Source organism: Lactuca saligna, chromosome 4 (assembly GCF_052625555.1).
Source record: "Lactuca saligna cultivar CGN05327 chromosome 4, ASM5262555v1, whole genome shotgun sequence".
Taxonomy (NCBI): domain Eukaryota; kingdom Viridiplantae; phylum Streptophyta; class Magnoliopsida; order Asterales; family Asteraceae; genus Lactuca; species Lactuca saligna.
This window is the reverse complement of record NC_136420.1, coordinates 79,010,173-79,144,209: the sequence shown is the minus strand read 5'-3', so window position 1 is coordinate 79,144,209 and position 134,037 is coordinate 79,010,173. Positions and strand designations below refer to the sequence as shown.

The 134,037-nt window shown below is 35.6% G+C and overlaps 6 protein-coding genes and 1 long non-coding RNA gene across 10 annotated transcripts; 3 read left to right on the top strand and 4 right to left on the bottom strand.

The window, feature by feature from the left end:
- Positions 1 to 8,616: 8,616 nt before the first annotated feature.
- LOC145042188 (light-induced protein, chloroplastic-like) lies at positions 8,617 to 11,540 on the bottom strand. The gene is made up of 3 exons (XM_078990576.1): positions 11,001 to 11,540; positions 9,684 to 9,879; positions 8,617 to 9,074 (listed from the first exon to the last, which is right to left on the bottom strand). The coding sequence occupies exons 1-3, from the start codon at positions 11,453 to 11,455 to the stop codon at positions 8,760 to 8,762; spliced, it is 966 nt and encodes a 321-aa protein (XP_078846702.1). The 5' UTR covers positions 11,456 to 11,540; the 3' UTR covers positions 8,617 to 8,759.
- A 48,072-nt stretch (positions 11,541 to 59,612) lies between these two features.
- On the top strand, positions 59,613 to 62,006 carry LOC145042187 (protein SHOU4-like). Its single transcript, XM_078990575.1, has 4 exons — positions 59,613 to 60,511; positions 60,601 to 60,756; positions 61,020 to 61,231; positions 61,437 to 62,006. Exons 1-4 carry the CDS (start codon positions 59,774 to 59,776, stop codon positions 61,627 to 61,629), a joined length of 1,299 nt encoding a protein of 432 aa, XP_078846701.1. The 5' UTR covers positions 59,613 to 59,773; the 3' UTR covers positions 61,630 to 62,006.
- Positions 62,007 to 62,452: 446 nt separating this feature from the next.
- Positions 62,453 to 65,374, bottom strand: LOC145038632 (RPM1-interacting protein 4-like). 2 transcript variants are annotated; one of them, XM_078986930.1, is made up of 4 exons: positions 65,264 to 65,374; positions 64,652 to 65,092; positions 63,576 to 63,770; positions 62,453 to 62,611 (listed from the first exon to the last, which is right to left on the bottom strand). In XM_078986930.1, exons 1-4 carry the CDS (start codon positions 65,357 to 65,359, stop codon positions 62,591 to 62,593), a joined length of 753 nt encoding a protein of 250 aa, XP_078843056.1. In that variant the 5' UTR covers positions 65,360 to 65,374; the 3' UTR covers positions 62,453 to 62,590. The 2 variants fall into 2 exon arrangements, with proteins under 2 accessions (XP_078843056.1, XP_078843057.1); XM_078986931.1 differs by having other exon boundaries at positions 65,260 to 65,325.
- Positions 65,375 to 81,541: 16,167 nt separating this feature from the next.
- LOC145042186 (E3 ubiquitin-protein ligase COP1-like) lies at positions 81,542 to 87,732 on the top strand. 2 transcript variants are annotated; one of them, XM_078990574.1, is made up of 14 exons: positions 81,551 to 81,650; positions 81,750 to 82,123; positions 83,106 to 83,183; positions 83,570 to 83,725; positions 83,803 to 84,132; positions 84,261 to 84,418; positions 84,514 to 84,579; positions 85,618 to 85,696; positions 85,766 to 85,921; positions 86,062 to 86,160; positions 86,452 to 86,556; positions 86,884 to 87,063; positions 87,165 to 87,275; positions 87,429 to 87,732. In XM_078990574.1, exons 2-14 carry the CDS (start codon positions 81,890 to 81,892, stop codon positions 87,591 to 87,593), a joined length of 1,917 nt encoding a protein of 638 aa, XP_078846700.1. In that variant the 5' UTR covers positions 81,551 to 81,650; positions 81,750 to 81,889; the 3' UTR covers positions 87,594 to 87,732. The 2 variants fall into 2 exon arrangements, with proteins under 2 accessions (XP_078846699.1, XP_078846700.1); XM_078990573.1 differs by having other exon boundaries at positions 81,542 to 82,123.
- A 1,899-nt stretch (positions 87,733 to 89,631) lies between these two features.
- LOC145042185 (uncharacterized) lies at positions 89,632 to 92,473 on the bottom strand. Of its 2 annotated transcripts, none has more exons than XR_013680565.1 (2): positions 90,643 to 92,473; positions 89,632 to 90,220 (listed from the first exon to the last, which is right to left on the bottom strand). It is a non-coding gene; the product is annotated as an uncharacterized LOC145042185 (long non-coding RNA). The 2 variants fall into 2 exon arrangements; XR_013680566.1 differs by having other exon boundaries at positions 89,632 to 90,217.
- A 9,640-nt stretch (positions 92,474 to 102,113) lies between these two features.
- LOC145039784 (uncharacterized) lies at positions 102,114 to 102,785 on the bottom strand. The gene has a single exon (XM_078987794.1). It carries the CDS (start codon positions 102,783 to 102,785, stop codon positions 102,114 to 102,116), a length of 672 nt encoding a protein of 223 aa, XP_078843920.1.
- Positions 102,786 to 117,977: 15,192 nt separating this feature from the next.
- Positions 117,978 to 118,696, top strand: LOC145039783 (uncharacterized). Its single transcript, XM_078987793.1, has 2 exons — positions 117,978 to 118,349; positions 118,577 to 118,696. Exons 1-2 carry the CDS (start codon positions 117,978 to 117,980, stop codon positions 118,694 to 118,696), a joined length of 492 nt encoding a protein of 163 aa, XP_078843919.1.
- The last annotated feature ends 15,341 nt before the right edge of the window (positions 118,697 to 134,037 follow it).

Genomic DNA, 134,037 nt, shown 5'->3' with positions numbered 1-134,037 from the left:
ATGTTTAAAGAAAAGTAGTTTTATTTACAAGTAAAGTTGTTGTCTTGTGTCAATTATTTACTATTGTTTCACTTTGCATGTTTTGACTTCAGAATAATAAAATTATGATTATTATTATTATTATTCAAACCATCCACAGTCGATCATACATTTGCTACATTTGTAGATTTGTCTAAGGAGTTAGACATAGCAACAGATTTGCTACACTATCCATGAGTACTTCTGAAATAAGATTTGAGTATTGGATCAATTCGCGCTCACTTGAATCACTTCATGGAATTTATCACGAGTGATCGCGAGACGATAATATCATACAAGTCTTCAAACCTAGATATATGAGTTTTTGACTACAAGTTGGTGGTGCATTGATGATACAAAAACGCATCAATAACTTGATGTTATAAAACATATCGTTGTGCATGATTTGATGAGTAGTTAGTACAATCATATAATGCCAAAGTTTACCTATTCCTTTTATCTTAATAGGATTAAAAGTGATATCTTGGTCCCCTCGATGATTCTGTTTTGACTTATGTGACGGTCCCGGTCATAACTAAATTGATGTGTTCAGTTACGTTCTATGTCAGACGAATCGGAAATCGGGAAACAAACTGCTGGACAAATAAGTATGAAATTGTTCCATGTATTTTTCCAGCTGATATCTTGAGAACAGAGGATTATATGATCCCTTATCTGAAGGACGTGTCACTGACTAGGTCAGAGTTCGACAACGGCTTTTGAAAGCTTACGATTGCTAAGTCAGATCCTGAAGTGCATAAGTAGTAATAGTTATTAGACTTATCCAAGTGGGAGACTGTTGGGTTTAGTGTCTAAGCCCATAACTATAAATGGTATGAACTTAACCCGATTGTAGCAGGGTCCTTTTGGGTTGCCTTCACCAGTGCAATTTGATAGGATGAATTTTGAGAATAAGGTTATTTGTGGTTTATTAATATATTACAAGTATAATATATCAAAATGGAATTATTTAATTAGTATTGATCAAGAATTAGTTTTTTTAATTTTGTGGTCAAAAGAGACTAATTAAATATAAAGAGATTGATTATGTAAATCAATCATTCTTGTAGTGTGGGCTAATAATCCATGATTGTGGGCTAAACTAATCCACGGATAGTCCATGGAGGTTAAACCCATGGAGCATGAGAATGTGGAAAGTCATGGGTTATTAGGGTTTACCAAATGTAACCCTAACATGTCCAACACTATAAATAGAACCCTCCATAGACCAAACTCGGTTGCCTCTTCTCTTTGAGATAAATAGATTATTCTCTTAAATCATCTGCTTGCATATTGGTGTTTGTGAACCATTAGAGGCATCACACTTGAGGTGCTCAAGCTTTCAAGAGTCAAGAAGTACAAGTCCTTCAAAAGGTATGTCATCTAACTAGATGTTTTATTCAATTGGCAAATTGTATGCTAGTTAGGACAATGCTTTGGAAAATTTGAAAATATGCATGTATAATAGAGAAAACATAGATCCAAAGCATTTAGGGTTGCATGTGCACCATAGGAGTGTTATAGTGCTCAAAACCCAACAAATACCACAATCATGCTTTGTCTACACCATTAGACAAATCAATATGGAATACACTATCAACACATGTCACAGTTTCATACACATCATTATAAGGTAAGGCTTTAAATATAAAACCAACATTTCTACAAACCAAAATTAAACCATTGTCATTATCAAATTAATATTGAAAACCTTTTCTAAACAATGCATGAAATGAAATAATGTATCTTTTCATTTCTGATGAATAACAACAATTAATCAAATCGACCTTAACCCAACTATCAAGCATAATCCTATGTGTCCTAATCTTGATCAAAAGTGAAGAATGCATATTCCCCATGATCGGGTTCAGCCTTACATGCTCCAGTTCCTCACTTTCTTTTAGCCCCTACATATCAGAACAAATGTGAAAACCACATCCTGTATCAAGGACCCAAGAATGAGAAAGTTGTGTGTTATTGATTTGAATGGTGTATTTACCTGATGAGGAACTAGATGGCATGATCTTCCATTTCTTCAACTGTTGAAGATACTTTGGGCAGCTTCTTCTCCAATACCCTTTGTCACCACAATGAAAGCAAGTGGCCTCCTCTGGATCACTAACAACAGGAACATTAAAGTTGGGTTTTGTCTTATACCCACTACCAGATGCTCCAACATGGGCCTTGCCCTTCCACTAGATTGGGAGTTTACTTTCCTCTGTTTCGACCAATGGACAGGACAAGAGCACTTTTCGCAGAATGGGCATGATTTTTCTTCATTCCAGATTCAACTGTATGCAACAATTTTTGGGTTTGGTTCAGTATCATCTCTGTGTTGTTCAAATGATAATTCAAGATGAACTGATCATAACTAGGATGTAAAGAGTTAAGGACTATGTCAATGGCTAACCCCTTGTCAAATGACACATTGAGCTTTTCCAACCACTCCACATATCTCTACATTCTTTGCACACGAGTGCAAACAAAGTCTCATTCCTTCATTTTTCATGTCATAAGAGACTTGACCACTTCATATTGTTGTTTTCTCGCTTTCTTGTGAAACTTTTTAGCAAAATCCAAGTACATCTCGTATGACCAATAGTCCTCATAGAACTTTTGTAGCTCTTGCACCATGGTAGCAACCATGATGCAATCGACCTTAGTGGTGTCCTCATCGTGTTTGTTATAGAAAGAGATTTCCTCAGGAATAACATTCGTTTCATCGATTTCAAGAAGTGGTTTCTCGAGAACATACACTTTGTTCTTGTAGCGAAGAGTCATCTTTAGATTTTGCATCTAGTCCATGTAGTTTGGACATGTCAGCTTCTGTTTTGACAAAATCAACAAAAGAGCAAAGTTGGAGTTTTGAGTGGAGGTTTGAGCAGCAGGATCATCACTGTTTCCATACATCTATAATAAGAAAGATAATTATGGTTATTTAATATAAATCCTTAATATTTTAATCGAAATTAATATTCAAGGTTATGATCGAAAATACAATTCACAATTAAGAAGAGGGGTGTTGTAATCTAATTCTAAATTTATTAAGGTAGGTAAAACAATTCAAAATTTTCAATCTAATATGAAATTCTTAGATCGTTTGAGATTCACTGAATCATATTATTGGCATTTTTAATCTCGAATTATGCTCTTTGATTTATGATTGGGATATCGAGGATCACAAACAAGATGTGAATAACCATGCAAATCCACTTCACAAACCTGATGTCATTTATCATCTCAAGTTGACATGTCGTTAAACCACACATGCACCAATGATGATAATTTCCGATTTGTTCCATTGTCTCTACTTTATAGTCCCAAATTAGTGGTCGGTTAGCCACACACACTCCACTATCGACTTATAAAGAATGATGTGTGTTTTCATGAATTAGCATACTTTTTATATTTTTTAAAGTAACTAGAGTGAGATTTTAAAAGAAGGTTCTAGTATTTTAAATCAATATACTTTTAACGAGATTATATCCTATCGAACCCATTCTGCTAACGACCATCCACCAGACAAGGGAACAGTGGGTAAAAAGGGCATCCATTCAATGATCATTATATAGGTTGTTTCCTTACACCCCTTATAACATTGTTTCGTGAATAAAGTCTACTATTGATTCAACAGATTTTTCTTATACATATAGTATTAAACGTTTTAATATATATATATATATATATATATATATATATATATATATATATATATATATATATATATATATATATAAAGATGTATTTTAAACGTTTAAAACACAAGGTTTAATATAATTATGTAATCAAATTAAATATATTATGGATTTATAATTATATTTTGTTGCCTCTTTTCCTTCCGTCGATATGTATGGACTTTTTTTACATGTTCATGGAAATATGAAAATAATATAAACTGGAAAAAAATTAATTTATTATTAAATCCATAATGATAATTTTAATTAATTTTATAATTAAACATTATCTTATTTAAGATTATCTCCTTATATTTAGGGTTTTTATTTTAATCATCTATGGCATGAAAAAACCGGATTTTGGTAGAAATCAAAACAGATAATTACCAAATAATAACCACATGTGTTTGTTAAATTCTATTTTGTCTATTTTGGCAGAAATCAAAACAGATAATTACCAAAACAGAAATCGGATTTCGTGTTATGTGTCTTTTATCTATTTTGGTTTCCTTTTAGTTTTTGATGTTTTATATTCGATATCATTCATTTGTACACTAACATTGAACATGTGTTTGTTAAATTCTTTTTATTTTTCAATTATAGCCTTTTTCATCTCGTCAGGCATCCTATAGGCTCTAAGTTTCTCATTGGATGTGGAAAGGCAGATGAACTTGTGGGTGATTTTAGACCCGTCCCTTACGAAATAAGAAGACATTTTACAATCAAGTAGAAGTTTATGGTTAAGAGTTAGAAGGTTTTGTGAATTCTTGTTTATATGTCTACACTTTTTATATAGAAGTTGAATGTGGTGGTAGATGTGCATTAGATAGATTAATAGATATGAGTGTCAGGTGATAGTTGATTGAATTCATTTATATCAATATTAAGTAGATATACTTAAATCAGAAATTTTATAAAATGAAAACTTATACTCCTAAAAGTTAAAAATATATAAGGGGAAATTGTTATAAACCAACAACTTAGATAAAAACTATATATATATATATATATATATATATATATATATATATATATATATATATATATATATATATATATATATAGTTGTATGGAAAAGTAGCTTAACTCAATGATTCTTTTCAGTATTCTTAATGATCATATATGTGTGTTTACAATACATAAGAACCCTAGGTTAGGTAAGCCAAATATTATAGGATTATTTACATAAATCCAATTTATAAAAGACTAAAATATATGCAATCATTGGTATACTATGAGCAATAACATTCTCCTTGAGTGCTTAGATTTATATCGAATCATACTTGGATTTCTTAATCTAGTAACTTGAAACAATACATCAAACATTCACCTCATTATAAACCTTGTTGGAAAAACGCTTTAGGACAAAAACTCTAGTTGAAGGATAAAAGAGTACGGTCTAAATGTCTTAAGCGAAGGAAATAACTATACATGATATGCTCAATAAAATCTTGTTAAAAGAAAACCCAGTGGGACAAAAAATCTAAATGAATGAAAAAAGAGTACATAATGGTTAAAGAAGTATTCAATTGGATACTCCCCTTTATTTCAACAACTCTTACTGAGAATGGAATACAATTTATGTCTTGTTAAAAAAAACGTTATCAAGGTAAACCCTATGAGACAAAAACCTTGATCTAAAGAGAATAAAAAGAGTACATAAGAATTCATCTAGATACTCCCCCTCACATACACTCAATGTGGTGCTAAACATGCATCAAGATGAAATATTTCCTTGCACACAACTTAGTGCATGATACATATCATTTAGGTAGCTCACAGAGCTTTGAAAGTGACTAAGTGAACACGTATGCATGATTCTTCTTTGATCCAATATGGTGTACTTGAAACTTTTCAAATGCTTGTTGCTCACGTGTAAAGAACAATTTTAGCGATATGTACTTAGTGTTGTCGACTTTGATGTAACCATATTTCGCTTGATTAATAGAAACAGTGTTATCTTCATATATAACCATGTATCATCAGGATCATAAGCTAAATCACATGTACTTCGAATATGGCTAATTGCAACTTGAATCCGTACACACTTTATATTCTCCTCATAGAGCACGAGTAGTTCAGATTGATTCGTTGAAAGTAGCAACTATAGTTTGTTTACAAGACCTCCATGATATCGATGTGTTCCCGATGGTATAGAAATAACCATATTAGGAAAGTTCCTTATGCGGGTCTGATAAGTAAACTACATCGGCATAGCCGACAAGGGTTATATTATTTCGGGTATCATTCATGGTAGATCAACTTAATGGCACGTAGGGATAGAATAAACCATATTCATAGTACCTTTAAGGTAACGAAATGTCTTTAGTACGGTTTCAGTGGTTGTGTGCTGGCGTAGTGTTGTGTCGAGAAAGACAAGTCATAACAAAGAAGATAGATGGTCTAATACATTGGGCTAAGTATAATAATACGCATATTGCACCCAAATATGAACACTTTGGGCTCAATATCTCTTCACCATCCTCCTTTAGACGAAATAGGTCCTTTTAATATCTAGAAAACAAACGATCATGAGAGTAGATGACGACTTTGTGTCATGATGACTAAATCATATCAACACCTTCTACATGTAATTTTATTGATAATGTACAATCTCATCTTTATGTTGCTATATTTGCATGCTAATGCAATACATTATCTTCCCAAGATCTTTCATCTCGAATTCCTTCTTCAGGATTTCAGCCGATTCAAACAATTCTATCAAGGTTCTTATGAGATTCATATCATCTTCAAAGACTATGATAATTATGTATCCTGAAGTTGATTTCTTTGACACAAAGGCATATCTTATTATTAAAATATCTCACTTTGATCAAGTACTCACTTAGACTTAGACTGTTGTACAACTTTCATCGAGATTGTTTTAATCCATTAAATGTTGATCTCAGTCTTAAGTCTATTAGGGACTTTCATGTATACCCATGTGTCCAAATACCCATAAAGATAGGAGAATACATCTCCCTGTAATCAATTATAGGGAATTGAGAGAAATCTTTCTCTATGAGGCAAACTTTGTATCTTACAATCTCATTATTCTCATTCCACTTCCTTATGAAAACTCATTTATTACTAATTGGTTTAACATTGGGTGTTGTTGGAGCAACAGGTACAAACATTCTTCTTTTTGCTAAGGAATCCAATTCATATTGGATTGCTTGTTTCCATTGAGGTCATTATGTTCTAGATAAATCCAGATGCACCTTAGGTTACCAACCCATCTCCATTTAAGCATGCCTTACATTTATCGAACTTCCAGTAACATTTTTTTCTAAGTTTTGCAACAACTCATATACACTAAAACTTGTAAAACATTAAACAACAATTAAGTACGGTATTTTCATTTAGCATAGAGAAATGAGAATCAAGTGCCACCCATGAAATCCTTATTCTTTGTTATGTTCATATTAAGAGTTGAGAATTTCGTAGGTGTCGCCTTCGAAATCCTTATTTCTCAATGACTCAAGTAACTATGAATCAACTTTGAGCCACTAATATGATGATTAGCTACAACATCACCACTATGAATCAAAAACCTTAAAGTAAAATCTATTAAAACTTCGAATACCTTAAAATATGTTTTTTGAAAAGAGCTTGATGTTTGTGAGTAAACTTAAGAGCTAGGTGTACCGGGTCAACTTTGAAAGAATTTTTAGGTTCTATTTTTTGCAAATGAATTATACATACGATAGATAATGTTTTTATACATCTAGATGTGCGAGACCCACCACTTTCACTAAATTAGCACAATACCTGCGAAAAATCACCAAAACGCATTCATTTTGGTGATTCTGCATGTACTATGCTAATTTCATAGATACATATGTAAAAGTGATGGTTATCTTCAGAAACGACATAATTGTTGCTTAAAGCTTGAAAAATACTTGAAGAATTTAGTTGGTTTTGTGTTTTTTTCGAAAATTTTATATTTAATTGTGTTCGAAGCAATTGGTTACTTGTGTTTATTATTATTACTATTATTATTATTATCATTTTGGGGTAGGGGTGTTGATCGGGTAAAATTTTCAGGTTTCGGGTAATTCGGATCGGGTAATTCGGGTTTTTCATATAAAAAAAATTACTCGTTACCCTACCCAAATTAAATTCAGGTAATTCGGGTATTACCCAATTTTTAAATTGTTTTTTTAATTTTTTAATGGCACCCAAATCTGTGATGTTTTCCTGGAGTGGTGACGACTTGATGACTGTGATGAGCCGATGACCACTTGATGGCTACGACGAGGCAGCGACTAGATGAAATTGATTGATCGGTGTCCGGTGACGGACACCAACGAAGAGCGGACGAAGTACGATGGTTTTTTGACATGGGGAAAATAGAATGAGTCTCAACGAGGGAAATTGAGATTTGGGAATTGGGAGGGACAGATAAACTCATAAAGGGACATTATTTGTTAAATATATTTCGGGTAATCGGGTATACCCGAAACCCAAACAACTTACCATTTACCCGACCCGAAAAAAATCCGGGTTACCCACTTATCCGAAAAAATTTACCCGATACCCGATTTACCCGATTCCTGAAAAAATCGGGCGGGTAATTCGGGTAACGGGTATCTTTGACAGGGCTATTTTGGGGAGAATGGCCTCAGCAGAGCTCAGCTGACTCAGCAAACAATCGCCTTTAAACTCGGTCTCTCTCTCTCTTAAAAAAAAAAAAAAAAAAAAAAAAAAACCATCGTTGATGAGACTCGGTGAGCTCAACACCGCTCATCCAGCCTAATGATTAAACTAAACAAGACTTGATGGTACTTCGACAAGCCACTTTTACTTTTGTCTCTGTCATATTTTTTTGCATTTAGCCCCTTTTTTAATATAAACAAACAAACAGATATTTTTATGTGTATCCAAAGTCAGTGCTCCCATCTAGGCATCTACAGTCGAGCACTAACAAATAAAACACATATTTCAATATATTTCTCCTTCCATGATCCAACCAACAGTTCAAATCAGAGATTTCACAGTAACATACATATAACAACTACATCACATAAATACATACCAAAAATAATAAAAATACTTCCCACAATTTTAATCCAAAAGAAGTGGAGACCCTTCTTTAATAAGAACAAACACACTCCCACCATCTCCCCTTGAGACCCTAAGTTCTTCATCAAGATAAGTTGTTAATAACCACGACTCCGCATTCGTTTGCGAGATTGAAAATTTCAATGGTGGTTGACTCGAAATGGTTTTTGCTACATTTGAAGCTGTGTCTTGAACTGATGTCAATAACCCTTTAAAGGGTGACAGATCGAGTTTTTGTCCTAAAAACTCAACGTTTTCGGGTATCTCGATGGAATCGGTTAACTGTGGTGTCCCGATAATACCTTCGTCGAACTTTATCTGTGTATGGACAATAAATAGCAATGTACTTTCATTTATCTGTATATAGCAGCATCGTGTGCTTTTGTTTTTTTATTATTATTATAGCATTGCATTTGTTTTCATTTTTATTGTTAAACGTCATTTGGATGAAATTGCTATTTCATGAATATAATTCGGTAAATTTTTCAAAGTACGATCGTTTGTTATGCTGTTGCGAGACAACAGTTGTTCTGTGTTTGTCGTGCATTAGACAGGACGGGGATAGATGTCAATGAGACAAAAATTATAATTTTTTGTCCCACACAAAAAGGTAGGGCAAGGACTTTCTCTCGATCTCTCATCTATGAAAAAGACGTAAATGTCCTTATCATTGCCATCCGAAATAGCCGTAGAAAGCTTATCCAGACTCGTTGCATGTAACAAGCGCAGCCTAAGGCTGCGTTTGTTACTCGGGCCAAGACGAGTCTAGCTAAGCTTTCTATGGCTATTTCAGATGACGATGATAAGGAGGGCATTTACGTCTTTTTCATAGATGAGAGATTGAGAGAAAGTCTTTGTCCCACCTTTTTGTGTGCGACAAAAAATTATAATTTTTGTCTCGTTGACATCAGTCTCAGTTTTTGGTACCTGTACACGCTTAGGACTCCTGACTTCAAACTTTGCATTTGTAGTGATTGCAGTTGTGGACCCGAGTCCTGAAAAAAGTACGGAATTCTGGACAGTGAAATTTTCAGAGTCAATGGTTTGTGATATTTCTTCAACCTTCACCAATGGCAGTGTTCCCCTTGAAAGGAAAGGATACAAACCTATGAAAGATGTATAGCTGCAGTAACACACACACACACATATTAATAAAAATACATATCCCATCAATATTATCCTGTAGTAAAATATAAGTTGGTTGCGATTGTGGATAGGAATAAAACACATTAACTATTTTGGAAAAAAAATATCAAGTGCCTATCTAGTCCTTTTCTTTGTTTGCTAAACATAATAATGAATTTATCAATTCCTATCATCCATGTGAACACCTTTTTAACTAATAATTGTTATTTACCAAACATCAACAAACAATTCCATGTTACATCACATGATAATATTTATTATATACTGATGTTGTGGCCAATCAGCCAATGTTATATTGTTACAATGACACGTATATGGTTGCATAATTAAAAAGAGTTGGAACATATTATCATATATGTTCAAATGTCCATTTATGTCATTTGACATTGCAATCTAACTTATAAGCTACTTTTTACTGGACACTATTAATTCATAAGCTAACTTATCAGCTCCCAGCTAAAAGATAACATTTCAACTAGCTTTTTACCAAACACTATTATACTTAATATATTATTCCTAACATTGAAAAACAAATGTCCAATTGAATTTAACTTTTTTTTTTTTTAATATTAAGCAAAAAAGGTGTAGCAAAAATGTCTAAGGTGTATGGTTCTCATGATGTTTAAACAATCCAGTTTTCAAGTGATTGCTATTCTACATGCCAAAAATTCTAGACTTGTGTGTTCTTTGAGTTCAGGTTTCCCCCTCAAGATGCTCAATACGTGTACGAATAAGATTGTTTCACATGAACAAATTGTGAATGTTCATAGAAATTCTTCCCCAATTGATGTAACAGAAACTTATTTGATGTATGGAAAGAATTATAATGTCTCTAACACGTTCTGTTTGAAAAAAAATTAAACTGCAAATAGATTTTGAAGATTGAAGGACAAAGTACAACGATTTAGACACATCCATTGGCATTTAGCAGTGGAAAACTAAAACCTAATTGGATTATTTGGATTATTTGAATATCAAACATCATCATAAACCAAGAACTACAAAATGTTGATTCGAGGATCGGTAAATTCCATGAACAGTTAGATTAATCAACTGCGATGATATCGATTTAAGTATAAACAAGTATATATTACTTACGCTAATATCCATTTGCCGTTGAGAAGAGGAAGAGCCTCCGTCGGCGCTGGAGTCGGATTTTTCGCCTCGAGCTGTGTGATCAATTCCACTACCTCCGCCCTCGTTTCACTTGTGGCAGTCAATCCACGGCTCGTGCCGTAAAACGAATCAACCAACTGCTTCTTCAACAGATCAATCTCCGTCGGCTCTTTGTCTGGCACCGGCTTCTCCTCCTCTTCAAAAAACGAAGAAACGTTAGACTCCGGTTCCAAGTTCTCTACGGCCGCAGCACGCAAAGTGAAATTGAACTTCTTTCGGACTCCTCCAGCGAATATAAGCTTCGATTTTGCCGAGTTTTTAACGGGAAAGCTCGTAGAATTAACTAGATAGTTGGAGAATCTCGAGCTCAGTTTTGGGTACGACTTCACCAACATCGAATTGGATGGAAATTGTGTGATCAGAGAAACTCCGGCCATTTTTGCCGATTAAGGGGAAAAATACAGAGACCGAGCGTGAAGCTTAATAACCAGAGGCCTGTAGAAGGCAGGCACCAAACAATGATTTTTATAATCAATTTTATAAATATATAGAAACAGTCCCAAAACAATTGAAGAAGTTGTCTCTACTCTCTTTAACAGAAAATTGCAACAAAAATGGTCTTCTATAATAGATTTGTTTACAGAAAAGGTCCTCATATAATTTTTTTTACAAGTAATATTTATAAAAATGGCCCCTATACCAGAAAATTGCCACAAAAATGGTCCAGAATTTTACAGAACTAAGTCCTATATAGTAACAAACTAGGTGTGAAATCCGTGTAATACACTGATTGATTTAAACATTAAAATATAAAAAATATATATTTTTTAATGTACAATTTTAAAATAAGAAAAAAAAAACGTATTTATTGCAGTTTAATATCATATATATGATATTTAATACTTTGCATATATAAGTATATATGAGTTTAATTTTAAAAATTAAAACAAATCAAAAATTAACAAGTGGATAATATTTATTTTAGAAATACCATAAAATGATAAGTGTCAAAACTCATGAGAGATTGATATGTGACAAAAAAACATTCGTTTATTAAAGGGGATTTACAAAATAAAAATCAGACATCAAATAAAAAATGGGATTAATTAACGTGTTGTAACGCACGAGTGTTACTGATCGTTTTGGGTATTTTGGAAAAGATTGTTCTGCTCATTAATTTATTGAACCTAAATTTGAACCGTAGAAACCTATTAACCGCGTTTCGACTAATATTTTCTAGGTATATTTATCTAGCTAACTTATTTAAAAATTATGCTATTAAAATAATATTGTTTTTACATAAACCAATGTATCTATACCCATAAATTAAGCACATTATATGAAAAATTATAGAGTTAACTAATCGGTTAACATGTTTTCTCGATTTGTTTATGAATTTAACCTATTCAAAACATATGTATACTCAAATTTAAAAAATACAACTCCTATTTCCTCTTTCTCAAAAACCAATACATATATAGGAAATAAAAGAAATAATTAAGTTTTTATTTACTTCCATTTAACATTTTTATGTTTCATTTACGTACATTTTTTCATAAAACTAAAAAGACCATCTTTCGTGTAAGGAAGATGATCTGTATACAAATTATTCTACAATAAAGTATTTTTAGCCATTTTGATCGTTTAGGTTACAATAAAACAAGAAAATTAGTTAAGTCGGCCGGCTTTTCAATTTTATGTTAATCTTTTGATTTTCTTTTTGTTGTGTTTTCATTTTTTTTTTTTTTTGAACTCTTAGTGTTTTGTTTATTCTTATTAGTTATTTGCTAACGCTTTCTAATAAATATGTTGTTCGAAAAAAACGAGCTTATGATGCTTTCTCCCATTAAAATTTAATGATTTATTAAAATGTTGTATATTCAAATCACATGTGATGTGCAGTGAATAGTCTTAATAAATAAACCTAATTTAAACTACAAATCTAGTTTTAAATTTATAAATCCTAATAGACTTGACTGACTAATAGCGCTACGTCATGTACCTAATTAGGAATAATATTAATTGAGATAAGTAAAAATATCAAACTCATTGGGAATCAAGGTGTACTAAAATAAAATAAACTTATGTAAAGCAAAGTAATTTTGATATAAAGTAAAATACTATTAATTAGAGATGCATTTGATTAGATTGTCGTATCACTATAAAAATATGGTTAATTCATATGAAATGCAATGGAAATTTGATAGATGTTCCCTGATTTCTAAATTAATTAACTCTCAAGACTAATATCATTAATCTTAGGATTATAAGTTATCTACCAGTGAGGATAGCTTTCATGGACTCAGTCTATTCATTTTTATTATGTAACAACTCAATAGGTATGATCAGTTCCAATGTTAATGGCAACTTCTCAAATTATCCAAGTTATTGGATCAATTACGAATATTAACTTAACTTTATTGTGTTTAACCTAGGTATGCCTCCACTAATCAAGTTCTAATCTCCTAGCTGTTAATTAAACAGTTAATCCAAGATACAATTTGAACCTAATCGTAAATCATGATCTCAGATACATAAACATAATGAAATCAATTTTGAATATGTATGGATCTTTAATCGAGCAATAACATAATAAATTTAACAAATATTAAAATTCCTTTCAATAAACTAAACCATAAACATAAATCATTTACATCTAATAAAAAATATATAAACATAAATCATTTACATCTAATAAAAAATATAGGGACTTAAACCATAATCCAAACTAAATAACTAATAAGAACTAGAAAATAAGACATAATGCAAAATACTTACGGCTCTTCTCTTCTTGCCTAGATATCTCCGATTTTTCTTTATATATATATATATATATATATATATATATATATATATATATATATATATATATATATATATATATATATATATATATATATATATATATATCAAGGCCGGCCCAAGGGGTGTTCAAGAGGTTCCCTTAAACAGGCCCATCATCTATTAGGGGCCCATATCTTTATCTGTATTATAGTATTCTATTGGCCCAAATCCTTATTTAGGTTAATCAAGTTCACGTCTTCATTCAGGAAATTAGAACTCGACGCTAACATCTTTGAATTAAAATTAGCAACCGAGAAGTTGAAGGAAACGATTCACATCCTAGGTAATTGTCTTCAAACGATTCATTCAAGATTTCAATCCTAATCCATAATGTCTACTCTTCTTGATAGTCCCGCAGCAACGATTCACAATTTCACATTATACTCTTCTTGTTTTCAAATTGTTTGTATACGAGCCTTAAATAATCCAGCAGTAGCACAATTCACAATTTCATATTCTACTCTTCTTGGTTGTGTTTGAGATTCCTGTTTCGTGGTTTGGTTAATTAGTGTACTCAAATGATTTCAAATCAATACACATTTGCAACTTATATCATATTTTAATCTTAAGTTTTGTGTGTGTATTTGTTGTCACAGTAAAACATATTGTGTTTACAACTTAACTGTGATAGTAGAAATACTACTTACCTACTCCTCTTGAAATGAGTATCTCTATATTAAATGGAATTTGAAATGATGGATTTGTTTGTAAGTAGTTTGAAGTTATTTACTTTAATACATATCATTCCGCTTTTTAAATTAATGGTTAATGTTGTGAAGATGATTTAACCAAACAAATGGGCGAGACTGGGAGTTAGATTACCACATTCAAAAAAGCTCTAAGCCCTTATGAATCAAAAAAGAAGAAAGAAAAGGTTTCCATTTCTTCGGATTTCATTTTCTATGTTTCCAAGTTCATTTTTTTTGCATACATGTTGTTAGATGAAATGTCGATGATGTACAATACGACAGAAATCCCATAAACACACTCCAACAAAATCTTGGTTTGGGAAGCAATGGAGTTTGGAGAGTTTTTTCACAAACAGAAGACACATTAGCCACTCGTTCTCCTCCCACGATGGGGAAAAAACTGACTGAAGCCGAAAATGAAAAGTCTAAACACACTTATTAGAAGAATGTTTAACACACTTATTAGAAGGATGTTTCATTTTTCAAGTAAATGAAAAGTATATTTCTTGTGTAATATTTTTGAAAGAAATTTTCTATAGAAGTACATTGGATTAAATAAATAATTAGAATTTTATTTTTATATTTTTAAGGATTTGTAAAATTTAGGGCCTATTTTTACTAAAATGCACAGGGCCACTGAAATCTCGGGGCCGACCCTGATATATATATATATATATATATATATATATATATATATATATATATATATATGTGTGTGTGTGTGTGTGTGTGTGTGTGTGTGTCTTTTGGACGAAAATAAGGTTCTATCTATAGGATTTGAGAACTGACTAATTTTGTGGCGCTATTTAATCTTCGCGACTCGATTTAGGAATATCAACAATTATCTTTGAAATTTTATATTGTTATGGAATTATCCTTCCTTTATTCTTCATAAATTATTCTTAGTCTTCAAGCTATGAAAATTGTTCCAATATATTCCTTTAAAGTTGTTATTTAAACATATTGCTCTTTTAATCCTGCAAAATATAAACATATAACAATTAAGTACCAAATATTTATAAATGTGTGTAGAAAAGTATAAAATATATCTCTTAAATTATGTATAATTTACGACATATCAAAATACCTTAAATTTGGCTTTTGCTACTCCTCGAGCAAATAACTATAATTAACCAACATTTACTTAAGATAACCATTAGTTTAAATCTTCCCGATATATTCAGTTTTAATGTGTATATTTGTGTCTAATCTTAATTACTTTACCATTTTAAACACTCATAATCTATACAAATGCTTACTACTTAGTATGAACAATATGCACTTTTACATCCCTTTGAATATATCCTTATTAAATAATTCCAAACTCAAGGTATATATACTATCGCCAAATAATGTTTCTTAGTGAGATACAACTTTTCACATTTCCTTCGTATATTTTCTATATATTGTTTTTTCACATATAGTTCCAATTTTACTAGCTTTAGCTCATGAATTTCTATGGAAGATTTTTTGATACACATTATTTTCCTTTCAAATGGTACTAAAAGAAGTCCATGAATTTCTATAAAAGAAATATATATAATTTTTTTGTTCATGTAAAGGGTCACATATTGACCCTTCTCTAGAGCTCAACTAGAAAATTTATTTTTCCATATTTCATGTATTTAATATTTGGAACTTTTTAATCCATTTAGAATCTGACCTCAACCATTATTCGTTAAATAATGTTTTTAATGAGCGTATATTTCAGTAAACAATGCAAAATTTATAGTATTCCTCATACCATATAAGTTTATATTTGTGTTCAATAATTTCCATAAATTTAGAAAGCCATACATATATTATAACATATCTACCAAGTATATCCTTCTAATTTGTTTTGCATTATCCATCATAAGTTGATAATCATTTTAAAATTCTAACAATTTTAGTACTATTAAATTTGATTGCCATATTTATATTATAATCAATTTCCTAACTTTTGCCCCACATTTAAAATATGCAATGTACTCATTGTATATAAATGTAAAAAGTAAAGAAAATAATAATATTTCTCTTGGTTTTAGTGACGAGGTTGATCATGTATCAGTTTCTCTTATGTCAATATCCTTCTTTATGTCTAATTATGTGAGTTATTCATTGTTCAGTTGCTGAAACCAATAATAATATCTTCAAAGTCTTATGTTTCTTCATACAGATGAAAATCTTAGCGAGAATTTAGAATTGAGGCGCAAAATTGATCTTGAACGCGATACTGGTGAATGGAAATTTTTTGCAGTGTAAATTCCTGTTCTCGATGCGATTTGCATACAGTAAGCATATTTTTCTTCAAATATAGTCAGAGAGGCTTGTGTTGATCGGACACTAAACTCCCTATTCTTGTAGGCGTATTTTCCTCCTTTTTGTAGTGGTTTGACCGTTGTAACCCCCGCGTTTCTAGGCTAGGCATTTTCATTGATGTAATAGTCTAGGTTAACCCTTGTAACTCTTTTTGAAGTATTAATGATGAAATATTTGAGTATTATGTGAATTATGTGAATTATGTGTTTATTTTCTTAATTATTATAATTTAATGAATTAAGAATAAAATAAGCATCAAATTTGAAGTGTGGGATAATCCCAATATATTTGCATAAAGATGTAGTGGTCGAAACAAGGATTTCGAAGATATAAAGAATGCTGAAATCCGAGTTATAACGAAGAAGTTATGACATGTCGAAGTTTCGTGACAGAACCGACAACGCTGAATGACGTAAAAAGTGAAATTTACGTTAGAGCGATATTTAGCCTTAGTGATCTAAACGAAATTCGTATAGTTCATTAAACCGAGAGCGTGCATAAAAAGACCGCCAAAATCTGACTTCGTATGAGGGAGTTATGATTTTTCGAAGTTTCGACTTAGCGGTATGCAGCCCGAATACTCGATTTGAGACCGAACGGTTTTTAGCCAAAACAATCTAAATGAGAACCGAAGATCTCATTAATTGTAGTAAAACGATAAAAAGTTAGGCGAGAACAGACGTCAAACGAAGAAGTTATGAATTTATAACGAAGTTTTCCTGTCCGGGCCTACTAAAAATAAATAATAAAAATAAATTCAAAAGTAGTCGACAAAGTCTAAACGAAAGTTGTAGAGCGTAGTCTCACCTACGCGTGGATATAAAGAACGTCGAAAACGGAGTTCGTATGAAGAAGATATGAATTTCCGAAGTTTATTAAATAATTAATATTAAAATTAATCTTTAATTCGGATGTATATCCGAAGGAGTCACTGATCTGATCCGAAGTATGCCCAGCGTACCACGAAACATGACGCACCTCGCACTCGAGTTCTTCGGATGACGCATGCAGTGACGAATTCGGAGGCTTACGCCCCACGTAAGGCTGTACGCCCAGCGTACGGTGAGGCCTCAGCCTCCTATAAATAGGATGCGAGGGTTCCGGGTATTTTTGTTCATTTCTTCTCCTCTTTGTGCCGAAACTCTGTGCGTAAACCCCCGAAGCCATCCCGACACCCCAAATCTCATATCCAAATTAAGAAGGAAGTTTCACGCTCCCGGGATCCCGAGAAGTGCGATTCTCGAGCCGAAGCTTTGCCAGCGAGAAGTTCGATTTTTGTAGGGATCTTTCAGATCTGCTGAGGATTATTACTTCTGCAAACCATAGTGTTGTCCGATCATCTTCTGATCAAGTGAGTGTGTGGTTACTTTCTTCTAACGCATAATTATTAAGTATTTAATATAAAATACGTGTTATGTGTATATTTTGTTGTTATATGCGTCAATGTATATTCACTTTCTTCTATCTCATAGATATGATTTATTCTCTATGAAATACGTGTTATGTGTATGTGTCTCATCTGTTGTTTTGGAATATGTATTGATTAAAGCATGCTATACATGTTTTTAAACTATGTATAAAAATGTATATTTTTATCTACTAATATGTTGGGTAGAACATGGGTAGATAGTTGGTGTGTAATAAACAGATGAGAGACCTCGTTGTTGTTTTGATTTAGTCATCTAGCGGAGTTTAGATGACGAGCACAGACTTTTCTAGACAGTCCTATGGAACGCTAGCAGGTTCGCCACCTGTAGGTGTTAATGAACTTGGGTGTTCATTCGCTGTACTCCATCCCCCTCATGGTTGCCTTATTTGACATATATTACCAGGAAACCCCCGAATGCATGTGTTGTCGCCCCGATGAAATATTCTAAGACTAGGTCCTTTGTGTTAGTTGTTTTAGGGACGTAAAGTGAGAATAACGGGAATGGGTAATTGGGTTATTGTTGATTGGTGGAATTAAATATAATTATTTATTGTGGGTTGAAAACCCTATATGCTTACCAGGCTCCCAAGCCTGACCCACTCAGTTTTATTTGTATTACAGGAAGTGGCGCAAGGGCATAAGATGGATGAATCATCAAGTTGTTTTGTTTACAATTCTGTATATGTATATATTTGTTGAATGACTTGTAATGTTATCGTTTATGCTTTATGGTCTGTATCGGAACATGACATCCCGAGTTTTGATTATATAATGAAAATATATTTCTTTTATGAAATGCTTTGGTAAATATTATTTTATCACGTTTTGTTTTTGGGAACAAATTCCGCAACTCTTTCAAATCAAAAGGATTTACTCTGAAATTATTTTAAAAGCATAAATGAAAATCGGTATTTTCTGGCCGAGATTTTGGGGATATCACAACCGCTCACTTAGCTATATTGTATATTCTTTACCGTGGATAAGTAAGTCAAAACCATATGTAGTTGGATCCTAAATTTTATAGAAAAACTTAGACAAGCAAAAAGAAATTTGATTGCATTAATGATTAGAAAATAAAATTGAAACATATTCAAATAAACATAAAAATGAACTTCTCGAAATAGGATCTACTTGATCCATTTATTTTACATAATCCCGAAATAAGAAACTTCTCGAAATATGATGTTACAACTTAGAAAAATAAAACATCAAAATTTCAGTTGCGTTTAAGATTCCATTTTTCCCGAATCAATGTTTTGACCGGTTTCCCCGCTTCTTGATCTTCAGGACTGAGGTGCCTAACTTCTTGCATTAGCAACGAATATTTTTTGAGTCTAACGAATTGTGCCATATGTTTCTCCAAGGTTGTATTTAATTGTGCCATTTATGCCATTATTTCCTCCGATTTTGTTGACCGCCCTGTTCTGACTGACGAATTTGAAGACATCGCTTTTTATTTTCCTTTTCCTCTTGCTTTTGATTTTTCCCTACCCATGGGATGAAGAGGATCTTCAATTTCTTCAATGTCATCATTATCATCATTAAGATCAACATTGATGTGACCGTCCGATGACATTTGTTGTGAACTCGAATATGAACTCGATTTGCTTCTTTTTTATGGTCTCGAATGTCTTCATATTTTCAATGTTCCTTCCACCGAACACTATTTTTAACAACATCACAAACATGCATTAATTTGAAAAGTTTTACCATGTCATCTAGGAATGTGACGTGTGTTTTTCGCAACAAACTCACCTCACTTTCCCCGCTAGCCCATTGGTTTTGAAAGTTTATATAGATTATGTTCCCGTGCGTGACAAGTTTGTTTACATTAGTCCATTTTGAGTTGCATTGATCACTCATTTAATAATCTGGATCTCAACCCATAACCGTACAAAATCACTCTGTAACACACAAACAAAATTAATCGTGTGTTTGGCTCTTCCCAATGTCGTCATCTTTGGATATGTCGACCCATGCCTTCGCTAATTCTGTTCTTCTTTTTACTCCATATTCTCGGACCGGCCTTTCTTGTTTTTGGTTAAACTTCTTATTTGGGTCCGGAATCGTAAACATCTTCTGGTGAAGGTGTGAAAGGCGATTGAGATTGAAATTGGAATTGAGTTTGTGTTTTGGTTGTGGGTATTGGTCGTGGTGGTTGAGATTGGAATTGTTGTGTCATTTGGAACAACAAATAGTACGAAGGAACACCACATACAAACATTTGGTTTTGTTGTGGCATTTGTGGTCGGTAAGGTGGTGGTGGTGACATCGAATCGTAGCGAAGAGTGTAATTGGTTTGGAAGAGCTGGAAGCATTTTGGTTGTTTGACATTAAGAGTAAAATGGTTATGATTTGTGTGGATTAAAGAGGAGATATGTGTGTGTATTTTATAGAGTGGTTTTGGGGTTTATATATATATATATATATATATATATATATATATATATATATATATATATATATATATATATATATATATTGGATGGGGATAATGTCACTATAGAACAATAAAGTTTTGGGTTTGGTCCGATTTGACCATTTATGTCTTTTTTTGCACAATCGGCCATCTAGCTTTTACCGTGCGTGTCAATTAAGCCAGTATCGTTAGTTTTGAACAATTCATCCGTTAACTAGTTATCTAAATTACATGAATGACCCCTACGATTTAAATGTCTTTCGTAGTTGGTCCTCTACCGGTCATGGTTTAAATTACATGACCAAAACTACCACATTTATGAAAATTTAGGGACCAAAGTGTAAATTTCTTATCTTCTTCCCCGTTAAATTGTCTTTTGGGTTGCCCGAATCAAATTCCTTTTTCTCATCAGTCAAGAGAAATCAAATATCCTTCTATGGTGAATAAACTTGGCTTAATTCCTTCACACTGCATCTGCTTACACATTTGAAACGTGGTATTTACCTTCATTAATTGAGCATAACACCCGATAATGGCCTTCCATGGAACAACATTTCTCTCAAGCATAATATCAAACATTTGTTGGCAACATCTGTGTACCCAAATTTAGCTTAGAGGTTAATCAAGGAAACAACAATGTACGCATCAGATGAGTAACTATTAATGATGAAATGTTCGATCACAACCACCACCGAGCCTTCAAACCACCATCATCAACTCCTTCACCCTACCTGAACCACTGTACACCACATGTTGATCACAATCGCCCCGCCACCATCAGTGTTCCCTGTATTGATCTCGATATGAAGCAAATCAAAAAATAGAAAGGTGAGGGGGATCCTTTGGATTGTGAATAACATACCTGGTGATTAATCAATCTAGAGAAGAAGGAAAAACTACACTCAATTTTAAGAGAGAGAGAGAGAGAGAGAGAGAGAGAGAGAGATGAGGGGGAAAGAAAGAGAGACGTTGTGATCGTATCTAGAAGGGTGAAGAGGGAGGGCATACCTATAATCGATAATGGGTGGGAGCAAGGAAGGTTATGGTGATCGATTAGAGGATCGTGTTCAATCAAAGCAAGAATAGGAAGAAGTGTAGGTCCAATTTCTAGTTTGATGTTGGGGTGTGATTGATTTTGAAGAAGGAAAGAACAAGACACAGAGAAGTGCGATCGATTTTGAGAAAGGGGTTCTGGATAGCTACAAACAAGATTAAAGGTAGATTGGGATGTGGCTATGTTGGTATAAGAGCGATGGTGCAGGTGAATAATTGGTTAAGGGATCAACTACAATAATAATAATAATAATAATAATAATAATAATAATAATAAAAATAATAATAAATCATAGGGATCATTAGTGTAAATTAGAATAATAGGTTAACTGAGGAATCATTAAAAACTAGCGATAATGATTTAATTGATATGCACAGTAAAAATTAGAGGGCTTATTGCGCAAAAAAAAAAGACATAGATGGTCACATTGGACTAAACTTAAAACTTCATTGTGCTACAATGATATTATCCCTATTGGGTGCAACACTCATATTCTTCAGCGGTGGAAAGTCAGAGTTGGCAAGAAAACCGCCAGCAAATCTCGATCGCCACATGCAAATCCCTGATTCCAAGTGTTTTCACATTCACATTTATAAATTTTCTAAATACGCAATCTCCACATATTATAATTTTATTATATATATGACTTGGTGATCGTTATTTTCTATAAAAACTAGAAATGGTTTTACAAACATCTACTCAATAGTCAATAAAAACATCATTGGATGCGCGCCCTAAAGAAATTAAGTTACAACCCAATTAGAGAATTATAATGTACAAAAAAAAAAATTACACATGATTATGCAAATAATGGCCAAACTTAAATAAATTAACAAATTTTGTTACTTTGATATTATATTTGCATATATAATTACATATTTATTGTAATAATAATAACTCATTATAATATAAATCTTAAAAAAACAACACATTTATGTTTTTACTTTTTTAATTGAATGTTAATGTTCTGTAGATTCATCAAATAATATGGATGCTAAAGATAGGTGAAAATTTCGAAAGTTATATTGTATTTATGGTAAACTGTTATGTTTATTTAACTTTTCATCTTATTTCATGTTTTCTTACCATCAAAATTAAGCTGCATTTTGATATTCTATCTTATTTTTTATACATATAATGTTTATAAACATAATAATCCTGCTTTTCACAGATTATAACATAATTTTATTATATAAATGACTTGGTGATAGTTAGCTCCTATAAAAATTAGAAATGATTTTACAAAAAAAATTCATGAATCACCACGAAAATCATGTGGATACTTCGTTGACATCATGCGTGACTTTGAACTCGATTAAATTTTCGCTTCAAAAGTTACAATTGACAAATATATTTTAATATTATTATCATTATAAACGGATGGTGGCAATATTTGGAAAGAAATTTCATTATATAGAATAATGTCGTATCTCAGGATAATCATTACGAATGAATGAAGGTTTTGTTATCACCCAATGAAATTGTTGGATTTTTTATTCTGTAATCATAAAAATATATCGGAATCATCAAATGTAATAATTAATTATATTGAAAATCTGACTTATGTAGTTATGTATGCAGTCAATTCATCTTGAAGCATGGTATGAAGTCGGAGTGAATATGAATTTAAAATTGGACAATACCCATATGAGTTTAGTGTCAAATTTCTTAACTTTTTATTTTTTTCATATTATTTTTGTGATAATTGTAAAACTTTATGGAAATTGTAATATAAGTTACCAAACTCCATCTAGGTGGTGATAAAATCATCACCACTAGATTAATTTAATTAATAGACGCTTGCTAATTTTCTAAAACCTCAAAAGACCTATATATTCTAAATATATAAAAATAACATTGGTAGCACCAATAATAATAAACGTCAATAAATCAACATAGCCTCCAACCCCAAACTGGAATCCACTTGTTGTTATTGTGAGTTAGGCAACAATCACTAAAATGATCAAACAAACGTTTTTTTCTCATACCAAAGATTTTCACAAAAATCAATATAGCCTCCAAACCCCAAACTGGAACCCACGTACTTTGTTATTATTGTGAGTTAGGCAACAATCAATGAAGTGATCAAAGTTTCTTTCTCATACCTAAAATTTTCACAAAAGTAAGATCATTTCTAATAATACAATGAGTACAATGTACTTTTAATACTTTATTGTTTACCTGTGTATTTCTGCTAAGACAAAAATTATACAATTGGTCCCTAATGTTTAGCAGATTTAACATTGTGAAGGCAACTATAAAAATCATTTCTTGATATTCACAAGTAGATCAACATTTAAAGAAGCATATAGAAAGTAATTTAGGAAAAACTTCGTAAATCAAAATCTTTATAAAAACATCATAAACTTGTGTCTTATGGAACATGTAGTCGATATTACTTACCTTTGAAGAAATCCAGACTATTCTTCTATTCTTAACCTTGTACACTTCTTATACACTACCTGTAAACAATACCGACATTTCATTACTAAATCGATCAAAATACCCCTAGGACTTCTTAAAAAGTTGTTCTTATATTTTAATCATCTAATTACACCTATATGAGAGTGTTAGAAGAAATGGAACACAAAATGGATAAGTCAAACTTAAGATTGCATTTTCCATTTTAGAAAAGAACACGACACGTGTAATGTTTTGCCTTGGGATTATAAGGACATGTAATGGCCTCTCAAGTCATTACATGGTCATTTTTTGCCAAGGAAAAACATTACATGTCCGTGTAATGCTCAACACTACACATTTAAACCAAAATTTTCTCTTAAGGCATCATATTTGTCTTCCTTGATTTTGTTCTTCTTCAAACTTTACCATAGGGTCCTAATGACCTACATAACTGTTATTAAAATATATTTAATTCAATTAAGCCTTATCTTCATGATTACTAATCATTAGGACCTTTAGATCTCATAAGAGCTATAGGAAAACATAAAATGACATCTAAGCATCCTAGTTAGCCATTAAGCTCTTAATGACTATGGTTCTCATCACACACATTCGAATGAGTTATTGAACTTCAAAAATTGATTCTATAACATCTTAATACATCTTTTAGTGATCAATTTGTTTGATTCCAAGGATTGGAATTGGTGATTCCATAGATGGAAACCACCACTAAGTTTGTTTCCAAAGCTTTGCTTCAACAACCCTTCAATCCTTTGACAACTTCATCACCATCATTCCAATAAACTATACATGAACTATAATTCTTATCCATAATCACTTTATTACTAATTCATCTAATAACTGAAGTTTTTCTTCAAACTCTCATGGATTCCCTTGTTGCTCTAAACATAGCTTCATCAATTCATGATTCTAAATGGTGAAATTCATTGTATAAAGTCATGGATTAAAATGGAGGTTTGATTTAGACAAGGCTTTATACCAATTACATCCTCCAATCATTTATATGCATCCAATTCAATGTTCATGAAGCTTTTCCGCCATTAATGGAGCATGGAGCTTAAAACTCAACCAATTCTCCATCAAATCATTTATAGTTTGACTCAATGAAGAGTCGAGGTCAAATATATAAACGACACATGAATATATATTCAATTCATAAAAAACTCCATAATCGATTTGGGGTTCAAACCCAAACCCTAGGTTCGAATTCTAGATGGAAAGGAGAAAGTTATACATCAATTCACTAATGGAGATGCTCTACTTTGAATGTTATCTCTTCTTCAATTTGTAAGTCCTAGATCTCCTTTGCATCATCAAAATCTCCATTTATCTTATTATCTTCTCTTAATTTTGTTCATCGTAAGAAAATGGGAGTGAATACCCATTAACTAGCTTCTAACATTCCATACTTGTCACTTTTGGTTATTATTTCCTTATTTTTTACATAAGTGACACCATTTAACTAGAAACTTCAGGAACTTCTATTCTTCATACATTGCCACTAAATCACCTCCTTTTGTCATATGGACCTTGACTAGTCAATATTTGGCCATTAAGTTTAAAAGTTGGAAAATTTTGTGACATCCCCAAAATCTCAGCCAGAAAAGACCGATTTTCATTTATGATTTTAAAATAATTTCAGAGTAAATCCTTTTGATTTGAAAGAGTTGCGGAATTTGTTCCCAAAAACAAAACATGAGAAAACAATGTTTACCAAAGCATTTCATAAAAGAAATGTATTTTTCATTATATAATCAAAACTCGGGGTGTCATGTTCCGATACATACCAATAAGCATAAACGATAACATTACAAGTCATTCAGCAAATATATACATATACAGACTTGTAAACAAAACAATTTGATGGTTCATCCATCTTACGCCCTTGCGCCACTTCCTGTAATACAAATAAAACTGAGTGGGTCAGGCTTGGGAGCCTGGTGAGCATATAGGGTTTTCAACCCACAATAAATAATTAAATTAATTATTATCAACCAACAATAACCCAGTTACCCATTCCCGTTATTCTCACTTTATGTCCCTAAAATAACTAACACAGGGGACCTAATCTAATAATATTTTCATCGGGGTGACAACACATGCTGCGGGGTTTCCTCAGCAATATAAGTCAAAGAAGGCAACCATGAGGGGGATGGAATACAGCGAATGAACACCCAAGCTCATTAACACCTACAGGTTATGAGCCTGCTAGCGTTCCACTGGACTGTCTAGAAAAGTCTGTGGTCGTCATCCAAATTCCGCTAGATGACTGGATCAAAACAACAACGAGGCCTCTCATCTGTTTATTACACACCAACTATCTACCCATGTTCTACCCAACATATTAGTAGATAAAAACATACATTTTTATACATATTTTCAAAACCTGTATAGCATGCTTGATCAATACATTTTCCATATAACAGATGAGGCACACACACATAACACGTATTTCATATAGAAATAATCATATCTGTAAGATAGAAGAAGGTGAATATACATTCACGCACATAACAACAAAATATACAGATAACACGTATCTCGTATAAAATACTTTATAGTTATACGTTAGGAGAAAGTAACAACGCATTCACACGTATAAACGACAATAAACTTAATACACTCAAATCATACTTGTATTATTATTGCGTTTATGAAAGGTAGTATACACTCACTTGATCAGAAGATGATCGGACAGCACTACGACTTGCAGAAGTAGTAATCCACAGCAGATCTGGAAGAACTCCACAAAAATCGAACTTCTCGCGGGCAGAGCTTCGGCTCGGAAACCGCACTTCTCGGGATCTTCGGGATCTCGGGACTCGCTTCGGGACTCGGGAATATTACCAGGGCTTCGGGGTACAAACGACACGCAAAACGAGGCAAAAGACTAGAGAGAAGGATGGAATTTGTAAAGGAACTAAGGCTGCCTTCGGATCCTTTTTATAAAGGCTGGAAGCCCGAGTTATGCGGGGCGTAATTCATGTACGCGGGGCGTACGCAACGTCATTGCATGCGTATATGTTCGAGTGACGTCATTGCATGCGTAGCTGAGGCGGTTCACGGGTACGCTGCGCGTACCCCAAATTACGCGGGGTGTACGCTATTAAGCAAACTTCAAACTTGCGTAACTTTTGCATACGAGCTCCGTTTTCGACGTTCTTTATATCCACGCGAAGGTGAGACTACGTTCTACAACTTTCGTTTAGACTCAGTCGGCTAATTTTGACTTTATTTTTATTATTTATTTTTAATAGGCCGGGATAGAAATTTTCATTATAAATTCATAACTTCTTCGTTTGACGCCCGTTCTTGCCTAACTTTTTATCGCTTTGATACTAACAACGAGATCTTCGATTCTCGTTTAGATCACTAAGGCTAAATATCGCTCTAACGTAAATTTCACTTTTTACGTCATTCAGCGTTGCCGGTTCTGTCGCGAAACTTCGACATGTCATAACTTCCTCGTTATAACTCGGATTTCGGCATTCTTTATATCTTCGGAAACCTTGTTTCAACTACTACAACATTATCTAAAGATATCAAGTTTATTATGCACTTAAATTTTGACGCTTATTTTTATTCTTAATTAATCAAACCACATAATTAAACAATTAAGCACAAAACACATAATACTCAAATAATACAATCTTATTGTTTCAAAACGGGTTACAAAGGTTAACCTAGACCATTACATTGCTAAAAATGGCAAGCCTGGAAACACAGGCGTTACAAAATTAGTCTTTCTACTTACTTTTCTACTCCTTATATCAAAATACTTATTTTTGACTTTTCGTTTAAATGATCCCTAAACTTTTTTTTTGGATTTATGGGTTTTGACCTGCTTATTTAGTCCCTCTAACTTAAATTAGCTAGTTTCATATGCCTCTTAAGGATTTTTCCATTTAAAAGTCAAAATTACATTTTCATATGCCACTTAACATGGAAAGAATTATTTTGGATTTAAAAAAAATTTTGAATGTGATTTCCCAAAACCCATCATTCACCACCATAAACCCTTTCACACAACACATAGTTGACATCATCTTTCTTTTAACTACTATCATCCATATATCATAACCCCAAGCTTCCTTATTAACCACTCAACTACAAAACATGCATCATGTGAAAACCCCACAACCAAACCACCATTGTCACATAAAACCACTACCATATAGATTCTTTCAACCACTAAACCAAGCTTTATCACAAGCCACATGGCATGAAGCAACCCGAAACCATCATCTGCCACTTTTTGTTATAGGCCCACCAACACCATCAACATCTATTGAGACCCTCACCAGCCATGTTTATCACACTGTTACATTCTGTTTGAAATTAAGTAATTAAATAATAAGCCCTGAACCTCAAGATGTAAATTTATATTTTATATTATCTTATTGTAGCCAAAATCAATAATAATTTAGCAAGGTGTTGACTTTGGGGAATTAAACGTCATGATTTTGACATTGGGGATTAAAAGTGTAAGTCTAGATTGGTTTTGTAAACATTTTCAGAAGTCAATGAGTGTTTGGTAAACAATGGACTTCAAATTTATGGATTTTGGAAACTAAGGGGCTGAATAGTAATATATGGACTTAAGTTGAAAATATTTTGTAGAGGATGGGCTATTTGGATAAATTTGGACTTAATTTGAAAGAAAAAGGAAAAGGAGGGACTGATTGTGTCAACTTGGGATGAAGTTCATATGGAGTCGGGGTATATAACTCGTCACCCCCCATAAACCTAACCCCAGTAGTGTTCATCAGTTGCCACCTTATATCCCCTAACCTCCAACCGCCACCTCTTTGTTTGTCGAAGTTGGAAACCACCAAAGGAGCATTGAAACCTCCATCGTCCCTCACTGCCGACGAAAGCATGGGTTGTGAAGCATAAGCCAACGTTGTGAAGGTGGGAGACTGGTCGAACTGCAACCGTCGAGATACGAAGTTGCGGGTGTTATTGCTGCCGTTCTCTAGCTAGATTGCTCTTCCCGTCGCTACATTGCCACCTTCGAGAAGACGACGCCGGTCGTGCATCCTCTTCGCCACCTTCCTTCCACAGTCACATCGTCGGACCACTAGCGCTGATGTGTCCGCTGTGGTTTCTACTCGTCCCCTTCCCCCGTTCTCATGTTGCTACATCTTAGCCACGACCGCCGCCGTACACCATCAGGTGGGTGGTGGTGTTCCTGTTCTAGGCAAAACGTGTGTGTGTATGTGTGTGTATGTTTCTGTTGTTAGTGTGTGTCACGTGTAGTGTTTGTTTGGCCGTACTTCACGAGAAAAACCACCACCACCACCATGAGGTAGTGGTTGTCACCTCTAACCACTGCCTGCCGCCGCAAGGGTTGATGAGTGTGTGTGTGTGTGCGTGTGTTTATTTGGATATTATGTTGTATAATTGTATTTTGGCCGGAATAATCAAGGAAATCTGTCACCACCACCGTGAGCTGCCGTTGACCACCACTATACAAGGTGATAGTGGGTGGTGTCTAACTTAATTAACAATTAATTAACCTAAAAACTTAACAGATAGACTAATTGGAATGCGATTGGGTTGGAAACCCTAATTAGGGTTTAGAAAAACCTAATTTTGGATATGTTAATTTGGAAGTATTGGGACCCGCATGTTTGGACCATTAGATTGGAATTATGAATTAATCTCGACCACATTGTATGGTTGACCTAGTAGAGTTATGGATTTAATGGATTAAGTCCTTAATGGGTTAAGTAAGAACACTTAACCCTAATCGTCATTTTATGTGAAAACCCTAATTTTTTTTGGGCCTAGAGTTGGGCCTTTATGTTGGGCTTTGGTGATTAGGCTATTGATGGGCCATCCAAGAACAAGTATATAAACTAGAATATTTGATGGGATTTAGGATAAGGCCCATTGGAAAGGCTTGGGCCCAATTTGGAAAATTGGGCCATATATGGGCCATAATTAGGCCTTAATGATTATGAGATATTGGACCATCGAAATGCCATATGTTTGGACTAGGGTAAATGGTTGGGCCATAAGATAAGACCATGTGGAGGTTTGGGCCCAACTTGGAAAATTGGGCCATATGTTGGCTTTGGTTCATTGTTTAACTTCTGGGCCTTCAGAGTGTATGTTTGGGCCTTAGGCTTGGATCAAGCTACGTTGGGGGTAAAGTAGTCTTTTACCCTAAACATGGACTTATGGTTATGTATTGGAACTCAATTATTAATTGATATCGACAGTTCGGGAGTCTGCCATCCAGCAACTAGGGTTTTATCCGTAGGACTTCAACAGTATAAGGTGAGTCTCCTCACCATACCAATGGGTCGAAGGAACCATGGCCATCCCATTATTTGCTATGTGTTGTGCTAGTTGATTATGTGGTATGTTATATGCTAGTTGTCTTTGTGATATTTACATGGAAGACCTCGGGAGGTTCCCGAGGCACTTGGGTGTAAGACCTTGGAGGGTTTCCGTGACATCCTAAGTAAAGACTTCAGGGGGGAGGGGGTTCTCGAGGCACTAGGGTGTAAGACCTTGTATGGTTTCCATTGCATCCTTAGTCAAGATCTCGGGGGGTTCCCGAGGCACTAGAGTATAAGACCTTGGAGGGTTTCCAGGGCATCCTTAGTAAAGACCTCGGGGGGTTCCCAAGGTATTGGGCTAAGACCACGTGGGGGATCCCATGGCACCAGGACTAAGACCCTAGAAGGTTTCCAGGGCATCCTTATATGTTTATATGCATGGCTTATGTGGCTTATATAGCTGATATGGATTATATGATTATGTGGTTGATGTGGCTTATGTAGCTCACATGAATGACATGGTTTATGTGATTATGTGGATTGTGTGAATATGTTATGGGGAACTCACTAGGCTTCATGCTTACAGTTTTGTTTATGATTTCAAGTATCATCGATTTGGAAAGGGAGGACCCGGCTTGATCGCAACGCACACCTGTGTTTTCTGCAATATGTGATTTTGGGACGAACTCTGATAAATGTTTTAATTAACAATGTTTTTGGAATGCTTGGATTTAAAAGATATTTGTGTTTTGACTATAATAAAAAAATGAAATTTTTACCCTTGATTTTTGGGTCGTTACACACAATCACATCATTCTGAAAACTATATCTTCAATTTTTAAGACATATTATGAGATATCAGAGTAATCCTTTGACCTCAAATGATTGATTTTTTCTAGGTTAGTATTTTAGGTACATGGTGAGGAACTTTTTGAACAATTGATGGCGATTGGGAATGGAATCTTCAGTTTGAAATAATCGATAAACGATGAGGGAAGCTTCTTGGAGGAATTCCTTTTGGGTTTCAAGTCTTGCGAAAGATCGAGATCTTCCAAGGTTGTTATCATCTTATTGTTGTTGGATTTTACTGCAGATTCAGAGTCGATATATTGGGATTTAATAAGGGATCCATCTTTATAAGTTTCTTTTAAAGCTTCCCCGAGTTCGTGTTCTTGTAATTTTCAAAGAACTGATGGGTTTTTCTTGTTTTCATCTGATGAATTGTGATCAGAGTGTAATGTCTTGAAAATCCTAGGTAATTTTTTTTTCATTTTTAAAATAATAAATCATATAAACGAGTTGTTCCAAAATCGATCAAAGTGAATATATCATTTAAACATCAGGGTAATATCATTAATCACCAATAAGGAAAACTCTAGGGGGATGTTGTGTAGTCACAACGGGCCCTTACCTTTCGAACCGAACGTACTTGAAACTGTAAATATGAAACTGTAAGTACAAAGCTTAGTGATTTCCCCAAAATACAACATACCATACATACATTCGCCATGGGAAACCCTTGTGGTCTATACCCTGAAATTCCATGGGCTACCCCCGTGGTTTGACATTTGAGTGTCATGGGTTACCCCCATGGTCTTTCCTGGAAGTGTCATTAGTTGCCCCATGGTCTGACATCCAATTGCCATGGGCTTCTCCCATGGTCTTCTATACAAATTCCAAGGGCTAACCCCGAGGTCCTCTAAGAAACTATCATAAAGACAACTAGCATTCCACATAACAAGTAACGGGGTTGCATTGGTGCCTTCAACCCATGGATATGGTGAGAAGATTCACCTCACAGTTTGAAAGAATAACTACACCGATCACTGCTCTAAAAGCTATCTCTACAGGTCACCTACACAAAGGAACCTAAATCTCAAACTATATGCCTTCTCAATGGTTAAGGTCCAAAAGTCAATATTTCTTCCTGGTCAACTATATGAGAAGTCAACCCTGGTCAAAGTCAAAGTCAACGGTCAAGGTCCAAAAGTCAATATTTCTTCCTAGCATAGTACGCCTTGCGTACCAAGAGAGTACACCCAACGTACTCTAATGTTGACCAAAAGTAGGGCGTTGACCGCGTACACGCATCGTACCACCAGGTACGCCCAACATATGTAGCCTAGTCCCAAAAATCCCTTAAGAGTTTATTCCATTAAGTTCTTACATCCAAAACTTAGATCCAAGGCAAAAATGATGTCCTAAGTCATAATTTCCAACTTTATGACTTCTCATGGCTATAAAGTGCTTAATGTCCAAAACCCTAAGTTCTTAACCCAATAAGACATCATAACTTTAGCATGGAAGGGATAGAAGGGCCAAGATCACATTTTTATAGTTCATAATAACTTTATAATAGATAAAGTTTCTTACTTTATCCATTAGAATGGTCCCAACAAACAAGATCCAGACTTTAAGTCTCAAAGGGACCCAAAAGTTCATATTTTTCAACTTAATTCATTAAGTACAAGTCTCCAACTTTCAAATCTGAATCAAAATGATGTTTAGATGGATAAAGTTTCCAACTTTATCCATAGCAAGGTCACAAAATTTCAATATCTAAACTTTATGCACTAAAATGACCAAAAACTCTTAACATCCAAAACTAGCTAGATCTAACAAATGCATCATCAAGATTCAAACTTTATACCTTTAGAAGATAGATCAAGATGAAGAAAGTCCAGATCTACAAGCTCAAAATCAACCAACAAATCTCCAAAAAGTTCCTACTTCTCTAAGGTGCACCCTGCACACTCCAAAGCACTCAAAACACCTTCTTTTAGCACACAAGGGTCAACTAGAGTTAGGATTTCATGGAAGGGGTGTTGGAAGGGTGGAGACTGAGAATGAGTGGGTTTACAGGAGTTAAGGAGATTAAATAGGGCTAAACCACAAAAATAGGGTTTGGGAACTAATCGCGTACGCCTAACGTACTCCTAGTATGCCCAACATACTCAGGGTGCCTCATTACGCCCAATGTACGCCCAACATACTCAGCATAACCCAAAACCGACCAAACTTCAAACGGGCATAACATCTTCGTTCTAAATCCAAATTTTAAGTTCTTTATATCCACGGAAACGTATTGAGGAGCTCTAAAATATTATCTACATATCTCAAACTAAAAACATCTTAAAAATCCATATTTCATGCAAGAACCTGGCTTATGCATTTTCGCATTTTACCCTTTGACTCCAAAACACAATTCAAAAGTTTAGATCTCATAACCATCATTACCTCCTTCTAAAAGGTCTAAACATTGCCTCCTTAAGTCCCAAAGACTTTATACAATCAACTTCTAACCCACGGCCCTGAATTACAAAATGATCATGAACAGGGTGTTACACAGATGAACGATTTTCTAGGTTTCGATGCTTACCTCATGGGTAAATCTGCAGTTTTAGGTTTTGGGTTTTCTTCATTTGTTTTGTATTGGAAAAGACAATAAGTAGAAAAAGAAGATATCATGATGTTGAGGGTTGGTCTAGAACTGCCATGTAATCAGTTAATGCCATGTCACTATTGGCATGTGTGCTGAAAATATAGATGTGGACACATATACCGGTTATTAGAGGTAAACAGGATTAAAGAATAGGTCCTAACCCACCTAATACCCTATAAAGCCAAAAGTACTTTAGGTACCATTTAAACTAAACATTGAAAGTTCGATGACCATTGTGACTTTCCCTTTTCTTTAAAGTCTCATGATGCATTTTATAAAACTTCATTAAATTATCTTATAATTAATTTAATAATTATTTTATTATTTATGTAATTTAATTTAATTTTCTAAAATTGTATTGTAAAAAAGGGCAAAAACTCCTACACCGAGGCGGTCGAGGTTAAGAATCAAGAGAGAAAGAGAGGGAGATAGAGAGAGAGAGACACACACACACACAGAGAGAGAGAGAGAAATAGAGTCAAGGGACGGGTACTTCATTTGTTAGAGATAGTCGAGGTTTGTTGACTCGATTTGGGTAGATTGGGTGTCATATGCATGTGGAACCCGACAAACTTTGATGAACCAAGCTCACAAGTCCAAGTTTTTAATTCATCTAGCGTGACCAAGATGTAACGAGACCTTCGTGAGAATTATTGGTGGTCCTGTATGAAGAAAGGTTTAACATTGTATTTAGAGAAGAGTTTGACTTTATGAAAAATCAATGTTTATCATCATAAGCTTCATGGCAAGATGCAACCTTTAGATATCCTCATATGGAAAAACGAGAACATCACGATGACCCTAATCTCAAAGTTATCGAAGAATCCTCAAAATGTTGAGGCGATTTGGGTTATCGTTGATAGATTGACCAAGAGTTCCTATTTTATTTCTATTCAAGAGATCTCCTCAACCAAGATGATAGAAAATATATATGTTACAGAGGCAATTTCCACCATGGCGTGCCAATTTTGGTGGTTTTGGGTAGGGATGTCAAGTTTACTTTCAGGCTTTCAAAGAGATTTCATGAGGAACTGGGCACTCGACTTCACTTAAATACATCATATCATCCTCAGACAAATGGACATAGTGAGAGGATGTGACACTTGCATTTTTTGTTAAACATTATGTCCAAAATTCTTATTGACATTAGTTAATAATGTAAGTTTCTTATAAATAAATAAATAAATAAATAAGAATCTTTCGTATACGTTATGTGTTTATATAAATGTTATTTGTATATAAATAATATTTAAGTTACTGTTATAAAATAATTAATTTATCTATATAAAAGTTGCAGTAGACGTAAATATGAACCTGTGAATATAAGGAACGTCGAGAACAGAGCTCGTACGAAGAAGTTATGATATTTTGAAGTTACGCGTTACAACGCATTGCATCAACATTTGTTATAAAATACGAAATAAAAATATATTACTTTTTAGCCAAAGTAATGTAAACGATAGTTGTAGTACACGTAAATACGAATTTTTGGATATAAAGAACGACAAGAACGGAACTCGTATAAAGAAGTTATGAATTTCGTAAGAGCATTCATTATATACTCTTTATAAATATCCAAGTGAAAATAGATTACATTTTATCCAAAATAGTCTTGATGAAAGTTGTATTACACAAAATTATAGAACCATGAATATAAAAAATGTCAAAAACAGAGCTCGTATAAAAAAGTTACGATTTATCGAATAAAATGAGAATTTACCTGGCAACTACAACCCCTTCTATCGGGTGCACCAGAATCTACCACATGGAAGCTGGAGGAGCCAAACCCCCACCAACCTTGAGAATATGTTTCATAACCGGAGGCTTCCATGTTAGACGCAATGTGTCCTACATAGGGCACAATATGTTTTTCAAAATGTTATATAATAGGTTTGATTTTCACTTCAAATTCACACCTTTCTCTCAATAATTTTCTCTCTCACTCTCAGGATTCAATTTCATCAGTTTCAAAGCATCTTAGCGAGGCGTTGAAATGTTTGAAAGATCCAACAAAAGAAGGAACCAACATTAAAGTTATGCTTATGGAATTTCCAAGATTTCGCTAGTCGATCTCGTAACGTAAGTTGCACTTGCTACGCTTGTTACGTATAACTTATATTGTGTTCACTGTCTTTTTTATGAACCTATAAATAAGATTTAGTAGCAATACCATATATAATATTTATTGATCTACTTACAGACACGATGTATAGGCAAGATCTTAGTGAGGTGTTTAAAGTGGATTTTCCAAACAATGTATTTATATACCAAACAGATCCTACATCCAATAGCATCTTATTTGACATAACTTGGTGTTCTTTGGGATTAATGAAGAATCTTTGAAACAGTTATTATAACCTTATACATACAAACAAAATACTAAAACTTAGTATGTTTGTATTTAGTTCATTTAAAAGGAAAAAGTAAAAGTGTTATACGAGTAGCTAAATTACCCGTAAATCTACCACCTTTAATCAAGCGAGTATGTAGTTACTTTCATGGACATGATCATAATAAAAATATTTGTTACTTAAAAGATTAAATATATACTTAATGTTTACTATTTGTATTTTGTTTTAAATTTATACCCTTTATTGTGATAGTATTGCATGAATAGGGAATCAGTATTAGAAGTTGATTACATGTATTGTGATATTGTCTAGTTATAAACCAAAACTTATAAAAGATACTTAGTTCAAATTAAGTTGAATAGTGATTAGTCTCATTCTGGGATATTGTGTGTGACTGAAGCAGAGTGTAGTAATCCTTATCTTTCTAACATCAAGTGGGTGTGTCTAAGTCATCTACCAGAGTAAGATGACAACACCTTATTATTCTAGACGGTCTTGTGAATTACGTTGTTAATGTGAATTTATAACCTACATACATAGATGAAATAGGATACCATATTTATCAGATACTTTAATATTTTGAGTGCCTTTATGGGTAGATTGTCTGGTAATGTTTGTTTTGCAAGATTCTTAATATAATTTATTATCATTGTAATATTGTGGGATTGAAAACCCTATGTGTCTCACTAGGTTCCCAAACCTAACCTACTCAAATTATATGCATCACATGTAGCGGTACTAAAGTTGTTGGAACTTGAATAACAATGTCAAGTGAATAAAGAGACAACCTCTGAAAGTATTCAAGACTGATATGTCTTTATGTTGTAACCTATGTTGTGTATTAATTTTGACATCGTTAGTGTTTTTGGCATTTCAAAATAATGTTTGTTATCTCAAAATGTTATATTAAACTAGGATTTCTGCAACAAAGACAACATGGTATTAAAAGCATAAAGAAAAGTTGGAGTTGGTTCTAAAAAATAGGGATGTCACAGAGGATGATTCAGACCTTAGAGGATATGTTGCGGGCATTTGTAGTAGATTTTGGTGGGAGTTGGGATTCATATCTACCGTTGATAGGGTTCTATTACAACAACAACTTTCACTTCATCATTCGTATGCCTCCCTTCGATACACTTTATCGGTAGAAGTGTAGTACCTCGATTTGTTGCGGAGAGGTTGAACAGATGATTATGTAGAGCACTAGTGTTGTTCTCAAGACTACCGAGCTTATTTAGTAGGTATGTGGAAGACTGCAGACTGTGTAGATTTGGTAGAGGAGCTATGTAGATCAATGCCAATCTAATCTTGGGTTTCAGGTTGTGATTTTGTGCTTGTGAATGTGTCACTTTGGAAGGGTGTCATCTGGTTCCAAAAAGCGGGGAAAGTTGGGACCCCATGAATATTGGATTCTTTAGGGTTCTTGCTCGTATGATCAAGGTTACCTACTGCTTGGATCTTCCCGAGGAGCTCAGTCAAGTACACAACATATTCCAGTTGAGGAAGTGCATGGCAGACGAGTCTGCATGTAACACCCGACTTTTAATACAAAATTACACCCAAAGATTCCATTTTAAATTCATAATAAATCCATTGTATATTCATAATAACAAATCAATACAAGACATTATGAAAAAGATCTTACTATAATCTCATGAAAGGGTCCAAGTTGGGCGCTACCATCTTCGCGCCTTACTATGAACTTACCTGAACCTGAAAGGCATAAAAAAATGGTAAACTACAACGATCTTAATGGGTAACTTCAACAATAGGATATAAAATATCTACACAACTAAATATATATCATATGTGCTTTTTAATCAACCACCGTACACTAAAATTAAGTGTTAGTATATAAGTCTCCAATAATCATATTTAAAGCTCTCTAAGCTATTGTTCCTACCATTAACTATCCATAATAGACTTACAACCATGCATGTTATTATCAATTCCAAATAACCTCTCCTCGATTGTATCAATACTACACAACCCCCCCCCCCTCAATAAATTCAACCAACATTTCCCTTATCAACATTACAACCATACAAACTTCTAGTACAACGTATTCTTTATCAAGTATAGTGTTATAGAAACCAAGTCCGTCATTGACTTTTATTCTTCCAATGATGGTATTAAAGTCACCAAGACTACCATCATAATTCAATAACAATATATAAGTATAGCATTTTAGACACCCAGTCTGTAATTTAATTGTATTTTTACAATAGTAGTATTATAGTTACATAGGCTATCACCTTATCTATCCAACGATTCTTTAGTGGCATTACAACCACCCAGGCTTCCAATATAATATACGCATTTACAAGTATGACATTATAGACACCAAGTCTATAATATCCCAAATTTCAAACCATTTTTAATAAGAAAAAGCTTGAGAAAAACAACCATTTCTCCATAAAGAGGAAGTACTAATTGCTTCACATGAACTAAACACAAAAACACATAAAGAGCATGCACATAATTTTTTTTCTTTTGTTAATTATCAAGATGTTACATTTTGTTAAATTAATACTTGTATTACTTGTTTCGACATTATCTATATATTTCACAATGAGATAAATAACCAGTAGCAATTTATATTCTTAACAAAGAAAGTTAAGTGACTAGCTTGATTAAGATGTGAAAATACGTTGCCTTTTTTTTTTTTTTTATCATCAGTAGTTGTTTTTGTATTGTTTATAAATAACTAGTTTATAACCCGTAGGAACCACGGTTATAAAATTAATTAAACTTTTATAGTAAATTCAAAATTATTAATCAATTATTTTAAATAAATTATTAATTAAGAGATGTTTTTATTAGTTATATGAAATTATAATCGTTGATTCAAATAAATATGTAAAATTAATTTTTAATATATATTAAACATTTTTTATTTGTGAATTAATGAAAACAATAATATAAAATTAAAATTTAAAATTTAAAATTTAAAATAGATAATAAATATATTGATAAATAGCATCACATTAATAATGATATCTAATAAATTTAAAATAGAGAACTAATAAATTGACAAGTGGCAACACATTAATTAAGGGGTATAATATGATGACAAATGAAAAAAAAACAACTACTCTTTTATTACTATAAAAGATTATCATTCTTTATTAATCCTCACTTATTACTAATGATTTTACTTTACAATCCTTTTTTTTTGGAAGGAAGATGAAGATTTTTAGACTTAAATCTATATTGAAAAATGAAGGATTTAGGGTTTGATATGTTATTGCAATGATGTTTTTTTATAATACAACATCTGATAGCATAATTTTTTCGGTTCAATGTTTTATCTCGTAAGGAAGATAAAGGTTTTTGAACTCAAATATTCAAATACATGTTAAAATGATGGAAATAGTATGTCTTTCGAATTCAAAACATGTTGGGTTACTTTTTGATTCAATTTAATGTCGTTATTTATGATAAATATTAATATTATTAGATATCATTTTCTTATATTCATGTTATTTGGTATTGTTTTATTAAGTTACATTTACAAATGTAACATACACGTTTTGAAATCGTGTTTTGTAATAAAAATATTATGAAATATTATGTGATTTTGAGTATTGAGTTCTAACAGATAGTTTTTACTAGAAATAAAGTAAAACTATGTTTAGAATCACTCTGAAAAAAAATTGGAAATCTTATGAGATTCCAATATAATATTGAAATTTAACGAAAATATAAAATTTGAAATAATTAAAATTTTATTATTGAAAGTTTTAAAGAATCTCGTTAGAAACCTTTATGCGAAAACCTCATCGAAATCCGAGTTATAACGAATAAGTTATGACTATTTGAAGTTTCGCGACAGAATCGGCACGACGCCGAATGACGTAAAAAGTGAGTTTTTGATAAACAACTTTTTAGCATTGGTGATCTAAATAAAATTCGTAGTATTTGTTAAACCGATAATTTTCATAAAAAGAATGTCCAAATCTGACTTCGTATGAGGAAGTTATGATTTTTCTAAGTTTCGGAATAGCAGTAGACAACTAAAAACTCGAAATAAAGATCGAGTGATTTTTTGCCAACGCAACCTAAACGAGAATCGAAGGTCTCGTCAATATTAGTACAACGGTAAAAAGACAGACGAAAACGGGCATCGGATGAAGAAGTTATGGATTTTTAACGGACTTTTCGTGTCCTGGCCCGTTAAAAATAAATAAAAATAAAAATAAAGTTGTTATAGATGAAATTTTTTGTGGATTTATGCTTAATAGACATACCTAGACAAACCCCTGGACTAATTTATGGATTTGGATGACTGGTTTTGCCCGATTCAGAGGATCGACTCTCACAGTTCATGCGACTCGCCGAGTCTGTTCTTGGATTTGGCGAGTCCATGATGCAGTTACCAAATTTCTTGTATTTTAATGTTATGTGGTATATTTGTTTGTTCTGTTTTGTGTTGTTTTGCAGAAAGATGTCTAGACGAGGTCAAAGTCAAGAGGAAGCGGTCATGGGGACATCCCATAATTAAACTTCCCACAAATTACATCAAAATCCTCATTAGCCCATGCTAAGAACAAGCTGGACACACTTAGGCGCAAGGAGATCTATATTCCTTATGAGATCGATTAGCATTGGATTGGCCAGGCGGGATTGGAGGAGGAATAGACCCCGTACTTGGTCAAGACCTTTGTGCACAATGGGGGTGAAATCACTTATGATGGGTGGAATCGGATGTTTAGAATCCAAGAACCAGTTTATCAAGAATTGTGTCGGAAATTTTTCTCTACAATTTCCTTCCGAGGTGGTAGTGATTACTACAATCTGGGTATCATTACTTTTTGTCTTGGAGGGGAATTACGCTAGTGCACTACAACCGAGCTCGCATGGAGGCTAGAGATTTATGACTAACAAATAATCATGTCTGAAAATTTCGAGTCCTTCGTGGGACACTGCCACAAAGAGCTGCCCGAGGAAGTGGTTGCTGCTACCTGGTGGAACACTATCGCCAACCGAGTTTATATTCCTTCTTTTGCTCAAGAGGGAAGCATCCATTCTCCCATTCACCGTTTGATCCACCGTCTTATTTCAAGCACCATCAATATACGAAAGGACGATGACAAAGTCCCGACACATTTTGCAATTTGCCTTATTGTTTGGCAAAATACTTGGCAGAAGGGGCAGTTAAAGAGAGGATCACCTCAAAAATTATTTGTGAGATGTTAGTGACAAAATTGGCTAGAACATATGGGATATGGAGCAAGGGGATACGAATGTATTGGCAATGATTCCCACATCACCTTTTAGCATCACACTATAGGAGGGCAAGAATCATAGAAGACTATGGTGGTAGACACATTGGTATTCCGAATGAGGATGAGGTTTTAGCACCCAAGGGACTAGGTCGGCGAGTCCGACCAAGGCATGAGCCCGTACAAGAAGAACCACCATTAATTTTGGTGATTGACGAGCTGCTTATGGACTGGTATAATGTGGAGTAGAGGAGATACCATGATGATCTTGGCCGGAGCATGAACTACCATCATGGGTCATTTGTCTATTTGTTTGAACAATTGAAGCTTGAACCAAGACGCGGGCCCGAATATCCTTATGTTTTGAGTTGGGAAGAGAAGGTGAGTCAAAGGAGAAATCAAGCTGGAGGAAGCGGAGTTAGAGGGAATGAAGATGAAGACGAAGATGAAGAACAATATCTTTTGATTTTTATTTGTTTGGTTTAATTTAAGACAATTGTTTTTATTTGTTTTTGTGTGTTTGGTTGATGTTTAAACTTTAAGTAGTTAGGATTAAGTAGGAATTTTTATTGTTTTCCTTTCCTATAAATATTGTGTTGTTTTTGATCTTTTCAGTTGAGGTTAAGGATGCATGCAAGAGTCTAGAGTCAAAGCTAACCAAGTGAGAAATCAAGTCTAGGCAAGAGAGAAATCGAAGTTTTAAGTTACATGATGAGTCCGATTGAGAGAAAAGTTACTAAGTGATTATTTACTGAAGCAAAATAAGGGAAAATATTAGTCTAATATTCCCTACATACATCAGAAATGGACCTGGGCAGAATTCATATTTTTTTTCCACTCAGCGGTCTACTCGCCAAGTGCACATTACGGACTCGACGAGTCCAAGTTAAAAACCACGACTCTTCTGTCATTTACACTACAATTCGGCGGGTTACCATACCTACTCGACGAGTTGCTCATTCTTCTACTATCAAGCTGATGATTTGATGACATTTGACATGGAAATTGGTTATATTCTTTGAAGATCATTTTCCGAGACTTTTCCTGCATAATTTGAGCTATACCACACAAGACGAATGACACCTAATGCATGTATGAGCTGTTCCTATATCTAAAGTCAATTAAAGATGGAACTTCAAATGAAAAACATCAACCTCGCAACTACTATCCCAGGGGAGTTTGTTCCATTTCCTTCTTTACTTTGTCATTTTCTTTATCATGCATAATATGCAATGAGGGCATTGCAATAATTAAGTGTGGGGTAGGGGGTTGGTTACATTAGTTGAAAATTTAGTTAAATTTTGAAATTTTTGCATTAAATTTTCTAGGATAAATTTAGAAAATTTTGGTAAAGCAATTAGGAATCATGTTAGTGTTATGTTTGATGATTGCACGAAGACCCAAATGTTTAGTTGGGCCAATATACATTATAATGCATTTGCGGCCTCCTTTATTCTAGTGAAATCATGGGACAAAAACACTACCTCGCTTAGTTTGAGGGATGCAATATGTTTAGCATCGTGTACTTGAAATGTATCCAGGAAAATCAATATCTTTAACCAATAAAGGTTGAAGTTTAGTGCCTTTGCTTAAGCATGTAGGTATTAAGTGAGAAAAAAGTGAGTTACATGTGAAAAAAAGAGAAAATTACAAGAAAAATTGTAAGAATTTTGGAGCAATTAAAGTGAAGATCAAAAGATCAAAGTTCAAAAGTTAGAGATACTGAAAATCAAACAACAAGGTGGAGAATTCAAAGAAATCAAAGATCAAATATCCAAGAAATAAAGAATTCTAAAGAGATTTATAGTGGTATCAAAAAGTTGTAATTTTCTAGATTATGTATGCTTGGATTGCTCAACCAAAAATACCTTGAGATTAGGAAATTTTCTACGGATGGATTCTGAGGGATGCATAAAATGAGCATTGTTCAAAAGAAGTGAGCGAGTGTTTATGAGGATTGTGAGTATTTAGACTTGAGGGGGGGTCCTTAGGAAAAGTTTTAGACACAAATGCATGCGTTGCAGTCTTGGCATAATGGTTGAGTTTGATTGGGATTGTTTTATGTGATGCTAGTATGTTTAAATTTCAGTTTTGCGTGGGGGCAAGCAAAAGTCAAATGTGGGGTATTTTGAAATGTGCATATTTAGCTGTATATTTCGATTAGAATTTTATTACTTTTTGGCTAAATTATTGCAACTTATGGACAAAAGGTACTTAAATATGTTTAAATTGTATTTTCAGTCTAAAAGATGAGACTGGAAGCAAAAGGAATCGGGAAATGCGATCGGGAACCTCTGGGGATTATTTTGCGAATTAAGGTGATGCTGAAGTGTTGGAGTTCATGGAGAAATCCCTAACCTTCAATTTTAAGAAGATTTTAAGGCAATTTAGACATGTTTGAATTATTATACATTGTTTATGAGTTACTTTCTGTTGTAATCATGAGCTAAACCTTACATCTTATGTTTAGGGTAGATAAATTTATAACTATGGACTGATTTGTGGTTGGATTGATTGTTTATTGGTGAATTTTGTTTTATTAAGCTTATTAAAGAACCTTATGCATTAACCACAACTATTTTCTGTTAATTAACAAGTAATTAAGCTGCATGAACATCTCTTAATTTCTTACCTCATTTCATTTATGTGAAAACATTGTTATGTGCCTAGAAATAGCGACGTGAAACTTGGGTTAACTAGAAAATGGGTACATAAATGTGTGATCTTGTGTGATAAACCATCAACAAGAGGTTAATTGAATTAGTAATTTGATTAGCTAATTACAAGTCTTATTTAACCCGAATAAATAAACTAGGAATTCATTAGTTTAATCACTTGATCACTATTTAAATTAATCTGTTTTTTAAGGATTGGTAATAGTGAATGTGAACCTAATTACTTTAATCGGTAGTCAATAACAATTAATCCATTGCACTTGCCATAAATTCAACCATAGGAGTAAATGAATCGAACCTAAACAGAAGCTTTCTTATTTTTAAATTTAGTTAGTTTTTATTTGCTTTAGCTGTTAGTTACTTAATTTGCGTGTTAGTTAATTTGTTGAGTTTCTAGTCTTGCAAAACTAGAGAAAACCTATTACTTTTATTACCCGTTTTAGTTAATTCTAGTCATTAGTATAATTACTGTTCCCTGTGTTCGTGTAACGCCCGTAGATCCGGGCTAGTCAATTTAGAGATAATGAGCATCAAAAATGACTTTTGGATAGAATATTATTTAGAATGAGTAATCTTAACTAAGTTGTAGCATATGTTACAAGGATTTCGGATATATAAAGAATGCCGAAATCCGAGTTATAACGAAGAAGTTGTGACTTGTCGAAGATTCAAGGAACCGACACGACACAACACAACATAAATAGTTAATTTACAATAGAGAGATATTTGGCCTTAGCGATCCAAAATAAAGTCGTAGAATACATTAAACCGAAAGCATGCATAAAAATAACGTCCAAATCTGACTTTGTATGAGGAAGTTATGATTTTTCTAATTTTCAGCTTAGCAGTATGCAGCCCGAAGTTCGAATATGAGATCGAGTGGTTTCTGGTCGGAAAAATCTAAGTGAGAATTGAAGATCTCGTTGATAGTAGTTCAACGGTAAAAAGACAGACAAAAACGGACGTCAGATGAAGAAGTTATGATTTAGTAGCGGACTTTTCCTATCTTGGCCTACTAAAAATAATATAATAAAAATAAAGTCAAAATTAACCGACGGAGTCTGAACGAGAGTTGTAAAGCATAATCTCACCTACGCATGGATATAAAGAACGTCGAAAACGGAGCTCATATGCGAAATATATGAATTTCTAAAGTTCGAGGCACGAACCCCGACCCTGTGTCAGGGTTCACGGCGTGAACTCAGTGATGTGACTCTTCTGAGCCTGCTGACCCAAGTTGCGACTCCGCACGTAATGACGTCCAAGGTCATGACGTGAAATGATGGTTCACGACGTGAAAATCGAAAAGTTAGCCCTATAAATAGAAATCGAAGGCTGCCGGATTTGGTTGCTACTTTCTTACTCTTTCACTCTCTATACCCTCTCTAAGCCATCTTAAAATACCCCTGAAACCCCGGTATCATCCTGAGACCCGAAGTGAGTCCCGACGTTCCGAAGATCTCGAGAAGAAAAGAGTTTTCTAGCCGAAACTCTGTCCGCGAGATGTCCGGTGTGTGAAGATATATATCTTGGTTTCACCGAAGAGTTACTACTTGGAGAGCCGTAGTGTTGTCCGATAATCGTCTTATCAAGTGATTGTATAGTCTCTTTCATAAACACGATTTTAATACAAGTATTGTTCGAATGTATTAAGTATACGTTTTGAGTGAGTGCATAGTCCCTTTCATAAACAAGATTTTAATACAAGTATTGGTTGAATGTATTACTTCTATGTAATGTGTGAGCGTGTAGTTACTTTCTTTTAACACATAAATATGAAGTATTTGCTATGAAAAACATGCTATGTGTTTATATATTGTTGTTTCTTTGAGATCAGTGTGGAATGGATGTTTTATATAGTTTTTAAATGAGTTAAACTATATATTATTTTATATCTACAAATATGTTGGGTAGATGAGATAGTTGGTGTGTGATAAAAGATGAGTTGGATAATGAGATAAAAGATGATATAGATCTTGAGATGAGGGTGACAGGTGAAAAATGAGTGAAACCTTTACCTAAACGATAGCCCCCGTCATTCAGCAGAGTAGGGATGACAACCACGGACTATTCTAGACACTCCAATGGAACACTAGCAGACTCGCAACTTGCAGGTGTTGTGAACTTGATGTTCACTGGTGTACTCTAAAAACCCATTGACATGTATTGCAAGAGGGGTCTTGAAAACGATACTGTCAATAAACGAGATAAACTTGTTATTAATCCGGGAGTATGGATTAAGACATAGTTAATTGTCTCTAGTCCAGGAGTATGGATTGGGCACAATTTTAGATACGGGAGTATAGATCAGATCAAGAGGTTAGTTTTAGATCCGGAAGTATGGATAAGGTGGAGAGGTTAGTTTTAGATCCGTGAGTAGGGATCAGGTAAAGATGAAAATTTTGATACGAGAGTTTAGATCGTGTCATTGTGAGGATCGACGGGGTGGGATAAGAGTTGTTTTTATATGGTGAAATTGTATAAGTTTGTGAGTTCTAATATATATAAATATATGATATAACATTGTAGGTTGAAAACCCTATATGCTCACCAGGCTCCCAAGCCTGACCCACTCAGTTTTCTTTGTATTACAGGTTATGGCACGAGAGCATAAGTTGGCTGGCATATCGAGAGATTTTGGATTATAGGCCAGTAGTTATAAATAATTGTTGTAAGGCATATTTTGTTCTGTTTATGCTTTTGGTCTGTATCGAACATGACATCCTGAATATTTTTAATGAAATACATTTTTACGGAAATGCTTTGATAAATCTTTATCATATTTTGGGAACAAATTTCGCAACACTTTTATGTAAAATGTTACTATGATTTTCGAACAAGCATAAACAAAATCGGTCTTTTTCTGGCCGTGAAATTGGGGATGTCATACTTCGTTACCCTGTTTATTAAACTATATCACCAATTGACAGGTACACTGCCTTTGTATGTCTAAAATATATCTTAAAAGTAGGACTAAAACTAGTGCATTTATATACACATCAGTGAACCTAAATGGCATCACTACAAACTTATAGTGGACATAACGAGTCTGGAAGGTCGTGTTCTGCACATCTGTCACACCCCCAAACCAAGGATGGCGGAAACGTCCGGGGGTGGAGGACTTCATGTAGAGTATCACAACAATGAGTATAATAGTGCTCAAAGTAATACAACCAACACAAATATAATTGAAAACATTACATCAAAGCACATGTTTACATGATTCACATCAATTACATTATAATACAAAATGAACTGTTTGACGATTTATCGTCCCATCCTCAAAACATCGTTGATTTCCTGTTTTCACTGAATTCCTGAGAATACAAGTAGTTTTGAAAAGTGTCAACACAAAGGTTGGTGAGTTCATAAGAGATTTCGTTAGAAAAGTAAATCGTTTTCCTTGTAAAAGCGTTCGAATATGTATCCAGAAAATCCGATATTTTCTTTAAAATATGTGTAATGTAGTCTTATGACTGAAGACCAAAATGTATAATTAACCTTTCTTATTAATAGAAAATGTTATGTGCTTAAATGGACATGGACGCGTTTGAATTAAATGAAATTTCTATATGTTCTCATGTTCGTTAATACTTTATATATATGTAGTCCTAAATTAGAGGATCGAGAAATAACAAGTATTGACCATACTTAAAAGTATAAATGTGGTTTCAAATGATGTGTAGTCGTAACTACCAAAACCAAAAGTGTACAGTAATATCTGTACTCATAGAGATAAAAAGTGATTTTAAATTGACATAAAACTCATTTAGGTTTTAAAAATAAAATCCCGTAAACTTATGGATTGTTATATCCCTATGTGAGTCGCTATAATCATACTATGACTATGTGAACCTGCCACGACGTTCTCAGGCGTCGCGAAAAATAAAATGACATTTGTCACCCGTAGACCTGCAGGTCCCACTGTAGCTAGCAGCAAGGTGTGGGGTGTCAAACCCAATATAGATCTATATACAAGTATCACGTTCTCCCTCAAGGAGATTCTGATTATAACTACCAGGAATTATATCCCGCACTCGGACGTACGGGGAGAGAGAGAGAGAGTCTCACAATATAGGTTAACAAGTTTACGTGAAATGTGTGTGAATATAAATCTTTCTTGTATGAATGTACCCTTTTTGTACGAGTGTGTTGAGTGATGTATCATAAACTATACCTATTATAGTTTATCTAAAATGTATGTAATATGTATGAACTCTTTTATGGAAATGTATTAGTGTTATGAATTTATCAAACTATAGGTTAACAAATTTACGTGAAATGTGTGTGAATATAAATCTTTCTTGTATGAATGTACCCTTTTTGCACGAGTGTGTTGAGTGATGTATCATAAACTATACCTATTATAGTTTATCTAAAATGTATGTAATATGTATGAACTCTTTTATGGAAATGTATTAGTGATATGAATTTATCAAACTATACTTTTTATAGTTTAATATATGTGTTCTAAAATGAATGAATAATATTTATTATGAACTACTTAGTTTCAGTTCATGATGACAAACTAACAAGGAAACACATTCAATAATTAGAACTTATGATTATACACTTTGCTCAACATAATACAAAGTGTTATGATATTTACATGTTGTTGGCTAACTTTAGCCATTCTGCCCTGTTTTGGGAAAATCATAGAAAAATCATACGAAGTCGAAAACTAGATCCGTAAATTCTGAGAGTTCACAAAATGTGTCTAGTTTACTCATAATTTTATCACGATTTTTAATGACCTCCAACTTGGGTGAATAAGTCCAAAATCACAGACTGGTCCGGATTGTTGTTTGAAATGATAGGCAGTTTTGTAAAAATCACCATAAATTGTAGAAAAATCTTATGGAGATGTGCAAGTAGTCATTTTAAAGCTAAAAACTTGAACTATTTTCACCTTGTACAGTTTTGAAAACAAAAATGTTTAAGATGCCCAAAACAGTCCGTGAATGGAGTTGAACTTTTCCGATGAAGGCTGTTAGAAAATTTTAGTTATGTTCTTAGTGTTTTAACTTGTATTCCCCCCCTGAAAACTTGAGAAAACATGAAAATGTAGGGGTATGAACTCACCAACCTTTGTGTTGACACTTTTCAAAACTACTTGTATTCTCAGGAATTCAGTGAAAACAGGAAATCAACGACGTTTTGAGGATGGGACGATAAATCGTCAAACAGTTCATTTTGTATTATAATGTAATTGATGTGAATCATGTAAACATGTGCTTTGATGTAACGTTTTCAATTATATTTGTGTTGGTTGTATTACTTTGAGCACTATTATACTCATTGTTGTGATACTCTACATGAAGTCCTCCACCCCCTGACTTTGGGGGTGTGACAGATTGGTATCAGAGCATTGTTTATAGTGAACTCAGTATATCAAACCACATAAGATATACAAACTATAAATGCATTGGGACTAAGTCTCTTATTTAAAGTTTCAAAACAACTATACTTTTAGAAATAAATTGTTTCTTATTAAAGGTATACATACATACATACATATTAAGGTCAGCACCACTCTAGAACAAAACAAAAGTAATGATTATTGAATATCACAGGTAAGCTCGGGGATGTATGGTCAATCCTGGGAGTGGCATAGCCTGATCAACTATGCTGGTCCGAGGAGTGATTAGCACATGCCCAAGAATAGTTGTGATATGGCAACAAGTCTAAAACTTACCAACACTACCACAATGAGAAAATTATAATAGAACATGAGTTTAAAATACTATAGGAGTATTTTGTAATATCATAACTTATATGAAAACTAAATAGATCCTTAATAATAGGTCTATAGTCTCTAAGTGGATACTTAAGGTTATATATAACTTAGAAATTATAGACTTAGAATTTGTGGTCATTACTTTACTTCCTTTTCCTTGTTTGGATGTGGACCTAGAGTGGGATCACTTATTCAAAGGTCTATCGTATCTTGTTATATGTAATTAGTATGCACTATGTCATTATAGAAGTAACTAATAAGGATTACCCCCTATAAGTAATTGATAATAGAGTTAGACGCATAGTACTTATATCCTCCACTTCTATTCTCGCAAATACGGCATAGCAAAATCCTACTTACCAGACGACCCTTACTTTCCTAATCCGAACTCGAGGAATGGTGAATGATTATGAGAAGAATCATAAGCGGGACCGGAGGTAATCAATCCTCCATGCATAGCAAGGGTTCCGTGAACCGTTTCGACTATAACGAACCCGTGAACCGTTGGGCAATCGTGATCGAGGGTTGAATGTCGACAACAATGAAAACAACCACCATGTGGAGACCAACGAGGGTGCTATGACCTCAACCACGGGGGACTGACGGACAGAGCCCTCCCGGAAAGGACCCGACGGATCGCGATCATCGGGGATTAAAACAGGAAGACTACAATATGAGCTCAGAAAACTGCGCGCTACTATAGACCCCACCATCTCATATACCGGTGACTCAGAATTATACTACTATTCCCGAGACCAACTCTCTTTTTAGGACCTTATCGCCACTCGTGAAGAGGAAAGAGAGTAACAGGGTAGGACACACATCATTCAAAGAAAGGATGATTGTAGCCAAGCGTTGATTGGCAAAGCTACAAAATTGCATCAACCTTGCCTCAGGCATCACAAGGGATGGATCATCGTAAGTAGAGTTCATGCCGCTCACCAGACCTGGTAAATTAGCTTCATAAGTATGCGCTGGTGCTACTCTATTGTAAGTAAAATCACGACACTACAAATTAAGTGATCATACTAATCAAGAAATCTATCTACTATCAAAACCCGCCCATGCACAAATGTGAAGTAGACCTGCATCGAGGTCAAAATTTTCACTGAAACCATGATTTCTAGAGTCGCATTAACAAGATGGGCATAGGATGTACCTATCCGACTCGAATGACTATCTAGCCTTAATTATATAACTAAGCATACATCAATAGGTCGTGATGAGGACTTAGCTTGGGTCAAGTATAAGGTTTCACTTGGATACAGAGCTACTAAAATACATGAGTTTATTATACAAAGAATCTCGTTATAAATTGTTTTTAGAACACCCAGAACAACCGAACTTTGATACAAATCGATATGAGATAAACTTAGTTAGAAAACTCGCGACATATAGCCATTCTAGAAACTCATCATCGTCTCACCTTTAAACAATTGTTGAGAAGTTTCTTCTTCATAGACCTATGGAGTGCGTACGTTCCAGCACTAATGCACCGGATCCCATCAAAATTCCTCAGCCAAGGTGTTCGGACAAACATGATTCTAATAGGAGTAAAGCTTAACGTCCATATGAAACCTACTCCTACCTACTGCCATAACTCCATCTCGGGAGCGTTAGCAGAAACACTACGAATAGTACAGTAACGTGCAAAAATTTATATGCGTAAATATAAATTGTAAGGATGCACTTAAGACAATCATTTCCACTAACGAAGTCGTTTTTCGTCATGAAACGGAGCTATGTCTTCACCAAGAGGCAAGAAATCGACTAGCAAGGCGCCAACACTTCAGATAGACGTTGCTACTTTTCAAGCTGCAGTCACGGCAGCCGTGGCAGCCGTCATGGTGCATTTCAATACTAACAACGTCAGCAAGGGTGGAAGCGGTACTAACAATACAAATTGTGGTAACAATCAGGGACACCAATGGGTACCTACCAACAAAAATACCTCAGGCCACGAACCTACGAACAAGAAGAGAAAGTTTTGGGACATGAAAGAGCGCCACCAATCTAAAGGATACACTAAAAGACAACAACCTAGGGCCGCCCCTACCATTACAACAACAGTCATGACACATGCCTCGACACTAGCCTCGGGGTCTGCCACCCAAATGCCTGCCAGACCATATGAAGGATCACTCCCAAAGTGCAACAAATGTGGCTTTCATCACCATGGGGCTTGCCGGGAGATGCACTGTAAAAACTGCAACAGGAAAGGGCATACCGTTCGTTTCTGTAGGGCCTCGGCCCATCACCTCCCTTTAATCACCTGCACCAAGCTAGGCCCAGTATGCTACCTATGCGGTGAAACGGGACACTTCAAGAGAGAATGTCCAACTGAGAAGAACGACGAAGGAACAGGAGGAATGTGATGAACACACCAACAGGAGCAGCAAGGGAACCATGTTAGGACTTTTGTAATATTCCTAACGACAAAACGTTTAAGTACTATATGTTTGTAATGAATTTGGTACGCTTACTAAAGTAACCTTCCTTCTAAAAAGTAGCTAAAATATTTTCTCTCTCATACAAATCAAACCAAAGACATTCATATGTGACCTTAGGAGCATTACCTGTAAGTTATGATGACCTTGTCCATACATCGGGGTTAATTTAAAATCAAAATACTTAAGTCTTGAAATAGATAATTCCATCCTGACTCCGATTCCATATCTAGTATTAGGGGTTGAGTGGGGTCACCCACTCGACAATTTCACGATGTCAATTTACATACGACAATCATATACCGCTCGATCGTAAGGAGACCTGTCAGGAATCATGATATCAAATATCATTACTGGCTATCGAAAACATACCCACTACCAGTGCTAGACACTATGGTATGAATCATCTACAATAATTATAACATCAAACAAAACGGAACACACAGAAAAGAAATACAGGACACTCTATCACTCTAGTGATCTCTTCCTTTGAATACAACTTATCTCATGTTATCTAAAAAGATAGTGTTGTCGTATTCCAATTTTGATTGATATTACCCTCGTCTTCCTGATTAAACGATTACAAAAGGGCCTTTTGCCTAACCCCTGAATATCGAAACTATCGTCTCTCATAAACACCCAGTGCGGACCTTTGGGTCATCTCTCGCTGTGGAACTCCAAAACACGAACCAGAGGAGTGTCATACTTCCCGAAGCCTTATCATATGTATTTACAGGAGACCTTCGGGAATGTCACGCATGTATCAGACAAGATTCAAGCATAGAAGCTTGGGACAGATATGGTACGAGTCCTGCCATGAGCTTCGGGCTAAGGTTGCCCAGAAGGACGAGTAAATGTCCTACCATTCAAAAAGTCCTAGTCGCGTAAACCAAACCCACATACTTCCTACCGAGCTACAAGAGCTATCAGGTCAAACCTGTCGAACTACTCAACAATGAAATTGAAGAACCAAGCTTCTCACCCTGGAAAACTCTGGTCTTATTCGTCAAATAGAAAAGCAAATTGCTCATAATTCCATCGATTTTAGAGGCCCCGACAACATCTCCAATAGAAACCTTTACTATCTGCCTCGCATTGACGAATAGGCCGACCAACCTCAAGGAACGAGGTACCCTTCAGGAATTGGACCTGAGATTTGAATATCACCAGTCACGAGTATTGAAGAAGGATATCCGAGAACAATCCTCCAATTTCGATGCAGACGCTGAAAGTTCGTAGTGATAACCCTCAGATAGGACCAAACCACTCGTTGGAGTCATGAACGTAATAAATAGGATATACCCTTCTTGCTAGGATCAGTTCATCATCGTCATTACAAATGACTTACTTATCTACCCTCGTAGTAAGAAGGAAACCAAGGAGAACAGCTACAACAAACCATGAAAGCATTACGATCAGAGAAGTATTACCCGAAGTTCTCTAGATACGAGTTTTGGAATTGAGGAGTTCAATTCTCAAGCCACATCGTTACCAAGGTGGAAATTCATAAGGAACATTTCAATTGATCAAAACCGTTGAGAAACAGTCAACACCGAAGGCGTTAGCAGAAATACGCCAAAATTCTGGGTCTCGCTGATCTACCGTCTTAGTTCCTTTGGAACTTCTCGAAAAATACGGACCCCCTCCCAACTTTGACCCTAAAGGGAGCAACCCTTGACAGGAAGAGAAGCAAGAGGAAGAAACCTTTAGAACGCCGATATAACCGACCAAATTCCTCTAGGGACACTCACTCTGGGAAGGCTTAGTACGCTTCGGAAAGCATGGAAAGCCAATATCCCAAATAATTGTGTCTTCCGAAATTCTTGTCAGAATCAGCCATGTAACTCACTACTTCAATCTACTCCTGCGAGCTTGGTAAAGTACACCCTACCCAACACATCCCAAAATTTACAGGAAGTATCTATCCGACGAGACTCTTGCAATTCCCCTCGACGAGATCGAGTTCCACAAGAGCCTCACCTTCTTAGAAGAACCATGGTGACCATGGATCGAGGTCAAGCGGATGAAACAACGCCACTTCCCATTAGTGAAAGTTCGTTGGAATACTAACCAAGGACCTAGAGTCACATGGGAGCGCGAGAATTAGTCGATTAGGAAGTATCCTCACTTCTCGGCTTGATTATTCATGCCTACTCCTTGCCTAAATTCAAATTTCGAGACGAAATTCCCTCTAACGGGGGGATGATGTGACAACCGTCAAATTTCGGTCAAGTCAAAGTCAACTAAAGTCAGCAAGTCAAACCGTTTGACTCAATTTGCCCGTGAGTACTAAAATTTACACTATGAAACTTCTACATAACTTCTATTCTAATGAGAAATCATAAAGCAAAAAGTGCGAACATCTAGATCTCCTTAACCTAAAACTGTAGTACGTGGCGAGCCAAACCGATAAAACAATGATGCATACTCATCGGGAGTGTGTAAGATCCTTAAACAAGGCTTAACAGGGTTTACGAACCATGCATTGCGATGTCGGACACTCACAATTGTCACACATGGATCCTCTCTCAATCATTTTCACTCTATCTCTCTCTATGTCAAATCTCTCCAAGTATGTGAAATCTCTCTCAAATATCTCTCTGTATTAGAAATCTCTCCAAGAATGTCGAATCTCTCCCAAATCCCTCTAAGTATGTGAAATCTCTCTCAAATATCTCTCTGTATGAGAAATCTCTCCAAGAATGTCAAATCTCTCCCAAATCTCTCCAAGTATGTGAAATCTCTCTCAAATATCTCTCTGTATGAGAAATCTCTCTAAGAATGTCAAATCTCTCCCAAATCTCTCCAAGTATGTGAAAACTCTCGCAAATATCTCTGTGTATGAGAAATCTCTCCAAGAATGTCAAATCTCTCCCAAATCTCTCCAAGTGTGAGAAATCTCTCCCAAATCTCTCTCAAAAGTTTCCCGTAACTTTTTGGAATCATTCGGGTCATTCCGACCCTTAACCGGGTCAAAAACGACTTAAAACGGGGTAAAAACGAGAAAACGGGACCTTAGGAACCGAAACCCTTCTTAAGGAACCGAAGCTCCTTAAGGCCGAGACTAGGAACCAAAAAGGCCCCAGGACCGAGCCTCTGTTGGCTGTGGCACGCGAGGACCGAGCCTCTGTTGGCTGTGGCACGCGAGGACCGAGCCTCTGCCTCTGTCGCTTCTCACTCTCTGTTCGCCTTCCGCCTCTCTGTCGCTTCCTCTCCTCTCTGTCGCTTCTTCACTCTCTGTCTCTTCTCTTCTCTCGGTCTCTCTTCTCTCGGTCTCTCTTCTCCTCTCTCGGTTCTCTCTCTCTCCTTTCTCCCCTCTCGGTTCCTACTCTCCCTCTTCTTTCCTCTCGGTTTCTACCCTCCCTCCTCTCGGTTTCAACATCAGAAGGCCGAACCTCGGCAAGAATTCGTAAATTTGTCACTTTTAGCCCATTTTTGATATTTTTAACATTTTAAGCCCGTTTTTCGTGATTTTAAAGCGGGATTTCCTCCAGAAATTATATTTTAACATAATAAACTCTAAATATTCATAATTTAAACATATTTTGATGAAAATCATTATTTAAATAATAAAAATCAAATGGGTGAATTATTAAAGGTGGAGTGTTGACTTTGCCTTATCCAATGTCACAAGCAACCACCCCACACCCACTCTTTGACTAACCACACCTCCCCACCTTACCTAAGTCACTTCAATGTCCCTTACACTCAAATTACACTCATTCCCACGTTTTTAGAGCTGGAACAAACATCCTCTCTCCTCATTTCTCTCATTTTCTCTCATTTCACTAAGTATCAAACACCACTTTTCTCTCAAACTTTTTCTCCACCAAACTCGAGATTCAAGGCTGATTATCAAGTGTTCTTCCACATTTGGTAAGAATAATCCATTCTCCTTATGATTATCTCACTTATTTCCACTCAAATCATGGATATCTTACATAAACTCCATCATATTTGTGTTAGAGCTTCGAATCTTCAAGTGATTCTTCAAGTGTTCTTGGCTTGAACACTTCTCTTCTTCAACACTTATCTACTGAAATCACTCAAGGTGAGTTCATACCCCTACATTTTCATGTTTTCTCAAGTTTTCAGGGGGGGAATACAAGTTAAAACACTAAGAACATAACTAAAATTTTCTAACAGCCTTCATCAGAAAAGTTCAACTCCATTCACGGACTGTTTTGGGCATCTTAAACATTTTTGTTTTCAAAACTGTACAAGGTGCAAATAGTTCAAGTTTTTAGCTTTAAAATTACTACTTGAACATCTCCATACGATTTTTCTACAATTTATGGTGATTTTTACAAAACTGCCTATCATTTCAAACAACAATCCGGACCAGTCTGTGATTTTGGACTTATTCACCCAAGTTGGAGGTCATTAAAAATCGTGATAAAAATTATGAGTAAACTAGACACATTTTTTGAACTCTCAGAATTTATGGATCTAGTTTTCGACTTCGTATGATTTTTCTATGATTTTCCCAAAACAGGGTAGAATGGCTAAAGTTAGCCAACAGCATGTAAATATCATAACACTTTGTATTATGTTGAGCAAAGTGTATAATCATAAGTTCTAATTATTGAATGTGTTTCCTTGTTAGTTTGTCATCATGAACTGAAACTAAGTAGTTCATAATAAATATTATTCATTCATTTTAGAACACGTATATTAAACTATAAAAAGTATAGTTTGATAAATTCATATCACTAATACATTTCCATAAAAGAGTTCAGACATATTACCTACATTTTAGATAAACTATAATAGGTATAGTTTATGATACATCACTCAACACACTCGTACAAAAAGGGTACATTCATACAAGAAAGATTTATATTCACACACATTTCACATAAACTTGTTAACCTATATTGTGTGACTCTCTCTCTCTCTCTCTCTCTCTCTCTCTCTCTCTTTCTCCCCGTACGTCCGAGTGCGGGATATAATTCCTGGTAGTTATAATCAGAATCTCCTTGAGGGAGAACGTGATACTTGTATATAGATCTATATTGGGTTTGACACCCCACACCTTGCTGCTAGCTACAGTGGGACCTGCAGCTCTACGGGTGACAAATGTCATTTTATTTTTCGCGACGCCTGAGAACGTCGTGGCAGGTTCACATAGTCATAGTATGATTATAGCGACTCACATAGGGATATAACAATCCATAAGTTTACGGGATTTTATTTTTAAAGCCTAAATGAGTTTTATGTCGATTTAAAATCACTTTTTATCTCTATGAGTACAGATATTACTGTACACTTTTGGTTTTGGTAGTTACGACTACACATCATTTGAAACCACATTTATACTTTTAAGTATGGTCAATACTTGTTATTTTTTTCGGTCCTCTAATTTAGGACTACATATATATAAAGTATTAACGAACATGAGAACATACAGAAATTTCATTTAATTCAAACGCGTCCATGTCCATTTAAGCACATAACATTTTCTATTAATAAGAAAGGTTAATTGTACATTTTGGTCTTCAGTCATAAGACTACATTACACAAATTTTAAAGAAAATATCGGATTTTCTGGATACATATTCTAACGCTTTTACAAGGAAAACGATTTACTTTTCTAACGAAATCTCTTATGAACTCACCAACCTTTGTGTTGACACTTTTCAAAACTACTTGTATTCTCAGGAATTCAGTGAAAACAGGAAATCAACGACGTTTTGAGGATGGGACGATAAATCGTCAAACAGTTCATTTTGTATTATAATGTAATTGATGTGAATCATGTAAACATGTGCTTTGATGTAACGTTTTCAATTATATTTGTGTTGGTTGTATTACTTTGAGCACTATTATACTCATTGTTGTGATACTCTACATGAAGTCCTCCACCCCCGGACGTTTCCGCCATCCTTGGTTTGGGGGTGTGACAACATCCTTATCCCTGACCCCCATCTGATGGTAACCTGACCTCAAATCAATCTTAGAAAACCAAGATGCACCCTAAAGTTGATCAAATAAATTGTCGATCCTCGGTAACGGGTAACGATTTTTCATTGTGAGCTTATTAAGCTCCTTGTAGTCTATGCACGTCATGTGCGAACCTTCTTTCTTATTGACAAATAAAACCGGTGCACCCTAAGGCGAACTACTCAACCTAATGAACTCCATATCTAAAAACTCTTGAAACCGAGTGGATAACTCATGCATCCCTAAAGGTGCAAGACGATGTGGCGCCTTGTCTATCAGAGTCGTATCCATAATAAAATCGATCCTGAAATCAACCTACCTCTTCGAAGGCGCACCTGAAAAATCCTCAAGGAAGGCGTATGGAAACTCACAAAATACAGGCACATCGAAAACCGACTTCTTCTTCCCCTCTTCATTGTCAACAACATAAGCAAGATATCCCGAGCAACCATGTCGTAAATATCTCATAGCCCTTGCGAAAGAATAGAAAGTCGATCTAGCTATGACACCCACACTGTGGATGATTAACTCTCCCCCACTTAGAGTTCAAACTGCCACCAACTGCCATTCACAATCAATCAGAGGTTTAAAACAACTCAACCAATCTATGCCCACAATCACATTGACCTTCCCATAGGAATAGGAATACAATCAATCAGGAATCTCACTCTGAAAATCTCCATCATACAGTCATGATAAACCTTCAAAGTTGCACTGTACGATTATCGACAATGATGACATCCAACAAACGATCAAGTGCTCCTAAAACAACATCAAAGCTCCTATTGAATGAAAGTGATACAAAGAACTGACTCATCCTAGAGAAAATATTTCAAAACCCTTATTTTAGCATCTAATAATGTGTGGTGTCATAAATTACAAAATATAATCTATATATGTATAAGTTGCAACTTCAAAAAAAAAAAAAAATTGATAACCGACGACACAATAAGGATTAACCTATTGTTAGCCGGTTAAGCCTTCTTAATTGAACCATTCTTAATTATTTATGTCAACTAAGTCATACAAAAATATTACATTAAATTAGAAAAAATAGCACTTTTAAAACATTAGTACTAAAAAAATTAATATAAAATTTGTAAACCAAAACAAAAACAAGTTAACGGTTACCAAAAAAAGAAAAGAAAAGGAAAAAAAAAAAAAAAGCACATACGGGCAACGTACAGAGAAAAAGTGCAACGTGTCATTATCACAAAAACCCATCAATTTTTCCTCATTTTCGCCTAAAACACGCTTTTCCAACAGGAATAATCTTTCACATGCATCATTCACTTGTACAGTACAAATATCTTGTTGCTATCAAACTCCATCACCACGATATTCGCATTCTCTCTCTGCCACTTCACTTTCTCTCTCCCTGCAACTTCACTCTTTCTTCAATTTTCGCACACAGAATCTCTTATCTTTCTGCAATCTCACACACTTTACCCCTCTTTCTCGTTATCTCCTTGCGGGATTTCGAAAATGGGGAGCAGAATCCCATCACACCAGCTCAGCAATGGACTATACGTATCGGGTCGACCCGAGCAGCTCAAAGAACGCCAACCCTCAACTGGGTCACGAGCCATACCCTACACCGGCGGCGATGTCAAAAAATCCGGCGAGCTTGGGAAAATGTTCGACATACAAGTTTCAGACCACCAACAAGTACCATCGCTGCTTAAACCTCACCGGGCTTCATCTTCTTCTCAACTGACAAGCGGTTCCTTCAGATCCGGACCCAATTCCGGCTCCGGTCCCATTCCTAAGCGAGGTTCCGGGTCCGGGTCTGGTTCTGGCCCGATGGTCGCGCTTCAACCAACTGGTTTGATCACATCCGGGCAGCTTGGATTGAGCGCCGGAAGAAGGTCCGGTCAGCTGGACCCCTCAGCGTCCGTGATTTCCACAGGGAAGACTGTTTACGGGTCGTCTGTTACGACGTTAGGGTATGATGATGTGAGGCTAGGGTTTAGGGTGTCAAGAAAGTTAATGTGGGTGTTGTTGGTGATGGTACTCATGGGTTTGATGGTGGGGGCGTTTTTAACGGTGGCGTTGAAGAAGCCGGTGATTATGGTGGCGGCGGCGGCGGTTTTAGTTCCGGCTATGATAATCATACTGTGGAATTGCGCTTGGAAGAAGAGAGGATTGTTAGCTTATTTACGAAAATATCCCAATGCTGAGCTTAGAGGCGCCATTGATGGTGAATTCGTCAAGGTCACAGGGGTAATTCTATTCTATCTACATTACATATGTATTGTTTTTTCTTATATAAGTATTATATATTAATTAGCGGATTTAATAATTGAACGTAGATTGTGACATGTGGTAGCATTCCTCTTGAATCATCTTTTCAAAAGGTATCAAGGTGTGTATATGTTTCCACAGAGTTGTATGAATACAAAGGATGGGGAGGGGCATCCGCGAATGCTAAGCACCGTTGCTTCTCTTGGGGGTGTAGTAATTCCGAGGTTCATTTCTCTTTATTACAGCATTATACTTTCAACTTTCTTCTTATATTTTTTTGAAAATCTACAAAATTAGAACATTAAACCTATCCAATCTTCTCTTGTAAAAAAAAAATCTATCCAATCAAAACACTGAAAATTGCTTTGTATTCGGATGACATTGCTATAAATGTGCAAATTTATGAAAACACAATGCTATAGTAAACAAATGAATGAAAGTATGTTGCTATTTATTGTATTTTAACGGCAACCATTTTTGTTAACAGAAATACGTAGGTGATTTTTACATATCGGATTTTCAATCGGGGTTAAGGGCTCTTGTGAAAGCTGGATACGGAGCTAAAGTGGCTCCTTTTGTCAAAGAAACTACGGTTGTTGATATTACCAAACAAAACCGAGAACTATCTCCAAATTTTCTTAGTTGGCTTGCCGACCGTAGCCTCTCGAGTGATGACCGTGTTATGCGTCTCAAAGAAGGGTAATCCACTTCTTTCATAAAATTACATTTTTGCCCTTCATCATTGACTCTTGATTTCAATTTTTGCCCTCTTCTTCCTCATGTACCTTGTAACAAATGCAACGAAGTACAACTTGTTCTGTCATGTGTCCCTTGTAACAAATGCAACGCAGGACAACCTGTTCTGTTTTGTCCTGTCCTGATATTGTCTTTCTATATGACGCAGGTACATCAAAGAAGGGAGTACAGTGAGTGTGATGGGTGTGGTGCGGCGACATGATAACGTGGTCATGATCGTTCCACCAACCGAGCCCATGTCCACGGGCTGCCAGTGGGCATGCGGGCTTCTTCCCACTTATGTTGAAGGCCTTGTGTTGACTTGTGACGAAAGTCAAAACGCTGATGTGATACCTGTGTAAATTATTGCTTTATGATCGAAATTACCGTAATGCCCTCCCCTCGGCTCAGGTAGCGACCCCACCATAGCTTTGCAGACTATTTATGTATAGAAGTTGCAGATGGAGCCTTGGTGGCTTGGTGAATTTTAGGGTTGTTTGTGATGAGTGCAAGGGTAGTTTGGGTATTTCCTTGTACATGTTGGCTTAAGTTGTGGTAGATTAGGGTTATTGCTGCATTGGAAGTTGTACGGTACAAGTTTCTCAATGCATTTCTTGCAAAATAGTCCCCAGAAGTTACATATGCTTTAACATGGAAGTGGGTGACAGTAGTATGATGATTAATTGTAATAAAATGATTTAAAGTTGAGAATAAACAATTTTACTTTTAGTTTAGTAAACTTCAATTATATCAAACTCCACCGGTTTCTTGAAACATGCAAAAATCCGTACCTATATTAAAATTGAACTAAAAAACCATCGCGACTTGAGTTATATTGTTAGCTATACATTATATTGTAATCTATAAATATCTTTGGGATTAATGAGAATGTATCACGGAATATTCTAAATATCCTATTATGTAACATTAAATTTGTTTGAAGATAGAAGGTATAATGGTCATTTTTTTTTTATAAATTAGCTGCTGAGTTGTTAACATAGATATTTATATTGTAATTTTTAAATATCTTTGGGATTAATGAGTATGTATCACGGAATATTCTAAATATCCTTTTATGTAACATTAATTGCTGAGTTGTTAACTTAGATATTTGTGGAATGTAACTAAGTTTTAAGGACTCTAAATAAAAAATAATGAAACATATGGATTTTGTCCCTAGGAGGGTTGAAATCACAAATATAAATCAATAAAATTTAACGCCGGATAATCATAATAATAATAGTTTGACAACATAATTGATTTAACAATAAATTATGCATACATTCTTAAAAAACCAATGTGGAGCTGCAGTCCCTTCTCTTTTTAATACAGACAGCACCATTTCTGCATAATGATAATATCAGATACAAACGTTAAATACTTCTTCAAAGTAATAATAATCATCATGCTATTTTATTTTGTGTCCATTAAAACTAATTATTTTTTGAAATTTATAAATTAAGGATTTGTAAGCGGATAAACCAGAAAAACCGGTTGCAAAGAGTAGATTAGAATTGTTGTATTAAAAAAATCATAACATTACACATTGAGATTATGAGACTTATGTAGACGTTGTTACAAATTCTAGAAATTATTAAAGTTATATATAAGAGTAGGTTAGAATTGATGTATTAAAAAAGATCATAACATTACTCATCTGAGATTATAGGACTTATATGGACGCTGTTACAAATTCTAGAGATTATAATAATTATAGTTTCTGACAAAATAATAACAATTATCGGGAATAACAATTATTGTTTTTGGAAATTACAAATGATACGTAATCTTTTCTTGTTCCATTTAGATCAACAAACCAAATGACGTATAATCCAACAATATCAGGTGTTAGTGAAAACGTGTCTCTCAGTCAAAAGTTAATTGCTAAAGTCTTGTTGGAGACAAATGAGTAAATTATATTAATTTAACAAAATTAGAAAATATAGGGTGCGTTTGGGTGTGCAAAACTGTTTTTATTTCCTAAGAATTTTTTTTTAGAAAATAGAGTTAAATTTTCATTTTCAGTTTTTAATAAAAACGCGTTTGGTTGGAAACGGTGGAATTTTTATTTTCCATCTTAGAAATTTAGAAAACTTTGAAAAACTGTAAAACTCACTTTTCTAACTTACATACAATTTGAAAGACTGAAAATTTTCATTTTTTTAGAAAACTTTGAAAAACTAAACGAACTAAACGCGTTTTCAAAATTTCATTTTTTCTTGGAAAATTTTCATAGACACTAGAAATTTTTTCACAACTAAACGCACCCATAAAGGTTTGTATTTCATGTGATCAAAAAGATACATACCTTGATTCTTTTGCTATCTTTTGTAGGATTTTTGGGGATATCGGGATTATCCTGTTGAGGGATTGGTGGGAATTTGGTGGCTGCAATGTGTTTTTCCTCTTTGACTTTCTGAAAGATAACTGTAAAACCATCTCCAGATCTTGGGTCCTTTTCATCCCATGCCCCAAACATTGGGACCGATGCTGATCTATGTGACTGTCATAATGTAAAATTTACAACTTTTAATGCATTAGGTACATGTACTTTCAAGATTATGAGAACATGTGAACCACACACATTCCAAAACACAAAAATAGTATTAAATCTTCTTCGATTACACTTGCAACTTATAAAATAGGTGTTGATGAAAGAGTGATGCACCGAAATTGATGTTATATATTTAATATTACAACGTCAAACTTGAGTTTGTACATAAATTGTTAAATGTCTAACAAAAAATTAGAATTTAATCCAAGCAAAATATGGTAGTACAGAATTTGTGTTGGGAGTTTGAACATAAGTTCAATATTGGATATGATTTTTGAAATTTTTAGCATGCATTTAAAATTGTTATTTTTATTCTAGCATGTTATCATAATATAGAAAATTATTATAATAAAATATTAGTTTTTTTTTTTTTTTTTTTTTATTTTTTTTTTTATCATCACACGATTAAAGTATGTGGAATTCGAAGGTAGACAACTTCATTTTGAAATGCTTAAATATCAAGAATCATCATTTAAGTCATTAAGTATCGTCTTTGTTTATAATGAAATAGTAGTTAATTACACATAAGTGTTATGCTTTAATAAAATAAACAGTATAATAATAAAACATATGCTATTTTATTATTGAATATTAAAAGTTAGAATCAACAATTGACATGGAACCATGTACTCTGTATATTTAATTTAAAATGTTATTATGTGTATTCATCATTCACATAAAAAAAAAATCCCTACATACGGGATGAGATACACCAAATAATTAGGAGGGGAGTACGTATAGAATAAGCCTTACTTTATGGTTTATGTGTTTTAAAAGTTTGAAATTGCCTAAATTGGCTCAACATAAATAAAGAACAAAATTTCACATACCACAATATCATCGGCTGGATTATATCCATATCTTGGTCTATTGGGTGCGGACGAAGGTGAAGGTGAAGGTGAAGGTGGTGCAAAATTACTTGTCATTTCTCTTGTGTTTGTGTTTGAGCTCTTTTTTCGATCTGATTTGTAACTTTGTTGCTTACTTGATAAATCTGAGATCGAACTCCTTTCACTACTTACTTTTGATGAGGTTGTACTTTTCTTGCCTCCAAATTTCATGTTTTTATCTGCAAAAACAATATCATCGTTGCTGACATCATCGTTATCGCCTCCATAAGCCATAAAAGCTTCAGGGTTTTCCTCTGGGTCGTTAGGGTTTATCATGACACCAGAACCTTTATCTTTTCGTGCGTTGTCAAAGTAGGCTGTGTAAGGGACATTGTCAGCATCCCAACTCCCAAACTTCGGGATATGCGAGCGTTGTTGTTGCTGCCATAAATAATTGAATAGTTATAATTAATTGATTTTGATTTGTAAGTATTTCAAACGGTAAATTATGAAGATAGTAGCGGAAGCTTATAAATAAAGAAAATCAAGATTATTATTGATTAGAAGCTAATAAATGAACAAAATCAAAGTGATAAGAAATAACTTACAGACATGATTGGTTCTGGTTGAAAATTGAAAGAAGAATGAGAAAAAGGAAATGATGACAGAGTGAAGAACTCTTGCTTTTGTTATTGCGTGTGGGACCATTTTGAAAATTTATATTAATTTTCGGCCTGCAGGAAAAAATCCAAGGACTTGGAGGGGTGGTTCTAGACAATATTTTGATAACTACAATGTTTCGAAAGTTCAAGACAAAAAAAATTCTTTAATTTTTGACACTACGTTAATAAACTTTATTACAGACTGATTATTATATTTGTAGTAAAATAAGACATGTATATCGATCCACTCGAATATGATTTATAATATAAATTTTTGTAGTCTAAATTGTATGTTACATTATTCAATAAACCGAATAATTTTTTTAACAAGAATAGAATTTGATCACTATCCTCTAATTTTCGATGAAGAAAACAATTAAAAACTATCTACAGTTGTTAACTCTCATAATTTAGTTATTTTAATACACATAATGATTCATTTATAATGAGATTTGTAAGAATAACGTTTTTGCTTTTTTAGTAGTATTGCACATTTGTCTTTCTTTTTGTCTCCGACTATATCAAAGTTATTCTTCTTTGTTCATATTAATTGTACTAATGATCTCATTAGTATTCCTTTTGCTTATAAAATCTACGTAAATGTTTTTTTTTTTTTGGTTAAAAACTGAATCATAGTGTTAAAATGAAAGAAAAAACACATGGCGTGATGGCTTGCAAGAAGAATAGTCGAGAACTTAACCACGATAGATGGTTTTAACTTTTAACCGCAAGTATATTGTTATAGTTACTAAAATGCAAGGAAAATACTACCAAGTTACAGAAATAAATAATTTTGGACAGAAAAAACTATTTGTGATATCTTATACAATACTAAAAAACTCTCTTTGGTATATACCTAACTTAGCATTTATAATTAGCAAAAAGACTAGTAACAAATCGGTTTTTCTTGTAAATCCGTGGTATTTTTGACACATATTCACTCTAATTCCAATAATCTCTAATAAGTGTTTTTTTTTTTTTTTTTTTTTTTTTTTTTTTTTTTTTTTTAAATCATTTGTCACAATCTCATTCAATTTGCTAAATATCATTTTGTGGTTATTTTGAATTTTTTTTCCACATGTTATTTTATAAATTTTTCTATTTTATTAAAGTACACATAATATTTTAATATAATAATTACAAAAAATATAGTAATAAATAAATATCAATTTCATTAATGAAGTTATCTTTTAATTTAATTTTGAAAAAACATCATAAATGGTCCCTGTGATTTTCCAAAATCTGAAGTTTAGTCCCCATGGTTTAAAAACCTCATAGATGGTCCCCGTGTTTTCAAAACTTTTGACGATTGGTCCTTATTGCTAACTCTGTTAAGTTTGTCCGTTAACTAAAGGGTATTTTTGTCATTTCACTGCCATAGGGACTATTTATGATGTTTGCACTTGTTTTAAAAAAAAAGAAAAAAATGAAATAAAAAAGGTCTCTCCCCCTTTCTCTCTTTCCCTCTCTCTCTCTCTCTCTCTCTCTCTCTCTCTCTCTCTCTCGTCGCACAGTTCATAATCGGGTGTATTTTGCTTGGAAAACCGATTGCGATTGATGTTAAAAATCTATTGTGATAGGTTTAAAAAACCCTAATTCCCATTTACAAACCCAAACCTCTCCTTCTCGTTATCCCTCCAAGCAAAAAGCAGCAGACGCTGCCTCCTCTCTACCGAGAAATCCTCTCGCCTTGTAATTGAGCGGTACTACTCCAAAATGACCTTGGATTTCCACACAATAACAAGAACATCTAGGAAGAAGTTCGCATCATCCGTCAAAGCGCCTCCGTAACAAGATCGTTGGATTCTCAACTCATCTAATGAAGCGTATACAGAAGGGTCCAGTGAGAGGCATATCACTCAAGCTACAGGAGGAAGAGAGAGAGCGAGGCAGAGGTCAAGAGATAATCGACTGGTTCTGGGGGTTGCTCGATGGAGAGAATAGATTTGATTTTGCATGTTTGAAGCTCTATGTTTGTAAATCCCATTTGAAGAAGACGAAAGGATTTTTGTAGACTGAGTTCTTTAGTGTATTCCTAATTGAAATATGATTCAATCTGCATCTAATTGTTGTTCTTCTCCATTTCATCGAAAACGTTGAAACTGGATTGTGTTCCTCAATTTTCCCCTAGCCCCCAACCTCCTCTCTCTCATGTTCGCGTTTTCAGGCGATCGGAGGACCACCCACCTCTGGTGGGTGAGTCTTGGCAGTCTAATGAAGAAGAAATGGGGATAGCAACAGCAAGGATGGGGGGTGTTTGTGTGGTTCTAAATGAAGAAGAAAACTAGAGAGAGAAAGAGAGAGAGAGAGAGAGAGATGACACTTTTGTATATTATTTCTTTTTTTTATGAAATAAGAGAAATCATCATAAATGGTCCCTGTGGTAGTGAAATGACGAAAATACCCTTGAGTTAACAGACAAAACTTAACGGAGTTAGCAATAAGGACCAATCGTCAAAAGTTTTGAAAACACAGGGACCATCTATGAGGTTTTTAAACCATGGGGACTAAACTTCAGATTTTGGGAAATCACAGGGACCATTTATGATGTTTTTTCTTTAATTTTTAAAAATTAAAGCCCATTAGTTTCTTTTATTTATTTAAATTTAAAAGATAAAAAACATTGTTATTATAATAATTCATTATTTTTCTTATTTTCTTATAAATTTAAAGTTCTTAAATTTTTTGACATTTATTTATTTTTGAAAAATTAACCCATATAATACATGATTCTCACAACTAGTATGTCAATATGCATCGCCGAGTCTCTCACTAATATTTATCTTCATAAAATTGCAAACAAAAATAAACACGATTATAAATATTTGCTTAAACAAAATGATTGACCATCATTTTTATTTTCCTCCCTATCCCTCATTTTCAATTCCCGATAACTAAATCGATGCCCAACCTTGCCTCCTTTGATCATTGTCTCCAATGTACTCTGGCCATCGAAGCTTATATGTCGAATTACCTTGGAATATGTTCTTTGGTAATTGTGGAACCTTACTCCATCTCAGGTTTGATATTGTTCATAAAAAAATCATGTGTTTGTATGCATATGTTGCTAGTCTAATACTCCACTTTGTTGAGATGGATGCTTGGGCACTAAGCTTTCACATCATAATCCTTATTTAAACTCTTACAAAATCATTTCCTTTTTAAGTTGCTTAGTTTTAATTCAATTAGGTTTTATATATGTATTTAAACATTTAAATGTAATGCTTTGATTTCAAGTAAACATAATAACAATTCTAGTTCACCTTATTATATAGGGTATTAGAGAGAAGGATACTTAAAGACCAACAACCATCAAATATGGTCGGAAGCGGCGGTTGAACTTCTGGTTTCCCTATCTATACACTCAAAATTGAATAAAAGTAAATAGATGGGAAAATCTTCATCCTTGTTTTCGAACTATTGGGTTTCATCTAAATATAAGTTTTGTTTAAATGTTAATAGAAAATCTCAATCCTCATTTATAGATTTCTAGGTTTCATCTCATGTGGGACATCGATTCTAATTGTCGAACAACTTTTATGGGTTAAAGATGGATACCTTTCAAGAAGACATAGGGTTAAAAAGTTTTTTGGGTTGGATATTGAAACACCCATGGTATGGGTTAGAAGTAATTAGGTTATCTTTTCAAAAACATTTAGTAATTCAAAAGAAGTATTGCTGAATTTGGATTCTAAAACTTTAGTTTTAGAATTTAAGTTTGAAAATTTAATATATGAAGGTGTACGATTATAGCAAAACAATAGTCCAAGGATAATCACTACAAATACATGGACTTCTATATATCCCAACTATTTTTACTATCCAAAGCTCCCATTTGCCACTCTAAGTACATTTCAAAATAGTAACCTTAGATTTGGAAAACCTAGTGAGTAAACTAGAGTTATGTTGGTGATTTTAGTGTTACCATGTCATTTTAAGTAACCGGAACTGATATGTGAGCTAAGGGGTTTCATAATTTGTATGTTAATATATGTACGAGGTTGTGCGGAGTGCACACATGTATAAGATCGAATTAGAAGCCGGTTCGACGACTAGTTGGGGGTCTAGGGGCAACGCCCAATCCGGGGATTCCAAAGGGGCAGCGCCCCTTTGGCGGGATATAGGGGCAGCAGAGGGTTACGAAATTTAGCTCTCGTTTGCTTCAAACTTTCATAGAATCTTTCTAGCAAATTGGATTATGATTTCTGTGCCTAGAATTGTAAGTGTCCACTTGGATTATCCTAGGCTGAATCTCTTGTGACCCAGACATAGGGTAGAAATATCAATTCGGAAAGCGCTCTCACGATCCAAGTTGGTATCCAAATCTCCACCATAAACCCTAAAATTTCTTACAAATTAGACTACAAAATAGAATTGGATAGTTGACAATAATCAAATTCCAAAGTCAAACTACCAAAAAAACATTTCAAAACCATTTGTATCTATAAGTATACGATGATAAGATGCATTAAAACTAATTATTTCTAAATCCAACTGTGATAACCCAAAAAGAAATGAATGGTATATATCATAATTAACTTATTATATTAGTTTTTTAGAGAATTATAACTAGGTGTAATTAAGTTTAATTAGGAAAAATAATGAAGATTAAACCCTAAAACCGTCACCTTGATTAGCAACATAAATTCGTGCATGTGAAGGGGTTATAACGGCTACAAACATGTGCATTATAAAGGGCTCGAGAAACCAAGTGGAATGCCCACTAGAATTGCGAAAAGATGCGAAGATTCGAGTAAGAAATCGGAGGAAGAAGGCTGTGAAGATTTTTGGTATTTTTTTCAAGAAATTGAGGTATGTTCTTCAATTAAAGCACAATATAATCACTTAGTTAGGGTTAGTAGTTCGCATTACGTGTCTTGGTTCCGTCTCATTTCTCTGTTCGGCTAATAATCGATGAAATTTGGGTGTATAAATATTTGGTTATATTTTCTGAAATAATCTGGTTTGAGATTTTTTTGTTAATTGAATGTGAAAACATAATAGTAAGTAGTAGAGACAGTCGCTGAGTATATTATATTTTTATTTGGTAGTTCTTCTTGTAAAAATCAAAGCTCTTATATACTTAAAAATGGCAGAAAATGAAAAATAAATTCGGATTAACAAGATAGCTTTAGGAGTGCATTCCTTTGAATGGGTTAAAAACCTACATGTGTTAAAAACATAAGAATGCAAATATAATATTAAAATATTTATTTTATTGGTAGAGGTTATGATCGATTCTCATTGCCAGCTTTTATATTTTAAGAATAAATACAAATTCAGCCCTTGTGATTGTGACAACCCGATATTTCAACTCTTTGTAATGGCCTAATAGGTCAAATATTGTAAACATTTTTGAGTTAATAAAATTAACTTTGATAATAAAATATCCAAAAAGTTTCTATTTAAATTCTTCTATGTTTAAATATCATTAAACCATGACCGTACGTAAAAAGAACGCTCAAATCCGACTTCGTATATTGAAGTTATGATTTTTCAAAGTTCAGCTTAGCAACAGACAGCTAAAAACTCAAATCGGAGATCGAGCGATATTTGGCCGGAATGACCTAAACAAGAATCGAAGGTCTCGACAATGGTATTTCAACGGTAAAAAGTCTGGCAAAAACCGACGTCAGATAAAGAAGTTATGAATTTTTAAAAGAAATTCCTTAATCACGTCATTTTAATAAATAAATAATAAAATTAATTTCGGAATTTGCCAACGGAATCTAAACGAAAGTTGTAGAGTGTAGTCTCACCTACACGTGGATATAAAAACCATCGAAAACGGAGTTCGTATGAAGAAGATATGAATTTTTGAAGTTTATTAAATAAATTATATATTTATTTAATTCAAAATTCAAGCATAATCCGAAGAGGAGTCAGCGTCCTCATCCGAGGTACGCGCTGCGTACTCCTGTACGCCCTGTGTACACGAGGGACTTGGCCTCGAATCGTCCACGTCGCCCGTCCGACCCGCCGTCCCATCCGACCCGACAGACTGATCCGTCCTATCCGAAGCCAAGGCAGTCGAGGCTTCGGTCATGCATGACGTACGCGTATGCGCTGTGTACGAGCGTACGAGGCTTCTCAGGCCCCCCTATAAATAGCATGCGAGGGCTTCCGAGAAAAATGCTCATTTCTCTCCTTTCTTTCACGATATTGCCTCGTTTTCCGTGCCCGTTCAAACCCGAAGCTCTGGTCTTTTTGCTCAAGTCCCGAGGGTCGATTTTACTTCCGAGAATCCCGAGAAAAATCCGTTTCCCGAGATGAAACTCTGCCCGGTTTTCCATCTCGCTATCTCAAAACTTTCAAGTGAGTTCATACCCCTTAATTTACCTTTTAAAGGTTCTATAAATTCTTTTATATGCTTTTATATATCCAAATCACATGAAATTTACAAACTTTTAAGGAACTTTCATATATATATATATATATATATATATATATATATAAAACAGATGTTAAAATAGCATTCTATCTTTTGAAATATAAATTTGTTGAAATGCATGTATAAACTAAACCTTCTTAGATTATACTTATCATTCTTAGACTCTGCACCGAAAATCTATGCTTTCATAACAAATGATTCCTTTTCTTGGTATTCCTAAACAAACGAGACACACTTTTAGAAAACTATAATAGGTATAGTTTTACGAACAAATTTCTAACTCTTATGTACTAGAAACATGAATTTCAAGAAGTCACTTTCGTATACAAGAACAAACGTAACATTTTAACACGTAGATCTGTTTTTATACCACGGTTTTGTGAGACACTAACTTCATGTACGTTCGAGTACACATTTCAAGTCCTGTATTATATGTTTTTTGTATGATTTATTGAAACTATATGATAAACAAATTTTGTTTTTTAAGTGATGAACATGTATTTGCAACACGAAACCATGAGTCCCTAGGCTTACCCATTTAGAAACTTTAAATGTGCACAACCTAGGAAACTATTTAACAAGTGGCAATAAGAAAGTTAGGGAGATGGATTGATCAACAAGACAACAAAGGAGTTCCGCAAGGACGTAACACCTGAAGCTCTTTGGTTGAAGACTTTATTTTATTTTATTTTGCTTTCGTTGTAGTTTAGTCACTAAGTAAGTTCAGAATGGATCTTGGGTGATGTTAGAACAATTATTTTTTATTTAAACGATATTTGAAAATTGGGGTGTTACACCAACCAAAATAAGTCTCTTTAGTTATAGGGTCTCGATTATCCCATGGCATAAAGTAGCATTACACCTAAAACTTGTTTAAAGGCTCAGTATCGTATACCAACATTTTCAAAACATGTGATCATCACATATGAGTCCATGAAATGGGTTTACAAGTCCCATTCACTAAGCATTTATATCTTAAATGTCTCTTGTAGACGAAATGGAAGTTAAATATTAAAAGTGTATGGGAAACACTCAAGTCAACATATCCTAATTGAAATGCATATATAGGATGCTTAAACAAGTTTTCAAACCAAATAACCATTCCCCAAGTGAAAAAACCTTCAAAATATATTTCATGAATGCATCAACATATATATAATAATCATATAGAAAGCAAGAGTGCTAAAGTATATCATTATACCAAAACATTTATCAAATGTAGTGATAGGGAAATGTACTCTCAATATTCCCTCACTTCAAATATTTAAGAAGCTTTTTAGTTAATACCTAACTGAAAAATTATATGATTACAAAATGACTAAAATGATCTTGTGAAGGTCTCCAACTTCCTTTAGTTCATTTTATGATTAGGAACCTTTCTTAACCTCTATATAAGTTATGGAACCCTATTATATAAGCATAGTAAAGGTCAAGAGAAAAACATAAATAAAAAACCAAGAGTATAAGAATATAAGAACATGTTACTTGATGTGTTAATATTCTCTCACTTCAGAATAAAGGTTTATGTAATATTTTGTAATTAATTTATTATCCAAATGAAAGTTGGTCAAATACACATCACTTATTTAAGTATTTTTGTAATGCTTGATTGAGTATGTTCCTTTTTCCCTTCATATTGATATTTTTTTGCATTATCGGTCCTTGGAGTTAGTACGCGGGGCATACCACATGGTACGCTTAGTGTACTAGATGAGAAGCTAATACGTGGGGCGTACCACATGGTATGCTTAGCGTTCTAAGGAGGGGTTGATCGCGGGTCTGAAGCCTCGTACGCTGGGCGTACAAGGGTTACGCATGGCGTACTAGTAGATAAGAAAACCCTAATTTTAGGATGTTACACCCTATATAAGGTCCTTAAGTCCCTAGGGTTGGCCTCTTTACTAGCCTCAATTTCCTTAAAACCCTAATTTCTAACCATAATAGCCTCTTTGAGTGTTCTTGAGCTTTGGTCTTGATTTTGGTTGTTTATGCTCCTTGAAGTGATAGAAGAAGAAGTTGGCGGACTCCTTCATTGGAGGAAAGCTTAAAGATCCAGATTTAGTTCCATCTTTTGGTGACTTTTGAGGTATAAAGTCCCAACCTTTATCTTTGTATGTTTAGATCTCTTCATGTCATGGTTTTTATACTTTTGGTCCCTTTTAGGTTAGTTTGATGAGTTAAGTCGTTTGTGGGGCTTATTCTTTTAGATATAGACATATTATGTGTTTCTTAAGCTTAAAGGTGCAAACTTTATGTTGTTTATGGTATCATGAATGCATTAAGTCATCTATTAAGTCCTTTTGAGATTTAAGAGCATAATTAATCCATGAATACACGTAAAGTTAGCAACTTTACGTGATAAAACATCTCAAGGAAGTTGAATCTAAGTTTTGGAGCGAAGTCTTAATAGATTAAGAGCTTGAACTGAGAGCTGACTAAATGGGGGAGTATGTTGGGTGTACAAGCAGGTACGCGTAGTGTACAAGCCCTAAAGCGAGTACGATGCGTGTACGTGCAGAGTACGCCCGATGTACTTGTCCAGTTTAGGCTTCAGGTTGTGGGCTCTCGATAATGGGATGTGTTGGATCTTGGTTGCCTTGGGCCTTGTAGGCCATCAAAATTGAAGTGTTTTGGGCTAGAATATTTTTGGATCTTGGATTAAGGCCCATGAAAGGGAATTGGGCCCAATTTAGAATATTAGGCCATGATTGGTGTAACATCCCGATTTCCAGGAATGAGATTTTAGGGATTTCATGCAATTAAAGAAGCCTACTCGATGAGCTGGAGGCCCAACTCGTCATGTAGGGATTAGTCAGCCTGCGTGATTTACGAGGTCTACTCGACGAGTCGGAGGACCCCAACTCGACGAGTAGGAGCTGAATGAGAAACCCCTAATTTCCAGGGTTTTACACCCTATTTAAAGGGTCATCAGCCTCCATCTGCATCCCTTACCGTCCCCCTTGAGGTCAAAAAACCCTAATCGCATCTACTCTCCATTTTTGTGTGTTAAGAAGCTTAAAAGGTAGATTTTGTGAAGAGAGCTTGAAGTCTAAGGAGCATGGAGCAAAGAGAATCTTGTGGATCTGATTTCTACTTCATCTTAGCATCATCTTGAAGGTAACAAGTCGTTACCTTGACTTCTCTCTAGCTAGATCTCTTCATGCAAAGGTTTAAGGCTATTTCTAGTTTGTTGTGGAGCTATTTCTGGTTTTAGGCATGATCTTAAGGTATAACTTTAGATCTGGACTCCTCTATCCCCTTATAGTCATAAAGTTCTAGTCTTTAGCAAGTTATGGCTTTATCCTTACCTAAAACTCCTTCATTGGCTTGGTTTTGGCCTTTAAGACCTTTCATGCACCTAAAGTTTACAACTTTACGTGGTAACTTTTCCTTAGGAAGTTAGATCTACAATTTAGGGCTTTAGGATAGCTTAAAACGTCTGAATGAGAAATGGACTGAAGGGACTTGATGAGTTACATGGTCAACTCGATGAGTCATATGAAGATTGGCTATTTTTGGTTTCTACATGGACTTGGCGAGTCAGTGAGATGACTCGACGAGTTAGTTAGGGTTTTCCCGACATTTGGACACCGCCTCGACTCGACGAGTTACCCGGAAACTCGACGAGTCAACTAGGGTTTTCACGATTTCTTGAGTTCTGGAAGGACTCGACGAGTCGGTGGACTACACTCGACTAGTTGGGTCAACATGGACTGTTGACATTGACCATTGACTTTGACTTTAACCAAGGGTTGACCAGTTTGACTTATGGGGGTCTTTTAGTAATTTGGGAATTTATGAAAGTGGATCATTGGTGAATGTTGGTGATTGAGTTTGGAGCTGTATTTGGGGAGTTTGACATGTATCATCCCGAGCTACTTGTGAGGTGAGTTGTCCTCACTATACTAACAGGGTCGAAGGTACCAATGCCGACCACTTTCAGATTTGTATCCAGGCTTATTGCATGATTTGCTTATTGATTTGCATCCTGGGAGATAGGATGGTGATATGCTTAGTGACCTGGTATGTCGGTATCCTGTTATGTAGGATAATGCTATGTTAGTGACCGGTTAGGTCGATATCTTGGCTATAGGATGTTGCAATGATTAGTGATTTGTTAGATCGATTTGATTGTTATATATATATATATATATATATATATATATATATATATATATATATATATATATATATATATATATATATATATATATATGCGCTAGCGTATGATGTGTACATGATTGCTTGATTTGGGGGTTGGGTTGAGGCAAATCTGTTTTGTGCTGAAGGCCAACATACCCAGGGCAAACCAGATAGACTATAGACCCGGTTAGGCATACTAGTCATGCCAAAGGCCTGATGGGCAGTCTGGATAGGCTGGAGGCCCTGAGAGGTGGTCCAGACGTGTCGATGACTCGGAGAGCAGTCCAGATAGACTGATGGCCCTGCGAAGCGGTTGTAACGCCCGGGTTTTCAGGGCTAAGCATTTTTGTCAATGTAATAGTCTAGGTCAACTATTGTAACTCTTTTTGAAGTAATAAATATGAAATATTTGAGTATTATGTGAATTATGTGTGTTTATGTGTTTATTATTTAATTATAAATGTATAATTAATAAAGAATAAAAATGAGCGTCAAAATTAAAGTGTGAGATAATCCCGATATCTTTACATAAAGTTGTAGAATATGTCTCAAGGTTTCCGTACATATAAAGAATGCCCAAATCCGAGCTATAACGAAGAAGTTATGGCCCGCCGAAGTTTTACGGCTAAACCGGCACGACACCGGGAGACGTAAATAGTGAATTTACGATAGAAGACTTTTTAGCCTTAGCAATCTAAACAAAAGTCGTAGAATGTGTTAAACTAAGAACATCGATAAAAAGAACGCCCAAATCTGACTTCGTATGAAGAAGTTATGATTTTTCTAAGATTCGGCTTAGCAGTGCACGGCCTGAAACTCGAATTTTAGTTCGAGCGGTTTTTGGCTTACGCAACATAAATGAGAGTTGAAGATCTCATTAATAGGAAATCAACGGTAAAAAGACAGACAAAAACAGAGTCCGTATGTAGAAGTTATTAATTTTACGCAGACGTTTAATAGTATAATCTCCTTGTACTGTTAAATTTAAGATCGGTCGAGAATTAGCTGACGGTGTCAAAATGAAAGTTGTAGATCTTATTATTACCTACGCGTGGATATAAAGAACGTCAAAAATGGAGGTCGTATGTGAAAGTTACGGATTTTAGAAGTCGGAAGTGTGCTGTGCGAAAATGGGTGATGTGGCACAATCTTGGCCATTGCTTTCTCCCCAAGGCTTGCCACCAGATGGTGACATGTGGCACCAAGTTCAGCCACATTTCACCCTATAAATACCACCTCTCCCACCCTCATTTTCTTCACACCTTTCCCATTCTTTCTTCTCTTTACTCTCTCTCTCTCTCTAGAACCTCTCTCTAGCCCCGAAATCCCCCGAAAAGCCTAGGGAACCTCCCTAGCACGAGGCGGAAGCCCCGGAGTGCTCGAAGGCTCTGAGAAGAAGAGCTTTTCGGCTCGGGAACGCTGCTCCAAGCAAAGCCCGGTTTTCTATAAAACCCGCTGTAAGTGAGCTACGCCTACGCTATTTTTAATATAACTTTTATTTAATTATAGTAACGTTATTAGGAACTTATAATAAATACTTGGGCTATTATTATGGGTTATATAAGTATTTTTTTGACGCTTATATAATAATAATAATAGCTAGACTATTAATTAGTCTCGACGAATAATAAACTAAACTCTAGTGGTAATAATACTAGGTTTCGTCGAAGAAAAATTCTTTTTAAGAAGCGAAGCGCTGTCTGAGTTCGGAATCACCACCTTTTCCGGTGAGTGCATAGTTACCTTCAACTTACACATAGATATGAAGTATTTTATATAAATTACGTGCTATGTGTGCATATTATCTGAATACTTGCTATCTATGCTAGATGAACGTTGTTATACATGTTTTCAATGATTTAAACTGTATATGTATTTTATATCTACGAAAATGTTGGGGTAAAACATGGGTAGATGTAATAGGTGATGTGTGATAAAATGATGAGAGGCCTCGATGTTGTTGTTGTTGATCCAGTCATCTAGCGGAGTATAGATGACGACCACGGACTCTTCTAGACAGTCCAGTGGAACACTAGCAGGTTCGCAACCTGTAGGTGTTGTGAACGATGTGTTCACCGGTGTACTCCATCCCCCACATGGTTGCCTATTAGGACATTTATTGCTGAGGAATCCCCTTAGCAGTAGTGTCCGTCCCGATGATTATCCTTAGGCTAGGTCCCTTATGATAGGTGTTTAGGGACGTAAAGTGAGGATAACGGGAACGGGTAATCGGGTTATTGTTGATTGATGAAATTAATAAACTTATTGTGGGTTGAAAACCCTATGTGCTCACCAGGCTCCCAAGCCTGACCCACTCAGTTTTATGCATTACAGGTAGTGGCGCATGAGCATAAGTGTGATGTTTTGGACGAGGGATTACGGATATAGGCCTGTAGATATGAAATAATGTAGTAAGGCTTATATTGTACTGTTTATACTTTTGATCTGTACGAACATGACATCCCGAGTCTTTTAATGAAATACATTTCTATGGAAATGCTTTTGATAAATCTTTATCATATTATTGTTTTGGGACAAATTCCGCAACCCTTTTATTAAAAGATAACTCTGATTTTGAAATAAAGTATAAACAAAACCGGTCTTTTCTGGCCGTGATTTTGGGGATGTCACAGCGGTCCAGTCAGGCTGATGGATCATTATGCTTGATGTTTGTTTATTTGTTTGCTATGATATAGCTATGATTTGTATGACGTTGGTATTTTGGGGGAACTCACTAAGCTTTGGGCTTACAGTTGTTGATTATGTTTATGGTACTTCTGATAATCGCGGGAAGGCGAAGGCGTGATCGTGCACCTCCTTATATTTTTATGATTTGATTCTGGGATACTCTAACATGAAACCATTTTGAAAACAAATTTGTAATAATTATTGGTTTTTGAATGTTTTAAAAAGTTTTAAATTGGCTTGAATTTTATGGATGTTACAAGTTGGTATCTGAGCCTTGGTTTGAGTGAATTGGAGGAAACATTCGTGTGTCTCCAGTCTCAAACTAAGGACAAGATTTTAAAATGAATTGGAGGAAACATTCGTGTATCTGAGCGTGTACGATCAGTAGGAGCCAATAAGTTGACCCCAAAATACCTTACGAATTATTTGATTTTGTGATATGTTAGAACATCATGCTAGTACTAGGCTAGGGATTTTCAGGAATTTCATGATAGAATTTCTTGATTATATGATGCCTGATAGCCTAGGATTTTTCTTAGATGAAACTAATATCATTACTGTAGTTGCTTAGTGTATGCATCACGACCATACATAATTAAGATCTTATAGCCTGAGAATGTTTGGTTTGGTCTTATTTCCTGTTCTTTTCTGATGAAGGGCTTAGGGTACGATCAAGTATTCGAAAGTCTATAGGGTCTAGCGTTATGTATGGCTAGCATACACGAGTGCTGAAGGGTTGGTGGAAGTTTCATGGATGGGTGGGTTGTGCGGGGTCAGTAGGCTAGTTATGAGATAGTTAGCCTTCCTCTAGGAGTGAGGATTGAGCGTGCACCATGCTTACAGATATTGTTAGGGCATTGTGATGATACTTGAGACAAATATGGGTAGGTGTGGAAGGTAGTATGGGCCCGTACTACTGAAAGCACAAGACCCATACGTGTAGCAAGGAAGTCACAACCCCTTGGGATTTGTTGGGAGTTGGTTTACAGATTATTATATGGAATGTTTGATATCTTCTTGATATATTTTCAACATGGTGGTTACTAGATGATTTGTGACTGGATTCGGATCAAGATCAGGAGATGGCGGTCAGGAGGGACCGACAGTGCCCAAGGTTATTGGTCAGATGGGGTTGGATGAGCTAGACACCTAGATTCGAGAGATCCTGCATGATGAGGTTTCTACTCTGTTCTGGGCACATTTACCGGAGATGGTTGGGTCTATTAAGACCACCATGGTTGAGTACTTTGACGAGCACTATGCAGCCATTGCTGAGACAGCTACTACAACAGTTGTAATGTCAGCAGAAGGAGGAGCCAATCGGGCTTTTCAGTACCAGGACTTTGATAACATGAATCCCCCGACCTTTAATGGGACTCAGGATCTGATCATATCCATGAGGTGGCTGTATGATATGGAGGGGTGTTTCTTCACATGCTTATGTCCTGCTGACCAGAAGGCCTGATGTGTCCTGAACCTGCTGAGGTTCAGGGCGAAGGACTGGTGGAGGTTGGTGACTGGCTCGTACACTGATGATCAGAGAGTTGCAGTTACTTGGGAGCAGTTCACGGATATGTTCCGCGCTCGCTACATTCCACGGGTCAAGAGGGAGCATTTAGCGCAGGAGTTCTTGGAGTTTGAGACAGGATGCTGAGACGATGACGGAGATCACCCGCATGTGTCACTGAGAGGGCGATGTTTTGCCTGGATTTTACTTCTGAGCAGGCTCAGATGACACGTTGTATGAGCATTTTCAAGACTAACATCCGTCAATTTGTTGCTACCCAACAATGTGATACTTTGCTGGAGTTGCAGGAGGCCGCTAGGCGGCAGGAGCTTGAGATTGAGTTACAACTAAGAGAGTAGAGGCAGGCCCCGACGTAATCACTGCTAGTGCCAAAGCGGTCTAAGACCGTTGATTCTAGGCCGGGAGGCCAGTATGGCCGCACTTGTGGAAAGTGCGGGAAAGGTCACTTGGGGGCTTGTAGATCTGGTAGTGTGTGCCGCAAATGCGGCAAGGAGGCGCACTTTGCGAGGGATTGCCGCCATCCAGCCCCGGTTCAGGATATGAGGATTTACTACCATTACCATCAGGTTGGTCACGTGAAGACCAACTGTCCACAACTTGCTGCTAGGTCGGCGCAGGCCCTAGCACCCGGCTACACTGAGGATTACTGACGCGGGTCAGGTAGGGCAGAGCCTCCAAAGGCTCGGGGACGCGCCTTCCAGCTTACAGCCGAGGAGGCCAAGATTGTTAGAATTCTTTCTCCATTGGGTTTGGTACATCTAAATTTCACAATGGGATCTAGAGAGAATCTTCGATTAAGGACATCAACATATTTAGATCTATCAATCTTTGTGAGGATTTATTCAACTCTCTTTTTCTTGTCTGCTTCAACATTAAAAAGTTGAATTGTAGCAATAAGATCTGGGACATGCCTTCGTAACCTCCTCAAGTTATCTTATCCGTTATCTAAAGCTATGGATGTGTTTTGCGATAATTTGAGGGCCATGTATTTATCTTTTAACTCTGTACAACACCAACATACCAAACATGTGGAAATAGATTTACATTTTGTTAGGGAACGTGTGCCATTGGACATGTGCGTGTTTTAGATGTTATTAGCTCACCCGTTTGCAGATATATTAATATTAATAAAAAAAATATTATAACAAAATAAAAATCGTATGCATAAAATCGATGACCACTTATATCAAAAATATGCCTAGAATTGAGGTTGCACATTCTAACATTAAATTTAAATTTATAGATAACTCATAAATTCATAAATAAAATGTCAAAATCATCAAAAAGTAAAGTGGTAGTTGAACAAGCTATAAAGATCTAGAATAATTATTTTGATAAATATTTTGGTATATGTTTAAATAACAAAAACTAATTTACAAGCTAATGCTATATAAAATAAAATAAAAAAATAAAATAATTTTAATAAAAGATAGGCATGAAAAGATATTAAGGAGATCGGTTCGCAAATATTTATTTGTAAGGAATGGAAAAGAATCAAAACCGAAGCCTCCCGCATAACGTGGTCAGTTTCCACCCATACACGCACACAGACACATAGCTCACACACAGAGGAGAAGCGTTGCAACGGTAAGCCATTTGATATCTTCACACTCCGATTTAGAGAGAGAAAATGTGCTCGTAGGCTGACAAAGAGACCGAATTGTATGGCCATGGGAGGTGGTTCAGTTGCAAGAGTGATTGTGCCGTCGGTGAAGTCGGAACCGCCTGAACCGGCAACGGAGGGACTCGCATCTTCTTCTCCATCACTGCCGGTGGCTCAGGAACCTCAGTTGCAGCTTCCGGCACCGGATTCCGCTGTGGCCGTGATGGAGGTGGATGCAAGGGGAAATGATCGTGAGGCTGTAGATGCGGCATCGCTGGATAAAGATGTGTTGTGTCCGATATGCATGCAGATCATTAAGGATGCGTTTTTGACATCGTGTGGTCATAACTTCTGTTACATGTGCATTGCTACACATCTTCAGAATAAGAGCGATTGTCCTTGTTGTGCGCAGTATCTCACCGCTAGTCAGATATTTCCTAATTTTTTGCTAAATAAGGTAAAGTAATCAGTATCTCGACATTCATGAATACTTGGAATTGATGAACACGAGCACAAATTTTGATTCGTAAATGTGTTATTCTTGATTGTTGTTAGGCTAATTAGAACTTTAGAAGAGGATTAAGAAATCTATAGTCTTTCAGCTCGATAAGCTTATAGCACGCTATTTGTACTGCTTACTGATTAGTGCTCCATTCCCTGTATATTTTACTAGTATGGAGCCAAGCATGCAGAATATAAAAAATTGGTTTCGATATATTTATTCATTTCTTTAGAAATGGAACTTTTAACTTTTCAGTTTGGCGCGAGGTCAATGTTGGATTCTGTGATGTGGTGTGTCTATATTTCGTCATCCGATATGTTAATCCTTTTAGAAAATTGGGCAATTAATCTTCATATATGTTGATTTGTGTCTATAAGAGCTCGATATATATGCTTCTTTAGTTGTTTCTTCCCATGTTTAACATGCTTGTTGACATTTCAACTCTTTTGTTGACAGCTTAACCATGAGATGTACAATTTTTTATATCTACTATTTTTCTCTGTTTCGGGTTTAGGTCTGAATGTTTTATCAGCATATCTTAAAACATGTATTATTAGCTCACAGCATTGTCATTGATTTGTTTGTGGAAAGTGTATCAAGTATAGTATACATCAAGTCCTTAAGAAATAAAGTAATAAACTGTCATGCCAATTCCATTCTGAAACAACTACAATGAAGTTTTGTGGTTAATACCCCATTTGACCCTGTAATTCAAAAGTTTCAATTTGGTTATCTCTGGGTACATAATTTGCAGAAATAAATATTTTTCCCATTCGGTTTGTGAATATGTTAAGGATTATGATCTGTTTCAGGTAGAATATGTCTATATATTTGCTTAAAATGCTCTTGTTTATCATTCACAATTACACAATAAGCAAAGTATACATTTGGCATTTATATTTCTAGCTACTTAATTAAAAAAAGACTATTTCTGCAGCTATTGATGAAGGCTTCAGCTTGTCAAATAGCAAAAGGAGCTTCTCCTGTTGAACAAGTCCGGCTAGCATTTCAACAGGTCAGTGTCAGTTATCGTATCGATCATCAGCTCCTCTTAATTCCTATAACCTTATTAGCATCACTTTTTGATGCATGATATATTCACTTATGAAAGATTTTACAATTATGATCTTCAAATTGTGGGCTTGGGCTTTTATCTGTATATATATTTTCTCAAAACCTTCAATGTTTCTCCTTATTTCTTCTACCAGTAATACTAAACATCTAATTCATGTAGTTGTGTTCATTCCGAAATGAGAAACCATGAAAATATTGTAAAAGTTTTATGTGAAGTCAGTGTCTCTGTTATTATTGTAAAACCCTGAATATCTCGCACTCAAGGTGGACCCATGGGCTTGAATGTCATTTCTTTATATTGAAAGGTGACTCTTTTCACGTAGACAGGGATGTGATGTGTCAATGAAGGAGCTTGACAGCCTCATAGTTGTTCTCACTGACAAGAAAAAAAGAATGGAGCAAGAAGAAGCCGAGTCAAATCTGCAGATTATGCATGAGTTTTTATACTGCTTAAGAAGACAAAAACTTGAAGAGCTAAATGAGGTTACAGTTATATCAAATTTCCAAACAAAGCCCCTTAACTTTGATGTTAGGTGAATTATCATGTGATTTTATTGCAGATACAAAAGGATCTTGGGTACATTAAGGAAGACATAAATGCTGTTGAAAGACACAGAATAGAATTACATAGAGCAAGAGAAAGATGCTCAGTAAAACTAAGGATGCTTGCTGATGATTCCAGTGTTAAAACTTCATGGCCATCATTGATGGATAAACGTAATGGCAGCAGTATGGGGGGTATTATGGGTGCAGGTAGTACACAAAATAGGTTACCTGATTTACAAGCTACTACTACTACAAACTCTCTATCACTCCAAAAAAAAGATTCAGATTCACAAAATACTCAAGTGGGATCAACTGTAGCAAGAAAAAGACGCGTCCATGCACAGGTCATCACACTTCTCATTCACAAAATGACAAAATTTCCTATTTCATTAACGGGCACGTGGGCCCCATTTACATACTATTTGTTATTTGATTTATTGTATTTGTTTGATCATGTTGTTGATTGTAACAGTTTAATGATTTGCAAGAGTGTTATCTGCAAAAGCGGAGGCATTGGGAAAAACAAGCACATAAGCAGGAAGAAAGGGAAGGGCGAAATGTGAAAGGAGAAGGTTATCATGATGGACTTAAGGAATTTCAGTCTGTGCTTTCTACATTTACACGATACAGGTTCTGTGTGTGTGTGTGTGTTTTTAGTTTGTTCTTATTTTTTTTAATCAAGGATTAGATTTGAACATGTTGATTTTATTGTGTGTTTTATGTAGTCGATTGCGAGTCATTGCTGAATTGAGGCATGGGGATCTTTTCCACTCGGCTGATATTATATCAAGGTCAGTTGAGTGGAAGAATTATGTTGTATAAAGTGGTTGATTTGTTTTTTTTTTTAATAAGTTAAATGGAGTATACTTTTTTAATATGCTTGGATGAGGGAGAAACTCTATGGAGTTTACACTATAGCTTAAGGTCCTTTGTAACTTAATATAAATTCATGCAGAAGGGTAAAATGGTAATTTCTTGTTGGTCACATGGTTCTTTCAGTTTAAAAAAAAAGAAAAAGAAAGGGCATTCATTCGTACAGTACTTAATCAGAGTAAATGACTATTTTACCCTTCTGTCTAGCAATGATGATTGTTCCTTTGAAAACTGTTATAAACTGAAAATTGAACACGAGAATAATTAAATAAAATTTTGAAATATCACCCAACATTACTATATAATGATCTTTAATTTTCAATGATAACTAGTTTGATAATATATGTTGATTAGTACTTGTAATTGCTGTTTCCACAACATCATCAGGACATTGTATTTTTAAAAATCCACTCAATTATAGCAGTGAAAATTTGCTTTTTATTTGGATGACACTGCTATAAATATTTTCAAAATACAATCCCTTAATAGAAAGACCTGAATGTAGGATGCTATAATAAATAATTAATAAATACTCGAGTAAATTACATGAATGGTCCCTATGGTTTGGGGTAATTTGCATGTTTGGTCCCTAACTTATTTTTTTAACTCGGAAGGTCCCTATTGTTTGTTTTTGTTGCGCGCTTGGTCCCTGTCTTACCTAAAAAGACTATTTTGCCCTTGATTTTTTTAATTTATTTAAATAAACACACCCCAACCCCACTTTTACCTCATCTTACCTTACCTTACCTATCCCATCTTATTTAAATAAATTAAAAAATCAAGGGAAAAATAGTATTTTTAAGTAAGACAGGGACCAAGCGCGCAACAAAACCAAACAATAGGGACCTTCCGAGTTAAAAAAATAAGTCAGGGACCAAACATGCAAATTACCCCAAACCATAGGGACCATTCATGTAATTTACTCTAAATACTCCAAACTTTTTTCCCACTTTCAGCATAGAATTTGACCGAGACAATGAGCTTTTTGCTACAGCTGGAGTTTCACGACGCATCAAAGTCTTCGAGTTTGCCTCAGTAAGTGATGCAGAAAGACCGATTTACCCTTCATTTCATATGTACTCATCCGCATCAACGGTTTTCCAGGTAGTGAATGAACAAGCTGATGTTCAGTGTCCTGTGGTGGAAATGTCAACACGCTCCAAACTTAGCTGTTTGAGCTGGAACAAATACACCAAAAATTACATCGCCAGTAGTGACTACGAGGGTATAGTCACTGTCTGGGATGTAACCACTCGCCAGGTCATCATTCTTTTGTTGACTTTTTTATCAAAGCTTCCTACTTTCACTAAAGGATGCTATATTAGAGAAAGAAAATACATTGCTATTTATTGCATATTTGTTATATCGGTCTAAAATCTTAATTACAAATCTTGCCACAGAGTGTAATGGAGTATGAGGAGCACGAGAAACGAGCATGGAGTCTTGATTTTTCACGTACTGAACCTACAATGCTAGTGTCTGGAAGCGATGATTGTAAGGTATATCATTTACTCATTTTTAGGGTTAAATGTAAGAAATAGCAATTTGCTTTCATTGAAAAATGGAGTCTTTAAATTTCCTTTGGAAAATCTATCAAAGTATAGCAATCTCATCGAAACAACTTTTACTATTATAATTAGATAGATTCTTCAAAGTACAATGTCCTAATAAGAAAAAGTCGAATGTACATGCCATCATATATAGCAATGTAAGAAAATAAAGTAGGATGCTATGAATATAATACACAAATAAATTAAAAGTATGTTGCTATTTCTTATGTTCCTAAACAGGTCAAGATATGGTGTACAAGACAAGAGGCAAGTGTCCTTAACATTGACATGAAAGCAAATATTTGCTCTGTGAAGTATAATCCTGGATCTAGCTTCCATGTTGCAGTAAGTTTGTTTCAGTTTTTTCAAATTTCAACCTGTGATTAGATTATCCAGTAAATTACATTTTTGTCCCTGTGCCATAGTGATATTTTCTAGATCTGGTTCAACAAGGAACCTTTTTTTCCTTTTTGGTATTCCCAAACACTAAATGATCCCTGTGATTGAAGCAATGAATTAGCAACCAAAAAGGAAAAAAAAAAAAAATCCTCTTTGGACCAAATCTGAAAATATCGCTATAGCACAGGGACTAAAGATGTAACTGTAAGTTAATTTCAACTATATACATGTCTACCTTCACTTATTGGGAATGATTTTTATTATGGCATTTAGGTGGGTTCTGCAGATCATCACATACATTATTATGACTTGAGAAAAATAAACCAACCGTTGCATATTTTTAGTGGGCATCGAAAAGCTGTTTCATATGTAAAATTCTTATCCAATTATGAGCTTTCTTCTGCATCTACAGACAGCACATTACGCTTGTGGGATGTCAAGCAAAATATCCCAGTAAGTCTCTCTTTCTTTATCTAACAAATTAAATTATTTTTTTACTGATTAGCAACAAAACAATATCTAACATATATTTATCTTCCATCTTACTTTTAAAGCTTCGCACATTCAGAGGACACGTGAACGAGAAAAATTTTGTGGGTCTAACTGTAAATAGCGAATATATTGCATGTGGCAGCGAGACAAATGAAGTCTTTGTATACCATAAGGTTACCTTCCAACCTTAGACTCTTTTTGTTTCTTACAGAAACTAAAAAGTAAAAGTTAGCTTATAAGCTACTTTTTGGTTCACCTAAAAAAGCTCAAAAAATAAGCTAGCTTTGAGAGTTATAGGCCTTGAATTTAATTGGAAACATTTATAGGCCATTTCAAGGCCAGCAGCCTCGCATGGATTTAGTTTGGATGCAACTGAAGGAGAGGAGCCGGGGTCATACTTCACAAGTGCGGTTTGTTGGAAAAACGATAGCCCCACAATGATAACTGCAAACAGTCGTGGAACCATTAAAGTTCTTGTTCTTGCCGAATAGTAAGTAAGTATATAATTATGGAACTAGTGTTTATACATTTTATGGACCTTTGAAAATATCGTATTTGTTTTTATGTTTTTTTGTTTAATTAAATATGATTCAATCATTTTCAAGCTAATTTATATGGCTTTTACGTTGAGTGTTGTTTAAAAGTAGATCCAAATCATGAATCGATGGAGTTTATCCACCTTTGATTTTATACTTTATACTTTATACTTTATAGTTAGGTAATTTTTATACTATTATATAATAAAATGAAAAAGGATAAATGTTGAAGACATCCGTTGGATCTATTTTGAGATGTTACCTAAGAGGTGGGTCTTGTCTATTTTGTCACATTTAATCATAATTAAGATTGTCTGTTTTGTCACGTTTAATCATCATTAAGGTTTTATTATAATATATTATTTACGCATATGTTTTTGTTTTATGAACTACGGTATATTTGTTTACAATTACGGTAACTTGTTTTCATTTATAGAGAAACTACTTACAATTTTATGATTATGATATATTATTTATGTAGAGGTTAACTGGTTTATATATATGAAAATGTAAATACAATTGGACTTGATATGTATGATTGTCTTGTTAAAAAAAGCTACGATGAAGCATAAAAAAATATAATCATATTTATTATCAAAGTATGCATAAATACTATTATCGAGACACATTTAGTTACTAAGGAATAACCATTGTGTCCTATAACCACCTCTTGATTATCCCATGAATCTGAATTTGTGTAACCCCAAGAATAAAGGCCGACTTAAATATTTCAGAAAATGATTTCAAAATACGATCCAAGAGAGTATCAAAGTTATTCTAAAACCCTTAAATTCTAACAAGATATAATATCATAATATAATCATAAGTATGTTTAGAGTTGGGTGAGACAAACACGTAAGGTTAGGGGTCAGCATGGTCTAGGAACTAGATTGAACTAGAAAATCGAGAGGACCAAAACTAACGTGGATTGAAACCGAAATTCAAGAAATAAGAAAATCGAATGATATTTTTTGTTAACATGTTCTCACATATGTAAGGTATTACACCTAACATGATATTCCAAAATGTTGTTGTTCAACTCAATGTTAAAGTGGTTTTGGGAACACTAGGGATTTAAGGGCAGCACCCCGGTCGTCCTTGTGGGGTGTGAGATAACTCCAAGTCCAGGATCCATATTGTATGGATATATCTGTTCATTTATGCTCTTGTCAAAAACTTAACCAATACATTTGTTGAGAACATACATAACATCCCGCAAAAAAAAAAAAAAAAAAAAAAAAAAAAAAAAAAAAAACGAATTTAATTGTCTAGTATCTTTATAAATGCATAACTCAGGTCTTGCAATATGGTATTTTTCTTAAAGGTTACTCTGCCAAAATCTTTTCTTAAAGAACAAAAACGAGGCCAAGGTATTATGTGTTCTTAATCTTATAGTTTGCATGAAATCCATATTACTTCTTTATAAGAAAAAAATATATATATAGTTACTGAGTCGAACTCACAGATTTTAAGAAGTGTTTTCACTCTTTGAAATATCCAAATTATTTATTATATTCCGAACCAAATTTTAACATTGCATAGAAAATCCTTGTGTCATATGTTTTTTTTTTTTTTTTTTTTTTTCATTTATTATCTATATTTCGTCTTTGCAATGCACATTTGGTCTACACCCTAAAAGGCATTTCTTCCCCATTTGTGATACGAATGAGGATGTTATCTTCTTTTCCACCTTCCATCTCTCTTTATGCTTGTTGAGAATAATGTTGGTCATTTAGCTTATATTAAGGATTTTGATTTAACAATCCCTTTGTTAAACCATCCCCAATTATACGGTCTCTTTACAAAATAAATTATGGTTAGATAATTTCTTTATTTTTTACTTAATTATTATTTTTATCTATTTAAATGTTTATAATTATTGAACTAATAAAATAATTTCTTTATTTAAATGTCGTGAATATTATTAAAACCACGACCTAAAAGGAAAAATATCCGGGAAAAAAACAACAAAACAACTTACAAAATGTCAAAATGGGAACAAATCCATAATTCTCATTTATAATTTCCAAAATTACTCATATGCTTCATCAAACTAAATACCACTAAAAGCACATTATCCGCCAACTTTGGAGAGTTCACTCATGCTCTGTTAAACAAAACGTCATTCCTTGTCTTCCACATACACCATAAAAAGCCACAACAAGTTAAAATAAATATTTCCCTCTTTTTTGGACAATTTCTCCATGTGGCTGCGAAATTAACGAAATTTGAAATCAAACGAAACCTTTGGAAGGGGATGCCACACCAATTGAAAATCCAAATTAGAGAATCAACAGCAACAGGACATTCCAAGAGACTATGATGCACAATATCCACACCGTTGGAACACATTTGACAGGAGGAAGATGAAATGTTGATACCTCTCCTGGACAAAGCCATCACCATAGGAATATGCCCCATACATGCCCACCAGACAAACCTAATACACTTGATACGAACTAAATGAAGCCAAACCGGGGGTTATTCACCGGATAGTCAGATTACTGGCAATAAGAGCTCGAAGATCGCTCACACGAAAGATGCCATTTACAGCTAATCTCGATCTCCATGTGTTTGGCCTGCTGGAATATATATATATATATATATATATATATATATATATATATATATATATATATATATATATATATAATTAAAAAAAAAGTTACATATATACATAATAATTATATATGATGATCATTTCCTACAATACCAAACGAAATGGAGACAAACAACACCCTGTGGTGGATGATATGTCACCGCGGTGGTGTGGTAAACACAACACCGCCCAAGGCTATTGCAGTAGCTATACTGTAAGTCAAGAGATTACCATATGACAAAATCAACTCAACACCCCTCAGTGGTCATAAATGGCTACTTTTTTAATTTTTTATACCATTATAACACCAATTCCATATCAAACATTTCATACAAACACAATACATTCTATCACACAAAGTACAACCCTTTCTACTCCAAAAATGAATCTCAATAACACTCTTACCAATCTCACCCCGGTCGAAACAAATTGCGGATTAGTGGTTAAGAACACTGATTGTAAACATTTGTCTTTTCGCTCCTTCGATTTACCCACCACAACTTGATCTCTCTATGATTTTGCCCCGACCCCGACCCAACACTTTCTTTACCAACAAATAAAACATCAATATTACACCATGCAATTCCATAATCCAACCTTATTCCAAAAAAAATCTCTCTACCCAAATACATTCCAGGAAGACAACCCCCCAACATCGGAAGTCGAATTTTTCTAGAAACCAAACTATGCAAATCCAAAAGACAAGGAAAGGAAAAGGCACCTGTTAGAAAAGAAAAGTCGACACTTTAACAATGGACAATGAAAGAAGATAAAAAAAATTAATGGAATCATAGGTCAACATATTGGATGATCCTATAATTGGGAATGCAGAAAAAGAGGATCATATTTGGCGACGTATTAAGGAGCAGTTTTTATATCGTTATGTGTCCTGGCGAGTACCAGATAAAAGAACAATGTACTAACAAGTTTCACGAAATGAACAAAACGTTTACAAAATTCAATAAGACATTCGTCAACTTGCTACATTAACAAAAAATCGGTGAAAACGATAAAAACAATTTTCCAAACGATGCTTGAACTTTATAAAAAGTAAAATAAGAGGCCATTCAAGTATATCTAGATTTGGAGTTTTTTTATCCGCTCTCTCAAGGTGGCAAAAATGGTATGATAGCAAAGAAGGTGGTTCAAAAATAACCAAGTTTCCGAGACGATTTACACTATTTCATCGGAAGCTCCATTTGGTCCTAACTCTTAATGTATTTGATTTCTAAAGCATCAAGTTACGCCACTTACTGCATTAAGAGCGTGTTTTGCATAGAATGTCAACGCTTTTGAAAGCATTTGGAAACTTCTAGCTTTTAGTTTTTGACAAAACGTTATAATTTAAATAAAAAACTTTGTTTGGTAGTACATGTGTTTAACTTTCAGTTTAAACAAAAAACTACAAATCTAAAAGCTACATCATGTAGTAGGGCGTATTCGACAAAACCAGCTGATAGCGTTTTGTTAAATGCTACATGAAGAAACATTTTGATTTGGAGTTTTTTGATTAAACTAAAAGCTAGAAGTTTGTAGCATCAAACAAGGCTTTCTGTTCAAACGAAAGAAATGCATCAGTGAGTGAAGATATTCCTCACGGAAAGCTAAAACTCTCCGATCAGTTCAAAGTGAAGATAAATATATATACATCATCTGCATCTGCATCATCTTTACTGAAATTCCAAATTTTAACTTGATAAATTTCTATTCAAAAAGATTGTAAACCAGCACCAATTAAATCACCAATTGATATAAAGAAAGAATTACCAAAAGAAATCGAACGATGAAAACAAAACGATCGAAAATGCATCAGTGAGTGAAAGATTCCTCACGGAGAGTTACAACTCTCCGATCAGTTCAAAGTGAAGATAAATTAATACACATCATCTGCAACTCAAATTTTATGCTAAAACTTCGATAATTTTGATCGAAAGGTTTGAAAACGAGCAATCGAATCGTTAATCGGTAAAAAAGACGAGTGAAAACATGTTACTTCGTTCAGATCATCGGAACCGCATGAAAATTACTGAAATTAACGAAAGAATACAGTAATTTTTAATAGATGTGATGATTGGAATTGCAGAATAACGCTGAAAACAAGATCCTAAGAATCGAAAGATTATAATTACAAGAACTAAAATCGAAGCAACGAGGAATTCAAGTTGGTAAAAAAAATAGAAAAAGAATGAGATTTGCTGAGAAGCGAGAGACCGAGATTGCGGCTAGGCATTTGTTTTAGTATTTATAAACGAAGAAAAGACAACCCTAAATGGCCCGTTCTTGTATTTAGGGTTGGGTAAATTTTGTGAAAGAAACGATTTGTTCTGGGATAATTACATATAAATATCAGGTTAATCTTTTATTATTATTATTTTTTTTACGGATTTTAGGTTTATTAAAATTGGATATTTGTAATATTGTCAATTCTATTAGACTGTAAAATCAAACATTTATGTCACACTTAAAGCTTTAATGAACCGGAAAATCAAACTTAAGGCTACCCGGTATGGGAGGTTTTTCACGCGTCTTGGGCTGAGGTGACAGCCTCTCCCACGCATGAACACCGCCCCCTAAGCCGGTGGGTTGTGCGTGGCGTGGCTTCAGAGACGTGAGAAGACCGAGCTTCCTATTGGCTTGCTTTTTTTTTGACCATTTGCCCCTTAATTTTGTTGGTTTTTCTTTTAATCATCTGAGTAGAAAAAAAAAAGGGATATACCCGTTTTCCAAAAATTGAGTGAAGAAGACAACCAAATTGTAAACGGGTTTTAATGGAACTTACAAATTTGGTAAGGGTAAAAGACCATTTTACCCATCGAAGATCTCAGTTACTCACATTTGGTCAAAACTCTAAAAGTCAACCGAAGTTAAACTTGGTCAACAATCCATGTTGACTCAACTTGATGAGTGCATCAGGAGGACTCGTCAAGTCCCCTCGTTCCCTCAGAGGCCTTATGAAAACCAACTCTACTCGTCGAGTTGACTCGCTAACTTGACGAGTTACATCATGCTTAAACTTATCGGAACAAACATTTGTCGATCCTGGGCCACTTTCATTCTTTCTCGTATAATTTGAATCTTATCAGTAGTGTCTTGAATCATTTCAGGGCCTCCACGGATTTTCTGTCCTATATCACACCAACATAATGGAGTGTGGCATCTGAGACCATATAATGATTCATATGGTGGCATTCTGATTGAAGCGTGATAACTGTTACTATACTAAAATTCAACAAGTGGTAAATACTTGTCCCAGTTACCACCGAACTCCAAGATACATGCACGAAGCATATCTTCTATTGTTTAGATTGTTCTCACCGTCTTGACCTTCTGTCTAGGGATGATAAGTTGTTCTAAGAGAAATTCGAGATTCCAATTCTTGTTGCATACTCGATCAAAAGTGAAGCGAGTATCACAATTGGAACTAATCTTTAGTGACACACCATGTCTCTCCATAATTTCGTCCAAGTATACTTGTGCGTATTTCTCCATTGAAGTCGTTTCCCGTATGGCGAGAAAATATGCACTCTTAATCAGCCGGTTGATAATTTTCCAAATGCTATTATTCATATTTTTCTTCTCCTCTTTCAATGTATTAACTGTATAAGTCGGATAAGTAGAATATCTCTTCGATATAAATTTATGAGTTTTTAAGAAAGAAATTTATTATTTCACCATAGACATAAATAGAATCCTAGTAGGGATGCACACCATCTTTTCGTAGCACAAGAGTTCTGCGTGGTTCTTTATCAATCGATCCATGTCATGAATAATATCAAAGTTGGGCAAGGAGATAAGAATTAGGTTTAGCAAGAAAATTATAACCATTAATTTCTATGTCACTATCTATATAAACTTTATCAGCAAATAATGATACCCTTCCTACGGTATCTTCATGTAACAATTGGAAAATTGCATAATAAGCAATTTGAACAAGAATGTGCGAGTTTATAACGCACAAAAGAATCTGAGGCATCGAAATCAATTAAGATGTGAGTAGATCTAGGGTTTACGAGAAAAGTACTAGTCACTACATTCGGGTCCTAATCTTTGAGTTAAAGATCAATTCTCATTGTAGAGTTATGCTCCTTCTTGGTGTATAGACTAAACTCAAGATAAGATCTTTACTTTTGCTACAATAACTTGAATGGTCATATTCCAATGACTTTCAATATTTTATAACGCACAAGACACATAACGAACCAAACTCTTGTATTAAAATCAGATCGAATAAATCGAGCTGATGGAATAGAGAAAACAAAGAGAGTTTGATCAACACGTGGATGCTTCAAAATAGAATGAATAGCACCACGTATCTCTAATTCATGCTTTCGGACATACACATCAATTTTTTCAAATGACAAAATATTTCGATTGATTATGAAATCATGGATTTCATACTGTAATCCTTTCATGAATAACTAAATTCTTTATCGCCTTCATGACAGGTAACATCTCTAGTTAATGGTTGCTCAATTCTTTAATGGAGATCGTTATATTTCTATCGACCATCTTCTTCTTCTATCTTTTGACTGAAATTTCATCACTACACGAGACATGGTTCTCTAAACCAATCAACTCACTTTGTAGATTTATATTAATCAGATTTAATTCTTTATGACTTTAAGATTTGAACGATAATTATCTTCTTAGTCATTACCGAAACGAAGGTAACGACAGACATGAATAAATCAGAATCATTTACTAGCTTCTTGGTAACCTTGTGACTTTCACTGATCCAAGCGTAAGTCATGTGCTTCCGATAGTATAGGCCTCTACTACCATTCACACTTACTCATACTCATCCCACGTATTATCTCGCAGTTTTCTAAGTCACCATTCAAAATCACAAAACAACTTATGAATGTGTTCAAACAAATACATACAACAATTTCTCCTAGACTCAACTAGGGTTTTCACGTTTCTATCAAACATATTTAGATTTCCTAGACTTGTCTTCTAGAATTCTTCTCACGTATAAGCTTGATCTAGCATATTCTAATACTTTTTCATAGGTCGATAGAATTTTACTTCCAATTCTTCATATAAATTCTTTCTTGGGTAGTGTCTACTCTGCAAGACATAAAACACCCAAAATTTACTCTAGCAGTGTAGAGACAAATGGTTTCCAACTACTTGCATCATCTTCTAACTCATGTAATTCACCATATACATTTGTTGATCCATTATCCTTCCATGACATCGTCATTCCTGTATTTGAGTAAGTCTTCTTCTTATGGTTGTATCTTTTAAGTCTACTTCATAGGAGTTTATCCTAAGAAGTCTGCATTATAGCTGCATCTCAACAAGCTCTACTAGCTTCAAATTGGTTCTCTAACATTCCTAACTACAACATTTCTTATTATACAATACTATGGGTGTATTGTTTCTTCAACTAAGCATTCTACCTTACTTAAACAAGTAAGTTACTTAACCTTTTATTACTAAATAACTTAATTCACCATCCTAATTATGCATGTTAAAGTCGGCTTAACACACAATAGACTTTTCATAAGGATGTGATGGAAGTGAATCATCACTCAGTATTATTAAATACTAAGTCTGAACATCTTGTATAGGGTTACTACTCGAACTACATACTACATCACAAAGTCTTAGCTTATTGATTCTGTAAACTTCATTAGCCTTTCCTTTGATCTTCATTTAATTCTTCTAAATCTTGTACCACATTAATTTCAATACTGTCGAAGTATTTATCACCAACTTCGGTCTTCCGACTCTATAAACAATCACTACTTCAATCTAGATAGCGATAGAACAACTTCATGGATTTGTACCAACACATTTATCTCGCCCAAACGTGTTTCAAACGCACATCTTTTTTCCAAAAATGTTATTATATCATCAAACATACTTTAAACGTATAATACCCCTTTATTGGTATTAATACACTATTTACAATAACACTTCATATTTATTATTTTACGATATTCCGTGATCGTTTATTTATAAACTTGTCGATGTCAGACCTTAAACTTTCTCAAATAATACCAAGATAGATATGAAACCTAATGCATGCTATATTTACTTATCATTTAGCACTTAATAAAATATAAGGCATATCTCCTCTCAATATTCTAGTGCTTTTCCTCATTAGGTATACAACCTAAACTATACTAGATACATATCGTATCATCTTCACTTAACAATCCATGTTTAAATCTAGAAATTCTTAAAATTCCTAGTTCACATAAACTAATTCTCTGAAAATTTTGAAGTAACTTAATATCTTAGAATACTAGGGTATATCACTACCCAATACCCCACTTAAGTATTTCCTATGGTTTGTATCCCTATACGTACTATGAATCCGTTCATATATTGAACTTCCAACAATTTAAGCCTACATACCAATCCGTGGTATTTAGTTCACTTAAACTGTTGTTCTGATACCGTGATTGAAAGACCCGCACTTTCGTATTTCTGAAAGACCCAAACTTTCATACTTGACAATATAGTTACTCCAAAACATGTTACTTGCATATTCATAAAAACAATATTTTACATTGATAAAGTAATTACAAAAGACTGGATGCAAACCGACTATTACAAAGTGTTATATATTACACAATTATCCAGGATACTATACTTTTATACATCCTTGAACATTAAATACAAAGAAATAGTATTAACTATTCTAAATCTTTCAAACACAGTATAAGACTATACTGGATGATGATCACTTGCATTTGTTAAACATTGAGAGGGATAAGCGATAACGCTTAGTGAATTCAATAAATAGATACAATATAATCTTATGCCATATATATACCAATACGACAGAAGCAAAGAGGAACAAGAACAACAATAGCATATGCGTATCATATGTCAGACTTTCAATAACAATCAAGATTTGATTCAAAGATTTACGATCAATGAGACATAACGATTTCAATACTTGATATACATCAATAAAGATTTGACCCAAATAGCACAGAAGACACACAATTTTTGATTAAGCATTTTGGTAGATTTCAGGCTTTTAGCCCTATATAACCTTCTGCCAATGCCTTAGAATATAAGTCATTCTCATAGAAGACGTGCTCTACATGGCCAGAGGCTACATACCAGCCCTATCTAACCTTCTACCAATGCCATAATAGAAATCATTCTCTTACGAGACATGCTCTACATGGCCCGAGGCTACATACTAGTACCACCGTGAATCTAAGTCCTTTCACTGATCACATGGTCAAAGGTATAACTTTACTACAAATATAGCATGAAATAACAACACGAGATAATAACACAGAAAAATCACATAGCACATATAACACATAACATACAATTGTTCCTATATTGAACTCACCTTGAAATAACCGAGGGTTAAAATAGTAATTTGTGCAGCACTTCGTTACTATAAATATCTTTCTTCTATAAAAACCGGAAGATATATTGAAAACCGGGCTTTGCGAAGGTTGAGCTTCAAACCAAAAAGATAAATTTCTCAGGGTTCCCGGGCTCTTCAGAACGTGTTTCGGGTGTTGGGAATGATCCCGGTGCTTCGGGGAATTGAAATTGGCTTAAAATAGGCTTTAGAGTGAAAAAGTATGCAAAATTCCAACAAATGCCGGGAGGGTTCGCACCCTCCCTTATATAGTATGCGAGACCGAGAATCGACGGCCGAGAAGAGGACGCGTGGCAGCAGATGCGAGACCCGGCATCGGATGCGAGGCGAGGGTAGGTGGCGGTCTTGGATTGGGTCGCGCCTTCGAGTGCGAGGGGTTGCAACACGTGTCTACACGCGTCGGCTTCTGGTTCGGATGAGTCATCGGCATCGGAAACGGGGCGAGCTCGCACGAAGGGTGACGTGGCCGAACTGTATCCATGCGAAATTTCTCGGATTTCGCATTTTTCTCGATTTTTGTGCCCCGAACTTCTAAAATCCATAACTTTTGTATACGAGCTTCGTTTTTGACGTTCTTTATATGCACGCGTAAGTAAAGTTATGCTCTACAACTTTCGTTTAGACTTCGTCAGCTAATTTTGATTTTATTTTTAATATTATTATTTTTAACATACGAAAAACTGGTAAATCCGTTAAAAATTCATAATTTCTTCATCCGACGTCCGTTTTTATCAGACTTTTTACCGTTGTACTACTATTAACGAGACCTTCGATTCTCGTTTAGGTTGCGTCGGCTAAATATCACTCGATCTTTATTTCGAGTTTTTAGGTGTCTACTGCTATTCTGAAACTTAGAAAAATCTTAACTTACTCATACGAAGTCAGATTTAAAAGTTACTTATATGAAAGTTTATTATTTTAACTAGTTATACAACTTTCATTTAGATCACTGAAACGACCCAAAAGTACGACCCAAAAATTTCGTTTTTCAATATAATCAAAACCATAATATGAGTATCATAACATAACATAAAAAAAACGTACGCGATGTATCCCAAATCATAATAAAATACTGTGCGGAAAACTATATCATACTATATCAAATCCAAAACAACTAAAACCATCCCCAGGACAAAAGCTAAGCTGTGGTGTGTGCGATGCTATCACCCCGAGCTCTTCCCTTTGCTTGCGGAAGTACCTGAAACCAAAACTGAAACTGTAAGCACGAAGCTTAGTGAGCTCCCCCAAACTACCACATACCATACAATAACATATAACACATATTGGGCCTCGCCCTCTGCATCGGGCCGAAGCCCGGAAACTGCATCGGACCGAAGTCCGGAACTAACTGCATCGGACCGAAGTCCGGAACTGACTGGGACCTTGTCCCCTGCATCGGACCGAAGTCCGGAACTAACTGCATCGGACCGAAGTCCGGAACTAACTGCATCGGACCGAAGTCCGGAACCGACTGGGACCTTGTCCCCTGCATCGGACCGAAGTCCGGAACTGACTGACTGAACATGGCATAGCATAACACATCAACTAGCATGAACACATATACGGCATACTACATCGGGCCGTAGCCCGGAACACATAACACTTAACGCGTAAAACATAGCACACAAATCCTGTTCGAGCCACGAAGGCATCAAACGTACTAGCTACTGCATCGGACCTAAATCCGGAAACTACTGCTAACTGAACGGGCCGACATTGTGGCCTTAGACCCGTTCCTACTGGAAGGAAACTCACCTCGTAAGCTGGCTGCTGAGTATGTGGCTCGGGAAGCTAACGACTGCTGCTCCTGAATCTCCTCGGCTACAAGTCCATAAACACACTCAATCAAATACTAAACACTGCGCTTGGGGTAAAATGACTCTTTTACCCTTGGTCAAAGTTACTCTCATTTGGACTGACTCGCCGAGTTGGGCCACCCAACTCGCCGAGTCCTACTCTCACGTTTCACTCTTACTCGCTGCTACTCGTCGAGTCTGGCATCGACTCGACGAGTACCCTCTTGATTCAAGAACTCAGACAATCTTCATCCGACTCGCCGAGTCGGATGAACAAACTCGACGAGTTGTTCTTGATCTTAAGGAGATTGCCTTGGACTCGCCGAGTTGATGAACAACTCGCCGAGTCCCTCCATCACTGAGTTTACCCTCAACTCGCTAAGTCCACTCTCTAGCTCACTGGGTTCACTTGACACTGGTAAAAATGAAGGAATCGGGAACTCGCGACCCAACTCGCCGAGTCGTTCTTCCCGACTCGCCGAGTTGCCACCATGCAACTGATTTTTACTCGATTTTGTTTGAATCCAACACATACAATTGATAGATCTGGGTCCAATAAGCTGATTTACCACGTAAAGTTTCCAACTTTACGTGTACAACCTCATGAATAAGGGAAATAAGGCTAAAAGATGCATAAAATGGGTAGATCTATGGTTAATATGCAAAGTAACTCCAAAAAGACAGTAGATCTGGGCTCTACAACACCCCATCATTCAGATCCAAAGATATTTCGACTTATTAAGACCTTCATGCAAGCATAAGGCTTGGAACAAGCATCAACTAGCTCTTAGGAGAGCTCTAATGGAAGTTTAAAGCATATAACAAGAAGGAAACTCCGAAAATACCTCAATTAACCCAGATTTGCCCTTGGATCTTTGCACTACAGCTCTTCTCCTTGCTTCTTTCTTCTTCTCCTTCTTCAAACCTTCACAAAATGGCACAAAACACTTAGCTCACACAAGGGAGGATTAGGGTTCTTTCTCACAGTGTTCTCAGGGTGAGGGAGGCGAGAATGGGGGCTATAAGGTGGTTTAAATAGTGGGCAACCCCAGGAATTTAGGGTTTCACCCAGACGGATGGACTCGCCGAGTCAGGGATATGGACTCGCCGAGTCCCCGGCTCACGCGTGCTCGAAGTCGCGACCCTACTCGGCGAGTCAGGCTAGAACTCGCCGAGTCCCTCTTGAAAACTTACAACTATTACCAATGAATTAACGTACCGGGAACGGGTCGTTACAATCACTTAGGCTAAAAAGTAGTTTATCGGAAACTCATTTTTTACGCGTCATAGTGTTTGCCGGTTTTATCGCGGATCTTCGATTGGTCATAACTTCTTCGTTATAACTTGAATTTCGATGATGTTTTCGCCTAAACTTTTCTAACGAGATTCATTACAACTTTAAATAATTAAATTTTACTTATTTGTAATTTTATATTTTCGCTAAATTTTAGTATTTGACATTTGATTGGAATCTCATAAGACTTTCAATACTTTCTAAATTATTCTAAACATAGTTTTACTTCATTCCTAGTAACAACAATCTGTTAGAACTCAACATTCAAATTCACATAATATTTCGTAATATTATTCATTTTTATAATTTACAATACACGATAACTGAACGTGTATGTTACAAATTGTCACCAATGTTCATAATGGCTTCAGCAACAACTACTAGAAGAACGATGTTGATGAGTTTCTTAACTCTGAAAATGTTAATACTAATTACGATTGGTAATTTGTGTTATATCATCTCTACTACTTTTGTGTGAATCGTATAAAATGTATGTATATTATCTTTTATAATAAGAAAATGAAATATTGGGCTAATTGCAAGAAATAACAACATTCATGATTTGCTTATTATAGCGTCGTACTTCGTTATTATAGTTTCGTAATTTCAAAATCTACCCAATTATACAAGTTATGAGTTATGACCACAACATTAGTCTTTCTCATTAAATTTAATATTTTCTTACATAAAATTATAACATACTAGGTGTTTGATTAAATGTTTTGAATTTTTTTGGATGTTGTAATCCGATTCTAACATTATTGTTTAAATTCTTCCCTATTATAACATACTTTTATTTTTAATTATTAGGATTTTGTATTTTGAAAATCCATTGAATTATAATGGCATTTGAATTTTTTTTAAGATACCCAATTACCCAAATTACCTGCACAACCCTTAAAAGATCACTAGTATATATATATATATATATATATATATATATATATATATATATATATATATATATATATATATATATATATATATATATATATATATATATATATATATATATATATATATATATATATACACCATATCAAGTGATCAACCCATCATATATTGTCATAAAAATTACCTTACTTTTGGTTCTTAATTGATATTTTTACCATTTTCAAATAAGTTTTCGGTCTCAAACTCTCAATTTGAAATGCGACATGTTCTAAAAGCTAACGTATACTTGAAGAACATAAAGAAATATGATTTTATTAGGTACGTGTATAATTTAGATGGTAAAATAAAATGTTAACCGATCGCTGAACTAATTATGCCAAACTCACCTTACATCAAACACATTAGATAAAACAATAGTCTATCAAATCCGACTTATCTTTTGAGATTTAATTAATAAGAATGAAATAAATTTTATTACTTTTAAAAAATATATAAGGCTGGATCTTAAGATTCAACCGTTGGAAATCTAATAAATATCGAGGATTTCGAGGATAGATCGATTACAAAGGGGACAACAACCTCGATTTAACATCAACTCCCTCGAACACACCCTACAAAACGTATGCCCGCATGGAATAAACGCTGCACCCTTTTTCCTTCCCATACACACGCAGCACACCTGATCCCTGCTCATATCTTCCTTCTTATGATCCTCACCGTCCGTTTCCTCCAACAGTCTCATCAACGATATCCGCAACGGCGAACCAGGATCCGCAGTCGACGTACGTGGCAACGTCTCATTGGCTGCTTCATTGTTCGGACTCAAAGGCTCGGCGGTGGTCCGGAACTGCCGTTCCGCGGCCAATGCTGCCGCGAGATTCATTCGAGGCGACGGAGAGATGCAATCGGGATAGGAATTGGTGTCCGGCGGTGTTAGATTCACGTCTATGACATCTATTTGATGAATCGAGTCAACGACGTCGTCATCGTCGTCGGCTCGGGTGCTCATGGTGGAAGGTCCGATTCCGATGCCCCAAGCGGATCCACAACAGACCATACTCTTTAATCCTAATCGTTCCTGGAGACTCTTCCGTCGTCGGAACCTATCGCCGCCGTCCATGGTTCTCTCCCTTAGGAGGTCGACGATCGTTCTCGTGCTCCTTTCTGTCTCTTCACTTTCCTGCAAAAACAGAGCCATTAGTTCACCGAGTCGACTCATTTTTCTTGACTAACAATCAAACAAAATCACTCTATGATTTATCTGAATCGCTCTATATCTCTATGAATGATGAATCCAGAGAAAGGGCAATTGGGTTCATGAAAAATGGTGAAAGTGGCTTTAAAGAACAAAGAACACGCAATCTGATGTAAATATAAATAGAAAAAACCCAAAGGAACAGGAAGAGAGAGAAGGGATTTACGTAAATCACGTGAAATTATGAAAGATTGGAAAGGAAAATTGATAAGGGCGCGCACAGCACCTCCATCGTCACCTTTTTGTGAGGAAAGTGATAAATGCAGAGAGATGGGTTTTGGTGGGACAAAAGAGAGAGAGAGAAAGATAAATTTGGGGAAGAATGAATTGAAGTCAAAAAGAAAGATGGATTGGGATACGTCGTACGAGCTCATCGACTGCTCCGTCGATTTGTTTTTAAGTGGAGTAAATTTCACAAACAAACCCTAAACTATGTGTTAATTTATCCTTTAGTCATTTTCGTATAAGTTTTAAAACTAAGTACTAAATTATTAGTTAATGGCTAACTGTTTATGTATCATGTATGTCTAAGAAATACTTATTTTTATAAATCATATTTAGTTTATAAATCATATTTAGGGCGTGTTCGATAAAACTATCCGGTAACGGATAGTTTGTAGCGGATATCAGGTAGCTTGCAACTAATAACATTTTTGTGTTTTGTTAATCGTTATATGAAGTAACGTTTGGATTTGAAACATTTTGTTTAAACTAAATGGTAGAAGTTTGTAGTGTTAAACGAGACTTTCTGTTTAAAACGTAGCGTTTTGTTAAACGCTATAAACACCCAAACGTTCTATGCCGAACACACTCTCAATGAATAAACTTTTGATTTTTTTTTTTTACAATAATTAAATATTTTTTTTTACAGTATAGTTGAAGGGAAATTGAGTAATCTAGCACATAAATGAAGTTTTTGAAAAAAAACATAACCAAAAATTTTTATTTTTTGAAAAATGACCATTATGTCCCAACATGACATTCTGACATTCCAGAGCGAATTTCAGGATACCGGAGAAATATTTTAGAACAATCATTTTTTTGTTTGTAATTATTTATCTTTTTTTTTATATAAAATGTATATATGGCAAAAAAGAATAATCCTAGATAATTTATAAATCTACTAAAATTAATAATTATATATAAATGTGTTTTGAATACTTATATAAATCTAATAGAGCTAATAACTTTTTAAATATACCAAAACTAATAAACAGTGCATCATATGTTTTAAATAATACTACATCATTCAAATGGAACATAATTTTTTCTTGATTCCTTAAATTTTTTTGTTAATCTCTTGCGATATCCTCTCACCCAAGTTTTGGTTGAACCCTCTATACTATATGATTTTCCTGCAAGCAACATCTCAATAAATCAATACAAAAACACCCACAATCATCTTTATTGTCAGACTGTTGTAGTATGCATGCACCCTTTTCAAGGGTGATTTTGAAGCTCTGTAGGGTCTATACATTAGTGAGTTTGGTACCCAAACATTTAATATCCACCAGTAGTACGTGGATGTGGGCCTGCATATGTGAAAACCAAGATGCATTTTCTAAAATATAATCGTCCACCCAATGACAATCCTATATAGTCATTTGATGTCTTTAAATCCAAAACACCCAAAAACCAGTAAGCACTTGGTATATTGATAGGGATGTAAAGATGAAAAAAATGTTGGAATTAAATAATCATCAAATAACATTGTTAGGAAAAACATACGATACTTGTAAAGACTCAAAACAAATCTTATGCCACATTCCAAGTTCAGATGACCATTGTTAGGAAGTAATGCGGATAACAAGCAAAGCTATAAGTGTACAAGCCACAATATTTACGTGGTTCGGTCAAGGTGACCTACGTCCACAGGGCAGGAGGGGAGTATTATTTATTTCAGAGTTCTCAAACAGAGGTTACAAGTACAATTCACCAGAGATTCGCCTAACACACTAGAATTCAAGATACAAGACAAGACAAATGACTCTGCATGCATCCCTATTTAAACTTGAGGGATCAAACTTAAAACCCTAATGGGCCAAGCCTATTGTCCTATAGGCCCATGAGTGGTGACAACCAATCATATTCCGCCATGCAACATATTCTAGAACATTCTTCCATATAATACAACCCATGATTATCAGAAACACACATAATGGAGCACCTTGTGCCATAATGGAGCATGATGATGTACAAATGGCGCATTATAAACACTAATAGCCTAACATCTATCTATTGGATTAGGTGTTTAAGCCCATAATTATTTTTGCTATAAACTTGATTTGATTATGAGCATGGTTCTTTTGGGTTTCCTTCACTAATGCAACTTGATAGGATGACAAGAAGAGAGAGAGTACGATTTATTATATGAATAATAAATTGGTACTCAAAATGGTTTTATTTGTATAGTACAAGATTAATATGTTATTTGGAAATCATATTATTTAATTAGTATTGATCATAAATTAATTTGGAATTAATTTGGTGATCAAAAGAGACTGATTAAATTAAGGGGATTGATATTGCAATTAACTATTAGTTGCTAGTTGGGCTATGGACTCCTAATAAAAGAGACTGGACGAAATCTATGGGAAGCCCATAAGGGTTTCATCCAAGGGGCCTTCTAGAAGGGTTCCATGGACTACTTAAGGCCTAAGCAAGGTAATTAGAGTTTCCATCTTAAAACCCTAATAACCTCAACTATAAATAGACCCTTATACATGAGAATTCAGATTTGTGCTTCTTTGAGTTGCCCTAGCCGAATTCTTCTTCTCTCCTAAGTCTTCCTTTGCATTGAGTGTTTGTAACTCTATTAGAGGTGCAACATGTGGGGCACCAAGCTTTCAAAGGTCAAGGAGTTCTTGTTATTGCTACATAACAAGTAATGTAATGTTTCTAACCCTAATCATATGAGATTTTCGAAATTAGTATGCTAGTTATTAGGGTTTATGCTTTGGATGATTATTTGCATGTATAATTTGAGAAAAACCTAGATCCAAAGCAATAGGGTTGCATGTACACCATAGAAATGTTGTAGTGCTCAAAACCCATCAGTGGTATCAGAGCCTAGGTCGTTTTTCTATTATATGTGATGCTAATGTGAAATGTTTAAAACTGGAAAATTTTTGTTTTTGTTTTCTATCTGATGACTACGAGGTGGTAAAAGTCACCACGAGGTGGTGGGTTCTCACGACATGAGCATAGTGCCCACGACGTGAACTCGGTTATGATGGCAGATTTTTCGTATTTTTGCCTAAAATTAGGTTTGCATAATTACCATAAGTTACTTTACTAATTAAAAAAATTGTTTTTTTGATATGGTAATGGATATCCTAATCTAATTGGAAGATAATGGTCAAAATATAAGATAAGTACTAGATTATATGATAAAATAATTATTTGTAAATTTTGAATTGTATTTATCTTGCCAAATTAAATTAGATTAGGCTAATTTTAGATAATGGTAAAATTATATGATTATTTTAAATCTGATTTAGAAAGTTTTGAAAAGTTTCAAAACTTGCTCTTAAGTTTTGGAATTTGAAATCTATTTAAAAGTTTTAATTTTGAAATATTAAATTTTTAAACCCTAGTAAATTGAAAAGTTTCAAAAGTACACCTCTTGGTTTTATAATTTGAAATTTAATTAAATAACTTTAATGTTGAAATCTTAAATTTAGAACCTTGATAATTTTGAATAGTTCAAATTACACCCTTATGGTTTTATTAAATTAATTAATTGTTTAATTTAAATAGAGAATTAATAAATCAATAATGACATGATTTAAGTTTAATTAAATTAATAGATTAAACCACTTAGTATTTTAAATATGTAAAATATACTCTTATACTATATAAAATTAAAAGTTTAATATATTATATATGTATAAGTAAAAGATCAGTCTTACCGTTAGTAGGCCTCATTCACGAAGCTGGTCTATAAAGGTTGTTTAAGGAAACGACTTGTAAAATGACCGCCATTGGGTATCCACTCTTAGCCACCGCACCCTTGACTAGTGGAAGGTTGTTAGCCGAACGGGTAGGATAGGACATAAACTTCCATTATAAGTATAATGAAATACGAAGTAACTAAATGATTTTATAAATTCGTAAATCTTAGTTACTTTAGGAAAAACGTGAATTTTGTGCTAATCCATGAAATTGACGTTGCACCTTGTTGGTCGTTAGTGGAGTATGTGTGGTTAACCAACACACTAATATAGGACTAATGAAGGATGTTAATGGGTAGCTCGTAGATTATCCTAGATCAATGGAGCATGTGTGGTTAACCGGCATATTGATTAGGTGATAAACGTCTTCGAGAGTACCAACCTAATTTGCATGGTTATTCACACCTTGTTTGTGATCCTCGGTATCCCAGTCACAAACTTGAAGGGCATAATCGAGATTAATCATGCCATTGAAAAGTTCAATGAATCTCAAAGGATCTAGGAATTTCAATTCATTTAAAACCTAATGTTCATTTTTGTTTTTCATGGTGGAAATTGGTAAATCGTCATTTACCTACCTTTAATTATTTTGCAATTGGATTAAGGCATCCCTCTTGCGAATTGTAGAATATTGTGTTGGGTCCTAGCCTTAATATTTCATTTGGGTGTTGTATTAAGGACTTAAATCAACTAACTTGAATTTCTCCCTTTTGTAGACGTCAAATTCTAACTATGGTCTTCCCGAATCTTTTGGAAAAAGCTTTCCACATGAAGATGATGTTCCACGATTGGATCATGGAAATGGAAATCATTCTTCACTTCCTCCACCTCCTCTAATAGTTCTCTCTGACATACATGTTCGAAGATTTGAAAAGTTCAAAGCCACTCAAGCCCTATTGACAAGCAAACATGAATATGGAAGGTCTGTATTTGCACACGTCTTGGAGATGAAGTCACACATTGATAGACTAGGGATGTTAGGTGTTGTTTTCCTTAGTAAGTTGGCTGCTGACTTGGTTATTTAATCACTTCATGAATCATATAGTGAGTTCATTATAGCTTACTATATGATGGACCACGATGTGACCCTCATTGGTCTTACCTATTTGCTTATTGTTGTTGAATCAACAATGATTTGGCGCAATGGTAAAGCAAATTTAGCTGGTAGATCAACCTCCCAAACTTTCATGGAGATTGACAATGGCAACATTGGAAGTCCAGAAAAGTATTCTCTTCCCGATGGAAAGGAATCAGCCAAGGTCAAACCTTTTAACCAGATGGTAAAGAGAAAGGATGAATCTAAGATTGTCTCATGTGCTGTTCCAAAAGAGTCCATTTGTTTCTACTGCCAAGAGAAGGGGCATTGGATGCGAAGCTGCCATATTTACATGAAAGATCGCAAGGATGGAAAAGTCAAGATGTATGACTCTGCTTAAGGTAAGTCCACTATCTAACTTTATTTAGTTCCTATTTGTAGATTCTTAATACATGGTGTGATAAGATTGCATTTTGATGTTTTGTAGGATCAAAGAAAAGAAAAGAAGCTTAAAGGAAGAACGAGTTGAGTCTGATCGCGGAGAAATGGATTTCAATCGCATGATTCGATGATCAGAATTTTGAGCTACTTAGGAGTTATGATAGATTGCTTAGGAATATTTAGTAACATAGTTTTCATATGTATTTGCATTGTAAGGACAAGTTTTTTCCGCAATTTTATAAATAAATAAAAATTTGATTTTATCTTATTTTATGTTTTCTTGCAATGGTATTTGTGAAAATTGATGTTTGTATGTTTATATTGTTAGCAATATTGAAAAGGATGTGATTCTTAGTTATGTTATTTGTGGTAGTGTCAAAATTTAGCAAATAAGGAAAGATTCTCATCACCCAAGGTTCAATTGGACAAAAACTTGGAATCGTGCAACTTGTATTGTGTGATGAATGAGAACCTTCGTAATTGGAAATTAAGACTAATTCCTTGTTCACATAAGTATATGAGTCAAGTGAAGGACTAGGGGATCTAGTACACATTGTTGTGCATTGGACAAATCCACCATGAACAATGATAAGACTGTTCATCATGATTTGCTAAAAGTTTAGTAAACATGGTTATACTTACAAGATTAAGTGTAATTCTGAATCATTGAAAAAGTTTCAATGTATAGTAGAATCAGTTAGGTAGAAAGATAAAAGTTTCTCCAATCTGAAAAGAAAGGAGAGTACTTAAGTATCATGTTTTATAATCATCTTAGTGATTATGGAACCATGTCACAATTGATACTCTAAAGACACCTTAGTGCATTTGTATGGCTAAGAAGAGGAATAAACAATTATTGAAATGGTTAAATCAAAAGGTGAATCATACTTTGTTCCAAACTCGAGTCTTAGAGTCGTACTCCAAGATTGTGCATTGAGTGACACATATTTAGTAGGTTTATAACACTCATCAAATATGGAGTAGAAATGTTTCTTACTCTTGCACATTTGAAATTTGTAAGGTGTGATGTATTGGATAAGAAAAAGATCAACTAAGACCAATTGTGTGAAGTGTTTGTCTTGATTAAAACCCACACCAACTCTTGAATATTTGTTTGTTAGGGAATGTTTGTTGACAAGAGAGTCTTATATGTCAAGAAGTCAGTAGAAGTTTTAATGATCTTGAATAGCTTCAAAAACTAATCAAGAATAAACATATTGTTTATCACTAGCACACGACTTGAGGTTTGTAACCTGTCGTGTTGACATATTCTTGTTTTTGTGCCCATTCCAATTAAAGTCGGCTATGAATGTGATTTCTATGAGTTCTCAATTGATTGCATAAGGCAAAGCACCTTGATTAGTGAAAGTTCATTGACCAGTAAAGGTGATATGCTCAACAACTTGGAAGACATGATAGGTCCTTGTGCTTCCAGGTGGCAAAAATTAAGATTGAAAAAATTCGGTCCATATGAGTTTGGATTTGTCACAACCTTGACTTATGATTATGGTTTTGACAAATTCACATGTATAGGAACACATACACCATTAAATCTAAGTGACAAGGTTTCTATCCGCTTCATGAAAATGATTGTGAGGAAACTCTTTCATTAAGAAAGATTTTAAAGAGTTAGCAGTTGTGATAATTGCATTCTAAAATTCGATTATGATTACGACATCCCTCTTCATAGTTCAAATTTTAAGACCTGGCAATTAGTTTGAACATTCGAGACTTACTACTATAAGTTCCGAAAGAGTTTAGACACACATACGAGCTATCTAAGGAGAGGTGTGTGAGTTTGAGAAGCTTATATAAAGTATTATCGAAGCATCTTGTATCAGAAATCTGAACTTTTGTAAGAAAGTCAATAAGTATTGATTTCTAGAAGTCCAGTTGATTTCTAAGTACATGTCAAAGCTAGTGGGAGCATAAGTGTTATGCATGTAAGAATGTAATTATTATGCTAGTGGGAGCACAATTATTACATTGAGTGTTGCGAGTTAGCAATGCTAATTATAGGAAACAAAGTTTTAATTTGCAAAGATGCAAATTTGAAAAGTTGTTTTGCTATAGTACGGGAGAGGACACTTATACTTTATTTCAAATCTAAAAGCTTAGATTGAAATATTAATTAGATTAGTCATGAGCATACATAAATATCAGGTTGAAATGTTTCAACATTGGAAATTCTATATATGGAATCATTATAGCAAGAGACTGGTAAAGTATCATGTCTTTATGTAAGACATTATGAATCGTATCCCATATGCTTCGGGTATAGGATCGATTGCATACACTATAATATTCACTTGTTCTAATTTTCCAAATGCCTAGGGCATTAAGAGGGAAAAATGAATAGAACTTGATATTACTAAAGTAGTTAAACAACTATCAAGGACGATCTAAGGTTCGCTAATGATTGGTCGTTTGTGGGCAGTTGGAAGTATAGTAATGAATGGACTATATCGACATTATTATGGATATATAGGATTCTATTAGGAATGAGTTGTCATATGGTAAATATAGAAATGTTTCGATAATGGGAGTTGGATATTAAGAATCTATGTGTAGATTAGAAGCTTTTATGCAAGAAGGATGTTCAAAGGAATGTACTTTGAATGTGAGACTTCATATCTATGGAGTTGTCTTGTAATAATCTCCAACAGAGCACTTTGTAATATAATTGGAAAGGTTATTGTGACCTTGGTGCTTCGAAATTACAAAAGTGTAACTGCATAAAATGTTAGAATCTAACATATTATAATAGTGGCAAGAATTTGGTATTTTTACACTTGCAATAAGGATTTGGAATTCTGCAATGAGCATCATTGAAAATGTTTTCAATTGATCTATTTCACAAAGAAAGGACCATAGGTAAACATAGTGTGCATGATTGGAGCATGGGATAACTAATGTTATAATTCAAGTATTAAGTTGATTAACTGAAACATTATACAATGAATAATGATTATTCAATATGGTGATTAAATAATAAGTGTTTTAGTTATACTCAAAAGTTTGAGGCCATATTGGATTCGATTATTCTTGTGTTTCACTTCGGATGTTTTGAATTCCAGAATAACTAGGTTATTCAAACATCCACAGTCAATCATATTTTGGAAGTAGGTAATGAGGTAAGCTTGTCATGAATCAGACTGTAGATTGTCAAAAGCGTTTGGACATAGCAAATGTCTATTGTAGTGTTCATGAGTTCTCCTGAAATAAGATTTGAGTATTAGATTAAACCCACGCTCACATGAATCACTTCATGGATTTTATCACGAGTGATTGTGAGACGATAATATCTGATATTCTTGAAACGGAGACATATAGTTGTAGTTTGCAAGTCGGTTGCGCATTGATAATATGTAAACACGCCAGTAACTTGGTGTTATAAAACATATTTTTGTGTGTGATTTGATGAGAAAATAGAGCAAGCATATGAGTCGAAGTTTATCCATCCCTTTTACCCTAAGAGGGATAAAAGCGATATCTGTGGTCCCCTCGATGATTTAGAGATGACACCTAAGCGCTTGACCAAGCGTGGATTTTAGTTGATGTTTTCAATTGTAGTCTGTTGTCAGTCGTCATAAATCGGAAATCGGGAAACAACACATGAACAAAGAGAATGATTAAAAATCCATGTCTCAGTTCATATGATATCTTGAGAATGGAGGAATATTTGATCCCTTATCTAAAGGACGCATTACTGATAAGATCATAGTTTGACAGCGACTTTTGAAAGCTATGATTGCTAATCAGATTTTGAAGTCATACTTGCAATAATAGTTATTAGAATTATCCAAGTGGGAGACTGTTGGATTAGGTGTCTAAGCCCATAACTAGTTTTGGTATGAACTTGATTTGATTATGAGCATGGTCCTTTTGGGTTGCCTTCACTCATGCAACTTAATAGGATGACAAGAGGAGAGAGAGTAGGATTTATTATATGACTAATAAATTGGTACTAAAAATGGTTTTATTTATATATTACAAGATTAATATATTATTTGGAAATCATATTATTTAATTAGTATTGATCATAAATTAATTTGGAATTAATTTGGTGATCAAAAGAGACTGATTAAATTAAGGGGAATGATGTTGCAATCAACTGTTAGTTGCTAGTTGGGTTATGGACTCCTAATAAAAGAGACTGGACGAAATCTATGGGAAGCCCATAAGGGTTTCGTCCAAGGGACCTTCTAGAAGGGTTCCATGGATTACTTAAGGCCTAAGCAAGATAATTAGAGTTTCCATCTTAAAACCCTAATAGCCTCAACTATAAATAGACCCTTATACATGAGAATTCAGATCTGTGCTTCTTTAAGTTGCCCTAGCCGAATTCTTCTTCTCTCCTAAGTCTTCCTTTGCATTAAGTGTTTGTGACTCTATTAGAGGTGCAACATGTGGGGCACCAAGCTTTCAAAGGTCAAGGAGTTCTTGTTATCGCTACATAACAAGTAATGTAATGTTTCTAACCCTAATCATATGAGATTTTCGAAATTAGTATGCTAGGTATTAGGGTTTATGCTTTGGATGATTATTTGCATGTATAATTTGAGAAAAACCTAGATCCAAAGCATTAGGGTTGCATGTAGTACCATAGGAATGTTGTAGTGCTCAAAACCCATCACTATCATGGTGGCACATCATGGTATAATCCTTGAGCAATACAAAATTCTGAGCATCCTTGAACGATCTTGAGCATCATAGAGGTCTTCATAGCATACTTGGATCATCAGGGATACTATGGCTCATCTAGGAACCAAATAGGCCCATCTTGCACCATTATAACGCAACAAGAATCATGTTGGCCCATCACGTGAAAGGATGGTGCAACAAGCTTCAAGCGTGGCGCAAGAACATCTATGTTGGAGCAACATCAACTTCTTTGGTGCAAAAAGGACATGCTTGGCACAATAAGAACCTACTTGGTGCAACAAGGCTTCTTCATGGCGCAAGAGGGATATGCTTGGCACAACATCATCCTTCTTGGCCCAACCCTTCAATAGATGGCGCAACAAGGTCCCTTTGTTGCTCCATACCACTCTCAAGTGCTCCAAACATCTTCCAGGTGCTCCAAACCCCCTTCTATATGATCCGTTTCTTTAGAACTTGATATGTTCCTCTGTCAGACGATCAATTCCCTTCTCAGAAAATCTGTTTCTTTGTTACATGCTCCATGAACCCAAAATGTTCCATTGAGTTCCAAGTGTTCCAAATTCTCCATGAGAATGATCCAAATGCTCCATGAGCATGAATTCTTCACATGCTACAAAGTAACTTATCAAAAATTCACTTTTTACGATACGCCGAGCCGTGCCGGTTTAATCGCGAAATTTCGAAGAAGCATAACTTCTGCATAAAGTCATTTTTGATGCTTATTATCTCTAAATTGACTAGCCCGAATTTGTGGGGGTAACAAATGGACGGTTCACTTGAAATTTTAATAAAAGTAGAGATCTTGAGATTCAACCACAACCACATATTTCTTATTTGTCGCTTTAACGCTTTAGTGTACCGACAACAACGAGGTATGTGTAATAATAAATGATTATATGGTAGAGGGGTATAATGATATATGATTATACATGTTTATAGATATGTGCCTAATCATAAATGATTATACATATGTGTTTGTTTAGAAATTGAGTAATCATATAATATTATGGTGGTTGCTGTCAGAGGTGGTGGTAGTATAGGTGGTCGAGGTAGCAGTGGTAGGGTCAGTCAATGGTAGATGTGATGGTAGTGGTGGTGGGGATGTAGCGGAGAATAAAGAACGAACGACACTACATAACCATTTGTGATTATAACTCTTCGTTGCACCGGTATGTCGGAGTGTTAGAACAACAAATAAGAAATATATGGCCGATATTGAATTTCAAGATCTCTATTTTTTTTCAGAATCTCAACGGAACCTACTTATATATATATATATATATATATATATATATATATATATATATATATATATATATATATATATATATAGGGAAAAGGGAATATACATTACAGCCCCACCTAAGCTTAGGTACTAAACCTCTTGAAAATACATTGTTTTACTATATAAAGATTACGGTTAATGGATTCACGATTAATACTTCTAGATGTAAATTCAAGATCGACACAATAGGGTTTAGGGTTTAGAGTTTAGGGTTTAGGGTTTAGGGTTTAGGGTTTATGGTTTAGGGTTTAGGTTTATGTTTAGGGCTTAGGGTTTAGGGTTTAGGGTTCAGGTTTAGGGTTTAGGGTTTAGGGTTAGGGTTTAGGGTTTAGGGTTTAGGGTTAGGGTTTAGGGTTTAGTGTTTAGCTTTAGTTTTTAGGGTTTAGCTTTAGTGTTTAGGGTTTGAATTTAGGGTTTAGGTTTAGGTTTAGGGTTTAGTAATGTTCACTTGGATGAAGTAATAAACGATAATTGAGGAAAGAAAATGGAGATGATAAATCAATAATGAAAGAAAGAAATGTTGTGGAGAATGATATGTTTACCAAGTGAAACCAAACTGGGTATATTTAGCATGTTAAAATGACATATTTTAGAGGTTTAGTACCTAAGGTTAGGTGTGGCTGTAATGTATATTCCCTATCCCCATATATATATATATATATATATATATATATATATATATATATATATATATATATATATATATATATATATATTATATACACACACACACAAATAGGTTGATGCGAAAACATAAATTTAATCTAAAAAACATTTGGTTTTGATTTTTTGATTTAGTTTATGTGTTTTTGGTTGAAAAACCATTTGATTTGATTTTTTTTCTATAAAACCATACTTGAAATTTTGTTTTTTATAATATAGTATGAGAATGCAACTTTCGTACAAACATATAGATCATTTCTATAATTTAGTCTAAAAAGTATTAATTTTTTAATGGATTGATTTAGTTTTGTATATTCTTTCATTTTTTCCATAAAAATAAGGAAAATCTTCAGAAAAATCCAAATATTTGGAAAAAGTAACAATTAAGTTTCAATTTTTTGTTTTATTTAACAGAAAAGTCATAATTATTTATTATTTTGCCTAAATTAATAAAAAAGGTCTGTATTTTTATTTTAACAAGAAATGATATATTATCGTATAAAATTAAATAATTAACACTTTTCTGTTCAAATTGTTTTTTAGGACTCAATCATTACTTTTTACAAAATATTGTGATTTTTCTGAAGATTTCACTAAAAACAAACACACTTGCAAAACTTTTGTTTTGCAAAAAGCAAAAATCATTCACAAAAACTCCTCATAGTAAAAAAAAAGTTTAATTATAAAAACACAATATTTTCCCAATCATTTGATTTAATCACTAATTTTTAAAATTACATTTTTGATGGATATTTATATGTCATAATAGTAGCAATAGAACTTTAATTTAAAAATATATTGCTATTTTTTAAACAAATTAAAATTGGATTGTTAAACCGAGAAAAATGATAAAGTATATGTTATTATCCCCTATAAATATTTATTATTTATTTGTTTACATGATTACAATAAGGTATGATCTTATAAATTCACATATGAATATGTCAATTACTTCTTTGTTCCATGCATACTAATTACCATAGACTCTTGTGCAATTAAGAACAAAACAATAATAAATATCGCCTCTTGAAATTTGTGAAACTTTGTCCTCTACCAAACATCATAATTTTCATGGTCAATCATTCTTAGTTTAAATATCCTTTCATTTTAATATTTGTGGAACTTTATTCATGAAATGAAACTTAACATGCTCCACACATGGTTTTCTTGATCTGCGAATGAATAATGTCAATTAGACGTCTTTATGTGTGGCCACACACTTAGATTTTTTCACTCATCAGGGGGCCCAACTGATACCAAACCCCAACAATTTGTAGAAACAAATCTCATGTTGTACTATGTGTTCCCCTAATTTTTTTTTGTCATATTTGAGTGTAGCCTTTATAATTGTCATGCTTTAGAGCAAGGTTTGACGTATGTCAACCTATAAAACTACACCCTGATGTCTACAAACACATCAGGGCAAAGGACAAAAATATTCGGAAGAAGTTTATGTTCAATATTTACTCAATGAAATAGGTCCACAAAGTGTAACCTTGGAATGAGTCAAATACAATATTCGCTACCACTAGATATATCCAACTCATGAATTCCCCTAGTCTTTTTCAATAGTCATACTTTTTTTTTGAAACAAAAAACTAACATACTTCTAATATACTCATAAACACCATTTATGTCTCCTAGAGAGATTTGAACACCTGACTTCTCATTTAAAAGAATCACTCCTTACTACTAGGTCAAATGTCATTACGTTTATTATTCGTACTTCATAACCACTGGTGCATCTTTATCCGTTGGATGTAATATCTAAAAATCCTCACTATTATCATTAAAAAAAGTTGTCATTGGGAATTTCCAATTACAAGATTTGTGATTATGATCTTTAAATTCAGGTAACTACCCGGAGACTTCATTGAACTGAACGGAGTAAGTAGTATTACCAATCATAATTTTAACCACATCGAAAATAATTTCATTAGTCTTCGAAAGAGTTCAAACTTGCTTTCTATATAAAATTTCTCCAATATCATCATCCATGAAAACAATAGATTCCAATTTCATATGAATCTTTTTAAAAGAGTTCTTACTTCGAGCCTTTAACAATATGCCTTCAATATCAACCCAAATCAATCGGTCGCTAACTATAAAACTGTGTCTCTAACTTTTCACTTCAAAATCCCATCATTCTAAAGAAAGTTAGCACATGGACATGCATGGGAAATTTATACATGATCCAAGGGAAATCTTAATATTTTAACTCCAAATATAGAAACTTATATTATGTACAAAAAGAAGAAGGATTTGTAATAGTTGAGAACTCCTTCACGTTCCCAAGAAAAACACAAAAGTAATACGTCTAATCCACTACATAATTTCCATCTTCAAGTCTAATTACAAACTCACTAAATTTGCAAAAACTTTTTCCAAATGTCGTTTATCATCGTTCCCATAGACAACGTTTGCATATGACCCAAATTTATTGTTACATGTACCCCCACATTACTAGTAAGTATATTTTTCTTCTACATAATAGGCTGACTAATACCCATCACTCTAATGAAATCTCTCCATGGTTGCAAATAACTTGAAATAGTCATAAAGGCCAAATGTTACTCTTAGACAATATACTTCCCATATTATCCTGTGTTTATTTGATGTAATATATTGCTTACATGCTTTCCATAGTTATATCGATCACATTTTATTTATATTTCCAATTGTTTAATGATAAGGCATCGATGATACAACAATACCAAATATTATGGTATCAGTGCCCTTGGAAACCAAGCTCTACCTGCCGCCATCCTTTTACTTTTTCTTCTTTCTTCTTCCGGGCATCGTGGTTGCTCCCAACGAGACTTTTGAAACCGTTAAATCCACATTTCGCCCTGTATTTACAATTAGCAATATCAATCATGTGATACCTCTCATTCTGAATCAAACCAGTGACCATTATGTGTCATGGGTTAAGTTCTTCCACATTCATACATATGCTTACAATGTGTTTGATCACATTGATCCATACACACCTCGACCTACTAACACTAAAGAGACCACTTGGAAGTAACTTGATGCCCTCGTAAAACAATGGATATACAACACCATATCATCGAACCTGGCCACACACAATCATGAAACCCGATGCTATAGTAAGTGGTTTATGGGCATGTCTCCATGAAAATTTCCAAGATAAAAAGAAAACTAGGGCTGTTTATCTAGAGGATCATATCAATAACACTCGTCTCTATGTCTTTTCCAATGTCACAAAGTATTGTGCTCGTCTCAAAAAGCTTTATTATCAGCTGGCTAATGTTGGAAACTCAATATTAGAGACAAAGATGGTACTAAAAGTCATCTCTGCTCTCATCAAGGGAGACTTTGGAACATTTGCCACTATCATCCAACAAGATGACCCACTTCCCAATTTAGACAAGGCAAAATCACAGCTCCTGCTTGAAGAAGCAAGACGAACCAAACAAAACTCACATTTCCAACAAGCTTTGGTTACCTAGTGACACAATCAAGGATCTCCAGATGTGCCGCCTCCACCACAACATAACTCCGGTTACTGTAACCGTGGCCAGCCTCATGGAAATCTGCACAGTGGTGGAAGATGGTCTCGAGGCAGACAATAAGGCGGCAATGTTGGAAATATTTTTATGTCATTGTCACTTGAAATAAGTTGAGTATTGATTTACATTCTCTAGCAAAAATTATCAGAATTTTTTAGGTTGGAAAGATCCTGAATATTCAACAAGTGTTTGAAGAATCAGATGTTGGAGCACTTGAGGTTGACATGGAGCACTTGCTGAGCATGGAGTACTTGCAGTTGACATGGAAAACTTGTTGAACATGGAGTACTTGCTATTGACATATAGCACTTGATGAGGATGGATCACTTGCAGCTTACATGGAGCACCTTCTGAAAACAAGTTGGATCATCATGATCTTAGATGGCACATCTAGATCATATGTGGAGCATCAAGACGTTGATGGCTCAACATGAACAATGATGGCTCATCAAAAACATTGTTGGCTCATTCACAACTCTATGGCTCAACAAGATGTTGATTGATCAACATGAATACTTGGTGGCTCATCTTAAGGCAATGGATTAACATGATCACATTGATGGTTCAACAAGATTGCACATGGCACATCCAAGTACTCAATGGCACATAAAATTCGTCCATGGTCTATCATGAACACGTAGTTGTACATCTTCAAGTTCAAGACACATTCCAACATTCAAGAAACAACTCAACTTGATCAACTACACTTCTGGAAGTTGATGTCATCTTAGAAGACAATTGAGCAACATGATGCTCATGTTGCTCATCACATTTTCAATGTTGATCAAGATAGCTCAAGAAATATGAAGACTCATAACTTGGATGGAACCCTAAAGGAATACTAACAAAATTGAAATATTTCATCCATTCTCCATTAAGTTAGGAAAATGTGTCAACTGATGACTAAGTCATGATGACATGCCAACATCGGATTGGTCAAGCCATGTCACGGGCTTTCCTAAAGCATATATATAGGCCCTTGTGATCCATTATAAAGTTGATCTTCCTGCTTCATTTCTGCTCATTCTGCATAATTGTTGTTTAGACTAGTTTTCAGAGAGCCACTTGAGAGTTGTAGTGTGTTTTACATTAAGACACTTGTAACTGAATTCTGATGAATATGAGACACATTTGAATCATTGATCTTAAGAATAATTTTTTTATTAACTTGGTTGATTCACAACTCTTTATTTTTTGCATTACTTGCCACCTAATGATTCTGAAACTCTGTTTCAGTATTTTCGACACTCGGACTCTTCAAGTCTAAGGTTTACTAATTTTCTTATCTTTTTAGTTGGTATCAGATATTGTGTGATCGACATTGAGATTTAGAAATTTTTTAACAAAAATGCTTTTTTCTTTTCAAGTTTCAAACTAGTATCACTTGTTCTCAATGGTAATTGTGAATCAAAACCAAAATGTTCTTTATTCAGTTTCAGTTGCAAATAGTATTGGGGAAGGAAATCATGCACCTATCCTTGTACCAAGTGAATACATTTCATGGGTAGATCAAATCAAGTACACTTGGAAGGTCATTACTATGACATCTGGACGTTCATTTCTACTGGGAAACATACTACAAAGTTTCTGAAGGATATCAGAGTTCCTAAAGCCGATGTCTCTCCTGAAACCTCTAAAGTTATTTCTAGATCTGTTACTACTTCTCCTCAACTTCGTGATAGGAAAATCAAGAAGTTTGAGGCAAAGGTAATGCAAGTCATCTTATCTGGATTTCATCATGACATCTTTGAGCAACTTCCTGATGAAGATAAGAGTTCACCCTTTCTGGAATGCACTCAAGAAACAATTCGAGGGAACTGGCAAGATTCTTGAAAACAGGAAGAAAGTCTCATTGATAGATATGTACAAATTTAAAATGTTACCTTATGAAACTCTATTTTATGCATATTCCAGGTACAACATTGTTATCAATAGGTTAAAGAAGCTCAAAAGTGAAAGATCGCAAGAGGATTTCAATCTGAAATTCTTGAAAAATCTATCTCCTAAATAGGATACAATGCACATGAGGAAAATGAGTATAAAGAATGCTTGGCACTCCTAACCAAGTTCAATACAAACTTTGAGAAGTTTGCGAACAAGCCAATCGGGAACTTCAGAGCAGAAAGTTATCAATAACCCCAACAATATCATCAGAAATCTGGAAACTTCCAAGGAGAAAAAAATAATCAACAAAGCTTCAACTCTCAGAATTTAAATTCTGAAAGTTACAACTCTCAGAGGACGAATACAAGGGTTCATGATAACAATTCGAAGTCCTCTGATGATAATAAAGTAATCAGGTGGCACAACTGTCAAGGTGAAAATCATTTTGCCAAGGATTGCAAAATGAAGAGCAAGAAGGTTAAAGATGAAACATACTACCTTCAAAAGGTGGAGAAAATCAAGAAGCAGTCAAAAGACAAAGCTTTCATGGTTATGGAAACTCCAAATGTGGAAGTCTTGGAAACAAATGATGAACTGGATCAGGAAGAATAAACAAAAGCCTACAAAAATTGCTTCTGCTTCATGGCTAATGATGACAAAGAGCCTTCTCCACTCCACCAACAAGTTTTTGAGAAAGTACACTTCATGCTTCATGATAATCATTTAACTATTGATCCTTTTCTAGAGAACATTGCCCACATTTATAAAATGATCAAAAATATGTTGCCAATGCTGAGTATCGTATAAGATACTACAAAGATGAACTGAAAACCACTCAGTTTAGATTTGAAGAATTGAGATGTAATATGGCTAAGTTAAAGAATGACCTTGCGATCAAAATCGAGGCACATATTACGTCATTTGAACAATATGAAATTGTATTGAATCAACATGACATTATTGCAAAAGAAAATTGTGAGATGTATGACCAAATCAACACAAAAATCAATAGTTATAAGGCATCCAAAACCCTTTGTGAACATAACTCACATGCCATTCTCAATGGACCAAAACCATCATGCATAAAATATAGTCGTGGTTATGATGAAATGAACAAGAAAATCATGGGTCTCAATAATTAACCAGAGTTATTACCATGTGATCCAAGTCTCTTCACTGGAGACAACAAGGATAAAGAAGAGGTGGTAACTTGTAGTCCTAATGTAATTACCACTTCATTCTCAAGCATCCTATTGGAAGTCACATCATCCCATGATCTTCCAGACTTGGACGCTAAGTCCGACTCTCCAGTAGAATTTTCTCTTGAATGTCCCACCATAGAAAGTTTCAATTCAGAAGATGCCACTTTTAAAAAATCAAATATCTCTGGCTTAAAATCTAGTGATAAACAGCCCCAATCATATGAGCCAGTAGGATTTTCCAAGACTGAACCCATTGAATTCCTCAATCAAGAAACATTTCCATCTCTTAATGCTTTAGTCACTAGAACAAAGGACTTAAGATGTAAATATTCTAAGAAACAACAAACTGGGAAGTCTCCAATTCTAGTGAGCAAGGATGAAACCTTAAAGACTGTGAGTAATGAGAAAACTATTGTTGAAATACTCAAGAAACATGTCGTTCCAATAAAAATCACTTCACCCAACCCTAAACAACAAGAGATAATTGCAAATCCAACTAATGTCTCTAAAGATACGGGAAAAGAGAAAATTGATGTCTCTAAAGAACAAGGTCCAACTGTAGTCCATCCTTCGAAACCCAAAGTAGTTAAGACTACAAATAATGACATGGATAGAAATACCAATAGACTACCAAAGGCTAAGCCAAGCCAAGGGAAGACTAGACATACCACTCCCCCCAAAACTTCAAAGACCGAAATAACCTCTCCTTCAAATCATGGCTTCTCACATTCCATATTTCCAAACCAAACTAGAATCATCTATCAGAATATTTAGACCTAACAATCTTCCATATTTTTCTAAAATGATGAGACCAAGACTTGTTTAAACTAACCCTTTCATGTATCAGAATAGTAATTACCTTGTGAATTTTATCCTTGGTCCATACTATGATTTTAATCCATCCATGGGAGGAAATCACATGTTTGGGGGAAACTGTGGGTCTCTAATGATCAATCAGTTTGGGGGAACTACCCAGTTTCCCATGTTTGATCAATTTGGAATGTCTGTGAACTATGGATTTCCTTCTCTTGGAATTTCTACTCAGTTCACCAAATCACCATCGTTCTTACAGGCCAAACCTCAAAAGAAGACCACTAGAAAGCCAAATCCAACAAGTCCGAAGAAAGCTAACACTCAAGGACCCAAAAAAACATGGGTACCTAAACCTTTTCTCAAAATGAAAGATTTTTATGCCGAGGTAACACACAAAGATACATGATAGATTGATAGTGGATGCTCCAGGCACATGACCGGGCACAAAGGTTATCTCAGAGATTTCAAAAACACTACACCAGAATGGTATGTTACTTTCGGAAACAACATGAAGGGAGAAGTTACAAGACATGGAAATGTATCGAACGAGAACTTTACCGTTAAACGTGTAACATATGTAGATGGTCTTAAGCATAACCTTATCAGTGTTGCACAACTGTGTGACAATGATCATGCTATTTTTTTCACTGAAACCAAGATGTAACATCTCAATATAGCAAGGGTTGAGTGGAAGGGCTAAAAGTGTAATTTGGGAAAGAGTGACTCAGCGAGTCCATGGATGGTCTCGGCGAGTAGAGTCGCGACTTGGTCGCGTGTTAAATAGCCGACTCGGCGAGTCAATGAGATGGACTCGGCGAGTAGGCGCTGAGTGGAGAAAACCCTAATTCTCGGGGTTGAGCCCTATATAAAGAGCATTATGTTTCCTCCCCAGCCTCTTTATCACCCTTTGAGTCCCTGAAACCCTAAAATCATGGAGAAGCACCATTGTTGAGTGGATTGGGGCTTGGAGAAGTATTTGTTGAAGAAAGTTTGGAAGTTTGAAGGTGTGGAGCAAGGGGCTTTGCTTGGATTCGAGTTCCTTGCAGATTGGGGCGTTCTTTTGAGGTAATATCTCGTTCTTAGGCTGTTGTTATCTTGTTTATTCATTTTGGGGTTTGAGGAAAGCTTATCTTGGGTGATATTGGAATCTAGAGGTTAGATCTGAGGTTGCTACCTCAGATCTGGAATGGAGGAGAGTTGGAATGCAGGAAAGTCCCTGTGTTGAGTGTTGGATGAAGCTATCTTGTCCCAAACCTTAGCCCTAATGTGCAAAATGCATAGATCTCTTTGGATTCACGTAAATATTGCCACTTTATGTGATGGATGAGTTGTAGGAGGCTAGATCTATGTTTTGGATCAATTGCATGGTCTGGAACGCTTCTGTTTGGATGCAGACCGGTGGTACTCGGCGAGTCACATGGGTGGACTCGACGAGTTTCTTGAAGATGAGCTGGAACTCGACGAGTTTGATGAACAACTCGGTGAGTAGGTTGAAGATAGCCTTAGACTCGGCGAGTCTGTTCTTGGACTCGGCGAGTCTTATTGAAGAGTCCCAATATTTTCTGGTTGAGTCGAAGAATCGGCGAGTCAAGGGATGACTCGGTGAGTTATGTGCGAGTGGACTCAGAGTTGTTGGACTCGGCGAGTCTCGGGGTGACTCGGAAAGTTAGGTCGCAGATTGAGTGAAGTTTTGAGTTGGGAACTCGGCGAGTCATAGGGTTGACTCGGTGAGTAGGGTCAGTCAGGTGTTGACTTTGACCCAATCCTTGACCAAGGGTTGATCAGTGGTTTCCAGGGGTATTTTGGTAATTGTTGATTATGGTTTTGAGTTCAGTGCATTGGTGGTTGTCCAGTGATGGAGATCGTATCAGGGATCGGAGCAGCTTGGGTTATCTGTTCAGTCGACAGTTTCGAGGTGAGTTATCCTCACTATATCTATAGGGTTCAAGGCACCAAGGCCGACCCTTTTATCGGATGGAAATCCGGGTAATTGTATGTTGTATGAGATTGCGGGATATGGGCCGGAAGGCATTATATGTTGTGGGTCGGAAGGCATTACATGTTGCGGGCCGGAAGGCAATGTGATGTGGACCGGAAGGTCATGGCCTGGAAAGGCGTATGTGCATAATTATTATGTTGGCTGAGTCGTAGGGTGATGTTATGCTAGTGATCGGCTAGGCTGGTATCTTGGTTAGGGTAATGATATGTTATGTGATCTGTTGATCGATTTGCTAATTGTGAACTGTTATATGATTACATGTTATGTGTATGGTTGTCTGGTCTGGAGTGTAACCCGGTATGCATGGTTGTTCTATGTTCTGTCATGATATATATATGCTTTTACGTTGCGGGCCGGAAGGCGATATGTTATGGGCTGGAAGGCAATATGTTTTGGGCCGGAAGGCAATGTGTTATGGGCCGGAAGGCGATATGTTTTGGACCGGAAGGTTGTGGCCTGGAAGGGCGTATATGTGGTTGGTATTTTGGGGGTATCTCACTAAGCTTTCGGGCTTACAGTTGTGGTTTTTATGTTTTTCAGGTTCTCAGGAGTCTGTGGCAAGGCAAGGGCGTGATCGTACCGTTCCTCGCGTTGGTGTTTTATGAAATGGACCTGGGAAAATACTCTGTTAAATAATGTATTGAAAACCTTTTTGTAACAACGTTATTAAAATGGGTTGTTTTGAAAGGTTTTAATTGTTTCGAAATTTTGGTCGTTACAAGTTGGTATCAGAGCCTTGGTTTGAGTGAATTGGAGGAACACTTGTGTGACTCCAGTCTCAAATCGAGGAAGGTTTTAAAAGAGAAATTAAAATGGTTTTAAAATTAAGTAAAAGGAGGACGCGGAGGTACGATCAGCCGGAGCCAGTAAGTAACCCCAAATTACCATGCAGGACATTTGTTTATTTGAGCTTTGATAGAACAGCATGCTAGTGTTAGGCTAGGGATCTTCAAGATTTCATGATAATGTTGCCTGTTTTATGATGCCTGCTAGCCTATGGTTTTCCTCTGTCGAGATTTCTAGTGTTCCTCTAGGAGTGAGGATCGAGTGCTTGCTATGAACATTTGTCGCTAGGGTGTTGTGGTAGTACTTCATACAAACATGGGTAGGTGTGGAAGGTAGTATGGGCCCGTACTACTGAAAGCACAGGACCCATACGCGTATCAGGGAAACCATGACCTCTAGGGTTGGGTTGAGAGTGGGTTCCCGGGATAGTGGGAAGAGTCTGAGGTTTTCTAGTATATTTTCAGTATAGAGATTTCGAGGCATGCTGGAAGCGGATCCGGGTCAGGATCGGGTACAGGAGGAGGAGTTGAGGCCGGGTCAGTACCGCCCGAGATTATTGGTCAGATGAGCTCGTGCGAGTTGGATGCGAGGATTCGTGAGAGCCTGCATGATGAGGTTGCCGCATTGTTCCGGGCCGAGCTGCCGGAACTGTTTGGGTCGATCAAGACCGCCATGGTTGAGTATTTTGATGAGCGCTATGCAGCTCTCGCGGAGACGGCTGCCGCGGTGGCTACAGTGGCTGTAGCAGCGGTAGGGGGAGGATCTGATAGGGATTTTCAGTATCGGGACTTCGATAATACGGAGCCTCCAACCTTCGATGGGGTTCAGAACCCGATTGTTGCTATGAGATGGTTATTGGAAGTGGAGGGGTGTTTCTTCATGTGTTCATGCGCTGCTGATCTGAGGGTGAGGTGTGCTCTGAACCTGTTGAGGCTCGGGGCGAAGGATTGGTGGAGATTGATTACGAGGTCATACTCGAATGCGCAGAGGGTTGCGGTTTCATGGGATCAGTTCAGAGAGATGTTCAATAGTCGTTATGTTCCGCAGGTAGAGAGGGAGAGGTTGGCTCAGGAGTTCCTTGAGCTGAAGCAGGATTCGGAGTCGGTGACTGAGATCACCAGGATGTTCACTGAGAGGGCGATGTTTTGCCCTGAGTTCGCTTCGGAGCAGGCTCAGATGTCCCGATATCTGAGTATGCTAAAGAGAGACATCAGACAGTTTGTGTCCGCACAGAGGTGTGGGACATTGTTGGAGTTGCAGGAGGCCGCCAGGCGGCGTGAGTTAGAGATTGAGTTGCAGTTGCGTTAGCTGTGGCAAGCTCTGGTTCAGTCGGAGCCGACAATGAAACGGTCTAAGACCGTTGATTCCAGGATGGGGGATCTGAGCAGCCACACTTGTGGGAAGTGTGGGAGGAGTCACACCGGAGTTTGCAGGTCCGTTGGTGCATGCCGCAAGTACGGAAAGGAAGGGCACTATGCAAGGGATTGTCGCCGGCCAGCGCCGGTTCGGGATTTGAGGACTTGCTATCATTGTCGTCAGGTTGGACATATGCGGGTCAACTGTCCACAGTTTTCCGCGGGATCGGTGCAGGCTCCAGCACCGGCCACTTTGAGGATTTCAGGAGAAGGTCAGGGTGGAGCGGAGCCCCCAAGGGCTCAGGGTCGTGCTTATCAGCTTGCGGCAGAAGAGGTCAGAGCAGTGCCGGATGCAGCTGCGGGTATGTTTCTTTCTTGATGTCATGTTATGTTGCGATTATTATGGTGTATTGTTGTGCGGGTATCTTTGTGTGGTTTTTGATGTGGTATTCGTCGTTTTACGGGTTGAGGTTTTGGTTATGGGTTTGTGTTTTGGGTTTTCGTCTTGGTATCCGTTGTTCCTTGAGGGTTTGGCATGGTTATGGATCCGTGTTTCGGGTTTTCATCCTGGTATCCGTTGTTCCTTGAGGGTTTGGCATGGTTATGGATTCGTGTTTCGGGTTTTCGTCTTGGTATCCGTTGTTCCCTGAAGGTTTGGTATGGTTATAGTTTGGTGTTTTGTGCTTTCATTGGTTATCATTCGTAAGGGTTATTAGTGGAGATGCGACATTGTGTTGAAGGTCGGGTAGCATCGGCTTCCCGAAGAGTGGCTAGATACAGTTTGAGTTTCTTTCGAGCGGGCTAATCAGTGTTGATGTGAGATCTCGTTAAGGTTGTTTATGCTTGTGGGAAGCAATCAGCGTGTACGTGCTTTCTTTGTGCAGGGTTGTTCTGGAAGGTCGGTGATGGCGACCGGTGGTTGTTAATCAGTGCTATAAGTGGGGGAGAGTTGGAGAACTCTCTGGGAGATCGATGAGTATTTTAGAGTGCTTAGCTGTGGGGATTCAGCAGTGTTCTGTCAGCCCAGAGTATAGGCTGATAGGAGCAAGTGTCAGGCATGCGGGGCGGGATACCGACCCAGGGCATTTGATTGTGGAGGTCTGGGAGCAGGCCGGGATCGAGTATGTATGATGAATGCTTGTTGAGCGGTCCAGAATGGACTGAAGGCATGGTAAGACGGTCCAGTCATGCTGAAGACTCTGCAGGTATTGTTGGATCAGTTTGAGGATATGGATTTGGTATGTCGCAGTGTGTTTGCATTAGAAGGTCTGGCCCCGGGTAGTGATCTTGGTGAGTTGAGATAGTGCATGGGCTTGAGGGTCCCTGCAATGAGAGTCAGAATATGTGTGTTGGATGGATAGCGGATACGCTATGAAAGGGTGGTGTAGTGTTGGGCGAGCACCGTGGAACTTGTCGGAGTGACAATGTGGTTGAGTGGTTTCCTTGGTAAAGGAAGAAAGAGTGAGGTGTAACTCCGAGAGGGAGTGCAAGTTCACGGAAGTGAAAGCGGCAGAGCAGAGTTGTGATTAGAGTATGGTTTTTGAGCCGCATGTTTGCGGCAATGGAATAGGAGCTTATCCGGTTTGGGATGCCTGCTGAGGTTGCGAAGGGAATTCCGCAGGTGTAGAGCCAAGAGGCTCGGAAAGGATGTAGGGAGAGAGTCTTGAACTCTCAGTTTGATTTTGATCAGGGTATGGGGTATGTATTAGTGGCTTATCCTGGGGAGTGTTTGAGGATATTATCAGTGTATCAGGTTTTCCCAACCTGAGGGTGTTAGAGCTAGTCCAGCATGTGTATGCAATTGCAAGGGGAGAAATCGTGAGAGTTGCTCTGAGATTGAGAATGGGTCTCTCAGTCGTCCCGGAATGGATAGAGTGGGATTCGGATCGGGGATCCGATGGTTCATGGTTTTCTAACCCTTATGGGTCGAGTGATTATTGAGATTTGGGGCAGTAATGCATCTTGGGTAATTCTCGGTTATTGAGTGTGATTATCTGAGGGTATAGCCGGTGCCCGGTTAGAGACGGTGGTCAGGACACCGTAAAGGAACGGAAAGTGTTTTCGAGTTTCGATGGGTATGCCTTGTGGGACCTGGTCCGGTTAAGGCCAGATGGCGCGTTGTGGGAACATATTTGGAGTTGTATTGCTGTAGGCTTCGGGGGTGAAGCCTAATTTAAGTGGGGGAGAATTGTAACATCTCGAAATAGCAAGGGTTGAGTGGAAGGGCTAAAAGTGTAATTTAGGAAAGAGTGACTCGGCGAGTCCATGGATGGTCTCGGCGAGTAGAGTTGCGACTTGGTCGCGTGTTAAATAGCCGACTCGGCGAGTCAATGAGATGGACTCGGCGAGTAGGCGCTGAGTGGAGAAAACCCTAATTTTCGGGGTTGAGCCCTATATAAAGAGCATTACGTTTCCTCCCCAGCCTCTTTATCACCCTTTGAGTCCCTAAAACCCTAAAATCGTGGAGAAGCACCATTTTTGAGTGGACTGGGGCTTGGAGAAGTATTTGTTGAAGAAAGTTTGGAAGTTTGAAGGTGTGGAGCAAGGGGCTTTGCTTGGATTCGAGTTCCTTGCAGATTGGGGCGTTCTTTTGAGGTAATATCTCGTTCTTAGGCTGTTGTTATCTTGTTTATTCATTTTGGGGTTTGAGGGAAGCTTATCTTGGGTGATATTGGAATCTAGAGGTTAGATCTGAGGTTGCTACCTCAGATCTGGAATGGAGGAGAGTTGGAATGCAGGAAAGTCCCTGTGTTGAGTGTTGGATGAAGCTATCTTGTCCTAAACCTTAGCCCTAATGTGCAAAATGCATAGATCTCTTTGGATTCACGTAAAGAGTGCCACTTTACGTGATGGATGAGTTATAGGATACTAGATCTATGTTTTGGATCAATTGCATGGTCTGGAACGCTTCTGTTTGGATGCAGACCGGTGGTACTCGGCGAGTCACATGGGTGGACTCGACGAGTTTCTTGAAGATGAGCTGGAACTCGACGAGTTGGATGAACAACTCGGCGAGTAGGTTGAAGATAGCCTTAGACTCGGCGAGTCTTGTCGAAGAGTCCCAATATTTTCTGGTTGAGTCGAAGAATCGGCGAGTCAAGGGATGACTCGGTGAGTTATGTGCGAGTGGACTTAGAGTTGTTGGACTCGGCGAGTCTCGGGATGACTCGGCGAGTTAGGTTGCGGATTGAGTGAAGTTTTGAGTTGGGAACTCGGCGAGTCATAGGGTTGACTCGGCGAGTAGGGTCAGTCAGGAGTTGACTTTGACCCAGTACTTGACCAAGGGTTGACCAGTGGTTTCCAGGGGTATTTTGGTAATTGTTGATTATGGTTTTGAGTTCAGTGCATTGGTGGCTGTCCAGTGGTGGAGATCGTATCAGGGATCGGAGCAGCTTGGGTTATCTGTTCAGTCGACAGTTTCGAGGTGAGTTATCCTCACTATATCTATAGGGTTCAAGGCACCAAGGCCGACCCTTTTATCGGATGGAAATCCTGGTAATTGTCTGTTGTATGATATTGCGGGATATGGGCCGGAAGGCATTATATGTTGTGGGCTGGAAGGCATTACATGTTGTGGGCCGGAAGGCAATGCGATGTGGACCGGAAGGTCATGGCCTGGAAAGGCGTATGTGCATAATTATTATGTTGGCTGAGTCGTAGGGTGATGTTATGCTAGTGATCGGCTAGGCTGGTAACTTGGTTAGGGTAATGATATGTTATGTGATCTGTTGATCGATTTGCTAACTGTGAACTATTATATGATTACATGTTATGTGTATCGTTGTCTGGTTTGGAGTGTAACCCGGTATGCATGGTTGTTCTATGTTCTGTCATGATATATATATGCTTTTACGTTGCGGGCCGGAAGGCGATATGTTATGGGCCGGAAGGCAATATGTTATGGGCCGGAAGGCAATGTGTTATGGGCCGGAAGGCATTACGCTATGGGCCGGAAGGCGATATGTTTTGGACCGGAAGGTTGTGGCCTGGAAGGGCGTATATGTGGTTGGTATTTTGGGGGTATCTCATTAAGCTTTCGGGCTTACAGTTGTGGTTTTTATGTTTTCAGGTTATCAGGAGTCTGTGGCAAGGCAAGGGCGTGATCGTACCATTCCTCGCATTGGTGTTTTATGAAATGGACCTGGGAAAATACTCTGTTAAATAATGTATTGAAAACCTTTTTGTAACAACGTTATTAAAATGGGTTGTTTTGAAAAGTTTTAATTGTTACGAAATTTTGGTCGTTACAAGTTGGTATCAGAGCCTTGGTTTGAGTAAATTGGAGGAACACTTTTGTGACTCCAGTCTCAAATCGAGGAAGGTTTTAAAAGAGAAATTAAAATGGTTTTAAAATTAAGTAAAAGGAGGACGCGGAGGTACGATCAGCCGGAGCCAGTATGTAACCCCAAATTACCATGCAGGACATTTGTTTATTTGAGCTTTGATAGAACAGCATGCTAGTGTTAGGCTAGGGATCTTCAGAATTTCATGATAATGTTGCCTGTTTTATGATGCCTGCTAGCCTATGGTTTTCCTCTGTCGAGATTTCTAGTGTTCCTCTAGGAGTGAGGATCGAGCGCTTGCTATGAACATTTGTCGCTAGGGTGTTGTGGTAGTACTTCATACAAACATGGGTAGGTGTGGAAGGAATCCCAAAATCAAATTCTTCCACATATTTGGCTTTCATTGCTACATCAAGAACAATAGGGATCAACTAGGAGAATTCGCACCCAAGGCTTCTGAAGGTATATTTCTTGGATATTGCCTTCATGCTAAATCATATAAAGTTCTGAACAAGCGAACTAGGGTGATTGAGGAAAGCAATGATGTCACATTTGATGAAAGTTATGTAAGGATTTTGGATCCAAACCACTTTGGTCCTCAAATGGTAGTACCTTTTGATAAAATGAACCAATCACCACCTGCTAATACTTCTACTCCATTCCATGCTGTTGAAGTAGATTTTGAATTCCTTTTTCCAACTCAACCCTCTGCCCTGGAATCAGAAAAACTTACAAAAACAGTTTCTCCTGATGTCCTTCAACCTTATCAACCATCAAAAGACTCTAGTTCCACCAAAGCTCAACTTGAGTGGGAACTATCTTTGAATGATTATATTCCTAAAAGTCCTTTATAATTTTCTGAACTATCTACTCCAACCTCCCATCATCAATCTAGACCAGTCATAACACCAATCAATGCACTTTTGAGGGGGAACCACCTTTGGATGGTTCCATTCATAAAGTTACTTTATAATCCTCCCAACCATCCAATCCATGGTTTATGGGGGAACCCCATTCGACTGGTTCCAGTCGTTCAAATTCCTTCACATCCTTTCCATCTGTTGAATTCAAGAGTGCAACCGTGTTGGGGGAACCACGTGGTTCAGGTTGTTTCGGACTCTTTCAAGATGATCTTTTTGAAGGAACAGTCACTTATGACCACCACCTTGTCCAAAATAACAATATGATGTAGTTTGCACTCCTCAAATACTTAAGGAAACTTTTTTTAGAAAATGGACAAAGGATCATCCAGTTGAACAAATCATTGGTGATCTAGATTCTGGAGTAGTGACTCGTTCATTAACCAAGAATGAATGCTAATACGCAAGATATCTATCCATGATAAATCCCAAAGGAATCAAAGAGACTCTACAAGATGCAGATCGGGTGTCACACCCCCAAACCAGAACGGTGGAGGCGTTCAGGGGAAGAGGACGTCATGTACAGTATCGTATCAATGCATAATAGTAAACAAGAAACAACATCATCCATTGCGTTAATAGAATAATTTAATACAAGTGTGTTCTGCATAGTTTGAAAGACACCCAAAATATGAATCAAAATAAAAGACGAGTGTTGAACATGCTCCGTCTTCTCAAAAGCTTGGTCCAGATGTACCTATCTATTGGTGACCAGAGAATACAAGTTATTTTGAAAGAGTAGATCAACATTAAAGCTAGTGAGTTCATAAATATTTAATGTCAAATGTTGTATAAATTTGATGAAAGTGTTTGTAAATGTTTGTTGTAAATGTATGTAAGTGTTTGTAGTAAATGTTTGTATCTCCTAGAAATTCCTATATTTTGTACTAGAAATGTAGCCTTCTACCAAGACCCGAATGTTCTGTATGTTATTTGTTTGTAAAAGTGAGTGTTTTCCCAAGAATGACTATCATTACCAAAATATGGTTTACATTTCCGTTTATGTGAGAAGATCACAATGTGAAGGCAATGGGAAAATAAAAATGTACTGTAGTATTGTATATAGTAACTACCGTTGTAATAAATACCTTAAACTAATTGTTAATTAAGGTAAAATGTGATGAGATTATAACCATGCTTGATTGAGTAGTAAAACACAACGATCAAATACGTAGAAATGGTATGACATTCATCACCCGTAGACCTGCAGGTCCCACTGTTGCTAGTAGCTAGGTGTAGGATGGTCAATCCCGTATAGATCTATACAAAAATTTACGCTCTCTCTCCAGGAGACTCTGGTTATAAAACCTGACATAGCTGAATATTTCCATGCCATGAAGTAGTGGCTCACATTAATGTTATAGTATTTTTGTATTTGTATGGTATGCTCTATTTATTCTAGTGTATTGAGTGTTCTCTGTGTATAGTGTATAGTATGTTCCTCTTTGTTTCTCATTATAGTATGTTCTTTCTGTTTCTCATTATAGTATGTTTGAACTAACTCATGTATGAACTGACTCTTGTATGTTTCATTTGTTCTTAGAAATAGTGAGTAGTAACCCTCTAAACTGATTCTTGTATGTTTCATTTGTTTCTCATATGTATAGTTTGGAATCTAGTGGACTTAAAAACTTAGAGGTAGCTAACCATATTGTGCCTACAACTAGTAGTCCCCTATATCACTTTCTCCACTAAGGCGCTTTCATTCTACCGTAGTCCAAGAACCGTAGCCTAAACCCAAAAGAGCCAAATCATTGGCTATTAAGAAAACACCCTCTAACATTGTTGTTAAGGGTGAGAGTCCCTCCAAGAAAAGAAAGGCCAAGGCTACAGAACCAACACCTTAGGTTCACCAATCTCCATTTAAGGTTCACCAATCTCCACATGCTGGAGTCTCTCAAGATACTCCCGCAACCGTTCGATTCTCCACTGACTCACCTACAAGAACCTAACCTGACCACTCTAATATAGTAAGTGTATCAGTTTTATCATGGAGGCAAAAACTAATATGGATTCCAAAGGAATCTAGATGTCAGTGTCCGACCTAAGCTCTCCAGGGCTTCACACTTGCACTTTATCTCCCCCGAGGAGCTGAACTCCATTCTTCTTCGTGTTACACACACACACACACCACAAACACCAGTTGCATTGCAGACACCTTTTTATAGAGGCCCTAGCCAGAACAGAGCCGAGGCCAAACTTGGTTTTAGACCAACGAGACCAATGAAGCTCTGGAAATCCTATTCTACCAGCATTACTCACAAGCGGTCTAGGCATGGTGAGCTCAAATGTGTAGGGATCCATGAACCCAAGGTACACCTTGGTGTAAAAAGGATTTGACATATATGCTTCTGATGACACATGGTCCCCATATTGC

Bases quoted from the DNA above. Each gene is read 5' to 3' on its own strand.
- LOC145042188 (XM_078990576.1), bottom strand. From the start codon at position 11,455: ATGGCCGGAGTTTCTCTGATCACACAATTTCCATCCAATTCGATGTTG. The intron at 9,880-11,000 runs GTAAGTAATATA...GTGTTACTGCAG, and splicing joins AACGGCAAATGGATATTAGC to CTATACATCTTTCATAGGTT. The intron at 9,075-9,683 runs GTACCAAAAACT...GTCCATACACAG, and splicing joins GGAGTCCTAAGCGTGTACAG to ATAAAGTTCGACGAAGGTAT.
- LOC145042187 (XM_078990575.1), top strand. From the start codon at position 59,774: ATGGGGAGCAGAATCCCATCACACCAGCTCAGCAATGGACTATACGTA. The intron at 60,757-61,019 runs GTTCATTTCTCT...TTTTGTTAACAG, and splicing joins GGGGGTGTAGTAATTCCGAG to AAATACGTAGGTGATTTTTA. The intron at 61,232-61,436 runs GTAATCCACTTC...TATATGACGCAG, and splicing joins GTTATGCGTCTCAAAGAAGG to GTACATCAAAGAAGGGAGTA.
- LOC145038632 (XM_078986930.1), bottom strand. From the start codon at position 65,359: ATGGTCCCACACGCAATAACAAAAGCAAGAGTTCTTCACTCTGTCATC. The intron at 63,771-64,651 runs GTATGTGAAATT...ACATTATGACAG, and splicing joins ATCCAGCCGATGATATTGTG to TCACATAGATCAGCATCGGT. The intron at 62,612-63,575 runs GTATGTATCTTT...ATCATTATGCAG, and splicing joins AAGATAGCAAAAGAATCAAG to AAATGGTGCTGTCTGTATTA.
- LOC145042186 (XM_078990573.1), top strand. From the start codon at position 81,728: ATGGCCATGGGAGGTGGTTCAGTTGCAAGAGTGATTGTGCCGTCGGTG. The intron at 82,124-83,105 runs GTAAAGTAATCA...CTATTTCTGCAG, and splicing joins CTAATTTTTTGCTAAATAAG to CTATTGATGAAGGCTTCAGC. The intron at 87,276-87,428 runs GTTACCTTCCAA...AAACATTTATAG, and splicing joins AAGTCTTTGTATACCATAAG to GCCATTTCAAGGCCAGCAGC.
- LOC145039784 (XM_078987794.1), bottom strand. From the start codon at position 102,785: ATGGCTCTGTTTTTGCAGGAAAGTGAAGAGACAGAAAGGAGCACGAGA.
- LOC145039783 (XM_078987793.1), top strand. From the start codon at position 117,978: ATGAAACCCGATGCTATAGTAAGTGGTTTATGGGCATGTCTCCATGAA. The intron at 118,350-118,576 runs GTTACCTAGTGA...AGAATTTTTTAG, and splicing joins CACATTTCCAACAAGCTTTG to GTTGGAAAGATCCTGAATAT.